At 40.5% G+C, this 144,179-nt stretch overlaps 6 protein-coding genes across 14 annotated transcripts in view; 5 read left to right on the plus strand and 1 right to left on the minus strand.

Moving 5' to 3' along the window:
* Positions 1-3,842: 3,842 nt before the first annotated feature.
* LOC139448166 (cell division cycle protein 20 homolog) lies at positions 3,843-20,440 on the plus strand. Its single transcript, XM_071229685.1, has 10 exons — positions 3,843-3,975; positions 6,399-6,591; positions 8,702-8,889; positions 11,021-11,149; positions 12,860-13,056; positions 13,857-13,951; positions 15,596-15,821; positions 18,198-18,323; positions 19,391-19,508; positions 20,253-20,440. Exons 1-10 carry the CDS (start codon positions 3,843-3,845, stop codon positions 20,438-20,440), a joined length of 1,593 nt encoding a protein of 530 aa, XP_071085786.1.
* Positions 20,441-27,123: 6,683 nt separating this feature from the next.
* Positions 27,124-57,864, minus strand: LOC139447180 (metalloreductase STEAP4-like). 8 transcript variants are annotated; one of them, XM_071228393.1, is made up of 2 exons: positions 57,802-57,864; positions 27,124-31,021 (listed from the first exon to the last, which is right to left on the minus strand). In XM_071228393.1, exon 2 carries the CDS (start codon positions 31,019-31,021, stop codon positions 29,483-29,485), a length of 1,539 nt encoding a protein of 512 aa, XP_071084494.1. In that variant the 5' UTR covers positions 57,802-57,864; the 3' UTR covers positions 27,124-29,482. The 8 variants fall into 8 exon arrangements, with proteins under 8 accessions (XP_071084494.1, XP_071084493.1, XP_071084487.1 ...); XM_071228392.1 differs by lacking the exon at positions 57,802-57,864 and adding an exon at positions 56,899-56,965; XM_071228386.1 differs by lacking the exon at positions 57,802-57,864 and adding an exon at positions 55,569-55,647.
* On the plus strand, positions 57,101-76,966 carry LOC139447181 (uncharacterized). Its single transcript, XM_071228394.1, has 5 exons — positions 57,101-57,118; positions 71,791-71,865; positions 73,181-73,381; positions 73,744-73,986; positions 76,419-76,966. Exons 2-5 carry the CDS (start codon positions 71,799-71,801, stop codon positions 76,652-76,654), a joined length of 747 nt encoding a protein of 248 aa, XP_071084495.1. The 5' UTR covers positions 57,101-57,118; positions 71,791-71,798; the 3' UTR covers positions 76,655-76,966.
* Positions 76,967-84,601: 7,635 nt separating this feature from the next.
* LOC139448477 (lysosomal proton-coupled steroid conjugate and bile acid symporter SLC46A3-like) lies at positions 84,602-86,607 on the plus strand. Its single transcript, XM_071230024.1, has one exon. It carries the CDS (start codon positions 84,615-84,617, stop codon positions 86,109-86,111), a length of 1,497 nt encoding a protein of 498 aa, XP_071086125.1. The 5' UTR covers positions 84,602-84,614; the 3' UTR covers positions 86,112-86,607.
* An 11,479-nt stretch (positions 86,608-98,086) lies between these two features.
* Positions 98,087-116,507, plus strand: LOC139448005 (P2R1A-PPP2R2A-interacting phosphatase regulator 1-like). Of its 2 annotated transcripts, none has more exons than XM_071229504.1 (9): positions 98,087-98,582; positions 101,413-101,491; positions 102,708-102,790; positions 103,787-103,853; positions 107,292-107,414; positions 108,063-108,154; positions 109,956-110,005; positions 110,887-110,992; positions 111,656-116,507. In XM_071229504.1, exons 1-9 carry the CDS (start codon positions 98,458-98,460, stop codon positions 111,921-111,923), a joined length of 993 nt encoding a protein of 330 aa, XP_071085605.1. In that variant the 5' UTR covers positions 98,087-98,457; the 3' UTR covers positions 111,924-116,507. The 2 variants fall into 2 exon arrangements, with proteins under 2 accessions (XP_071085605.1, XP_071085606.1); XM_071229505.1 differs by having other exon boundaries at positions 103,787-103,838.
* Positions 116,508-143,798: 27,291 nt separating this feature from the next.
* Positions 143,799-144,179, plus strand: part of LOC139448018 (metabotropic glutamate receptor-like) — a 9,558-nt gene continuing 9,177 nt past the window's right edge. Inside the window, exon 1 of the mRNA XM_071229522.1 lies at positions 143,799-144,179. This exon is cut by the window's right edge and continues 1,695 nt beyond it. Coding sequence (XP_071085623.1) covers positions 143,799-144,179 — 381 coding nt within the window.

Consider the following 144,179-nt stretch of genomic DNA (forward strand, 5'->3'; position numbering starts at 1 on the left):
TTTGATTGGTTTGTTGTTTACTTGGAGGTTTGGGGGGGCGGGTTTCATGTTTTTGTGCTTAAATACTATTCCTGTTGTTTTTTTCCGAGTTAAGGTTTTTGAAGTAAGTTTGGGGCCATTTTAATGCGTTTAGTGCGGATCCAGAGGGCTCCATCATCCGCGAACTTTGAAGTGTTTACTTTGGGGGATAGTCCTTCGAAAATGTCGTTAATCATGATATTGAAGAGTGTGGGGCTTAGGATGCTGCCCTGGGGAGTACCATTTTCTAGGGGACATTGGTCTGGTCTATGCCCACGGTTATTTTACGATTAGTTGGGAAGTCCAGGGTGTAATTGATTATTTGACCTTTGAGTCCTATTTTGTGTACTTTTTTTGTATTAGCCTGTTGTGCTAAACCATGTCAAATGCTTTGGAGAAGTCTAGAAAGATGCCTGTTGTATATCGTTTGTTAAGTTGGCCTGTTTTAATGTCCTGCTCTAGTCGAGCAAGGTTATCTAGGGTTGAGCAGCCAGGAGTGAAACCGCTTTGATTTGGTTATATTATGTTAATTAGGAGATACACATACTGTATTTTCAATGTAGAGCGTAGTGCATGCAGGTGTGTGTATGTGGCTGCTTGTACTAGTCCGGACTTATGCCGATTTATAGCGCTAGCCCACTGAGATGCCATGCCGCAGTTTAACATGAATACCCCACTCAGACACAGTATACTGAATCCGAGCCGACGAGTCCTTGTTTTAGCCCCTTAATGCCGAGCGCCAGACAGGGTAACAACAAGTACCATCTTTTAACGTCTTTTGGTATGACGCGGCCGGAGATCGAACCCCGGATTTTCCGCTCTCCGGGCGGACGCTCTACCACTAGACCACGGAGGCGGTCTGCTGCTATACTATACTATACACATATACTAAACTGTAGTAGGGAGATTTTTTCCATTCTCAGCTCGGAACTCGAAATACTGTTAAGTATCAAATTGGACATTTGTTATAAAATATATATTTTAAGTGATTTCTGAAAAGAATTGTAAAATTGTAAAAGATCCGTTTCATAATTGTTTTTTGTGCATGCATCGAAGTATAACAGTCAAATATTGTATAAATTGATAAGATATCGCCACGTCACACGACATACATGCTCTCCAAAGTAGCTTAAACTCTTGTTTCTTCAAATGAAAACTGTCCCAACACAAGACGTGGAGTATCCGTCGCCACATTTCCAAATTCAGACTGTAACACTTTAGCCCCCCATGTCCCAGCAGCCCGTCTCCAACAGTATGCTTCTCAATCACTTTCTGCTTCTCGTGGCATTTAGACTAATTCAAATTTTAAAAACTGTCTATTCTCAGTTTACATGACCCACGCTTGAATTATGACGTCATCCGCTGCTGCAATGCTCACTGCCAATGCCATAATGGCATGACGTCATTGAGTCCCTTCCGAAAACAAATAGTTTTGTAGTTTTTCTCACTCAGGTATAACATAAAACCTTTCAACAAACCTAATAATTAGAGTGAATAATTATTTAAGATAATAGTCGATTTCATAATCATAAGAATTGTTTTTCATTATTGTGCAAGCATCGAAGTATAACAGTCACTATATGTTTGCATAGAAATGCTCCGCTGCGCTACTCGGTTGTATACATTTAGTGACTGTTACAATTCGATGCATGCACAAAAACGTGTAAAACAATTCTTAAGTAAAATGTTGAGTAAAACAACAGCATTTACTGCCGATGTCAGTATGAATAACTTATTCAAAATACTCTAATTAAGAAAATATATTATCATTAACAACTTCAAAGCTCAAGAAAACATATTTGAAATTGGAATGTAATTTTATTTGCTGGACCTACCAACCTGCATTTGTTGGCTTAGCATCTGTAAAAAATCACCCACTTCTTGTCTCTTAGCACTTGGATCACGTTAGCTATTTTAGGAAGCCTGCAGCGGATATGTCCTCAATAAACCGGAACGAATTACGTTTTTACGGAAGTTTTAATTTGTTTTCGGATAACGAATTTCTGATACTGATACATTACGAAAACTTATGACCAGGTCACTCGACACATATACTTTCCAAGGTCACATGCCTGAAAGAATCTTGAAATTTAATGGCCTACTTGCAAATATGTACTGTGGTCAGTCCTACGCCTGCATCATCAGTGGTCCAGATAACACACGAACATTCTCCTTTCAATGTTGCTTTTGCATTTTATCCACTAAAACAAGACCATGTGTTTATCCGGGAACAGCCGTCGAATGGGGGTTCTGACGGCTCTGTTAAGCAAAGTGCAGACGGAATATTTATTTAGTGGTCCTCTTCAAAGAACAATTTTAGTAGTTACCTCCCTTGGCGGAAATGTAAACTGGCTGTCACGTGAAGCTCAATAATAGTGGCAAATTTGAAAAGAAGCTGCTGTTAGTTTGTGTTCAAGTGGAAAACGAAGTGTTTGTCACATGTAAGCATCACTGGTTAATATACATGTGGCATTTTCCTTTGCTTTCATTTGAAAAGTGCCCTTGTACACATGTACGACTGGACACACACCACCATGGACGCTGACTATTTGTGTTCATGCCGAAACTAAATATCCTCGTGTTATGGGTTTTGGGACGCTTAGAAACATTCATAGTTTTCTCTCTAATCACACGAACAACTGTAATCTCATTCACTTAAACAAGACAGCTTTCTCTTAAAAAACAAACCATCATCTGAATATTTACAATGTCTGTGTGATGCTACACTCCCCGTTATAGCGCGAGTAACCATGACCGTCCGAAAACCTATATCCGACAATACCAGTGAATAGGATATTTTATTGTGTTTCCTGCTCCGAATGAGGTCGAACTCAGTGTCCGTGATACATCTACCAATGACACAAATACAGTTTAGAATCCACACAGATGTACTGTTTAGGAAATAAATGTCAAACTGCGATCCTGGCTTTTCCAGTGTGTTGTATCTGAATCTTCATGTGATAGCTAGTCTACTCAACAGCCATTCAGCAGATATTCTCCACCATAGTTTTGTTTTGAGTCCAGGGAGCCACTGTAGAATATGTCCGCCACCATTTTCATTCCAGGATCCAAAGGCAAAATAGATTAAGGTTAACCAACCCTAACCCTTACACAACTAACCCTAAGGTTTTGGTTTGTTTGTTGTTTAACTCCGTACTCAGCAGTATTCCAGATATATGACAGCGGTCTGTAAATAATCGAGTCTGGACCAGACATTCCAGTGATTGACATCATGATCATCGACCCACGAAATTGGGATCTATGACATGCATCAACCAAGTCAACGAGCCTGACCACCCGATCCCCTTAGTCGCCTCTTACGACAAGCATAGTCGCATTATACAGTAAGCATGGGTTGCTAAAGACCTATTCTACCCCAGATCTTCATGGGTCACTAACCCTAAGGATCAAAGAGGCATGTATGTATTTACCGTAACTGTATAATTTTTATCAAGATATTTCTAGTTTTTTCAGTTTTTGTGATAGTATTTGGTGGTGAACAGATTCTATAATTTCACCGACTAATACCCTACCCACCAAACACCAACCATGCACTTCTGGTGTCCCCTGCTGTGATATTGCTGGAATATTGCCAACAGCAAGCATAAGAACCAAACTCATTCACACACACACACACACACACACACACACACACACACACACACACACACACACACACACACACACACACACACACACACACACACACACACACACACACCAACCATGCACAGCACTCTTCATCAAAGGGTTCCCTAACATTTTAGTTCAAGTTTCTAAAACAGAAGTGACTTGTGTAATGTGTTGTTTTTCTGTAGTTCCTGATGTCCCATTTCAACTTCGAGAGTCTGCTGTCAGAGGTGACCAAGATGGATGGCCCCATCCCTAATGCTCCGATGATGAGGTGGCAGCGGAAGGCCCTGGAAAGTGGACTCAGAGTGAATGTTCCCGACCAGGGTATGGAAGCTGTTAATACCCTGTGATCAGCAGGGATTTGCCTTGGTCAGAGCTCCAGATCAGATGCATATTTGTGTAAATGTGCAAAATGTATGACCATTACCCAATTTATTTTGAGTTGCTTAAGTACAAATACAGGCGAGACATACCTGTATTTCTTTACAGAAGTTCATTTACCGATGGAAGGAAGTCATCACACATACATCATTTTACATGAACTCTACTGCTGTGAATAATGCATGAAAAAGTGCTATGGTCTGCTTATGGCTCATTATTTAGACATGTATATTGCTGTTGCGAATTTATGCCATATGATACACACTTGGGGCAGCACACGAACAAATTAGAAGTCCCCTTTCACTAAGAAAACCCAGGAACACAAAAACTTACAATTTTAAGTAATAAACTAACTTGTCTCACCTGTAAATGACCACCTCAGTGGTCTAGTGGATAGAGCCTTTGCCCATGGAGCGGAAGGTCGTGGGTTCGATCGTTGGGCTGCGTCATACTGAAATGTTAAAAGATAGTACTTGTTGTTAACCTGCCTGGCGTTTGGCATTACGGTTATAATACAAGGGCTGGTCAGAGTCAGTATGGTGTTTCTGAGTGGGGTATTCATGTGAAACTGCGGCATAGTAGTATCTTCAATAATCTTCAACCGCCTTTCAAGTCAGCTCACCTCACCCATTAGTCTGTTGGTTGTTGTTTTTTTGTTTTACGCCGCACTCAGCAATATTCGAGCTATAAGACGGCGGTCTGTAGAGTCTGGACCAGACAATCCAGTGATTGACATCATGAGCATCGATCCACGCAACTGGGATCGATGACATGCATCAACCAAGTCAGCGAGCCTGACCACCTGATCCCGTTAGTCGCCTTTTACGGCAAGCATGGGTTGCTGGAGACTTATTCTAACCCGGATCTTCACAGGTCCTATTAGTCTGTACAAGTATGAGCAGCCACATACACTCAACACATACACACCCATGCATGTCACGTTATACCTGTGAAGATCCGGGTTAAGATAGATCTTCAGCAACTCATGCTGTAAAAGGCGACTATGCTTGTCTTAAGAGGTGACTATCTGGATCGGGTGGTTAGGCTCGCTGACTTGGTTGATGCATGTCATCATATCCAAATTGCGTGGATAGATGCTCATGATATCAATCATTGGATTGTCTGGTCTAGACTCGATTATTTACAGACCGCCATCATATAGCTGGAATATTGCTGAGTGTGGCATTGAACGACAAATGACAAATCACGTTAAACCAAATTTCACCTCACCTCACCTCACCTCACCACCTGTTGATATTGGGCGGTCGGGTAGCCTAGTGGTTAAAGCGTTCGCTCGTCACACCGAAGACCCGGGTTTGATTCCCAACATGGGTACAATGTGTGAAGCCCATTTCTGGTGTCCCCCGCCGTGATATTGCTGGAATATTGCTAAAAGCGTTGTAAAACCAAACTCACTCACTCACTGACCTGTTGGGGGGCACGGGTGGCCGAGTCGTCTAAGGCGCCGCGATTCGCTGTGCAGAGTTGCGTCCCTTGGGCACGCCAGAAACCTATGATTGTGGGTTCGAATCCCGGTTCGCCCTGATTATGTTTCTAGGTTTGTCAGCACCATACCCGTGCTCGTGGGTTTCGCCAAAGTGGTAAACGTCTGAGACCTGCATCACTTCAGGCTTTCCTCACACATTAGCTGACACGCCGTGATATAACTGGAATGCTGTTAAAAGCGGCGTTAAACCCAACTCACTCACTCACTCTCACTCACCTGTTGATATTACTGAACACAGGTGTTGGTCAATGGCTGTTCATGTTTCTGTACGTTTGTCTTAATTTCATCATAACACTGGAAATGATTTTGTCAAAATCCCCTCAATTTTGTCAAAATTTGCCATTCCCTAATGCTGTAATTGCTATAGTGCATTCTAGAACATTCTCTTGATTTGTCAGGGGCACAGCTAATCAGATTGTCTATGGCACTGCAATTAACTGTACAGTGTCTCTTTGGCATGCTAGAAACCTAGATCGGGGATTTGAATCTCATATTCACCTTAACTACTGTACTATGGAATTTCTGGTGTTACGTACTCACAGTAATGTCTTTCCATGGGGGAAAAAACATCAAAACTCATTAATTTGTGTATAATGCGCACCCCCTTCTACACAGCTGTGTTTTTTGGAAAAAAAGTGCGCACTATACTGAAGAAAATACGGTAAGTTTCTCTGTCAGCACCATGCTCATGGGTTTCACCAAAGTGGTAAATGTCTGAGACCTGCATCGCTTCGGGTTTTCCTCACAAATTAAGCTGACACGCCACGATATAACTGGAATACTGTTCAAAGTGGCATTAAACCCAACTCACTCACTCAACATCCAAGAATGTGAATCAGTCAGAATCTCTATATTGCAGCACTACTATCACCATGGAAACAAAGACTGTCTCGAACCCCAGGGAAGACCCCCAAGACCCCGAGCAGCGGTAAAATTACCCCCTTTACCACACTCACTCCTGGGAAGACACCGGGCAAGTCCAGCACCACACTCACATCGAAGACGCCTAATAAGAAGACGCCAAAAACTCCAAAGCACGGAGTGCAAGACAGGTATAATTTGAAGGACTCGAAAATTTTCTTCAACCCTTAAGTCCTGCTGGGCGATAGATATTATTTTATACTCGTCCTGCGATATTTTTACTGGACCTATTATTTTTTATTAAGTTTTATGTTCTCAGTTATTATTATCATTTTCTGTAATTGACCTTTGAGTTTGGGGTTGTTTCAAGAGACGTTCAAAATAATTCAGTCACTGCCATCACTCTGCCCATTAGTGCAGACTCATTCAACTGTTTGTTTTCGTTTCTTACTATCATTCTCGTCTTGAAAAGAAATCCTCCTCTTTGTCCTATTTGGTAAGGCTAAAAAAATATTATTGGTTCTCAGGCACCGCCGCATCATCACAAAGTCTGTCGCATGTTTCTTTTCTTTTTTCCATTTTAAAAAAAAAATCCTTAAATATTCCGCCTTTACTTCCCTTTTCATGCGCACTGCTTTACTGCGCATCTCGTGTGTTATGATCATGGCGGCAATAGCTGTTTGTGTGCTTCTTTTGCTGTTTGCAAATTTGGTCAAAGAAAACATGAAATTTACAATAAAACATCACTAGACATAATGATTTACAAATTCAATGGCATTTGTGTACTGAATGCGGGACAATGTTTCATGCGCAGAGGTTAAGATTTACAATTATATGTGTATTTGTCTCGTAAAATAAGCGGGAAATGCTAATTTATATACCCCGTCTGTAAAGCGAATCGGAATGAAGCACATCACCAGTGCATACAAAGTCCTTACATTTGCAATAAAAACGAGTTTGTCTTCCACAGAAAAAAATAACATCGTATCCCTTCAGTGAATTCAGAGAAGAGAAAAGATTATAACAATTAAACTTGGCCAATATAAATTTGATATTTGAGATTTAACATCACTAGACATGATGATTTACCGATCAAATTGTATTTCCTCTTGTGATTGGCATTGTTTTATATGCAGAGCTTAAGATTACCGTGTCTTGTCTCATAATTTAAGCCGGAAGTAGCAATCAGCTATACACACGTTTCTTGGAATCTATTGGTAATTTGGTCAAACATTACCTAATAATACAACTTTAAAGAATTTTGATACAATGAGTTGAAGAATTGTATCTGAAACTATTATTTTATCAGGAATAATTTATTCCAATATCATGTGTAGTTGCAGCTTTACTATATATATGTGAAATATATTAATAACCATAAGCGTAGCACTTCAGCTGATTGCTATTGCCAGATATTTTTTTGTATGGAAGAATTTGACAAATCACCGTTGATGCTCCCGCGCCACAATTGCGAAAACTTTATGTTGACATATAATAGTCAAACTACAACAAATATGAATTTCCGCGGTTGAATGTATGGCATTTATGATATATATATCCATTATCTATCCACTAAAGTTCGTTTCAAGGCATCAAAAGCAATAATATGACCAAGGTTGCTGTAAATAACGGTAATCAAATTAATTGAAATAATATTTAATATTGAATGAAATGTTGAATAAAATAGATTACAAACTTAAGTCCAGATATATTATGATCTCTTTTACAACCAGACATGATTAATTTGCGTACTTCAGTATGGATTTGTTGACATGGTATTACCAGTGTTATGTGCTCACAGTAATGTCTTTGTGTTGGGGAAAAAACATAAAAAAAAATCTTCAACCCTGTGTATAAAAACAACGCCCCCTTGAAAGTGTCCTAATTCTAGTTGTTAAAAATTTGCCTTATACACAGTGATATATGGATTTGGATTCTTACTAGTTTGTACTCAAACAAAAAAGCAGCCCGCCCGCACGATATTTTCAAAAGCTATTGCCTGAGAACCACTTTCCCCATCAAACACACCATCCCTATGTTAAAGTGAAAGAATCTAGCCCCGTTTCACTTTAACTCAACTCCTGAAGAAAGGATGGGGAAAATTCCTTTAATGCTTAATCAGGACTTCACGATCAGATAACACCATTAGCCTCACAGTTAGGTATATTTTGGAGCTTATCCTGCATTTACCGCTAACTTTTGACAGAAGACAAAGCGATAAAATAGCTATTAAATTGGTTTATCCCATATATCAAACAAGAGTCAGTTGGATGGACTTATGCTTTTGTGGCTCATCTTTAGGTTCATCCCAAACCGGTCGACGACCGACATGGACATGGGTCACTACGCCGTGATGAACAATGAGAACGATGTTGACCAGACTGAGAACACCTACAGACAACAACTCAACGAAACCCTGGCTGGAGGACGGAAACCAAAGGAGTGCAACATTCTCTCTTACACCAACAAGGCCCCACAGGCAAAGGAAGGTAGGCGAAGCACAAGGCGAGAAATATTCTCTCTTACATCAACAAGGCCCCACATGTGAACGAATCTAGGCAAAATACAAGGGGAGAAATATTCTCTCTTACACCAACAAGACCCCACAGGCAAAGGAAGGTAGGCAAAACACAAGGGGAGAAATGTTCTCTCTTTCAGCAACAAGGGCCGACAGACGAAGGAAGGTAGGCAAAACACAAGGCGAGAAATATTCTCTCACACCAACAAAGCCCCACAGGCGAAGGAAGGTAGGTAAAACACAAGGCGAGAAATGTTCTCTCTTATACCAACAAGGCCCCACAGGCGAAGGAAGGTAGGCAAAACACAAGGCGAGAAATATTCTCTCACACCAACAAGGCCCCACAGGCGAAGGAAGGTAGGAAAAAAACACAAGGCGAGAAATATTCTCTCTTACACCAACAAGGCCCCACAGGCGAAGGAAGGTAGGCAAAACACAAGGCGAGAAATATTCTCTCTTACACCAACAAGGCCCCACAGGCGAAGGAAGGTAGGCAAAACACAAGGCGAGAAATATTCTCTCTTACACCAACAAGACCCCACAGGCGAAGGAAGGTAGGAAAAAAACACAAGGCGAGAAATATTCTCTCTTACACCAACAAGACCCCACAGGCGAAGGAAGGTAGGCAAAACACAAGGCGAGAAATATTCTCTCTTACACCAACAAGACCCCACAGGCAAAGGAAGGTAGGCAAAACACAAGGCGAGAAATATTCTCTCTTACAGCAACAAGGGCCGACAGGCGAAGGAAGGTAGGCAACACACAAGGCGAGAAATATTCTCTCTTACAGCAACAAGGGCCCACAGGCGAAGGAAGGTAGGCAAAAAACAAGGCGAGAAATATTCTCTCTTACAGCAACAAGGGCCGACAGGCGAAGGAAGGTAGGCAAAACACAAGGGGAGAAATATTCTCTCTTACACCAACAAGGCCCCACAGGCGAAGGAAGGTAGGCAAAACACAAGGCGAGAAATATTCTCTCTTACAGCAACAAGGGCCGACAGGCGAAGGAAGGTAGGCAAAACACAAGGCGAGAAATATTCTCTCTTACACCAACAAGGCCCCACAGGCAATGACAAGGAGAGCAATATCCTCTCTTACACCAACTTGGCTCACAGATTAGACTAAGTGTTTGAGTTTTGTATTATTCACAAACCATCCTCATCAGTACTCTTGGTCAGAATTAATTCCAGCAGCTAATGCTTGTCAAAAGAGCCTAACAGTCTTAGGATTGATACATCAACCACTGGTTGATCTGTCCATGACATGGTTGTTTTCAAGGTCATGTGACATGGATGGAATACTGCTGAGTGTAGCATGAAACACCATTTACTCTTAGATGAACTGGCATCATTGGATACAGATATCACACGCTGTAGTACAAGCCTTAACATGAGACTGCCTCAGTGTTCTAGTGGATAGAACCTCTGCCCGGAAAGCAGAAGGTCACTGGTTCTATTCCCGGCCACGTCAACCAAAAGCCATTAAAAACTTGTACCTAGCGCTCAGCATTAAGGGGCTAAAACAAGCACTGGTTGGCTCAGAGTCAGTATACTGTGTCTGAGTGGGGTATCTATGTTAAACTGCGGCATGGTATCTCAGGGGGCTAGCATTAGTCTGGACTTGGATGGGCAGCCACACACACAGGCATGCACGTCTCAGTGTAAGCCATGAGAATCTAACCCGTGAAGATCCGGGGTAGAATAGGTCTTCAGCAACCCATGCTTGCCTTAAAAGGCGACTATGCTTGTAGTAAGAGACGACTAGCAGGATCGGGTGGTCAGGCTTGCTGACTTGGTTGATGCATGTCATCGTATCCCATGTTGATGCATGTCATCGTTAGGTGTGCACAATCCCAATTGTGTGGTTGGATGCTCATGATGTCAATCACTGGATTGTCTGATCCAAACTTGATTATTAACAGACCACAGTCATATAGCTGGAATATTGCTGAGTGCAGCGTTACACAACAAACAAACAAACATATAAGAATCTAATAAGTAATATATTTTATAATGATCAAAATGTAATATATTTAATCTTGAACGCCATCTCACCTCTCCTTAGTGTGAATTACATTGTTTCACAACTTCCTCTATTGCCAGGACACATGAACAGTCTTTCCGTCCTCTACAGCACCAACAAGCGTCTACAAGCTCGATCCATTGCTACCAGATACATTGCCAAAGAACCTGAGCGAATCCTTGACGCTCCTGACATGATGGATGATTACTGTGAGTACATGGTGTCGGTGATTACAATGATAAAAAATTAGGGAAATCTTTGAACCCACCATCGTCAGATCCTAGTATCACAAAGGGAGGCAACTGTGCTCAGCAATGTGTATAATATTGTATCCTCAGATACCCACCGTCAAACTATTGAAAACAATACAGTCTACTGATTCAATCAAGATAATAGTAGATTGGTTTGCTGTATACATTATGTATGCGTTATCGTTTTTATCCGTTGGCTTTATCCTGCCGAGACCCCATTTATGTGATACATATATGTACATTATGTACATCTGACGTAGAGCCCCGTGAAGATCAGGGGTAGAATAGGTCTTCAGCCACCCATGCTTGCCGTAAAAGGCGACTATGCTTGTCGTAAAAGGATCGGGTGGTCAGGTTTGCTGACTGGGTTGATGTATGTCATCGATCCCAATTGCGTGGATCGATGCTCATGATGTCAATCACTGGATTGTCTGGTACACACTGGATTACGTACAGACCGTCGTCATATAGCTGGAATATTGCAGAGTGTGGCATTAAACAAAAAACAAACATACAATCCCAAGATAATTGTAGGTTTATTTGTGCTTGCCGTGTATTTTTCATTCTTATCTTGTTTACTACAAATGTTGAAGTTTCTGAATTGTTCATGTCTGTGATTTTACAATGTTTGACTGATCATGACGATGTTTGACTGATCATGACGATGTTTGATCATGGCGATGTATGACTGATCATGACAATGTTTCTCTGATCATGACGATGTTTGATCATGAAGATGTTTGACGGATCATGAAGATGTTTGACTGATTGTGAAGATGTTTGACTGATCATAAAGATGTTTGACTGATCATGAAGATGTTTGACCGATCGTGAAGATGTCTGACTCATTATGAAGATGTTTGATCATGAAGATGTTTGACAGATCATGACAATGTTTGGCTGATAAAGACATGGAAACACATCACGTTATTGATCCTTATCTGGAAATCGTCAACACCGTTTCAACCATCTTCAATTATTTGGTGCATCATACATCTGTTCACTTACGATATCCAAACTACTGTGTCCATGTCATTTGTATTTAGAATAATGTCTCCAATGTAAATGTGAATTGCCAAGGGACATATATAAATACTTTATCAGTGGGGGAAAATCGATGACTCAAGAAAAACAAAAATGTGTTTACCCGAGATAATTAAGGGGCACTGACCATTTGATAGTCTGGTTCAGGGTTCACTCTAGGAATTTTCTGACGTGAGTACTTTGTGTGAAAATGTCATGTATTCCAGCGGCACGCTCATTCAGCACAATGTTAAAATGCTCCATTGTATTTGAAAATGTGTTGTTTTTTTTCAAATTTAGGGGCTAAAAGCACAAGGCTCAACCCTAGAATTATCCCTGATGCTTGCAGGCTAGGTATTCAAAAAACAATATGTATAATCTGTTCCCCAAAACCGCTTGAAAAATATTATTTGTCCTGAAGTCCTCATGAAAATAAGTTGTTTTGAAGCACGTCTCAACCAAGTCATGATGTCAATCACTGGATTGTCTTACTTGTTGATATACTGACCACTGTCATATAGCAGGAACATTGCTGAGTGCAACTTTAAACAGCAAACAGTTAACTGAAAAATACCCATTTAAAAAAAATCCGGGAATTTTTTTATTGATCAGCCCCTAACAATGATCATTGGTTAATGCTTTCAGACTTGAACCTACTTGACTGGTCGAACACCAACCTCTTGGCTGTATGTCTCGGCAGCGCCCTCTACCTCTGGAATGCCACCAACAGTTCCATCTCCCACCTGTTCCGGCTGTCCACACCCGACTTGTACATATCTAGCGTTGGCTGGATAAAGGAGGGCAATGTCCTGGCGGTGGGGATCAACAATGGTGCAGTGCAGGTAGGTGGAGGAGAGGAGGGTGGTTACAGGGAGGCCGTCCGTGGGTTATTTGCAGTAAAATACTGGTTGGTACTGGGTAGAGATATGCAATTTCCTATCGACAAGATTGCACTGGTGCACGACATTACTTTCATACTAGAAGTCATGCCAGAGTAAAGCTGTGAGTTGTCTTGTGTTTCAGCTGACACCAGAGTAAAGCTGAGAGTTGTGTCTTGTGTTTCAGCTGACACCAGAGTAAAGCTGTGAGTTGTCTTGTGACACAAGAGTAAAGCTGAGAGTTGTGTCTTTTGTTTCAGCTGACACAAGAGTAAAGCTGAGAGTTGTGTCTTGTGTTTAAGCTGACACAAGAGTAAAGCTGAGAGTTGTGTCTTGTGTTTAAGCTGACACAAGAGTAAAGCTGAGAGTTGTGTCTTGTGTTTCAGCTGTGGGACACCAGAGTAAAGCTGTGAGTTGTGTCTTGTGTTTCAGCTCACACCAGAGTAAAGCTGAGAGTTGTGTCTTGTGTTTAAGCTGACACAAGAGTAAAGCTGTGAGTTGTCTTGTGTTTCAGCTGACACCAGAGTAAAGCTGAGAGTTGTGTCTTGTGTTTCAGCTGACACCAGAGTAAAGCTGTGAGTTGTCTTGTGTTTCAGCTGACACCAGAGTAAAGCTGAGAGTTGTGTCTTGTGTTTAAGCTGACACAAGAGTAAAGCTGAGAGTTGTGTCTTGTGTTTCAGCTGACACCAGAGTAAAGCTGTGAGTTGTGTCTTGTGTTTAAGCTGACACCAAAGTAAAGCTGTGAGTTGTGTCTTGTGTTTCAGCTGTGGGACACCACCAAAGAGAAGTTGATCCGGACCATGGGCGGCCATGCAGCCCGAGTTGGTGCACTGAGCTGGAACTCCTACATCCTCTCCAGGTGAGGAGATTCATGGATACAATTACAATTAGCACATAGTATAATTTGCTGTGAACATTTTTGACTTTTGCTGCCAATGTATCTATGACATTATGCTGACTTCAAGCGACCAGTCCATGTTTTAGCCCATTAATGCCAAACGCCAGGCAGGGTAACAAGAGGTACCATATTTTAATGTCTGTTTGTTTGACAAGGTCCAAGGATAAAAGTACCGACCGTCACTCTCCCAGGACACACTATATGCGCTACGCTACGGAGGGCACACTTGTTACAGACTTTGACCTAACAGTGGGAATCATGCTATGGTACGAGGGGCGTTCAATACGTTTTGCAACTTGGGAATTTGTGTTTACACAAACAATGTCAACTTGTGGCAGGTGTGACACCAGATATAACATCAGGTTGACACGTGTCATACCAAGTTCCAGACAACAATAAGTTAGATGTGATGGCTTCATTCTCCTAAGGGTGGTCACAATCATGGATTCTCTCAAACATGAACAACGCGCTGTAATAAAGTTCCCTACCAAGGAGGGATGCAAAGCAAATAAAATCCATGATCGCATGTGTAAAGTGATGGGTAAGGATGCTCCTGACTATTACACAGTTTGCCGTTGGTCTCTACAGTTTAAAAGGGGTAGGGAGGCAGGCCTTCAGATACCACCCAACCGGAAACCATGGCTGCTATAGAAAGAAGAATTTTGTCTGACCGACAAGTGAATTCCAAATGTCAGTTGGAACTGTTGGAAGCATTATTCATGAGCCTCTTGGTATGTCCAAGGTATCTACAAGGTGGGTACCTGGACTCCTCAGAGCTCAAGATCGCCATCAGAGAACTGAAACTTGTCGAGACCTCCTGGATCTCTTTACTGATCATGAAGCCGGATTCCTTTCTCGTCTAGTGACAGGTGATGAAACATGGATCCACCACTGGGACCCAGAAATTATATTAGAATCCATGCAATGGAAGCACCCCAATTCTCCGCCTCCGAGGAAGTTTCGCACTCAACCATCGGCTGGCAAGGTAATGGCCACCATATTTTGGGATGCAAGAGGCATATTACTGATTAATTACATGCACCAAAAACTATAATCAATGGACAGTATTATGCTAATGTAATGAAAGAATTGTGAAAATCTATTTGCCAGAAACGCCGTGGGATGTTAACACGTGGTATTCTACTTTTGCATGACAACGCTCAGGTTCACATGTTGAGAATTGCACAAGCGGCCATTCAAAACAGTTAAATCACCCACCCTACAGCCCAGACTTAGCCCCCAGTGCCTATTTCTTGTTCCGGCAAATGAAATCTGCCCTACGTGGAAGACGCTTCCAGGATGACGAGGACATAAGGCAGCCCCAGAGACGTGGTTAGAGGGCCAATCTGCGGATTTCTATAAAAGTGATATTAAAGGCTTGAAGGACAAGTGTATTGAGGTGAATGGAGATTATATTGAAAATAAAAGTGCAAAAGATAATCTGTGACTTGGTCTTATTTTGAAGTTGCAAAACTTATTGATTGCCCCTCATATCAACATCTGGTTGTCTGTGCCAGGGTTAGTTATCATTAACACAGTACTGAGTAATGAATATCTTGAGATCCCAGTTGAACAGAATTCATTGACATAAGGAAACTGTTGCAGTGGGAGTCGAACAGGTGCCATCCATCACCACGACGTGCGTGCGGCAGAACACACAGTGGGATCCCTACACAACCACAGCCAGGAGGTGTGTGGTCTCAAGTGGTCAGGCGACGGTCGATACCTCGCCAGTGGCGGCAATGACAACCTCCTTAACATCTGGGACACAACCCTCGGCACCGACGTCAGTCCCCTACACGTCCTCACCGACCACCAAGCTGCTGTCAAGGTCAGTCTACCTACCACTGTCAAGGTCAGTTTTGTGGCAAGCATGAGTTGCTGAAGACCTGTTCTAAACCGGGTCCCAACATATCAGGATGACCTTGGTGGATTGATCTAAAAATCCTGGAGTTTGTTTCCTGCCTGGTAAGAGTAGGTTTCTGTAACCGGGACTCCAGCCATATGGCCATCACTACTGCATGTGACTGTAACCTTGTCCTATGTACGACTAGATATTTCATAGGGATAGTGTCTAGATGGGAGATAAATCTGGATGTTTGGAATGGAGCATCTTCCCGAGGCAAGGAACTCATAACTGACAACATAAGTCAATCGTAGCCCCACCAGTGGCTATTACGAGTTATGTCCCTTTTATTGACCAATCAGATTCCAGCCAGCATATCAATTGTATTTGCTTCAAACAAAATGGCGGGGCCCAGTCAAGTCGATCTGATCGATAATCAAAATAATTTTTGTAATATAAAGGGTCTTATTTCGCAAAGTGCATCCAATGAGCACCTTGATTCAAAATATGAAAAGATTCAGAAAATATCGACCGAAATCTGCACAGCAGTTTACGAACCAGATGTCGATTTCATTACATGATTTTGATTAGACTATGTATAGACTCCTTTGTCCAGCCAAATTATCCTCCATAACTGCAGCCTTATTCGGCAAGGGTGGAAACTGGACTTTCATAGTCAGTGGTGTTGGTGTACGAACAGGATGTGATTTGAGCATGGAACTAACACATGTTCAGCTTCATTTCAAGTAATAATAAACAAAAGTAAACACTGGATCATGCGTGCAGAGTTTTAGAATATTTCCGCAATATCACAATAGGTATTGTATAGTTTAAACAGAGGTTGTTTTATGTTGAAGCATTGGATTGCACACTGGAATCACTTCTCTCCCAAATTAAGGATATTTTGAATCCTAAGTTTACTCAGCTGCATGTGTCTGAATAATACCACTCAACTCCTCATAGGGATACTGTGCTAGCTCACACTCTTAGAACATTGGGAGACAACATATATTTACAGGATACAAACCATTTTCCCCTATCATATAACGTTTGTTGCATGAGGAGCATAAACCTGATATTAAAGGCAAATGACTTATGTATCAAATTTTTTACCGATCCTTTTTAAGTTTGAATTGAAAATTTTTTTGCGTTCTCTACATAGGAAGCTATTTGTGTAACTTTGCTTTGACTGAGAGTGTTGTTAAATGTGAGTTAGGCCCACAACTGATCGTAGTGGGAATCTGGTTGGAGGACAGAAGTGTGCATGTACTGGCAGAAGCGACCACAGACATGGAGCGTGACATGAGGATTTTGCTCATTTCTTGATGTTGTTTGTCAGACACAGTGGTGTAACATTTGACAGAAGTAACATTTTGGGCCCAGACACTAGCATAATGTGTGTAACACACCCACCACCGTTCCCGATTGGAGGGGCACGGGCAGGTAGCTAGTGGTTAAAAAGCGTTCGCTTATCATGTTAAAGACCGGGGTTTGATTCCCGACATGGGTACAATGTGTGAAGCCCATTTCTGTGTGCCCCGCCATGATATTGCTGGAATATTGCTAAAACCATACTCACTCACACTCACTCATCTGTAGAGGCTTATGGTCTTCAGCATTGAAGTCCTCGCAAACAGCGACCATGCATATAGTGTCCCTGAACTTCTATTCTGCTCATCTCTGACTTGTGCAGCTGTGTTGTCTGTTCGAGGATCTTCTTGTGGATGTTGTCGATCGTTCCTCTTCTCTCCTGGCTCGCTTCATTCAGTCGTGTCTGATAAGATGAAACCTGAAGAGGTGCCAAGCTTGTGCCGGCTATGGTCCTTGGGACATGGGGATGGGACATAGTGATGTAACAGTCTTGTAGAATCGCTCGGCTTGAGCCTCCTTCCAAACCGATTGCCAGTCGTATGGAGTATTGACACTAGGCTGTGTTTCAAATATCTTTTTTTTTATTTCACTATTTAGAACTGGCTTGTACCATGCTTTTAATCAAGGTGATCAAATAATTTGATGTACATTCACAAGGTAAGACCCGTTTTATTACAATATAGATCTTGATTATCAAGCAGATCATCTTCACTGGGCACCCCCATTTTGTTTGAAGCAAATGCAAGTGATATGAGAGGTGGAATCTGATTGGTCAGTAGGAGGGACATAGAAGGGACTCAACTCGTGGTGCTACAATTGTGCCCCAAAATTCTAGCGTTGTTGGGCAAGGGGGGAACTGGGCTTTTGCAGTCAGTTAACTCCCTTCCCTCGGGAAGATGGCTCCATCTGGACACTCACAATATCCCTGTCAAATGTTGAGTGGTATAGTACCAAATTCATCATTCATAGCTGATCTTTTTTTTCCTGTAGGCACTGGCATGGTGTCCATGGCAACCTCATCTACTGGCCAGTGGAGGCGGGACAGCTGACCGCCACATCCGATTCTGGAATGTAACAACAGGGGCCTGTCTGGCCTCGACGGACACAAACTCCCAGGTCAGTGTTGTGTAACAGGCATGCCAGAATTCCTCGGGGGGTCGTTACCTGGATATCTGTGAGAAGTGTCCAGGTCAGTGTTGTGTAACAGGCATGCCAGAATTCCTCGGGGGGTTGTTACCTGGATATCTGTGAGTAGTGTCCAGGTCAGTGTTGTGTAACAGGCATGTCAGAATTCCTCGGGGGGTTGTTACCTGGATATCTGTGAGTAGTGTCCAGGTCAGTGTTGTGTTTCAGGCATGCCAGAATTCCTCGGGGGGTTGTTACCTGGATATCTGTGAGAAGTGTCCAGATTATTGTTATTTTCTGTGTTTCCTATCTCCACCGCCCTGTATTTCCATTCTGTCGTGAGAGGATAAAGGAGTTTCTTATCTTATTGTTCTCCCCTCTGTATAAATGTATGCCCTGATGTGATAAAAAGAAATACTTCTACCATTGCACCCACATGAACACCCCAGGTCTGCTTGATCCTTCTCAAGCTACAGTATATCTATTTACAATTATTTGAGGTGTTTGTGTTACATGGAAAAATTTAAATCAATTTACAAACAATATTGTAAACAGTTTTTGTTTTGAGCAATGGCTAAGTGAAATCAATATCCTGATTTTGTTTTGAAGTATACTTCACTTTCGTATTATTGCTTACCAAGCGTGCATGTCTGTATGTTTGCACTGCTGATCTCCAGATTCACTTCAATAAGCTGTACTAGTCGTAGATAAGTTTATCATAAAAATGCCTGCCACAAGTCCAAGAGATGAAAAAGTAGGACATTCATTAACACTAACCTTTAAAATTTGCAGAATTGTGTGTACAATTATCAAAAATTGGTTACAGAATTTACAAAAATTAACCATAGCATTTATTTTCTTTCCCTTAATTTTTAAAATATATATCTAGAGTCTATATGATAATAATGCAGTAATGCAGGATAAGTATACAAATTTAAAAAATATCTAGGTTTTTTCTTGTTTTCAAAAAGAATTTATTTTTTTTGGGGTGGAATACAGCTGGGACTGTCACATCACTGGTTGCACTTACAACAAGCCTCACCTTGTTCTGTTGTCAGGTGTGCTCCATGCTGTGGTCGAAGGAGTACAAAGAGCTGATCTCAGGGCACGGATACTCACAGAACCAGCTCTCTATCTGGAAATATCCCAACATGGACAAGCTGGTGGACCTGACAGGCACGTTGACCTTGAACCAGCGGTCTAGTTAGAAGTTTCCTAACATTCTAGTAGACATTGGCACTGGTCCTATAGTCTTTGCCAAACTGCCCAATGGTTAAGACATCATAAGGACTAATAGAAATTTGCAATTTTTAAGGATTTTGCTATATCTCATTATCATAAGGACTGGTGGACTAAAACTTAGTTTCTATCGCTGGAAGGCAACTCTCAGAACCAGCTAATCATTTGTCTGGATTAAATAAGACATTGTGGACAAGCGTGGCTGGGAGACATTACAGGAAAGCAGCTCCCAGAACCAACTGTCTGTTTGTCTGTCTGTCTGTGGTGAAGGGAATGGCACAGTATGGCCAGATAACATTGTATAAGATAAGAAAAGGCAGTTCTTATTAATGTTTAAAACAAGTAATAACTTGTTATTCATGGTTAGAATTGATCCCCTGCAACCTATGCAAGAGGACTGTGTGGTCAGCCTCGTGATTTTGTTGACTGCATGTCAACGTACCGGATGATTTGGATTGTTTCTGATAAGATCAATCTCTGGATTGTCTAGTCCAGAATTATATATTAACAGGGAACATCGATGGAAGAGGGCAGAGTGCAGCATTAATGGCTTGAAGGCAAAACACTAACACACACAAAATACACATTAATAAACATAAATAACCATTCAGAATATAATAAATAAAAGACGTCAAAAATAGATACGAAGGTTGCCCTCCTTAGACCTTGTGTCTGTTTCAGGTCACTCCGCCCGTGTGTTGTGCTTGACGATGTCCCCAGACAACCAGATTGTGGCAAGTGCTGCAGCAGATGAAACCATCCGCATCTGGAAGTGCTTCGCTTCTGACAAACAACGAAAAAGCTCCGTGTCCAAAGGGCCAACCAAGGACGGCCCGGGTCTCAGCGTCTTGCGATCAGGGATTAGGTGAAGTGCTTGATGTACCATGTAGGATTCCATTTATGTGCTACCAAACAAATCCACAACATGAACTTGTGACATATTGTATGTTCTTATTCATCCATGCATGACTTACATTTCTTCAAAGATTTACAGCAGGATAGGCAATCCATGATCCAGATCTGGGACCAGTTCATGGTCTGTTGAGCAAGTAGCCATGTTGTTAATGCGTTTGCTAATGATTCAGAACACCCAGTCTATTCCAAAATATGGATACAATGTGTGAAACCCCTTTCCATGTGCCACACGACGACATGGCTGGATTTTTGCAATATTTGGCATCAAACCTCTCACTCACTCACTCACTCACTCACTCACGGTATGGGGATAGATAGTGAAACTTGCCTCAAATGTGTGGTAGCACAACAATTGTCTTAACTTCCATATTGAGGCTCGAAATGGCTTTTCGCTGTGATATTACTGGAATAAGGCTAAAAGCAGCATAAAAACAATACTCACTTACTGAAATGGCCTTTGATTTGCTATCCAGGATTTGAAAATCCTTAAATTAGAATTAACCTGGAAATGCCTTAAGATAAATAAGATGTCTTGTATAGGCCTTGAATTGGAATCTGCTTCCGTTCTTGGAGAATTTGCAAACAAGCTTGAGTATGTGTTTAACCATGTAGTTCATCCTTGATAAAGACTTTATTTTGTGTCTACCTTTAAAAGGCGAGACCTTGAACTTGGCAACAACCTTGGTGAACTCTGTGACATGAGTACATCCTACTCAAAAGAAGTTAAGGACCACCCGATTCTTTAATAGTACCATGACATGACAGATTCACTGAAGAAATATGAAAGAATTGGATGGACCTCTTTTGAGTAACATATTTCAATTAATTTTCCCCAATGCGTGATGATGCCTTGTAGCAAACAAATCATGAATCTCATTGAAATAATTATTGAATATTTTAGTTATGTAATTGGGCATTCTGACAATGAAATGAGGTGAATATGTCCTTTACAACATCTGTTGAAAGCACACTTAGGTCATAAGTTGTGACTCTTAAAAAAATGTAATCCTTTGAGTGCTGTTGACTGGTTTCATACTAAGGATCTGATGTCTGTAGTTTGTCTCATCTGTAGATTGTGAGTATGAATTCAATAATCAAATACAATATATCAAAACAGCTGTGATTCTGAGGAAAAATCAAATGAAATGTGTCTAGTCTTGGTACTGAATGTTTTTCTCAAGCAGCTTATTGACTTGGAGTTCTAGTAAGTCATTCCAGTGTCGTATACCGCTGCTCTTGAATTCATGCCATTCCCATTTACACCATCAGACCTCATTTACCTGTGATTCCATCCTCATCCCATCCTCATCCCGAATCCTTCCATGAGAACATTTATACATTCAAGCATCATTTCTACATGTTATATTTATATTTTCTTTTTCAGCATGTGCTTCGTATGTCTGCTCAATACTTGTGATTTTACTGGTTTGTTTGTCATTTTCTTTGACATATTAGTTGTGTATAAGTTTCAGGGGTTGTGAACATGCGTCATGCTATAATTGGGTTATTCCTGCCACTGCTGTTCTACTGCAGCCAGACATTTCTCCCCAGGTTTTCAGGTTGATCTACTACATGTACACAAGTTGGGAGGATGGGAATATGATTAATAACACCAATGTCGTTTCATGTCACCAGAATATATTGCTCGTTCCTCTTAATGTTTGACATACTGTGTGCAGTTTTAGGGGTTCGAACAAGTTTGTAAAAGGCAAAAAAAAAGAACAAAAGGTGCTGTCTGATTATTTTGTCCAGTTTTATTTTGTTTATTGTCTTAGTCAGTAGTCATTTACAAAATGATGTTTGATTAGTTAAACTAACGATGTGTACTTCAGATGTAGAAAAGAAACGATAACTTGTAATTTAATGTTGTTTTGATCACATGATGTTTTTAAAAAATAAGCATTCTGTGAACAAAATCATTCAATAAAAATCCTGTTTCAGTGTAAATGTTTCAGCTCTGGGTCAATGTTGAGCACAAATGAAAATGCATCAGAATGTTGGTAATATTAAAAAAAAACTGCATCAGAATATTTCTTCATTCATAGTGGGCACGAGTGGTCCGGTCTTCGAAGATGTCACAACTGTCTGCCAAGGTGTCTCATAGGCGTGCCTGAAACCGATGCTCATGGGCTCAAATCTCCTTGGTTATTTTCCTCGGTTGTCAGCACCATACTCGTGCTCGTGGGTTTCACCAAAGTGGTAATCACTTTGGCCTTTCCTCCCACATCAAGCTGACACACCACAATATGACAGACATATTCTTCAAAGCAGCGTTTAACCGAACTACTCACTCATTCCTTCTTTCAGATGTATCAGTCCCAGCACAACTGACATCAACCTAATTATATCAGGGTATTTACATTTTTAGATATCAGTTTACTGATCCTTGAACCGTAAAATACAATAAAAGTTGAAAATAATGTGAACAGCAAAATTCCACTGGAATGCTGCTTGGTACCAGTCCATCAACCTGCTGACCCACTGGCCTGTGTCAAGTGTGTTGTTGGTCGAGGGCCAGTAGAACATCAGGCTTGTGGGTATTGTTCTATGGCATCACTAGTCAGGCTGGTAAATGTTCTAGGTTGCGTTACATCCCTATACTACTGGTATGTGTTAACATGACCTCCTAAAATTTACATACATTACCTTAAACAGTGACATCGACATTACAGGTTTTACGACATTAAACATGTGCATTCAACCTTTCAAAAGCATAAATGTCCCATTGTTTGTCCCATCGAAGAACCAGATTTTTCCATACAGAAGAATCTGTTAACAAATATGGTAAAATTGTCTGTCTTTATCAATACATAGACAGTGATCATGGAAATGAGCACAATGACAGATGCAGAGCATCCTCATCCATGGGGATGAAATTGTAAATATGACAATGTTTCGACCCATGATAATGTTCATCTTTTATTCATGAGGGATACTTGTTTTTCCAGCTGTGAACAAAGAGACAAACGATGTGAGATTAAAGTAAATCCTATTCAGATATAGTAACATGTTTGTGGTTGCTAGAATAGGGTTTGGTTGTCTGGAACCCCTGAAACTTGATAACATGATGCTGTGAGATGAAACTATTTTATTGTTTTCAAGCATAACCAATGTATGTGTTCATTCTGATCTCAAGTCCAATAAACCAACATCGTCTTTCAGTCAGTGTTGTTTGTCTGTGGTGAACAAAACATTCTTCCTGGTAAAACCGATGAAGATTTTGGGGAAGAATAGGTCTTCAGCAACCCATGCTTGCTGTAAAAGGTGACTATGCTTGTCTTAAAAGACGACTAATGGGATCGGGTGGTCAGGCTCGCTAACTTGGTTGATGCATGTCATCGATCCCAATTGCGTGGATCGATGCTCATGATATCTATCACTGGATTGTCTGGTCCAGACTCGATTATTTAGACCGCCTTCATATAGCTGGAATATTGCTGAATGCGGCGTTAAACAACAAACCAACCAACCAACCTGGTCTTCACTTGTATTGGTAGTTCAAAAAATTGGTGATTTGTTTCCCCTTAATGTTGACTTATCTCCCTTTATGTACTTGAGTTGTCTCCCTTCACGAAAGAAGTGAATTGTGTGTCCTTTTCTTTATCATGAGGACATATCTCCCTTTACCTTATTACTTGAATTATGAGGCTGTTGTTACAAAGTGTGAAGCGATTTCTTGTCTGGAGTTGTGATATTGCTGGAATATAGCTGAAAGTCTCATAAAACCATACTCTGTGTCCCAGAAACCTGTGATCCTTGGTTATATTCTTGGGTACAATTGATTGTTTCTAGGTTTGTCAGCACAATACCCATGTCAGTGGGATTTGCCATAGTAGTTAACGTCAGAGAGTATCACTTAGGGCTTTCATCCTACATCACAAGTGTTCTTTCAAACAGGTTAAACCGCTCCACTCATTGTAGCTCAGCGTCAGGATCACTTTTGGTGATCCGGGGTAGAATAGGTCTTCAGCAACCCATGCTTGCAGTTAAAGGTGACTGCTTGTCTTAAGAGGCGAGTAACGGGATCGGGTGGTCAGACTCGCTGACTTGTTTGATGCATGTCATCGTGTCCCAATTACGTGGATCGATGTTCATGATGTCAATCACTGGATTGTCTGGTCCAGACTTGATTATTAACAGACCGCTGTCAGATAGCTGTAATATTGCTGAGTGCAGCGTTAAACAACAAACAAACATTTACAAACTCACTATATACAGTCAGCAATATCCAAGTCATTTCATCTGGAACATTCCAATAGTGGTGGACAAGACGAGTCAATTTCTTCAATATAGAAGCCAATGGCCCAAAATACAAACCTATAGAAGTTACATGACTATCTACAATATATTATATACTAGAAGAAAGTACTTAAGGGTGCCATTAGTAGTTTTCTTTGTATGAGGTAGACAAATACATGCACAGACATATTCCCCATTTTGCACAGACACATAAATGTAGTGTTCTTGGAGAGTATGTACATTAAGTGGTATTGAACATATTTCTTTCTTTTTTAACTTTAAGTAGGTATAAACTGATCATTTCTTGTTTGTGTATATTGAGTATTCATTTTAATATCTATGAATAGTTTTACTGTACTGTCATATCTGATGTATTTACTAATATACCTTATTTCTGATAGAGATATATGTATCATCACACAGTAAAAAATGAATTTCATCTGTACATTTTGTCAACAAACAGTGGTTGATATGGCCACCGTCCCACGACGGAGCTTGGCCGTCGTCCCACGATGGAGCTTGGCCACCGTCCCACGATGGAGCTTGACCACCGTCCCACGATGGAGCGTGGTCTTGGATGCCAAATATGTCACCTATCTCAAAGTGCAATGATCACGAGCTGGATGACAAACATCTCACCTCGCCTCACCGCTGTGGCTGTTCTCATCTCACCCTCTGGCTGAATACAGTGATGAGTCGGGTCGAGAGATTTTACGAGCGCTCTCTCCTGTGCGGGACTCCACTGGTGGAAGTTTGCACCTGATAAAGGCTCAGCATCACTCCTTTATATTGAAGCGGAAGAATCTGTAATTGTGCTTCAAATACAGTTCCTTAAAAATGAATTTATTCTGAAATGAAGTGATGCATCTTTTAATACATACTCATGTAAACATCTTGAATTTAAGGTCGTGATTCACAATTTGCTTATCCCTTTTCATGCGCGGCGCAGAGTTTTGATGTTAGCTTGTTTGTTGGAACATGGTATTCACACACGTGTTTTTTAACATGAACATGAATTTAACCGTAAATATTACTTACGCATTGCCACGTCTTGCTTAAACTCAACGTCAACGCGCCGTTGGTATGCTACACACTGGAATGGCGCAAAACGAAGTTGCCAGACATAATTTCATCGAAACACAATATAATCTCTTTGGCGAAGTTATCTGCCGAAACAACAGCAGTTCAACACTCGTGCACGTATGACGTCACGTCAATACAACCATTTTCTGTTGGTGCATCTACGGAATCGACATCAAACTGTAACAATAACAGACCAATTAGTGGTGGTACAGGGAGCACAACATCTGGCCCCGATACGCCCAATTTGGCTTCCACGTCCACCGTCAGGCCCGCTTAGCTTGGTGTAGACAGCATACTGTTACAGTATACTGTTCCCAGATGAGTCCAGTGTTCATCTGGACATCTATGATGGTCGCTCAAGGGTCTTCGTGCATCCAGAAAACCGTTTCAGCGACGTCAGTTTGGGTGTTGAAGCGTAATGATAGGGGAGGTAGCACACCTCACGGGAGAACAGAAGCAGGGGGGGGGGGGGGGGGGGGGGGGGGGGCAGTCGCCTAAGGCGCCGCGATTCACTGTGCAGAGTTGCGTCCCTTGGGCACGCCAGAAACCTATGATTGTGGGTTCGAATGCTGGTTCGCCCCGAGTATGTTTCTAGGTTTGTCAGCACCATACCCGTGCTCGTTGGTTTCACCGCAGTGGTAAACGTCTGTATCACTTCGGGCTTTCCTCCCACATTAAGCTGACACGCCGTCATATAACTGAAATACTGTTAAAAGAGGCGATAAACCCAACTCACTCACGGGAGAACACAACTCCTCATTGTTAATGGCAAGTTGAATAGCGTACGTCACCAGGACGAGATCATGCTCTGCTCTTTGTTCAAGTGCAGGGACGTAGTGTTAAGATGCTGAAGGATAATGCCACATGCTGCTCGTGTTGTAACAGACCTCTCCCCCTCAGAACATGTCTAGGGGAACGACGCCAGCTTCAGGAGACACCCGGTAGCGCCAGATGTGTTTGGTCAATCTTTGATTGACACTGAACAACACATCCCAGCCTGTTTTCAATCATCTGATGTCAATGCGTGAAGACCTGGGGTAGAATGTCTCAAGACGCGACTATTCCCGTCGTAAGAGGCGACTAACGGGATCGGCTGGTCAGGCTCGCTGACTTGGTTGATGCATGAATTGCAATTGCGTGGATCGATGCTCATGATGTCAATCATTGGATTGTCTAGTCCAGATTCGATTGTTGTTAGACTGACGTCTTACAGCTGAAATATTGCTGATTGCAGTGTCTAACTAACAAACACGCTGCATTTCCATAATGAAACAGTCAATATACGTGATAACCAACGCTGGGAGAAATTCTACAGTTTATTTATATCACAGGCATTGTCATAAAGCGCAATACACATTACATATATTTACATTCAGTGGACATGCATTGTTTTTGATAACCAAAATGCATTTTCATGTAAACTTTTTCGTACACTTAATAAATAATAGGAAATACCAATAATGTCATATTTTCTTTGAATTTAAACGAAAATGATATGAAACTACAATTCGCTCTGCAGATTTGGATCATGCCAAATATAAAATTTGTTCCAGTAACAATCCTTGGTCGTGGTTTTACCATAGTAATAAATATGTTCAATCTGCTTCGTTTGAGGCTTTCTTCGTTTAAACACGAAGCGGATCGTCATTGTTTAACTGATATAAGTTGTGTTCAGGTTTGGAAAACGTGCAATGATGAAATACAGATTCCAACAAGAACCTTTTAACTACAATAGTGTTCAATATGCTGGTGTTAAAAGCATCTCTCACTCACTCACTCACTCACTCACTCACTCAGAGCAGATTCATGTACACGGGGAAATAGCTGACATGGGGAACATATTGAATGCATTGAATACTAATTAACCTGTTTGTTATACATGCTGATGTCACTCGTGCATACCCGGTACACAAAATGTCTTCAGCAACCCATGCCAGCAGCAAGGGCTTTCATCCTACATCACATGTGTACTGTTCAAACATGTAAAACCGCCCCAATCATTGTAGCTGAGCGTCAGGCACACAGCTTGCATACTCCAGTCAACAAATGTTTACTTTTGGTGATCCGGGGTAGAATAGGTCTTCCGACACCCATGCTTGCTGTTCAAGGTGACTTACTTGTCGTAAGAGGCGACTATGAATCTGTTTCCAACCATCTGGTATCGTCAATGCGTGAACACCTGGGTTAGAATAGGCCTTCAGCAACTCATGCACATCTTCCCGAGGCAAGAGAGTTAACTGACTTTAAAAGTCCAGTGGAAACTGGACTTTTATAGTCAGTTAACTCACTTGCCTCGGGAAGATGCTCATGCATGTCTCAAGACGAGACTATTCTTGTATGAGGCGACTAACAGAGGATCAGGCTCACTGACTTGGTTGATGCATGTCATCGTATCTCAATTGCAGGATCGATGCTCATGATGTCAATCACTGGATTGTCTGGTCCAGACTCGATTATTTACAGATCGCCGTCATGTAGCTGGAATATTGCTGAGTACGGCTTAAACAGCAAACAAACAAAAACATGCTGAAGTTGAAAGCATGTCATCTTCCGGTCTGGTCCATTCTGTATCCTATATTGTAGGAATATTTCTAACATATGGAAATACGTTAACCTCGTTTCCTTGGATTAAAAAAAAACTGTCATGGGGTTTCGAAAGGTTTCAAATTCATTCGTTAATTTGGAGTTACAATCAGCATGGCTACAATGACAGTAAACAGAGCATATTTGAACACAACTTCAATCAATCTTTGTTATCTTCGAGAGCAACACAAAAGTTTGATGTCGAAAAGCCCCTCTAATCGTTATATTGTAACTCAGAGTGAAAGAGAATGGCTTTACGCCGGTCTTAGCAATATTCCAGCAATGTCACGGCTGGGGATACCAGAAACAGGCTTCACACAATCCTGGCACCCATGTGGGGAATCGAACCACTTGGTTACCCCACTGCCCCAGTCTTACGTTTGGAAAACGGACTAAGGAGGCAATGCTTTTGCGTATACAAAATCACGTCAGGGTAAATTACGAATAATTATTGAGAGCAATGTTGTTTGCGGTTATGGAAATATGAAGTCGATATTAAGGCACCACTTGTACCACTGTTCATTCGCATATTGTGGAACCTCGTGAAAAACACGTCCCGTGAACTCGCCCGGATTAACGAATGTCCAGATTGATGGATTACGGAGCGGTGTCTCTGTGTGTACACGGAAGCAGAGGTGACTGACGGGAATATTTGCTCAGGCTCGCTGACCTGGTTGATACACGTGTCATCTCATCCCAGTTGCGTCGCTCATGACTTTAATCACTCTATTGTCTGGCCCTGAACTGAAGGGGTCAAGTTCAACATCGGTATGTGTTCAAGTTACGTCACCTGTCGCATGGTCCGCAATATTTTGTTGGTTATTGCCCCAGGGTACTCAATTTAACTCCCCTGTAAGGAGCAGAACAAGTGTTTTTCAGCCAGCATGTCCAGAGGAAAATATTTAAATCCAAAGGCAAATCATCGTAGACCGATGCTCATGATGTCAGTCACTAGATTCTCTGGTCCAGATTCGATTATTTACAGATCATATACCAAAAGTACTGCTGAGGGCAACAAACATGACTCGTTCCGAGCAGTAATGGTCAGGTTTCCGGATTAGCGGGGTCAGGACTGTAGAGGTTTTACTTTATCACACAACACAGTCGCACGTTGGTGTGCGTAAAGTTGTAGGCAATGACGCCCCACTACAACCACATTCATTCTGCATCCCCCCAAGTCTTAACGCTACGTATTCGTCACCGAAACACTTGCTGTCTTTACAACGGGAATGGGGTAAGCACGGGTGTGTGTTTCTCTCCCATCCTTTTCTTATTTTGGACACGTATTTGTTCACGCAAGGCATGGTGAGGATCAGTTTCATGACAAACACAGTCACTGGCAGTATCAGACACAGAAACGTGATGGAACCAAACGCCTTGGGAAACCCTTTCTTCACCCAACCAGGGACTCCCATCACCATCACGTGACAAATAGAAAGAAACAGTACAGTATAGCCGAGCGTTGATTGGACAAAACGCCACTCGCGCCAGTTCAAGGAATCCCCGACAGAGGGCAGTGTGGTGGTTGCTAGGAGACAAAGTAGGATGAAGGCGATGATACCGACAAGACACGCGGCCTCGCCCTTCCATATCATCCATGTCTTCATAGGTAGGTGAAGGTCGTCTGTTAGATTCCCTGGCACTGTTATAGCGGTGGATTGAAACCATGAACTGTAGTAGGTCGGACTCATCAACAGGATGGATATTAGCACATGAGCGAACACTAGAACGAAACAAATTATACCTAATTGTTTTCTTGATTTCAACCAGTAATCCATCCATCTGGGAAAACGTTGGTGTTTTGTTCCGTAAACTATCTGCACAAACCCCGCAATACACCCAGGCATGTAGGTCAGGGCCATTAACGTAATGGCGGTCATGCAGAGCGGTTTGTTGAACACTTTTACAAAAATCTGATCCCATCTATACGCCGTCCTGTCTATGAAATAGATGTATGTGATGTATAAACACCACAAATTGAATATTGCAAACGTGAGGAATATTGGTACCTTCCATCCTGGAAACAATCGCAGAACAAACGCCTCAATTCTACGCGCCGACTTCAAACCGCCGAAGTCCACAGGCGCAAAACCCATATCACGCGCAATATTGCACACTTCATCGCGTGCAGTGACGTCATTTCCGGCGACGAAAACCTTTCTACTTCCGCCAGCGATGTCGTTTTCCATGATGTAGGCGGAAATAATGTTGAAGGCTTTGACGATTTTTGCTTTTGGTAGAAAGGTCATCAAATACTCCGAGTTGGACACATGACCACATATGTTTTCTCTGTTGGATACATCAATGACAATTTTATCAGTAAACAATTCCCCCAGGGGTGAAAATGTATCTTTGAAGTTCTCCACGTGAACCGAAATAAAGACGACTTTACACAAGCGCACACATTCTTTGATACTTGTAAGCCGAACGTCACACAAGCATTCGTCATATTCCGACAGTTGCCGGTACTCGGGTCTTCGGCTGCCGATGATGACGTCATAGCCGGAAAAGATCAACCGTTTTGCAAGAGCTCTGCCGAAGTTTCCAGTTCCGATGATGCCAACTGTCTTGGAACTTTCTTTGTCTTCCCCTTGCATCTTGTCTTCAGATGAGTTGGATCTTGCAATCATCTGAATCGGAAAAAGAGTACATGATACAAGGGAAGACTGAGAATATGGACAAATGTTACGCATCCCTTACTTAACTTATGTTAGTCATCAACCATTTGCGAAAATGTGAAGATAATTGTTTGGATATACTGTGAAAAAGTCTTGTCCAGCTGTCTTTAGAAAAACAAGTTTATGTTTGAAATATCTACAGCCTTATAACCCCCCCCCCCCCCCCCCCCCCCCACACACACACACACACACACACACACACACACCACACACACACACACACACACACACACACATGGGTTTCGGCAAAGTTTTAAACGTCTAACGCCTTCGGGCATTGTTCCTACGTCAAGTTGACGCGCTGTGACGAATTAAAGTACAGTTGAAGGCGGCGTCAAACCAAACTCATTTTGCATATTTTGCGTAAATAAACCCAAGATAGACAGCGAACATCAAATAACAAAACCCCGGATATGACAGATGTTATCGACACAGTCGTGTTATTGAAATTCCTAGAGTAACGGATATTGGCGCCGGATCGGATAAACATCTGTGTTTCAATAACACCGCAATCAAATCCTCACACGCACCATACACTTACATACAAAGGTATCTGTCATCATAGGAGTGCATTGGAACTGCAGCTGTATACTTATGGTCGAGTTGGATAACATACGGCTGATCAATATTTTGTATATATAACGCGCCACTTAGTATCCATTACTGTGTAATAGGGTAATATTTTATTACGTACTAGTATTTTATTATGTACTAGTATTTAGCTACACCTCAAATTTCCTATTCCTCTTAAAGTGATTTCAAATGATGAGTGGGTGAGTGAGTGAGTGAGTGAGTATGGTTTTACGCCGCTTTCAACAATATTCCAGCAATATCACGGCGGGGGACACCGGAAATGGGCTTCACACATTGTACCCATGTCGGGAATCGAACCCGGGTCGTCGGCGTGACGAGCGAATGCTTTAACCATCAGGCTACCCGACCGCCCCAAATGATGAGTGGAAACAGGCCGACATGATTAAAGCAAAAAACAAAATACATGGAAACGAACCATTCCAGTTATGAAAATGTATATGTTAATCTTAATGAAATAAAATATAGCTTCATGAATACTGTCGAATACAAAATGACTATGGATTACGTTTACATCACACTGCAATTATCCTGGAATGTTGGTGCTTGTTTGTGTATAATGTCACCGCACCACAAATAACCACTTCGTATATGTAGGGAGCCTGTATAACAATTAAATAACTCCGTGATATATGTTTGAATTAATGACACACAAGTATACCGAACAAAATAACATAATTATGGCGCACATTTTTTTGTACAATACAACCGAGCAAAAAGCATGACATTCAAATTAAAACTAAAATGACGAATAATGTCACCACAATGCCTACCTTGCTAAACGCACAGTCGTTACCTCAGTGAAATCACGTTCACAGTAAAATTACATCACTACTAGATGATGCTGACCTAGGTGTAACGGAACGAACCACTGTATCCGAATGGCCTCACCGATGAGTACCGCAGCTTTGTATCCACAGGATGGACGGACAGGCAAGTCGATGTATGAAGTGGCGAGTTCACACCGATGTACTACAACAACACCAGCCCAATCTCCGACAAGGAACAACTAAAGTGTTCATGACGAGAAATAGCTACTTCCTGGTTACCTCTTCTGCGAACCGACCTAAGGGGACGCCACGTTATAAGCAAGCCCGTCCCTGATTGGAGAATCCGGTATTGGTGTTCAGCGAAGTATTCAATTGAAAACATAGACACGTCATACATGTACGCCTCTGGCGGTTATTTCCAAAGGGGTGCGACAAGGATAATTGCTTCATCATTCACTTTTGGTATTAACTGCGGAAATGTTGTTCGTTTTCCTGTGTAACTTAACGTGTACGTATATGTGTATATTTTGTGATTAGAATTGCATGATACAATATGTGGTTAGTAAATTTAATATTTATCTCTGGGTTGTCACAGAGTGACACATTTTTTTTTTCAGATATTCCATACGTTTTGTTAGGTATAGTTTATTGTTATTTTAGTAAGAGTCACCTACATGACTAGACTAGTCCTCAGAGTGTATATCTGTTTAATATGCTTAATTTGTAGCAACAATTGGAGCAAACGATGGGACTAACGTACATTTCCTATAACAGGCTGTATAAATATGCTGAACTTGTTGTTCATCAGTCCATTGTTATGGTAACCTTCACATACAGTAAATCAATGGCACGCACTTTAAACATGTGGATATTTTGCAGTGACTGTACAAGTTCTACAAATCCATAAAATATTTATTACTCTCAAAACGATTTTACCTATAGATTTAAGTCTACAAACATACAGAATTATACACAAACATACAGAATCATACACAAACATACAGAATTATAGACAAGCATACAGAATCATACACAAACATACACAATCATACACAAACATACACAATCACACACAAACATACACAATCATACACAAACATACACAATCATACACAAACATACAGAATCATACACAATCATACACAAACATACACAATCATACACAATCATACACATACATACAAAATCATACACAATCATACACAATCATACACAATCATACACAAACATACAAAATCATACACAAACATACACAATCACACACAATCATACTCAAACATACAAAATCATACACAATCATACACAATCACACACAATCATACAAAATCATACACAATCATACACACAAACATACACAATCATACACAAACATACACAATCATACACAAACATACACAAACATACACAAACATACAACATCATACACAATCATACACAAACATACACAATCATACACACAAACATACACAATCATACACAAACATACACAATCATACACAAACATACACAATCATACACACAAACATACACAATCATACAAAATCATACACAAACATACACAAACATACACAATCATACACAAACATACAAAATCATGCACAATCTTACACAATCATACAAAATCATACACAAACATACACAAGCATACACAAACATACACAAACATACACAATCATACAAAATCATACAAAATCATACACAAACATATAGAATTATACACAAACATACAGAATCATACACATACACAATCAGAATCACACACAGACATACACAAACATACATAATTATACACAAACATACAAAATTATACACAAACATACATAATTATACACAAACATATAGAATCAAACACAAACATACAGAATCATACACAAACATACAGAATCATACGCAAACATACAGAATCAAACACAAACATACAGAATTATACACAAACATACAGAATCATACACAAACATACACAACATACAGAATCGCACATATACATAAAGAATTTTACACAGACATAAACACTCGTACACAAACACAGAATCACACAGAGACATACGCAGACATACACACTCGTACACAAACACAGAATCACACAGAGACATACGCAGACATACACACTCGTACACAAACACAGAACCCCACAGAGACATACGCAGACATACACACTCGTACACAAACACAGAATCACATAGAGACATACGCAGACATAAACACTCGTACACAAACACAGAATCACACAGAGACATACGCAGACATAAACACTCGTACACAAACACAGAACCCCACAGAGACATACGCAGACATAAACACTCGTACACAAACACAGAATCACACAGAGACATACGCAGACATACACACTCGTACACAAACACAGAACCCCACAGAGACATACGCAGACATACACACTCGTACACAAACACAGAACCCCACAGAGACATACGCAGACATAAACACTCGTACACAAACACAGAACCCCACAGAGACATACGCAGACATACACACTCGTACACAAACACAGAATCACACAGAGACATACGCAGACATAAACACTCGTACACAAACACAGAACCCCACAGAGACATACGCAGACATACACACTCGTACACAAACACAGAACCCCACAGAGACATACGCAGACATACACACTCGTACACAAACACAGAATCACACAGAGACATACGCAGACATACACACTCGTACACAAACACAGAACCCCACAGAGACATACGCAGACATACACACTCGTACACAAACACAGAATCACACAGAGACATACGCAGACATACACACTCGTACACAAACACAGAATCACACAGAGACATACGCAGACAAACACCTACATGAAAAATCATCGAAGCAATCGAAACAACAACATGAATCAAGATAACATTGTTTTTTATCTCGAACAATAGCAGATTATGCAGTTGTATGGACTATGTCAAGACGCTTTTCATGATAATATTCTCCTTGCCGCACAGACAAGGTCCGTGTTGTCTGTGTGTACATACAGAGACACTGGGAACAATAACACAACATAAGATAAGATTGTACTTAATCATATATGGACAGTGTTATCAATGCGATCAATCAGTCCGATAAACGTGGCATCACGAGTTGATAAATATGCACGGGAGCTGACCTTACAAAAATACTTTTAATAAGCTTCGTTCCTCGATGTTATGCCCATTGCTCGTAAAACGAGTGATGAGATGGCGTCTTCCCTCTGCGTGACTGCTTATGTAAACATGGCTTCAAGTCACGTGGCACTGAATAATATATAGGTATCACAATCCTACGTGATTTCTAAACGTTTGTGAATTAAAATATGAGTAGTCGTTAATTCATTCATTCATTCATTCATTCATTCATTCATTCATTCATTCATTCATTCTTTCGTTCGTTCGTTCGTTCGTTCATTCATTCATACATTCATTCATTCATTCATTCATTCATTCGTACATTCATTCATTCATTCATTTGTTCATTCATTCATTCGTACATTCATTCATTCATTCGTACATTCATTCATTCAGTCATTCGTGCATTCATTCATTCGTACATTAATTCATTCGTACATTCATTTATATTATACTTCTTTAGTTGCATTAGCCTTCATTTCCAGTGTGTGCATTACCTTACAAATACAGTTATAACGAACACGCTTATAAGCAACTGACGGATATAAGGAACTTACTTTTTTGGTCCCGACTATTTGCTGTAGTTATGCTGTACATATGCTTATAACGAACTACTGTTATAACGAACTATAATTAGTAGTATTGAGTTCGTTATAACCGTACTTTACTGTACACTGAAATGCAACTCCTCCATAGAAATGTGAATAAAATGTTTCTTTGAAAAATACAAAAAATACTGGTACACAATAAATTTACGTCAGTTACAAGACACAAGTATGGGATGTTTTGAACCGACTGAAGCAGTATTCAAGACAAAGACTAGCTAACACTTACACCTCTATTCCTATCAACTTTACACTGCCACGGTTGACGAAGAACGACCACGTTTAACGTTTTGTATTCACTTGAGTCAGCGTTCTGACAGACAACAACTGGTAATTACAATCACGTGGAGAGACAATCGCCTTCTTTATATTTTAAATATATTCCCTGTCAAATTAAAATTAGAATTACCCCTAAGGCAGACAATATTTCTTTTCAATTGCCTTTCCAAACTCTAAACCCTCTATCCAGGAAATGCATGCTTATTTCTTATTTTTTGTCGTAACATATCCCATCAAACTTAAGGAGCGGTTGTAATTTAAAGCCGCAAACCTGGCCTTCCTGTGTCTCGGGGCGTGGAGAGACAATCGCCTTCTTTATATTTTAAATATATTCCCTGTCAAATTAAAATTAGAATTACCCCTAAGGCAGACAATATTTCTTTTCAATTGCCTTTCCAAACTCTAAACCCTCTATCCAGGAAATGCATGCTTATTTCTTATTGTTTGTCGTAACATATCCCATCAAACTTAAGGAGCGGTTGTAATTTAAAGCCGCAAACCTGGCCTTCCTGTGTCTCGGGGCGCTGTGCACGTCATGGAGAATGATTGATCAATGTGGTGAATCACACACCGTGTTGTGTGGATGCTGTGACGTCAACGTCGGTGAATGTGCGGTTGGCGACAAATAAAGCCGTGAAGAGTGAGTGAGTGAATTTGGTTAACGCCGCTTTTAACACCATTATAGTTAGATCACGGGGTGTCACGGGAGAAAGTACTGAAGTCATATAGGTCTTAGATGTTTACGACTTTGATTAAACCGACCAACACGGGTATGGCGCGGATAAAACATGGTATCCCAATTGCGTAGATCGATGCTTATGACATCAATCACTGGGTTATCTGGTCTAGACGTTCAACATCGCCGTGTTTAAGTTACATCACCTTCCCTTCTAATCAATGTCCGGGATATTGTGTTGATCATTGCCTCGGGTTATTCAATGTAACTGCTCTGTAAGGAGCAGAACAAGTGTTTTTTCAGCCATCATGTCTAGCGAAAACTATATGTTTTTAAATCCAAAGGCAAAACATCAAAGACAGATGCTCGTGATGTCAATCACTGAATTCTCTGGCCAGACTCGATTATTTACAGATCACATACCAAAGGTACTGCTGAGGGCGTTGATAAAACAACAGACACGGACGCTTTCCGGATTAGCGGGGCCCGGACTATAGAGATTTTACTTTATCACACAACACAGTCGCACGTTGGTGTGGGTAAAGATGTTGACACTTGTCCCTCTACAGACCAATGCCATATAGCTGGAATATACCCAAATACGGCAAACAAAACAGGCAACTAAAAAAATCAAAGCATTGAAACACCATTTCAAAGCTACTATCATTTTCAGATACTGCCAGTAAGGGTTGTGTCGCTCCAGATACACCGACATTCCAAAGGTAAATTATGGTGGCCGAGAGGGGACATCGCTTTCTCGCTTTCTCGCTCTATCGCTTTCTCGCTTTATCGCTTTCTCGCTCTACCGCTTTTTCGCTTACTCGCTCTATCGCTTTCTCGCAGTTAAGCAATATCCCCTCTTGACCACTATAGGCGCTGCATGTGATATCTGCTGCAATTGGGAGGTAATGTTGAACTTTTCTCACTATTTACTTAAAACATAATTTAACTGTAGAGACGTAGGTGATTTTAAAACAATCCACCGATTTTTGCGTAAACTGTAATTGATTAATTTATGTCCCTTTTCAGTTGTATGTGGCCATCTCGCCGAAAGCGCGTGGCAGATCATGGCAATACGCTCTAAATAAATCAGGTTATAATCTAAATATATACTATATATAAAAGTTAAGAAGACTTTGGTTAATTAGTCATGGCTGATTGTTTTGCAATACAATCTTATAATTTTGGATGTTCTATAACTAGTTTTCGGTAGTATATGATGTAACAGTGTGTCATAAGGTTGTCCGTAAATGTTCTTTTTGACATTTAACTTGAATTGTGTTTCTTGTCTTGTGCAAATCTACAAATATATGTACTTGCATATAGTAATTTGATAAACACCGCTGTGAGTGAGTGAGTGGGAATGGTTTCACGTCGCTTTTAACAATAATCCAGTAATATCACGGGGAACACCAGAAATGGGTTTCACACATTGTACCCATGTGGGGAATCGAACTGGGTCTTCGGGTTGACGATCGAACGCTTTAACCACTAGGCTACCCCACTGCCCCCATCGCTGAGGCGTTACCACAGTTGATATGTGTACTTGTGTTAACTACACATATGGAGAGACGTAATTAGTGTGGCCACATAGTTAGGTTGATAACAATATGAAATGCATTACTATGATTATCTATAACATATATTAAATCAGCTATCATTATAATATGCTATGTATATCTTAAGTATAGTTTTGTATGTGTAAAATTATGTATGTGTGTATGTGTTTGTGTGTGTGTCCAGTAGTAGATAACTACATAACTCACATCAGAACGCACAATTTTTAACCATACAGTTTAAATGGATAGAGAATTGCTACATAAATATGTATATTCCTGTCTCAGCCTATACTATAATTGGATATCTAGTCTCTCCTGGCGGGAAAGTTAAACTATATTTTACAAGCACTTTAGCATTAAATTTAATTCCCGAAGACAGTTTGATCGAAAGTCATTATAAGAAACGAGTTGTTTTAAAAAAAATATCTACGACGCATTTCATTTCTGTTGTCCAAGGAATGGGGTTACGGGTTAATGACGCTCTCGAAAGTCGTCTATGTGACTTAAGGTAGAGACATATATCTAATTCATCTGTATTTTGTAAGGGAAACATAACTGTGTACATGTACATCTTTTGTTTGCATAATGTGCATGCAACTTAATGAACATAATTGTGATCCCGAAATCGGAGGAGCATATATTCGGCTTCAATTCCGAATCTAATGACCGAAAATAATAATTCTTTGGACGTTGTAAACAATACAAACTGGCTAATAAAACTGACAATTATTTGTCAATATATGATCTCCTTTTTATCAGTTTTAAGATTGATGGAGGAATGAGGGGAGGATACTATGAACAAAATGAAAATATGAACAGTGACTATCTGTATTCTGTGAATCTTGCTTATTTATTACACTACAAGAAAATATACAAGCTAAACGAGAAAACAATACGTGTGTATTTTGTAACATATTTATCTACTACAAGATGTTTAAAAAATCTAATCATAAGAGGCAAAATAGCGGTGAGAATTACAGGAATGGATCACTAAATGTCAACAAAAACCGTTTTAATGTACGGCATTATGGGAAATATCGCTTTATCGCTCTATCGCTTTCTCGCTTTATCGCTTTATCGCTCTATCACTTTCTCGCTCTATCGCTTTCTCGCTCTATCGCTTTATCGCTCTATCGCTCTATCGCTTTCTCGGTTTCTCGCTTTATCGCTCTACCGCTCTATCGCTTTATCTCTCTATCGCTTTATCGCTCTATCGCTTTCTTGCTTTATCGCTCTATCGCTTTCTTGCTTTCTCGCTCTATCGCTTCCCCTAATGACTAGTCATATGAAGGAATCGGGTGTTCTTTAACTTCTTTTGCATAGTATGTACTGTAAATCTTGAAATTAACGTTAGAGTTAATAATAAATGCAAACAAATTAGCGTAGACTTTATAACCGCATTCGACGTAATAAGCGGACAGGGCGCTCTAGAAATTAGAATATTATTTTGGTGTAAAAAAAGTTGAGTTGAAAGATGAATTTCGTGGTTTATGCTGACAGCCTGAAATGTTTATGTACGACAGATATATTTTTCCCGAATTTAATTGCCCATAATTAAGTGTGCATATAACGAGTGCTTATTTTTCGCGAATAAATAAGTCTTGTGTATATTAATCAATCGGAAGGGGTGCTGGGATTGTTCACTAGCCAATATATTAGCAAATAACGCCGTGGGCGTTTATTAGAGCGGGGCGCTTATTACGTCGAATACGGCAATTATACTTTGCATTTATGTCTCAGGAATGACTGTTGATAAGACGGCCCCACTGAACCCTTTGAATAGCGGAAATACCAACTTGAATATAAAACCAATCAGCTATATATTTCCACATTACGGTTACTGAGAACAATATGTCATCCCAAAACTAGAAATTACATAAAGGACATCCGGTAGTATTACCATTGCTTAGGTGAGGATTTCCACTTTGATGACATCTACTCCGCAAACAGAATAAATATTGATATAAGCGTTGTTTTTAGGAAAACACTATTGCCTTTTAGGAAGTACGTACTACTCAGCGCTGTTGAGCGGTGTTATATGCTATTTGTTTCGATGCCCTGGCCTGGGGGCGGGGAATCCAATAGCTAAATAGGGCCATAAATCAATCAAATTCTTTTTTTTGCAGAAATACGTGGATTGTTATAAAAGCACCTTCCTATGTCTGTACTGTTAATTATATTTAAGTAGATAGTGAGAAAATTTCAACATTCTCCGTCCATATGTATAATTGGAAATGCGACTTGGAAAAATCCCGATAAAGCGAGAAAGCGATGTCCCCTCTCGACCACCATAGTAAATATGTAAGCCCTACAATTACGTCTACAATCACACAGCTATCTTAAACACACTGCATGCCATTGTGGTTATTTAACCAACACACGGTATGACATTACTGACCTACATTCAACGGAGGGGTTTAAGCCGACCTAGAGTCAGCACTCGATAACCTATTTTTTTTGTTTACTGGAGAAGCGCAAAAAATGGCGCGGACCTGAAGGTACAAAGTGTCTATTTCACATGACATATATACATCATCTAGTCTCTGAAATGAACATATTTTATAGAAAAAGCAGTTGTTAATTATACTGTAAAATATAACCAAAAGAAAGCCAAGAAACTTTCGTCATTTTCTGATACTGTATTAATCTAGACTTGCCAAATATTATAGACTTGCATGGGCTTTATTGGATATATTTGTTTCAGGGTCTGTTTGGCAGACAACATGGCATATTGCATGTACTGTTGAGATTTAGTGTAGAAATATAAATACTGAAATCTGACTCCATGTGTAATTAAAAAAGATATATATTGAATGTTTTGAATTGCGTTTCCGCCGCTTTCAGCAATATTACCGCAATAGCACGGAAGAGACACCAGAAATCAGTTTTCATGTGTCGACCTGAAATAACCCGGTCTTTCGGAGTGACGAGCGAACGCTTCACAACAACTGGCTCCTAAAATACACATTGAACCTGACACAAACTTTCCAGTGATATCACATAAATGTTGCCTTATTTCCATCCAACCTGACATTGAAAGTACTCGTGCATGGCAAGCAAGTGGGCGACAGCATGAGCAACAACTTAAGGCAATCAATTTGTACTCAATCCCGTCACTGCATTGACATATCTATTTTGTCCTTGAATATCTACGTAGAAGACAAAAATGGTTCACTGTCAGCGGGAAACCCAACAAGAGATATTGAATACATTCCCCCGGGGGGCGGTCGGGTAGCCTAGTGGTTAAAGTGTTAGCTCGTCACGCCGAAGACCCGGGTTCGATTCCCGACATGGGTACAATGTGTGAAGCCCATTTCTGGTGTCCCCCGCCGTGATATTGCTGGAATATTGCTAAAAGCGGCGTAAAACCATACTCACTCACTCTCTCACTCACTCACATTCGCCCGGAATTTCAACGTGGGCAATTGATAAACAAACAAATATTCACAAATTGAAAAGTAACACTGTTTACACGTGTAGTGGATTCAAAAAACATATTAAATGCAATAAATGTGTTAAAGGGTATTAAAAAGGAAGGTTTGGGCAGTAATAAAACACATTGTTTAGCATGGTGTGACAGACTTTAAAGTTCGACAGGGATGTAGCAGTTAAATTCGTAAACGACATGACCCTTACATTAGCGACGCCTTCAGGAGTTTGGAAACAAGCCAGGAAATAGATATGCGTATCTTACCTATGAAGCGACCGAGTTGGAATGAAAGGCTGTGTAACCTACGCAGATACGTTCAAGTGAAGCTGACCTGCCGACCTTTGCTTGTTAATGGCTGGAGTTGCGTAATTCCTGTCAGAGACTGGTTCCAGTCTGTATTGAATGTCACAAGACATTTCACCGCATGTTAGGGATGATGAGGCGCTATATGTTAAATACGTGAATTACTGTCGGCCTAATGAGGGGTTTAGAGTTAATGGGTGGTTGATTGTCACAATAACTGTCAAAGTCTGGAAGCCTCAAATGGCGTTCGTTGGGTAGACGTGCACGGTGTTTAATGTGTGATTGTTGTTGTACCTACAAGCAATCATCATCACTGTCGTCGTCGTCGTCGTCATCATCATCATCATCATCATCATCACCACCATCATCATCGTCGTCGTCGTCGTCGTCATCATCATCATCATCACCCGGTGTCCTCTTAATTATAGTCATAACCGTCATCACAAGCATCCACCATTATCACTGTTTAATCATCATAAGCATCATCATTATCGTCATCACAATGATCAACACTATCATCACAATATTAGTATTGACATAAACATGAAGAAAAAACCTCTTTCATATATGTTCATGAGTTGAACTGCATTTTAGTGTCGTTGCACTTTCACGCACGACAAATTAACACCTGTTTCCATAACGAGTCTGAAACTCGCATAAATCAAAATCCTACACGCGGCAATCCACAGACGACTGACAGGCTGATTACCTTTATCTAGAGTCCAGACAAGAACTGCATCAAATAAAACCTTCATGAAATAGGGCATCGCACACATGGCTTCCAAATGCTGCATATATTAGTGAGCACCATCAGCATCCCCTACTCATCGCCCCCCCCCACCCCCCCCCCCTTGTCACCTGTATGAGCGATAACGCCCTGATCAATGGGGATTAATGGGATGCGAAGGTAACACAATGGCGCGCGACAATCGATCAACATTCTATAAATTGTAATCTTTTTTTAAAGAGACAGGCTGTTGAAAAGCTTATTGCTTATCAATCGCTGTTCTCACTCTAGCTGCGTACTTAATGAACGTGTGACAGCTGATTACGTACATACACTCTTTGTGGAGTAGTCTGTCTCATAAACATGTTATATCTATCATCTAAATCTATACTGTTAGAATATAATAACCTGTGATCAGAACAACCTACAGTCAGGTAATACTAGGTGCTTCACTTTACCAGTGTGTCTATATACGACGCGCCGGCAAACTTTTAACTGCATATAACGAATTCTCGTTACTCCGACGGTAACGTTCTCTCAGCAAGCGTCCGCGTTAACAAATTTCCAGATTAATGAATAATGGGAATATGAAGTTCATTAAACTCTGATATTCGCCCCTACAGTAACCATCAGTAATACGGTTTTTCCGTATTATCGAGGTCTGTGCTAACAGTGTTTTACTGTACAATTGAGGAATTATCCGACACACTGTGAACTGATGCTGATGGCTAATACAGTAGAAAACATCAGGGAACCTCGCTACTCCGGACAGCCAACGTTCGGGGCAATTGCAACCAATGTTTGTTTTGCTTGTTTGTTGTTTCACGCGGCACTCAAAAATACCATATTATAAGACAAATGTCTGTCAATAATCAAATGTGGACCAGACAGTCCAGTGATTGACATCATCAGCATCGATCTACGCAATTGGGAAACGACATGCATCTAAACTAAGCGAGCCTGACCACCCGATCCCGTCAGTCGCCTTACAAGCATAGTCGCATTTTAGGGCAAGCATGGGTTGCTGAAGACCAATCCCAGCCCACATCTTTACGGGTCAATCGTGCATGTATACATGAGGCTTAAAATACACACTGACGACAAGCATGTGGTCCATCCCGGATCACTTGGGTACAATTCAAACGGAATTCAAAGATTATATAGATAAAATCATATATATATATATATATATATATATATATATATATATATATATATATATATATATATATATATATATATATATATATATATACACAAACACAAACACACAAACGACCAACGGAAAACATACGTAGACTGGCCCCTGTTAATCCAGACACTGTTAATTAGAACGGTTTCAGAGGGACTAATTAAGGCATTCTGGATTAAAGAGGTGTCTCTCTACGATTACACAATTGCAATACCTACCCGCTCAGAGTCTTGCTAATAATAAAGTGTATACTATTTCCTCAAATGTTGTGTTATCTCCCTTTAGTTTCGACAACCCTCACACGACATTCCGTCACTTGAACAAATGTTTGCATATATTGCGAAAGACCCACATGTGCCCATGAGTTAGATCCTTGAATAGAAGGAACATCTAGTACATTCCGTCGTACCGTTCAGTTCACACATCTTTCACCGTGACAAAGCAAGTTAACAGCACGATCGAACAGTTGTTTTCCATCAATTTTGAAATTGTTTTAATTCATTTACAATGTCCTGTATCCGTTATAGAAGGATCCACGGGGGTACATGAGGTTCAGTGCGTCCCTCACCAGGTTTACGAACCCTATATTTGTTTGTTGTTTAACGCCGCACTCAGCAATGTACCCCTCGTGATCCTGCTACACATCACATCATAACCCACAGATTAGCAGGTACAAAACATGCACCCGCTACCAGTGTGGTCATGGTACGACGTAAGGAAAGGGGTGTGACGAGGTCAACACACCCAGTTCGTATTGGACGAATTCAACAACAAAAGAATACTCATGTTATGCTATACACACGCCTCACAGAAAGCTCCCTGATTGGCTAAACGCATAGAGCGATTTTGTTGTTTGAGCAAAGACCAAAGTTATGGGGAACGGAGAGCAATCTCAGTAAAATAAGATCTAAGTTCTCGCTGCCGCTAAACAAAGATCTCAGGACATCCCATTACGGGTCACGTCAGAAAGACCTTTCATCCGACCGCGTCGCTTACCAGATCATGAAAGTGACAGACGCCGCAGTATTCCAGCTATATGACGGCGGTCTGTGAATAATCGAGTCTGGAGTCAGACAATCCGGTGACTGACATCATGAGCATCTACCCACACAACTGGGATACGATAATATGCATTAACCACGTCAGCGAGACTGACCACCTGATCCCTTTAGTCCACTCTTAGGACAAGCATGGGTTGCTGAAGACCTATTCTCCACCCGGGTCGTCACGGGTCTAGTGTGCATGTATACATCAGGCTTAAAACACACACTGATATGAACAAATAGATGATACTCACGGCCGTGTTTTCAGAATGGCAGGCTACTGTACTGGCAAGGACGACAGCTGTGATGTGTCCTAGAAACTAGGCTGTATCTTACTGACAGCGGTTTTGTCACCCTTTGTAGATCGAAGAAGGGCAGTGCGTTCAGGCGAATGCTTCATGTAGTTCTCGTTTGTGCTATACATATGGTTTATAGGATGCATGGTTACCTCGAGTGAAGTCAGCCATACACAGACGCTCGCGTGCGGACGTGACTACATGGGAGGTTTCTAGGACATTTACATAACAAGAACACACTCCGTTCACCCTCAGCCGTGGGAAAACCTGCTGGCATTATGTCAATTGCTGAGTCAAGATGTAACAGGCTGTGTCATGATGTAATATTCTGTTTAAAGATGTAATATGCTGTGTCATGATGTAACAGGCTGTGTCATGATGTAACATGCTGTGTCATGATGTAACATGTATCATGACGTAACAGGCTGTGTCATGATGTAACATCTTGTGTCAAGACGTAACATGCTGTGTCATGATGTTACTTCCAGTGTCAAGATGTAACAGGCTGTGTCAAGATGTAATAGGCTGTGTCATGATGTAACATGCTGTGTCAAGATGTAACAGGCTGTGTCATGATGTAACACGCTGTGTTAAGATGTAACATGATGTGTCAATATGTAACATACTGTGTCATGATGTAACAGGCTGTGTCATGGTGTAACAGGCTGTTTCATGATGTAACAGGCTGTGTCAAGATATAACATGCTGTGTCATGATGTAACAGGCTCTGTCATGACGTAACATGCTGTGTCAAGATGTAACAGGCTGTTTCATGATGTAACAGGCTGTATTAAGATGTAACAGGCTCTGTCATGATGTAACAGGCTGTGTCAAGATGTAACAGGCTGTATTAAGATGTAACAGGCTCTGTCATGATGTAACAGGCTCTGTCATGATATAACATGCTGTGTCATGATGTAACAGGCTCTGTCATGATATAACATGCTGTGTCATGATGTAACATGATGAAATAGATGTAATATCTTGTGTCAAGATGTAACATGCTGTGTCATGATGTAACATGCTGTGTCATGATGTAACAGGCTGTGTCATGACGTAACAGGCTGTGTCATTATGTAACAGGCTGTGTCAAGATGTAACATGCTGTGTCATGATGTAACATGCTGTGTCAAGATGTACATGATGTGTCAAGATGTAACAGGCTGTGTCATGATGTAACATGCTGTGTCATGATGTAACCTGCTGATTCATGATGTAACATGCTGTGTCAAGATGTAACAGGCTGTTTGATGATGTAACTTGCTGTGTCAAGACGTACATGCTGTGTCAAGATGTAACATGCTGTTTCATGATGTAACATGCTGTGTCATGATGTAACATGCTGTGTCAAGATGTAACATGCTGTGTCAAGATGTAACATGCTGTGTCATGATGTAACATGCTGTGTCAAGATGTAACATGCTGTGTCAAGATGTAACATGCTGTGTCATGATGTAACATGCTGTGTCAAGATGTAACATGCTGTGTCAAGATGTAACATGCTGTTTCATGATGTAACATGCTGTGTCAAGACGTACATGCTGTGTCATGATGTAACATGCTGTGTCAAGATGTAACATGCTGTGTCAAGATGTAACATGCTGTTTCATGATGTAACATGCTGTGTCAAGATGTAACATGCTGTGTCATGATGTAACATGCTGTGTCAAGATGTAACATGCTGTGTCATGATGTAACATGCTGTGTCAAGATGTAACATGCTGTGTCAAGATGTAACATGCTGTTTCATGATGTAACATGCTGTGTCAAGACGTACATGCTGTGTCATGATGTAACATGCTGTGTCAAGATGTAACATGCTGTGTCAAGATGTAACATGCTGTTTCATGATGTAACATGCTGTGTCAAGATGTAACATGCTGTGTCATGATGTAACATGCTGTGTCAAGATGTAACATGCTGTGTCAAGATGTAACATGCTGTTTCATGATGTAACATGCTGTGTCAAGACGTACATGCTGTGTCAAGATGTAACATGCTGTTTCATGATGTAACAGGATGTGTTAAGATGTAACAGGATGTGTCAAGATGTAACCTTCTATATCAAGATGTAATAGGCTGTGTCATGATGTAACATGCTGTGACAAGATGTAACATGCTGTTTCATGATGTAACAGGTTGTGTCATTATGTAACATGCTTTGTCAAGATGTAACATGCTGTTTCATGATGTAACAGGCTGTTTCATGATGTAACAGGATGTGTTAAGATGTAACAGTATGTGTCAAGATGTAACCTTCTATATCAAGATATAACATGATGTGTCAAGATTGACACTGCCGTGGTCACACTGAAACAATGCTAAATGGTCATTCATATTATTTTCTTTCTTTTGTTTTCATTTTGTTTTTCAAAAACATCTCAGCCACTCCCTGCCTCGCCATATTAAATTTATCAAATGGTCGATCTACAAGGAGAATGGTTCCCCAAACACATACACATTTCATAGTTCCGCGTCACCGGTTTCTTTTATCAGTACATAATGCATGTCTCAGCTGAATGCTTATCATTCGTGTATATCTTGTTGGTGTCTGCTGGAGTTCTTGGAATTGGCCACTAAAATATAATGTTCACAGTGAGTATGGGTTTACATCGCTTTCAGTAATATTCCAGCACAGTGACAGACACCACTAAAAACGAAAATCGTGCAAAACTCTTTTTATGGTGTTTTCATTGTCGGCAGCTGCATGACAAGGGCCTAACTTCATCTACAGAATACGTTACATCCGCATTATCTATATGAATAATTACATAGGTATGTCAACACACAAACAACATCAAAGCCAGCGGGAAACAGGATATCAGATGGAACAATTGCTCGGCTCCTTGTTCTCGGGTAGTACTGACGTCAGATGCTTGTTGCGGTAGCACCTGTAACGGATAGGACACTGTTCCTTTCTCAGAAGGTACTGTTTCTTAAAAAATACCACTAAGGCGTAAATAGTAAAAAAATTACAACACAGCTGCCGAAATGACTTGACATATTTTTTAAATCTTTGTAACATGCCAAGCACAATTTTTATGGCCCACTGCAAAAAAATTCATCCCAACCACTCTCTAATGTTAACTGGACGGTACATTAGAGTGATATCCCGTTAATTGGACGGTGCATTACAGTGAAATCACGTTAACTAGACGGTACATTACAGTGAAATCCCGTTAACTGGACGGTACACTACAGTGAAATCCCGTTAACTAGAGGTACACGACAGTGAAATCCCGTTAACTGGACAGTACATTACAGTGAAACTCTCCGGTTTAACATGTCCCGATTAAGGAAACTTTACACGGGAAGGTTGACTTTTAGACTTTCCATAAAGTAGACATCAGGCATACGGTGTGTTGTTTCACAGGGTGGAGTTGAAAGCTCGCCATTGAAACGAAGTGGTAATAAATCCTTTCAGCTTGAACATCACGCGTAAACTGTTGGGCAAAAGAAAGTATACACCTATGTTTGATGGTGGCTCAAAGACACAAACAAGAAATGGTTATTCGATGGTGATGTATTTGATACGGGTATCGTAGTTGTGTTATGTATCTTAAGTTTGCAGGGTTTCGGCGTCATCACTGTTTCCATGATGTCGCCATTTATTTTCTTGTGCCCGGCAATGTATATACCAAGAAAATATCGACCAACATCTATCTGCCTGGAACTGCCAATGTTACTTAACGCTAAGCCCGTCTTCGTACAACTATCTATCAAATAGTTTAGTAGAATGGCATCCGACGTTAACTGGTTTAAAGACTGAACCCGATTGAGGCTATATTAGAAACCATTTTCTGTTAACGATTTAATATTAATGACAGTATGTAAATAACCTGAGCTGAAAAAAATAACCTGTTTAACGAATGACAATCTGTTTTGATTTCAGGAACTTACAACAGCATTGTGTACAACACTAGTTCAACACCGTAGACGTTTCTCACAGTTGCTGAAGCCAATGGTTGCGTTCTCAACGCGTGTCGAGGCGGTAGGGTAGCCTAGTGGTTAAAGCGTTCGCTCGTCACGCCGAAGGCCCGGGTTCGAATCCCCACATGGGTACAGTGAGTGAAGCCCATTTGTGGTGTCCCCCACTGTGATATTGCTTGAATATTGCTAAAAGCGGCGTAAAGCCAAACTCACTCCAACGCGTGTCACTCGTACCAGGCTTGCCTCATTTCGGATTACCGGCCAACAGCTGCTGCTGACCTTCTTCTGACGACAAACACAGAAGATGAGGCAGCAGCCGTCTGCTGGACCACATTCAACATCGAAATGTGTTAAAGTTACATCACCTGTCACTGATGGCTGATCAGATATCAAGATCCTGAATATTGTCGGACATTGTCTCCGGTCATACAATTTCACAACACAGTACTTCTTACGTCAGCCAGCATTCCCAGAACCCAACCCAAACCCCCACCCCAAGACACACACACACACACACACACACACACACACACACACAAACACACAAACAAGCACACTCCCTCCCTAAAGGATACATCCTCCATATCTACATGGATATCTGGTTAATGAATAAAGTACTTGTTATTTGCATGATTTTTTTCCCGTTTGCTTCCTAATCCCTTGTCAATCTTCATAATTCCCCGCAGGTGACGACATCATGGGCATCGATCTACGTAAGTGGGATACGATGACATACATCAACCATGAGCGAGCATGACCACCCGATCCCGTTAGTCGCCTCTTACGATAAGCATAGTATGGGTTGCTGAAGACCTATTCTACCCCAGATCTTCACGGGTCTGTTGCAAGAGCAGACAATTGATGATCGAATGTCCCCGGTGACGGAGCAACACTTGATTGCCTGACTTGATTATTATCCACTGACTTGATGCATTAATAAATCTACAACCTACAGCCAGGATAACAGCATGGAAAACTTTACACAAAATTACCCATCACAAATCACTTTTCAGAAGATGTTGCAGGACTGGGGGGTGGTTAAGTAGGCACAATCGTTTAACAACAGTTCCCACATTATATATAGTAACCAAAAGAGAGTAGAATACAATTCACTAGTTTCACTAATTCGCGTGACTATCCCACGCCATTCATGTTGTAGAGTTGTGTGGGGAAGGATAGGTCGGTTTGCTCCTCAGTGAGATCGTGCAGTGTCACTTCGTCACTGATGTATGTAACGGAAATAACCGAGAGGACCCGGATGAGATATCCCCAGTACCTCACACTATGATATGAGGAGGAATACAAGTCAGCTCGCATGATGGATAGCCGCGTGCAAATGTTATAAATTCTAAACGGATGCCATTTATATACATATAAACTCAGCTCATGAGGTATATCGTAATTTAATCTTTGAATGTAATACATAATATATATAACAAATATGTACGTACCTATCAATACTATATTACTATTCATAATATGAAATTGGCATTAATGTAATTACAGAGAATGCGTCCTTTGAAATGTCAAATGCACTGGATGTTTTCTGTAACCTTTGATTTCGGGATTATAAGCAAGCTTAAGTAGCATCTAGTTTACTTAGTATATATGTTGAGCTGTGAAATCGACGCTATTTATTTAACATTCACTAATAATAAGGATTTATTGATTGGTTACAATGTACTGCGAAATGCAGTGACTTTATTACAGTACGTTTTTATATGTATAGGAAACATATGTTCGTAAAAGCGACGACATTATACGCAATGAAAAAAAGATTTGATCACTTTTTAGATCTAAAGTAATGGATCTGCCTGTATTTTTACTAATGTAACTTAGAATTCCCTGTCATATATTATGTTGAGGAATTGGTAAGTGGTTAATTAAACGCCGCGTTTTAGCAGTATTCCAGCAATATCACGCCAGGCACACGTAAAGGGGCTTCACACTTTCAATGTCGGGAATCGAACCCATGCCTCGAGTTTGACGAGACCCTAAATTTGGTTGTTATTTTTTAATAATTGTATTTTAAACACGGAGCGTAAGCCATGTTTGGGTGCCAAATATATGTTTTATTGAGGTAAACCTGTATTTTGGTGAGTCGTTACGCGTATTTAATCCATCATTGTCAGTTGTGTTCACGAAACACCAACTCGCCCCCACCGCCGCTTTAAGCAATATTCCAGCAATATCACGGCTGGGTACACCAGAAATGGGCTTCACACATTGTTTCCCTGTTGGGAATAGAACCCGGGTCTTCGGCGTGACGAGTGAACGCTTTAACCACTAGGCTACCCGGCATGTCAGTTGAAACTACACATAGGTACATTCAAGAGGTACAACGCAGGCAAACCAACAAGCTATATTAGAGATCGGATTACTGAAATAACTCTGCGTGGGGACAATAAACAATATTCACGCTGCCTGCACATTGACAAACACGAGTACACAGTCATGCAATTGTACCAGGGTTGTCTAATATGTTCATTCACGCATTGAACAGAAAAAGAACACCTCGTCATGTCACATGATTGTGTTGACGTAGGCCAATCTCAGTCAATAATGGCACGGGTTGTCCTGTCATTTAACACGCTGCATTTCGCTGTGCAGAGTTGCGCCCCTTGGGCACGCCAGAAACCTGTGATCATCAGTTTGAATCCCGATTCGCCTTGATTATAGTTTTAGCTTTGTCAGCACCATACCCATGCTTGTGGGTTTCACCAAGGTTAACACTGTCACCCTAAGACCTGCATCGCTTCGGGCTTTCCTCCGCAAACGTGGTCTGACGGTAAGAAATGAGTAAGGAGAGTTGGTCGGAGGTTCACATCAAAAACCGTTGGAAGATGGTACTTGTTGTTACCATGCCTGGCGCGCGACATGAAGGGAATGAGACACGGAATGGTCGGCTCGAAGTGAGTGAGACAGCAATGTTAAACTGCGGCATGGTATCTCAGTAAGCTTGAGCATGATATATCGCGTCACTACAAATATACTTTTGTAATGAACAAGTGTTCCATGCATGAACATTGATTGAACGACACGAGAGAAGGGCCTTGTTTTTGATTCACAACCAATTAATGCTAAAACAAAGTAAACTAATGTCCAAAAGAAACGATACCACACATTTTTCTAAATATTTTATAATGAAGAGTTAATTTTCGTCTGAAAAGGTACTTTTGCGTGTCCTACGTTCCAAACCAAACGTATTCGGTTGATAAAACCGGGAACATTCGATCAATTGAGAAAAAAGCGTGCAATTTGCCCAAATGACGTTCCGTCCCATAACACGAAATGCACGTGCATATCTTCTGTATAAAACTGCTGACACGACACGTTGGGATCACAGCAACAAAAAGCACACACAAGAAATGCCACGTTTGATAGCGATTGAGAGAGTGAGAGCCGTAGGAATGTTCCAACAGGGAGCTACGCACCGCGACGTCGCCAGAAGGTTAGGATGCGCGCGCATAACCGTCACCAGGTTAATGCAGCGGTTGCGTCAAACAGGTCGGACAGCAGAGAGGCCGAGAACCGGGTGACCACGCCTAGTGAAGACCGCCACATCCGGGTACTTCACCTTCGGAACCGCTTCGTAACGGCGACGTTAACGGCACGGACGGCACTGGGACACGTGATAAGTCGACAAACCGTGTACAGGAGACTGCGGTCACATGATATCCGAGTACGTCGCCCCTACCGCGGAGCGTTCCTGACACCTCAACACCGACTCAACAGACGGATATGGGCCAGGCGACTTCGACGGTGGCAACGGTGGAACTGGGCACGTGTCATGTTTTCTGACGAAAGCAGATTTTGCATCTTCAGGAACGACGACCAGCAGCGTGTGTACCAAAGAGTAGGTGAACGTTTGGCACCGAACTGCATCCATCAAGTCAGGCCATATTGAGGCGGAGGTTTAATGGTTTGGGGTGGAATCTGCGGTGACGTCAAAACGAGACTCGTCGTTATTCGAGGAAACCTGAATGCGCAGCGTTATCGTGGTGACATCTTACAACCAGTTGTGGTGCCATTCATCCAACAACAGCCTAATGGTATCATTTTCCAGCACGATAATGCGAGGCCTCACACGGCAAGGCTGAGCCAGAACTTCCTAGCAAACGCCAACATTCACGTTTTACCATGGCCGGCATGTTCATCGGACATGAACCCAATCGAACACATGTGGGAAATTCTCAGCCGCAAAGGCAGGAATCGCCCTGTGCCTCCAGTTAACCTCCAGGAATTGGAACAATACCTCCTCCATGAATGGCAACGCATCTCCCCCAACGTCATCAGACGTCTGACATCATCAGCCCGTAGACGTGTACTAGCGTGTATTGACGCTCACGGTGGACATACCCTGTACTAACGTGACTTTGAGACGTGTGTTGTGACATTTTCCACACTTGACTCATCGACTATGTTCAAATGAAATTTTCATTTTGGAACCCCCGCGTCTTTACATGTCTGTCCTCGTGATTGTAAAGGATTGATTACATTGAATTTTTGTACACATACTGTCATATACCAATATGAAATGTCTGTATCATTTAGTTTTTTTGTAATGTCCTTTCAAACACGTGGTATCGTTTCTTTTGGACATTAGTTTATATAGTCCCGTAGCAAATATCAGGATCATTCTTTCGCGAGATATCTGTCACTGCAATGTCGATCACGTGATTTGGGAGCAAACCTTTTATGTAATGGAGCTCAGCTTTATTTTCCAAAGTAAAACTTTTTTTAAAAAATAAACGAAAATGGATTACGAATTGCATTCTTTGGACACTTGTTTACAAGTAAAGAACAAATTATTTATTACGATACAAGGCATGTGAACAAAATTTTATATTCCCGCAACCCCCTCCTCCGAAACTCAAAGGGTTACTGTCTTATGGCGCATTTGTTATTGTATTGTTATTATTGATATTCGATTTAACCAGGAAGTTTAAAATATGATGTGTTTTATGAGTACCTGATCAAATTAAATACAGTATTATTTAATCATAAAGGATTCGACTATCATTTTTTTTTAAATGTCATGTCAAGTCTACAAGCAAACAAAAGGTTAGGTCGAAGGTCGCGAATAACTAGACACGTGAATTCTACAAGCAAACAAAAGGTTAGTTCGAAGGTTGCGAATAATTACGACACGTGAAATCTACAAGCAAACGAAAGGTTAGGTCGAAGGTCGCGAATAATTACGACATGTGAAGTCTTCAAGCAAACAAAAGGTTAGTTGGAAGGTCGCGAATAATTACGACACGTGAAGTCTACAAGCAACCAAAAGGTTAGGTCGAAGGTCGCGAATAATTAGGACATGTGAAGTCTTCAAGCAAACAAAAGGTTAGTTGGAAGGTCGCGAATAATTACGACGTGTGAAGTCTACAAGCAAACGAAAGGTTAGGTCGAAGGTCGCGAATAATTACGACGTGTGAAGTCTTCAAGCAAACAAAAGGTTAGGGCGAAGGTCTCGAATAATTACGACATGTGAAGTCTACAAGCAAATAAATGGTTAGGTCGAAGGTCGCGAATAATTATGACCTGTGAAGTCTACAAGCAAACAAATGGTTAGGTCGAAGGTCGCGAATAATTACGACGTGTGAAGTCTACAAGCAAACAAAAGGTTAGGTCGAAGGTCGCGAATAATTACGACATGTGAAGTCTACAAGCAAACAAAAGGTTAGGGCGAAGGTCGCGAATAATTACGACGTGTGAAGTCTACAAGCAAACAAAAGGTTAGGGCGAAGGTCGCGAATAATTACGACATGTGAAGTCTACAAGCAAACAAAACGTTAGGTCGAAGGTCGCGAATAATTACGACATAATAATAATGTTCACCGCCCAGTAGATTTACAAAACTCCTTCGAATATAGCGACTTGTTTAAATATTTATTTGTAAAAACCTTGGGTCAATTTCATATCATTTACTTATTTAATTTCGAATTTAAATTACCAAAGTAAATCACTCACCGGCTGACAGCACGCCATGACAGCACAATCTTCACGAGTCGCTCGTGCGCTCAATACGACAGCTGTTCCAGGTCGAATCAACACCTGATGACGACAGGTTGTCTATTGCAGCCCATCGCGCCTGAAGGACATTGAGTGGGCGATCTTTTGGCCAATAACAGTCGTGGCAATCTAAATGTTTTCTTGTGTTGATATCCTGGGCTTTACACTTTGAATCATGTGTGTGTGATTCTTAAGTACAAACGTGGTAGGTATATGCGACATTAAAACATGACCATTTACGGTCATCATATATGAAATAGACAAGAATGAATGTTTCTCTATACAAGTTATATACATACACGGTAAAGTTCGTCTTTATATTACATGTATGCAAAGCTGTATATACTTGTATGTACTAGAGTCGCGAGTGAGTATTGTTTTACGCCACAATCTGCTTTGAACAAGTTGGGCACGGGTGGTCTAAATCACAGAAATTAGAAATCAAATAAAACTGTTTTCTATGAAAAATCTAGGTAGGCAATTGCCAACCCACACCTCGGATTCTATAAATAATAGTAGTGGTAGTAGTAGTAGAAATAGTAGCAACAGAAATAGTAATAGTAGAAGTAGTAGAAGAAGAAGTAGTAATAGTAGTAGTAGTAGTAGTAGTAATAGTAGTAACAGAAATAGTAATAGTAGTAGTTGTAGAAGAAGAAGTAGTAGTAGTAGTAGTAGTAGTAGAAGTTGTGGTAGTAGTAGTAGTAGTAGTAGTAGTTGTAGTAGTAGAAGTAGTAGTAGTAGTATTAACAGAAATAGTAGAAGTAGTAGAAGAAGAAGAAGTAGTAGTAGTAGTAGTAGTAGTAGTAGTAGTAGTAGCAGTAGTAGCAGTGGTGGTATTAGTAATAGTAATAGTTGTAGTAACAGAAATAGTAATAGTAGTAGTAGTAGAAGAAGAAGTCGTAATAGTAGTAGTAGTAGTAGTAGTAGTAGTAGTAGTAGTAGTAGCAGTGATGCTGGAATATTGCTGAATGTGGCGTTAAGCAACAAACCAACAAACACAGTAGTAGTAGTAGTAGTAGTAGTAGTAGTAGTAGTAGTAGTAGTAGACACAGCAGCGTCGTTGTTATTGTTATTTTTACAATTGTTATTCCTATAAACCCGACCATTGTAGTCGGCAATATCGGGAAGTTTTGGTGTTCGTGATGTGGATTCAAACCCATGTTTCACATGTACTGACAACTCCTGAAGCCGGGTTCATGGTGTTTTACGTGGAAAACGGGAAGTGTTCCAATGATTGGTCGGGGAAAGAACGTATCCCATGGCCGATCTAACAAAAGCTGCTACTTACAAGGTGCGTGTTAGAAGATTCCACGAAGAGTCCCACTGTTCAACAAAACACAGCTTGTTATTCAAGACACAGACTCATTGAGGGCATTATCGGCATATCAGCGAGCCTCCATAACAATACGGTTATTGTCAACAGTGTCTTCCTTCCCCATAGCGTTTTTGTTGTCACGTGTCCTCTAACTAAATCGCCGACATGAGTCCACGAATCTACACACCTGCACGTAAGTATGTCAATCAAGAGTGCAATCAGCACTGTCCTTTGGACGTAAACAACAAGGTCACAGTGACTCGTGGAGCAAAACTCAGTAATCATACTGCAGCATTTAAGTGCATTCGTGACCCGTGAAGATCCGGGGTAAAATAGGTCTTCAGCAACCCAAGCCTGTCGTAAAAGGCGACTAACGGGATCGGGTGGTTAGGCTCGTTGACTTGGTTGATGCACGTCATCGTATCCAAATTGCGTGGATCGATGCTCATAATGTCAATCACTGGAGTGTATGGTCCAGATTCGATTCTTTACAGAACGCTGTCATATAGCTGGAATAGTGCTGAGTCGGGCTTTAAACATGAATTATTTTTTTTAAATGTGCACTCATGATCATATTCAAATATCACAGCTTTGACGAACTTACCAATAGAGGGCTTTTAACTATTTTTCTGATAACACAGGTCACTTTCCAAAACAATCAGCAACTATAAACTCACTCCATCCCAACTCGTATATCGAAGGCTAGACATCACAATCCCTGACACCTAAACAATATATACTTTAAATGTATACCGTATTTATAAAGCTGCTTCGCGACACTGAAAGTGAAAATCTTCGTGCACATGCATCCATTTATAGACAATGTATCATATTTTGTGAACAGTGTTGAAAAAATATTAATTTGATAAAACTTACCTGACTGTTTGCGTTTTGATTGGAGAAAGTGTTGAGTCGTTTACTTACATCAGAATCCGTATACAGCCAACAGGCCATGCATTAGAAAACGATTTCTCTAAACTCAGCAGTTCTCCATCAGAGTCTGAAACACGACACCAATATGGGTCATGAGAAATGAGAGTCACCGGTCGATGACCGTAAATCCTCTAAAAACATGCCACCGAGGCAGGTATTTGTTCGTCATCTTCCTCGCGTTACGTTCATTGGTTGTGGCCATAGTCAGAGATGATCTGTAAAAGCGCTCTGCGTGCCATAACGTACACCGTGTCATGGTAGTTGCATCATGTACATGTTGAAATTTCAAACAGCTTGTTTGCTACTGTCATAGCGACCGATTTGGGACAAACTTTGTCGGAATGGACATTCAATTTAAACGGCTAATTGCCCTGTAACCATGACATATTTTTGTTTGTTTGTTTGTTTGTTGATTGACGCCGCACTCTGCAATAATCCAGCTATATGACGGCGGTCTTTAAAAAAATCGAGTCTGGACCAGACGATCCAGTGACTGAAATCATTCGTACCGATCTACTCAAATGGGATACGATGACATTCCTCAACCAAGTCAGCGAGCCTGACCACCCGATCCCGTTAGCCGCCTCTTACGACTAACGCCACGTGATGATCTGACACAGCGCTTCTTGTCTATCTACACGTTTTTTTTTTTTGGGGGGGGGGGGGTGTAGAGTCAAGTTTTTTTATTTTCATTTTCAGTTCTGGGAGGCTTTGATTTCACTTAGATTTTCTTTTTCTTGTTTCTTGTGTGAGCTAGAGAGTGTGTGTAGTGTGTGTATGTGTGTGTGTGTGTGTGTGTGGGGGGGGGGGGGGGGGGGGGGGGGGGGAGGGGAGAGAGAAAAAGAGAGTTAGTGAGAGAGAGAGAGTATGTGCGTGTTATTGTGTGCATGGATGTGTGATTGTGTACGTGTTTGTGTGTGCATGAATGCGTGAATACGTGTGTGATGATTTGTGTGCGTATCTGTGATAATGTGAATGCGTTTGTGTAATTGTGTTTGCATGTTCCTTTGTTTATGTGTGTTTGGTTGTATTGAGATGTGGTGTGAATGTGTGATTGTGTGTGTGTGTGTTTGTTTGTTTGTTTGTTTGTTTGTTTGTAGGTGTGTTGTTTGTGAAGCCCAACACCGCACCCCCATCCCCGTACCCGCTAGTCATGACGCAATGTTGCACTCAGTGTTCCGTGTTGTGACGATATTCCCGGGTATATAAATATTTCCACACATGACTGCGTTCACCCTGTCATGGATCTAGTCCGGTCACCACAACCTATCACTGACCGAATTTCACTTTGTTGGATTCCCGTGGGTAATGAGAATGAAGTACAGATTATCAATGGCTGTATTGAATACAACCCACACCTGTGTTTACATAGCACTAAGAGACAGGGGCACTGCAGCCTGACCCCACCGTGTCTTTCGTGTAGCTAAAAGTGCCCACAAGTCGCGGTATGTAGGCTATAGTTCTCGACGTACTTCGAGGAAACCTGTTATTCCTTTCGGGAAAAGTTGAGGTCAGGCGGACCTTTGCGGTTGACATTGAGCGAAATCTCGGCCTATCTGTCATCAGTACCCATATACAAATGGTCCTTCCTCCTTGTCACCAGCAGATCCGCATCATTATACAACTATTTTAGATCCGCGTCGTGTTGACGTACCCTGCAATTCCCTGTAAAGTTACGCTTCAGACAGCATCGTCTTCACCCTACCACGTCAACCTTTCACTAACCAACGTTACGTTTCTTGCATTAATAGATTTATAGTCCCGTGGGTATTCAGAATTAAAAAAATAACAATGGTTGTATATGGTACGATTATGTTAAAATATGAACATTGACCGTTTTGTGCCGAAACCGGTGTTTACATTACAGTGAAACCTCTCCACCAACAAGTACAATGTAGGCATGGGCTCCACTTGGGGTATAGACTGAGCGATGTGAAACAACTTGACAAGCTTTAGTCTTTGCCAACTTGTTTCCATTTGAGTCCCAGCAGACATTACCCACGGTCTATAGCTGTTATCATGCGAATGTGTTTTGGGATAGTTTAATATATTGTATAAGGAATAAACATTACAATGGCGAACCTTGGCTAATACAGGATATTTACCACCCCAAAACACCCAAAGTTAACCTCTGTCATATTAAGTCATTCTTACATTCTGTCGTCACAAGGGGGTTTCTAACCATTGCATGCTTTCTTGGTATATTTATATGTAACGTCAAAAAATTCTAACTGAAAATTAGTTTAACGACCATGTAGGCAAAAGTTAATTGCCTACACATACATTTGCAAAGTCATGTTTTCAAGCACAAAAAAAACTTTGTCGTTATCGCCTTACGCGACAATCCATCGGTCCACCAGCTTGAGTTTTGGCCCTTTAGTAGAGTGTGTTTATTACAGTAAAGGGGCCACCGGCCCATTATACATGAAACTTGACATAATAAGCGCTGAAGCGCCATATAATATGATTACAGTTTCTGTTTATTCAAATATTAAATGATGGACATCCATATTATGCAAAATATTTACTACGTTTCTTTAAAGCTAAAAAGATAAATTTAGCCAAATTATTTATGACCGTGATTTTCCGTGATGTGAATAATAAAATAAGCTTATTGTTCGATGGGAATTTATAATAAAATTCTAGAATAAGACTTTCTGTTAAGTCCTGATAAAATGGACATTCAAGACAAAAATGTAGTTCTGATTCAATATTAGGTATTACACAAAAGGGACAAAGGCGATTCTTACGGTCAAGTTTGAGACGTCGACCGTACTCAATCATTAGGTCGTGGTTGGAACAGAGGAACTTGCATAACGCTATGCAATAAGCTTTTACATTAATTACATTAAAATAATCTTCTTCGCTTAACTGCACCTTAATTTGTCTGTACATTTCAAGTTTAGAATATTTACCAAGGTCTGATAGCCAATTTTGAACGTCAATGTCAATACATCTTTGTTTAAACTCGACTAGAAATTGTTGGACATTGACAACACGCTGCTCCATCCATACCTGTCCAAAACCATAAGTGAACAATAGGTTTTTTACTTTTAGTGCCCAACAATCTATATTTTTCTCTGCTAAACTATACTGATATCTATATACATTGTACAATCAGAGCTCCAGATAAGCTACGTATCTGCGTGAAATACGCATCAGAAATGCAGAAATACGCAGTAAAATATAATCCAAGCGTATCAAATACGCAACGAACATTACAGATACGCTACAAAAGAAACTTGTGCGTATCATCAAAATATTGTGAAGTAACCCTGCGTATTCGATTAGCAAATCAGCAACTTATTTTGAAATTATAAACGGGCATTCAGTCAACCTTGCCAAACTCCACGATGACAGTTACATCATGATCATTTGCCATCATTCTTTCTTGTGGAAGTATCGTATATTTTTTAGTCCTATAAAGCTCTCGAACCCACACGACACCAGTTTGCAGGGACTAGATGAATAGTGTTAAAAACCCACATGTGTAAAAACTAGTTGGTAACAGAAATTTGAATACGCAGATAGAATTACTGAATTACTTAGTATTTGTTTACAAAACTTATCCTGAACTTGAAGAATATTAGGCGAAGAGTGAAAACCCCAAACATCGGCTCCACATAGCAAAATAGGTACAATTTTTACATCAAAAATATGCAATAAGACCTTAAGTGGTAAACTATAAAAATCCTTAATTGATGATCTAGCTATTGATAACACTTTCCATGCCTGTTCAGCTAATATTTTCTGTGTAATATACCAACTGCCAGAACTAAAAAAATGAACGCCCAAGTTTTATACGATTTAACGATTTCTAGGTTTTCTCTACCCAAATAAAATTTCTCATATTTCCTCAATCTGCCAGCTTTCCTAAATACAATAACTTTACATTTATCAGTATTTATTTTAAGCTTCCATTTCTGACAATAGGAATCTAGTTTGTTAATTCTCCTTTGCGATCCCAATGGTGTACTGTCAAACAAAACAATTTCGTCTGCGAAAAGCAAAATAAACAACTCAATAAAGTCTAAACTTATACATCTTTGACAGTCTAGGGCTAGAAAATCCACCAAATCATTGATAAAGAAAGAAAACAAAGAGGGAGATAACTGGCACCCTTGACGTACGCCAAATGCACAATCAAAGAATGGAGTGTAACCCTTTTCAAGCGAGACACATGACTTTACTTTTGCATACATATTTCTTAATAAATTATACATTCTGCCTTTAACATTACCAGACCAGAGTTTGAATAAAAGACTTGTCCTGTCTACAGAATCAAAAGCTGCTTTCAGGTCAATGAAGGCACAGTAAAGGCCAACCTTATACAACGAGAGATATTTATTGATAACTGTGTGTAAAATAAAGATATTATCAGTAGTTTGGAATCCACGTCTAAAACCTGCTTGTTCCGGAGTGAAAAACTGTTCCTGCTCTGCCCATCTATACAACCTATTACTAATAACTTTAGCAAGAATCTTCCCAGAAACTTCCAATAATATAATAGGACGATAATTAGCTAGTAGACTAGAACTGCTCTTCTTATGCAAGGTTAATATAACACCTAACGTCCAGTCAGACGGATACGTGCCCGAATATAAAATTGCATTAAACAGAAACTGTAGCATATATATACACTGTTCTTTAGTCTCTAGTCTGTGAGATGGCACGTCTGTTGAGCCTCTGCCTGGTCACTACATTGCCATAACGTTACACAATGCGGCTAGATGTCCCACAAAGCAATACAATTAAACAATGTACGCGTAAGGTTTAAATGCAGTTTACTGGCAGCGTTCCGCCACTTTGTTAAGGATTGTGCACGACCTCCTTCTTCAGTGACGGTTTAAAAGTTTTTCAGACGCCATGTTTAGCCGCCTCGATGAACAAAGTAACTCTTGTTTATTCGTGAAAGGACCTACACCTGCACATATTGAATCTGATGCCCCCCACATATTTCTATGAAATTCTATGTCACTCTTTTATAGCCAAAGAATGTGCATTAATATTAAGAAAATGAAAGCTCACGAGGCCTTGGTCTGTGCAAATGCCTTTTGACGGTATGGATACCTGCGTTATGCCAGCTATTTCAATATCAGATAAGTTTCTGAATTGGTGGCTCAGCCAAGGTGGTTCATGGATAATTTCCCCGAGTGTTGTAAAATCACTTTTATGTTTCTCATAATTATGTTTCCCACATAAAAAGTCAAAGATATGGATGTTTCTTGTTTTGTAACATAGTATTGATCCATGTGTGCTCCTAGTGAAAGTATTGTGGCCGGTTTTAATTGCCAGTTGATGAATTCTGCACGAAATTCTATGAAATAAATCAAGAAACTTGAAATTTAAATTAAGGATTGACTGTGTATTTTTTTCGGTTCATTGAGGTATGAATCAAAAACCGATGTGCAAACTGTATGAATCCGCGAATCCAAACAGTTAAAAAAACGCAACAGGTTACGATGATTTCAAACATATGTCATCGGAGGGCTTTTTGAAGAAAAACTTTGTATTTTGAACCGTTATCTTGAACTTGTCAAGTCTATGAGTATTTTAAGCTTGAAAATAACTATAACTAAGTAATGTAACTACCAGTGACCTCTTGTCAGAATGACCTTCCTTTGTCCAAACCTTTTCGCCGTCATGGAAGAATGGAAAAAACCTTCTGCGTTTTGAAATTTGATGTAGCACACTGTCGATTAGCTAAAGCGCTACAGTGGGACTACATTAACAATGAAAACACAGTAGGTTTATCTCCTAAATATGCCATGGTAGAAATAGATAAAAACAATTATGAATTAACATCAATATCTTTTTACGTTTGTGGCGATATAAAGTAAGAAAATGTTGGGACTGGGTAATATATCGCAAAGTGTGCACACATTTTCTAGGTATACAACTCCGTAAGTATAGAAAACCTGTGGAAGTAAGTTCTTATAATACATAACAATAATAACTTAACAGACTGCTTACTGGTAATGGTTCTCAATATCTGTCCATTCACATATGACAGGTTCTCAATATCTGTCTATTCACATATGACATGTTCTCGATATCTGTCTATTCAAATATGACAGGTTCTCGATACCTGTCTATTCATATATGATGGGTTCTCAATATCTTTCTATTCACATATGATGGGTTCTCAATGCCTGTGGATTCACTTGTGGCAGGTTCTCAATATCTGTCTAATTACATATGATGGGTTCTCGATATCTTTCTGTTCACATATGACGGGTTCTCGATGTCTGTCTATTCACTTGTGGCAGGTTCTCAATATCTGTCTATACACTTATGATGGGTTCTCAATGCCTGTGTATTCACTTGTGGCGGGTTCTCAATATCTGTCTATTTATTTATTATGGGTTCTAGATATCTGGGTTCTCGATATCTGTCTATTCACATTTGATGGGTTCTCGATATCTGGGTTCTCAATATCTGTCTATTCACATTTGATGGGTTCTCGATATCTGGGTTCTCGATATCTGTCTATTCACATATGATGGGTTCTAGATATCTGGGTTCTCGATATCTGTCTATTCACATTTGATGGGTTCTCGATATCTGGGTTCTCAATATCTGGGTTTTCGATACCTGTGTATTCACTTGTCGCAGGTTCTCAATATCTGTCTATTCACTTATGATGGGTTATCAATATCTGTCTATTCACTTATGACAGTTTCTCGATATCTAGCTATTCACTTATGAGGGGTTCTCGATATCTGAGTTCTCGATATTTGTCTATTCACATATGATGGGTTCTCAATACCTGTGTATTCACTTGTGGCAGGTTCTCAAAAACTGTCTATTCACTTATGAGGGGTTCTCGATATCTGTCTATTCACTTGTCGCAGGTTCTCAATACCTGTGTATTCACTTGTGGCAGATTCTCAATACCTGTCTATACACTTATGAGGGGTTCTCGGTATCTGTCTATTCACTTATGATGGGTTTTCAATATGTGTCTATACACTTATGATAGGTTCTCGATATCTGGGTTCTCGATATCTGTCTATTCACTTATGATGGGTTCTCAATATCTGTCTATTCACTTATGATGGGTTCTTGATATCTGGCTATTCACTTATGAGGGTTTCTCAATATCTGGCTATTCACATATGATGGGTTCTCGATACCTGGGTTCTCGATATCTGTCTATTCACTTATGATGTTTTCTCTATATTTTTCTATTCACTTATGACTGGTTCTCGATATCTGTCTATTCACTTGTGAATGAGTGAGTGAGTGAGTTTTTTAACACAACATTTAACAGTATTCCAGATATATCACAGTGTGTCCGCTTAATAAGGTAGGAAAGCCTGAAGTGATGCAGGTCTCGGATATTTACCACTTCGGTGAAACCCACGAGCACGGGTATGGTGCTGACAAACCTAGAAACATAATGGGGACGAACCGGGATTCGAACCCACAATCATAGGTTTCTGGCGTGCCCAAGGGACGAAACTCTGCACAGCGAATCGCGGCAACTTAGACGACTGGGCCACCTGTGCCCCCCCATTTACTTATGACGGAATCTCGATATCAGTCTATTCACTCATCATGGTTTCTCGAAATAGATGTATTCACTTATGGCATGTTCTTGGTATGCGTTTATTTATTTGTGAAAGGTTCATGTGATGTATGTATTCGCTTCTGACAGGTTCTCGTCATGTCTGTATTCACTTATGACGGGTTGACGTGATAAATGTATGCGCTTTTCGCGGGTCGATAAAACATAGTTGATACACCATGTTCGGATCAAACTAGATGTACACATAAACACTAAAAACATCAAATGAGAAAATGTGGGAACATTTCTGTAACAAATGTCGCATTGACATGGATTGACAGAAAACAAATTGTTTGTTACCAAAGGATTACCAAAGGATTAGCAAAGGATTACCAAAGCCCCAAAGATTCATACATAAACATTTGTACAAACATGCATGCTGTATTCTTATTGGGGACCCACTACAACTTATGTCACACTGACCAGGCCATTTCCATTTACCGACATTCAGCATTGTAGTGTTAGTTCGTGACAAATAAACTATTACCCCCTAGAAAACCCTGACTTGAACAAGACCGTTATTATTTCCCTGCTTAAAACAAATGACGAACCCCGCACCATCCGGAATTGAGTTGAGCATGAAAAAGACATAAAACCATCATGAATGTCCGTGCCGAATGGCGTTCTAGGAAAAATGATTCATAGGTAAATGAAGCAAACTGGAAGAAAGAATTATTTGTTCACAAGAATTGTCAAAAATAGATATGTCACGGACGAGTTCAACCTTAATGTGAAGCGTTTCTAGTGGCCAACACCCAATTGTCCCCATCACGAAGTATCTATTCACGGCTGAATCCGGTTTATGGAAAGAGAGCAGTTTGACAAAAGTTTTAGGGATCCCAGGACGTGCGCATACACACGTAAGAGCAGTTGATTAAGGAGAAGGATATTCAGCTTGTGGTATCATCGCCTTGACGCCTCTTACAAAATCAGGCAAAGGTGACACAACCAGACAAAGCCGGACATTGCGATATATTTCGCCTTTAAAAGATTGCTCAATGACGCATTGAAGCGTTTGGTAAAAAACAAATATTGTCGCTCGTTGATTGATACTCTCACCGTTTACTTGGTTTTGTAAGGGCGACAACGCGCCAGTGTCCCTTCCATGTTTCCATTGTTGGGATGCCACGATAAATATATTAAGAATTTATGATCATCTAAATTGGCATTCTTTAGACACCAATACTGTCTCAAAGGCCATGCCACGCTGTTTTATGTTAGCGCAGCTTATATTGAGAACATGGTGTATCTACTAACTTTCCTCCTTTGGTGACATCTGCGTTCATCAATTGTAAGACGGGGGTCATTACTAAGACAAGAAAGTAGGGGGGAGTGGTGCTTACCATGGGTGAGTGAGTGAGTAGGGTTTTACGCCGCTTTTAGCAATATTCCAGCAATATCACGGCGGGGGACACCAGAGATGGGCTTCACACATTGTACCCATGTGGGGAATCGAACCCGGGTCTTCGGCGTGACGAGCGAACGCTTTAACCACAAGGCTACCCGACCGCCCCTGCTTACCATGGCGGTACCCGTGGCGTATATTTGATATCTGACAACGTTAACACTGGAAAATAATCCACTGAATATCATGTCAATGTCCACTGAATATCATGTCAATGTTCGATGTTGGTGCAAAAAATAAACTGAAAATGAACTACTAATGATGACAACATATTGGAAACCAGAAACCTATGATTGTGGGTTCGAATCCCGGTTCATCCCCATTATGGATTTCAAGGCTGGTTGTCAAACCATCAATACATTTTGAAGTTAGTGAGCGAGGTCGCACTCCATTTCGACATTGTTCGAAGATTCATAGTACAAGGGTTACAGGGAATGAACTTCAATCATTATACAGGTGGAGGGGATGGAACCAGCGTTTTCGACGTGACGAGCGAACGCTCGTTTTGTTGTTTGACGCCACACTCCATATTCCAGCTGTATGACGGTGGCCTGTGATTAATCGAATCTGGACCAGACAGTCCTGTGATATATATCATGAGCAATTTTGACCCCTATCACGTTCAACAGGCTGTTACCAATATACAAACGGCCTCAACAGACCAAATACACTTACAATGAACTACTCAAATAGCCCATAGTTGAAAGTTAGTCAGGCTTAGAACTTTTTGACCAGACCTCGTATTTACACCAATAATCTCAGGCCACCCCAGAATTTTAAATGGTCCTTTATAGCATAGTGCATATTCTAAAATAATTACACTCATGTACTTGTCCTTTCTACCCGATGAATATGTGAATGAAGTTTACGAAGCTAGACATGTTGAGGTTAGACGCCTACTGTTTTATCACACACGTTCTTCCTGTTTGACACAATCACGTTATTGTGTACATTCACAAAAGTTGACAACAACAAAATTCCGATGTTGTGGAAAAGAATGATCACCTGCAGAAAGACTGATCTGATTGGCCGAAAGAACGACCAAGACAACCAATCAATGATAAACATTCTAAAATGGGAATCTTCTCGTTGATATACTACGCCGTAACACGAATATATTTACTGTTAATCAAGGATAAATTGAACCAACTCACCAAACGGGTTTAAGTTGGCAGAGCACGGAATTTGGGCAAACTTATTTTGTTTGTAACGGGTAAAGAGTGTGTGCTCATGTTGTGCACGTGCAGGACACGACGATGAAGTTGTCTGCGCTCCCATGGACACGCGTGTTGCTCGTGAGTGTGAGTGAGTGAGTGAGTTGGGTTTAACGCCGCTTTTAACAGTATTCCAGTTATATCGCGGCGTGTCAGCTTAATGTGGGAGGAAAGCCCAAAGTGATGCAGGTCTTAGACGTTTACCACTTCCGTGAAACCCACGAGCACGGGTATGGTGCTGACAAACCTAGAAACAAAATCGAGGCGAACCGGGATTCGAACCCACAATCATAGGTTTCTGGCATGCCCAAGGGACGCAACTCTGCACAGCGAATCGCGTCGCCTTAGACGACTGGGCCACCCGTGCCCCCCGTGTTGCTCATGAGACTGATAAGAGGTCGCTTTGACCAGAATTCTGTAAAAGTCGTTTGATAAAATTTTATTACAAACACATAAACATGTGAACGCTAAGTCACCATGGCCAAATCATGCATTATCAGGCTCAAGAATGCCTGTCATGTCTTAAATTACATGGAGAAAGAATCTACAAATATTTCTTTTCTCTGTTCGGTAAGAAGATATTAAATTTTTACAGCAAAGGAATTCCCTTCAGTTTTACGAGACTTCTCATAGTTTTATCCATGCAAATTCGCTGTCATCATTTTCACAGTCATCGGGTGCCTAACATCAGCACGTACTGTTATGTGTTATTGAACTTGCCACTGGGACTTGTCAGCCGTGACAGAACACGCACATATCCATCGTACTACTTGTCGCGGTCCACCCGCTACCCCTTTCTTCACAATGGTATGGCCAGTGGGTGAACTTCATACAAAATCATATACGGGATTAATCATAAGGTCACAACTCAACTTATCTTGTCTTATCAGTGGAGTTCTTTCGTTTGCTGTGTGCAGAGTTATCATTATACCTGCCCCTCCCTGTGGTGATGCGTCACTTAGGTGCGTTATGTCCGAGTATTCTTCGTAACGACCCCGGCAAACGCAAAGCCCCGAGATCGGACGATTCGATTCAGATGAGAGGGGAGATGGGCTTTGATTCCAGGTCAAGCTGAGCATTCGAAGTCCACATGACACTTGATGAGGGCGCTAACCGCTAATTCCTTGGCTGCATGTTATATTTTTAAGAATACATTTTCACCTATGCAGTATGATTCTTCACAGACGAATTATAAGAACGTCAAAGCTGGTGACGTCAAACTGGCACACTTATGCCGGTTAATATAGCGCTAAAGCACAGTTCTTTCGTTTGCTGTGTGCAGAGTTATCATTATACCTGCCCCTCCCTGTGGTGATACGTCACTTAGGTGCGTTATGTCCGAGTATTCTTCGTAACGACCCCGGCAAACGCAAAGCCCCGAGGTCGAATGATTCGAGTCAGATGAGAGGGTAGCTACGCCTAGGTTCGAGGTCACGCTAAGCATTCGAAATCCACATGACCCTTCATTAGGGCGCTGTATGTTAGATTTTAAAGAATACATTTTCACCCATGCAGTATGATTCTTCACAGACGAACTATATGAACGTCAAAGCTGGTGACGTCAAACGGGCTCACTAATGCCGGATAATATAGCGCTAAAGCACTGAAATACCATACCACAGTATGCCATGGATACCCCACTCAGAAACGTATACTGACTCCCAGCCGACCAGGCCTTGTTTTATCCCCTAAATGCCTATCGCCAGGAAGACAGGGTGACATCAATTACCATCTTTTAACGTCTTTTGGTAATACGCGGCCTGGGATCGAACCTCCAACTCCCCTCCTTCCATGGAGGCGGTCTGTGTGCCGATATTTTAAAAGTCATTATAAAAATGTTTCGAATAGGTTCTGAAGTAATTTCACAGATAACTACAGAATTATTTTCTTGACAATTTAGGTATGTAGCGTCGATAGCCTGAGTGGGCGACATTCGTTACAGGATTGGTCGTACGAGAATATTCTATATCATACATCTGGCATGCAGTCAAAGACTCTCATTTCTTCTAAGGTGTGCACAACCCCGATAACAAAATTAATATTTGATCCAAAACAATAGATCTGTATTATTAGGAAATTCCCATTGCTTCCTCTGTGAATGTGGAAGTAGTCCGTCGGTCTTTACCTCATATCTAAAATACATTCTCGCGCATATCGTGAAGCGGTATAGAATGTGTCGTTCAACTTCATTTTTTTTATAAAAACATATCTGCATATGGTGTAACCTTCTTATTTGGATAATATTATAAGGATACACGGACTGTGTTGTTTGTTTCTTTGCTTGTTTGTTGGTCAACGCCACACTCCAGCAATATTCCAGCTGTATCACGCGGCCACCAAATGATAGTAGCTGGACCGGACAATCGAGTGATTCTTAATCTGGGTAACGATCTACGCCCTGGGGGTACGCAATCAATGAAGTCATCGATTCCACCCCCCGATCCTTTTAGCCGCCTCGTGCGACCAGCACATTTTGCTTGGGACCTGTTCGAGCAAGATATGGATATTTTATGAGTGTTTCGATAAATTTCTTGCAAATGTGCAAAGGGGCGTTACTCTGGTTTGTGAACCAGTGCTAACCATTTTGTTTTGGGTGAGGCAGATATGCTTGGCGAGTGTATGAGAAGAAACATTGTGAAATTGGCCTAAGAAAATTTAACGCTGTCGAGCATTAATCCAGAAGCGCCAGCCTTTGGTCTTTACATTTCACAACTTTTGAGATACAATCGAGCATCCTCATTCTACCAAGATTGTAAAGAGCATCACTCGCCTCTAGCTCAGACATTGTGTGATCAAGGTTACAACATTCAAGGCCTCAGTAATGCTTTCAAAAAGGTTTATGGTAGACATGCGGAGGACATTTCCAAAATTGACGAATCAGTGACAAAAATGATGTCCGATGTCGTTCCCTATTTTGACTTCTACCATGTGTTCCTGTGTATTTTCAGGTGAGCAGATGACTTCCCTTTGCATGTGTTTGTGACGAGTGCCACCGGTGGGGCAGGATATGCTCAGCTTTTCGCGAACACCTGGTACAATCACTATAAGATGGTGATTCATACACACATGGTCATGACATAGTCGGTATCGTACAATCGACTCTGCTTAATGCAAAGATTTCTATTGGATATGGAATGGGTTTTGTCGCTTTATTGTAATACAACAGTATTACTTTATTTTGGATGGTATTATCACACACCTACACTTGGTGATTTTGTACTTCCATATATACATAATTATCAGATAAGATTGCTCTTGCTGGTAATTATTAGAAAAAAGGGAATTCATGAATTCGGTAAGGGCGGAAGGCAAAACTTGTCAACAAATGATGAATTCGAACGAATATGAAATATTTTTTTCTTTTCTATGTGTTTGTGTTGAGAAAACATTCGCAATATTTGTTTTACTTGTAATGGGTTTTTTTAAAGTCTATGAGAACTAAGGGCGAATAGAAAGTACATGCATAAACATTTTGCATTTTTAAACAATTTGGTCCAGTAGTTTTCAAAGTTCTTCATTTTTTGTTAGTTGTTCGGTTTGAGTTTTATTAACACCCTGTTAATACACAAAGTATAATCAATGTTGGCCTAACACATCCTGTTGACGCATGATGCGTTCTTGTATCATCACAAGGCGGTAGTCTTTAATTATGTATGTTGAGAATAAAGAGACGTTCTCAGCTGACATCGAGTTTCCATATCCACGTTGCAATGCACACTTTCCTCTTCTCATTCTGGGTGCAGGCGTCAAGATGTCGGTTCAGGCACTCGCCGGTGTGATATTCTATGTTAGTATCACGAGACTGCAGAACACAGTTGGTGAGTCTTTATGTTTTAGGTTCGTAAGACAAAATGTTTAGCTTTGATAATTACTCAGTCAAGAGTATAAACTCACTGAGATTATAAAACATAATTATTCAATATGTAACATAATGCTAACATTTGGAAGAGATACCGATACAACTGTTTAAACGTTGAGCAACATTGATTAATTCTGAGAGTGTCTTTGATCACAAAATCCAGTGCCGCCCTAAGAATATGAAACACATTTGAATTGACAATAGTTTGCTCAAACGCAATTAGTACTCCAAAATACTTTTTGTCAGCTTCATGCGGTGATTGTACCAGTGACATTTTACCACACACTACAAACCTGTGGTTAACACAATAGGATATAACAACATGTGCTTAGCTTGTTTTGTTTATTTGTTTGTGGTTTAACGCCGCACTCAGCAATACTCCAGCTATATGACGGCGGTCTGTAAATAATCGAGTCTGGACCAGACAATCCAGTGATTGACAGCATGAACATCGATCCACGCAATTGGGATCGATGACATGCATCAACCAAGTCAGCGAGTCTGACCACCCGATCCCTTTAGTCGCCTTTTACAGCAAGCATGGGTTGCTGAAGACCTATTCTACCCCGGATCTTCACGGGTCACATGTGATTAGTAGGTTTGATATATCAGTGATTGGGACAGTTTCACATTGGTAACTCGTTTCGGGGTTGGGATTGATGCAGCTGAAACAGATTTATGGGAATATCCTGGCCAACCAAACGTAGGTCAGAGGCCAAGACATGATGCAGGTTTATATTATTTATTGAGGGCAAAACCACCACTCTACAGCAATTTGATTGGTTTAAGTATTGGCTAAAAAGCTACAACCACATACTTTCCATTCATTTAATAATCTACATGGTGTAATTACAGCCGAACGGGTTACTTTTTGATCGAAATAAAGCATGCATTTATGCTTGATACGATTCTATAACATTGCCTATGTGGTGATATGTTATCCTGTTATGCTTTGAGTAACTTGGAACATACAGATCTAGACATCGGCAGAATTTACACAAGCAATCCAAGGTGGCTTAACCCATCTCCGACAAAAGTTAACTGATTCGTGATTGTCACTAAGATAACCAGTGACTGCTGTAAGGTATGCCACAACTTAGAGAATGCTATTGTAGTTCATTAAAGTATTTGTTACAACATCCTTTAAAATACCTCTCAGTCAACGTTGTATCAGATCAAATAACTATGAGATCATCATTTTGTCAACATGAATGCGGTCATCTTAATTCGTATTCATATTCATAAGTGGTATTCATCTCTGCCGCTTCTTTCAGGTGAAAGCATTGCTTTCGGCAAAAACGCCAAACAAAGTACCACTTATGGAGAACATGATGCAAGCCACGCCCTCGATCGGACCTTCTCGAGGATAGGATCAGCTACACAGTCTGGCAACTTGCCCTGGTGGGAGGTCGACCTGAGGGGCTACTTTACCATCAGCAGCATCACCCTCACAGCAGCCATCCCCTATGCATTGTGTACGTTCAAACAAACAAAAATATGTAAAAGAACGAGTAATCCTTAGTGCAGTGTGAACATTTTTCAAGACCTCACCATTGGTGACCTAGTTGCTTGGATCGCGATGTCTTTATCCTTTCAGTATCCGTATTGCCGGCCAGTAAATGAACTAAACATAGAATGCTTAAATTTTGCGTACAGGACCTTACTTACATGGCATAAATATCTCTTATATCACGGAAGTAATATAATGTCTCTGTTTGAACATTGTGTCAACTTCATGTCACAGCCTTTTGCATGCAAGTTAGAAGTTAACCACATGCTCCTTAGCCTAACGTTATAGTCAAATAAAAGTGAATGCTGTTCTATTTACATATTGCAGATAATAAAATGGGAAATGCCTTCGTGGAGGTGATGAACAAAGATGTCAGCCTCTGCTCTGATGTCCAGGTGGTGTGGTGTGGGAATGTGTCTAGCACTGTCACTGCTGGGGAAGAGTTCACCTTCACCTGCAATGCCACATTCCCTGTCCGCTATGTCCGTGTCACAAGGCTATCTACCACCAATGTACAGCTCATTATCGGACATGTGGATGTTCAAGGAATCGGGGCTACAAAACAATACCGTGAGTATGCTTCCAGTAGAGTGTTATTAACAACTCTGTTTCCAGAGTAGATCATTGTGTCAGGCACTTTTGACGCAATGCAGTCGGGATGCAGACAACTCTATGGAGAGAATTGTTACTGGTGATGAAACCTGGGTACACCACTATGAACCAAAAACAAAGAACAGAGTAAGCAGTGGACTGGCTTTGCTTCACCCCGTCCCAAAAAGTTTAAGACTCAACCATCGGCTGGCAAAGTCATGGCAACCATCTTTTGGGATACCAAAGGGGTCTTGCTCATTGACTACTTGCCACGTGGCCAGACTATTACTGGAGAGTACTACTCCGATCTCCTGGACCGTTTGCGGACTGCTTTTCTTGCCAAACGTCGTGGAAAGATCACAAAAGGTGTGCTGCTCCAACATGATAATGCCAGAGTGCACACTTGTCGACTTGCGGTTGCCGCAGTGAAGCGGAACGGGTTCAAAGTATTGCCCCATCCACCTTTCTCACCAGACCTGGCACCAAGCGACTAATTTCTCTTCCCAAACTTGAAGAAAGAACTGCGTGGACGTCATTTCCGGTCCGATGATGAACTCACGACAGCAGTGGAGGGGTGGTTACACGAACAACCCCATGGTTTCTATCACAACGGGCTTTTAGCTCTCACACATCGCTGGACAAAGTGCATAGACCTCAATGGTGGTTATGTGGAAAAAGAAGAAGTGAGGAGCAGTAGCAAATAGGTTAGGCTGGTTATATATTGAATGGCCCTCACAATAGTGTATGCAGAAAATGTTATTCGTCTGTTACATGTTTGCGAGAGTACACGCGAAAAAGTGAAAAACACGTGCACCACGGACAACTGCAAATGCACGTGCGAGTAAGGGTATAAAACGATTGCAACGGCAAGTCAGACATCCACAGTGATAAAAAAAAGAAATGCCACGACTCACAGTCGAACAACGTGAACGAGCCTTGGGTATGGTACAGATGGGAGCCACCCACGCCCATAGTGCACGAACCTTCGGTTGCTCCCGTGTTGCCGTTACCAACTTGATGCAACGTTACAGACAGACAGGGTGGACCGCTGACAGGCAAAGAACAGTCAGACCAAGGGTGACCACGCCCCATGATGACCGGTACTTGCGTACCTTGCACCTCCGAAATTGCTTCCTGACAGTGACGTCATCGGCGACAAATGCCTTAGGTCACAGGGTTAGTCGACAGACAGTGGCCAGGAGACTCAGGGCTCATGGAATCAGGGCTTTTAGACCATACAGAGGACAGATATTGACAGCGCCACATCGTCGTCTGCGATTGGGATGGGCCCGGACTGTACGACGTTGGCAACGACGTGACTGGCAGAGGGTTGTCTTCACTGACGAAAGTCGATTCTGAATGTTTAGGGCTGATGGAAGACAACGTGTTTACCGCCGAAGGGGTGAAGGAACGGCGGCATGTTGCGTGCAGGAGGTCGTACCATATGGTGGAGGGAGTGTCATGATGTGGGGAGGGATCTGTAGGCAGGAGAGGACACCGCTGGTCATCGTTGACGGAAACTTGACAGCTCAGCGTTACATGGATACAATTCTTCGTCCAGTTGTCCTACCATTTCTCCAACAGCAGCCACGTGGTGTCATTTATCAGCATGACAACGCTAGAACCCATACAGCCAGAATTTCACTAACTTCCTCGCAGCCAACAACGTCAACCCCCTGCCGTGGCCTGCACGCTCACCCGACATGTCCCCCATAGAACACCTCTGGGACTTGATGGATCGTCGGGTTCGACAACGACCACACTCTCCAGCCAACCGACAAGAACTGATCTTGGCCCTCCAAGAAGAATGGCGTCAAAACCCACGTGACCTCATCAGACGACTGACTTTTTCTGTGCGTCGAAGAGTTTTTGCGTGTATTGAGGCATTTGGTGGTCACTCACGCTACTAATGACTTGTTATTGAACATGAGCGATATATACTCAGCCTATTGTCCATGATTGTGAAAGCTCGAGTTTTGGGGGGGCTCTGACGTCATTCTCGGTCGCGGTATGATTGTCGTTTTCAGTGTTGATTATGTTGATATATTGATCTTCTCAATACACTTTACTTCATGCATGTATATTTTGTTGTTTTTGAGCAAGAGTGATTTCAAACTTGAGTAAATTTTCTTTTGGACGTCAGTTCATATTCTTATCATTTGAAATACTCATTAGTCATTGACAGCACAAATTTATTGATTGGCAGGTGTTTGTTCAATGTTAAAAACTGCACTCAGCAATGTTCCAGATATACGACGGCAGCCTCTAAATACTCGAGCCAAGAACAGGCAATCCACTGATCGATATTGCGAGCAACGACCCAAGGTTCTCTTCATCTAACAAACATTATTTTTAGAAAACAGAAAGGGGCTAACAAACGCACTCTCCAGCTCTCACCTTCTACTTTCTAGGTTCCCACTACACGCCCACAGCCAACTGGAGGGTGTACATCCCATCCTTGACTACATCAGCCGTAACAGCCGGAGCTTGTGGCATCCTTTGTCACAAAAGTCATTCTTGCATCGACTTCAGCTACAGGACCACTGCCTCAACTGAAGCTAACTGTCTGCTAACGGACAAAGTAGTACCCGAGAATTCTTACGGACTTAACCACTGGACCATGTACACCCTGGACAGCTGCCTGTAAACACTACTCATTTCAAACTGGAAACGTTGAAACTACACTCTGAATCGTAACTGAAGTAGACTAGACATTTGATTTAAACAATATTTATTTCCCAGAAAAAGGAATGGGATTGATGAACAGGTTCAACCTATTTAAACACCTCTCCCTACAAAGGACATTTAACAATTAATGGGAGTAAACTGGTAGACGAGACATTTGTTGTGGAAACATTATTTATATATTATACAGAAAATTGTCAGTGGGATAATTCGGACTTTGTGAGAGTTTTTCGTCAAAAGGAAATGATTGTAAACACATCTTTGGAATCAGAACATTTGTAGTGGCATTGCTGGAACAGTAATGCATGGGATACTTCCTTTTATTCCTCTTAAGAGATTGTGACGATTCTATCACACTTTTTTGTTAGATCACAGAAACTGCACGGTCACTTTGCTCTCACCACAATAATAACACGAATGTTTTATGTCTGTTTATTACGTGTTCATCACACTTACTTTTAAAACTGGCAATAGCTTCATACTCTGCCAGTATCAGAAACAAAAGTACTTGACTGTTGAACCATGTCCCTTGGAATTTCCACATACCCTGTAAGCCATCTGGGCATGTTGCGTTCACTCCCATTATAAACCTATTCATTGGGATCTCTATTAAGTATGAGAGTTCTTTCTACAGGCATTAAAACCTATTGTGAGGTTTTACTTTCGTTCGGGGGGTTTTACTTTGAATGTAAAACCTCAAATTCCAGGTTTAACCAAGAAAGTGAAAAAATGACAACAAGTAGCAATTCAAAATTTTAATTCAATTAAAATTGAATGTCAGGTGTACAGTTCCGCGTGGACATTTAAAAGCGACATCACTAGTCTCAGGTGAAAGGACAGCGAGGTTTCAAACACGTGCTTTTAAACAAGTGCTTGTCAATGCTGCACAATTTGCACGTGCAGTACCTGCTAGCCGTTACGTCACAACTACCTCTATGTAACAGTTGGATTGTTTAAAGTCGAAAATCTTGTAAAGCAAAAAAAAAACACTTTTAAAATTTGCGAATTTTCGTTTTGAAAAGTTTAAAAGAAGTGGAATATTGCAACACAAACATTTAGAAACCGAAGATTTCACTTTCATTTAAAAGTAAGTATTTTATTTGTGTTTTATTTTTGTCACATCCAAGTGCTCTTGAACGCCTGGCGAATTCACGTGCAAGTTAAGATATCACGTCTTCAAGGACGCGCTATAATGAAGCGCCTCATTTATAGATGCTCGTTGTAACATTTAATCAATTTTAAGACGGTTTATAAGTATGAAAAAACACTTTCCCTCGGTTTTGGTAGACAGAGCATGCCCTGGGGGTCAGGAAAAACCGCGGGGGGTTCGCCCCGTTGGTTTTTCCCTCTCCCCAGGGCATATAATTTTCACCACTATTTTGGTTTTTTCAGCCAATGGAATCTGTTTCGGCAGAAAATCGCGACTGACTCTTCTCTGGCTTTGACGTTTTTTTATGTCTAGTGTGTGAAGTCTATGTTTAATGCTGGAATTGCCTAACTTTCTGTGTTGTTTGTGAGTAGAAATAGAATTTTAGCCAAGTGAGAAATGTGTTGGGTGTTGGTAGTAATATAGAAGGTGGTATAGAGTACTGTAGAAATAACCAATGCTTACTGTTGACTGATGTTTGCGTTCTATGGAAACTTTGGTTTTCGTATTTGATGGTTTCCGGCTAGTTTCTATTTATTGGTTTACTGGTGGTTTTCATGACGTGGGAATCTTACTCATGTCCGAGTTGTCTTAGTTTGCTTGCCATTTAGTTTCCCGAAACACGAATGTTACCCTCTTTCAGAATAGTTTACGTCAGGTTGATATTAGGTGTTGGTTTCAGTATACCCGGAAACTTACACACGTCAAGTTTTCTACTGATTTCCTGGTCGTTTCCATAAATCTTGTAGATATGTTCAGCCTACGTTGTGTGTGCTTCATTAGCTCTCCTGTTGGGGAACAAATGTTAAGTTTCCGCCTGGTTAAGCTTTGTTTCCGATGAGAACCTGATATTCACAATTTGTGGCCTGGTCACGTTGTAACACACTCGAGCATACTGCGGTCACCATTGATTTGTTCGCAACACCTTCATCATCAACACGGTTTTTTTATGATATACCTACATCACTGCTGACTGAAATCTCCAAACAAAATCACTCATTCACTCTGTTGAGTTTTAGCTTAAGAACATTTATATTTTCACAATTTCGTAGATTCTTTGACACATACTAGATGCTCAAATGTGATTTTGTCCTTCCAATTAAACAAATAGTTTTTGTGTTGACGGTTACATAATCAGTCCCTTGATTTTCCACAAGTAGAATTAGTTTATTTCCATACTTACATGCACATATATGTTACCAGACTCTTATATCAACTCTTAATGTCTTTTTATTGTGTACATGTAAACGTCTAAAATCTGCATCACTGCTGGCGTTCCTCCCACATGAAGTTGACACACAGTGCTATACCTGAAATACTCTTCAAAGAAACGAAACTGAAATTTGAACAACAAAAGAAACTGAGGTTTACACAAAATCACTCATCTTAGTCAAACATGCAGGCAAAGACAACTCTCAATCCATGTAGGAATGTCTCAGACAATAGAAACTTAAAGCAAAACACATAAAACATTAATTTTCATTGAAATATCTCTTTACTCTTTGGAAACTTAAATACATCAATATTCATGCAATTGTTTCATTTCATAAACAAACTCTATTTAGTGTGATACGTGCCCCCTCAGCGATACTGCAGATGCAGGTGTGTCATAAAAGTCTGAAAAACATTATTTTAGGAAAGGGAACTTTGTTTGGAGACTTTTTGAGAAATACATTTAAATAAAGTGTTTGCAGCCAAAATGTTTTCTGTTTATATTTTGTGTGTTGTTTGACTCACCACTCAGCAATACACCAGCTATATGACGGCTGCCATTAAACAATCGCGTCTGGACCAGATACCCCAGTGGTTGACATCATGAGCATCGATCTACGCAATTGGGATACGGTGATAGTCCATATGACATTTCTTATTCCCTTTATGCCGAGTAAAGTCCAGTCTTTGGTGTCTTTACTTCACGTTTGAGAATTTATTCGCCCATGTTCTTTCACCAAAGATTACAAATAGCACCATAGGAATATTGCATATCGCATTTCAAAAGGTGTTTAGTTAAACATACGGAGGACATTTGCAAATGTGAAGTATCACTGACAGAAGAGATGTCTGATGCGATTCCCTATTTTGACTTGTACCACATGTTTTTATGTTAAGTAGGGAAAGGATTTATGTATGAACAACTTCTATATAACAATTAGGAGCATGTTTCTTTGTTGGAAAGTGTTTCTTCGCTTTTTATTTATGTTTATAGTTTCGGGAAAGGAGTCTTTCGGTGCAACAAGTCAATTAGCTCTTACGTATCACTAACTAGACTTTTTCTGGTATTCCATCATAATTGTAGAGAAATGGTTGTGTGAAAATGTTAAGAATCGTAAAGGGGTATAATTTATTTATGTCTTCACTTTACGAGACATATCCATACCAGGAGCTTTTTGTTTCTATCATGAATAATAACTTATGGCACCGATCAACCCTTCAAGTTATATATTTTATTATACTCTATAACAACGCTTTGGCCATTGTGCTTGATTTTAATGCAGGGATCGCTGGTTAACCGTACGAGTCAAATGATCCAGGTCCGTGGGAATATTTGGAATGAAGCGAATTCGATTACTGAGCCATGGACGTCTGTGAGAATGACTGCAGGCAGATTTATGACAGTATAAATTAGCAGGAATGCATCTTTAAACTAAACTACCGTGGCGCATAGATGTCATTAGTTATGGTCTGCCAACGCCTCTTTTAACAGTATTCCAGTTATATCACGGCGTGTCAGCTTAATGTGGGAGGAAAGCCCGAAGTGATGCTGGTCTCAGACGTTTACCACTTCGGTGAAACCCATGAGCACGGGTATGGTGCTAACAAACCTAGAAACATAATCGGGGCGAACCGGGATTCGAACCCACAATCATAGGTTTCCTGCGTGCCCAAGGGACGCAACACTGCACAGCGAATCGCGGCGTCTTGGACGACTGAGCCACCCGTGCCCCCGCGGGTATTGTAATGGCCGTTGAATGAAACCATGTGCTGCCAGTTCGACTCACAATATTAATCTGACATAACATCAAGATGAAACAAAGAATTCCAAGCTGTTGTCGTGACTCCGACCAAGCATCCATCCATTTCAGAGACGTTTGTGTTTTTTCCTGTACGTCATCTGCACAAAGGCCGTCGCACTAATGGGTTTGTTGACAACTTTCCAGAAAAATTAATCATAACTTACGGCAAGCACAGGGTGCTGAAGACCTACTTTACCGAGTGATGGCGATAATGAATGCGGCAGGTCTTCTATCCACGTCAGGTCTCCTGTCCAATTGCAAGCCAGTATTACATTTGACAGACACATAGTTCACATGCCCCATAGATGCTAAGGCCGCCTCCGTGATCTGGTGGTAGAGCGCCCGCCCGGAGAGCGGAAGGTCCGGGGTGCGTACTCCGCTGCGTCATACCAAAAGACACACACACCACATGCATGCACACTCAGACACACATACACACACACACACACACACACACACACACACACACACACACACACACACACACACACACACACACACTCAGACACACATACACAGACACACACACACACACACACTCAGACACACACATACACACACCACATACACAGACACACACACACATCACATGCATGCACACTCAGACACACATACACATACACGCACACACACCACATGCATGCACACTCAGACACACATACACAGACACACATACACATACATACACACACATGCATGCACACTCAGACACACAGACACACACCACATGCATGCACACTCAGACACACATATACACACATGCATGCACACACAGACACACACACACACCACATGCATGCACACTCAGAGACACACACACACATACATACACACACATACACACAAATGCATGCATTCATGTCGCTATATAAGTATAAGTGCAATAATCCTGGACGCGACGTTAAACCTCACTTCACCTGCCCACAGATGCTAGCCTGCACACCACCAACAAGACCATTGGCATGTTGGACAACACCATGTTGCTTTGGGAAGATTTCGACATCTTCAACTACAGCAAAGCAAAATAACCACAATTCATGCATTATTTGTTTCGGGATAACCCAGTCTCATATCGTATTATTGTCAGCTGTTTATAATGTTTGTTTTAAGGGAGTTTTGCGTGACCTTTGTTACTTCTATCAAAAATAGATATTTGCAATATTTTCTGATTTCGAGATCAGCCTATTTCTCATAGGTCACGTGACCTTTCAATCAAAGTAGCGTTCATTTACGTTGTTTTTAGGGTGACGTAAATCCTTGCAAACAATATTTCAGTGACATGAGAGCAAGCTAGTTTATGAGAACTCAGAATAGAGTGGAGACATAATACAATAGCTAATCGGGGATAGCTAGCTTAATATGTGTGGCCTGACCGCAGTAACGTATATAGTACCGCTTTTGTGAAAACAATGAGCTCATGGCAATTTTATGATTCAAATCCAAGCTGGGCGTATCATTGTTCGGCTAAGGGACGCAACTCTGTTCGTAGAATTGGGCGCCTTACACCACATATCCATCCTTGCGTCCTCCATTTACTTGATGTTACGATATGACCATGTGGCCATGGCAGCGACCACATCCCGGAACACGGATGTTGATTTTGTGAAACGTTCTCTGATTGGACTATCGATATGTGCGATAGTCCTCATATTGTAACACGGAAGTGTAGGCTTGAAAAAGGCAATGGTGAAAACTGGACTTTGATATTGGCTGGTGGACACTCTTGCCTTGGGAAGATGTGGCATCACCTGCTGTGATGTGGCTGGAACGTTGGCAAAAGAAGCGTATGCCTCAACTAACTAACTCACTCACTCACTCACTCACTGATGACTCTCTGTATCATAGACTATTCCAATCCCATCACAAGGTCATTGTGTCATATCAATGTCTGACACACCATCTTGTGTACAGTGGCCTTGACAGATAGGACCCGTGAAGATCCGGGGTAGAGTAGGTCTTCAGCAACCCATGCTTGCTGTAAAAGGCGACTTTGCTTGTCGTAAGAGGCGACTAACAAGATCGGGTGGTCAGGCTCGCTGACTTGGTTAAAACATATCATCGATCCCAATTGCGTGGATCGATGCTCATAATATCAATCACTGGATTGTCTGGTCCTGACTCGATTATTTACAGACCGCCGTCATATAGCTGGAATATTGCTGAGTGCGACGTTAAACAACCAACCAACCAACCAACTTGACAGATAGCCGGGCTGATATTCCTGTATATGATAGTGAGTCATGGTGGTAGTCTTTTCAGCTTGTGTACCTGTGTTTATTTACATGCCTTTGATTACTGAATCGATGTAGGAGTCACCAAGTCTGCTGCAGTGAATAATGCACGTTGACCCATCTTGTGTTGTTGGCCAATCCCATGATGAAGGCTATGGTATATATATTTAATTAGAGAGGTAATGAGGTAAAAGCCAACTAAAAAGTATATCAGTGCTATGATAGCAAGCTAGTTTATGAGAGTACGATGGGGATATAATACCTAGGCTAATCGAGGACAGCTAGATTTAGATGAGAGGTCAAAGTGGCGCAAGTTGTACCATGTTTGTGGGGGCACGGGTGGCCCAGTCGTCTAAGGCGCCGCGATTCGCTGTGCAGAGTTGCGTCCCTTGGGCACGCCAGAAACCTATGATTGTGGGTTCGAATCTCGGTTCGCCCCGATTATGTTTCTAGGTTTGTCAGCACCATACCCGTGCTCGTGGGTTTCACCGAAGTGGTAAACGTCTTAGACCTGCATCACTTCGGGCTTTCCTCCCACATTAAGCTGACACGCCGTGATATAACTGGAATACTGTTAAAAGCGGCGTTAAACCCAACTCACTCACTCACTCACTGTACCATGTTTGTGAAGACAAGGAGCTAGGGGTAAATTTGGGATTGTCAACCGCGATCAGCGGATCATGGTACGGCTAAGGGACACAACTCTGCTCGGAGGATTTATTGCAGTGAATAATGCACAGATATCCTCCGAAACTGCATTTAAGCTTAATTGTGTTTTTTTTCTTTTTATTTGTTTAAAACTTACTTGACTCGTGGGAGAAAAACATGTTGAGTACCCAAAGAAGACGGTCAATACCTAACGTGAAGAATTGGCTACAATAATTATCTTAAGTCTGTCAGGACACAAACCTTTCACTAAGCATGCATCAGTACATTCAACTGTATGTATGTGTACATTCGAAGTGAACAGTGTGCATATGTGACAAGCTTCATCACATTGCATGCCCCCGTCGAGATCCAGGTTAGAATTAGTCTATTCAGTGAGTGAGTGAGTATGGTTTTACGCCGCTTTTGGCAATATTCCAGCAATATCATGGCGGGGGATACTGGGAATTGGTTTTGCACGTTGTACCCATATGGGGAATCAAACCCGGATCTTCGGCGTGACGAGCCGACGCTTTACCAATAGACCACCGTACGGCTCCTCGAGCTGAATGGGCATGTACACCATGATATCGAAACTCTTAACTGTTTTTTTGTTGTTATTTTTATAACTATTTACATGAACACATGTACAGATTCCAATGAGGATCACTCACTGACACACGTATCCATCTACACACTCACCTACTCACTCACTCACTCCAAACACTTACTGACATACAAGCCAGTTATTTCTCGTCATTATCTGACTAATGTAAATAACATTTGATAACATTAATGGACTGTTACCTTGCAAGTGACACACTTAGATAACAACATATCTGTCCGAATAAACCTGTCACAACGTTATAAACTGTGAACAAAGACATGGAAAAACAGCCCCTCTTAAACAAGGAACCGCCAGCCACGTCACCTACAAAGGCTGACTCCGACCCCAAGACTCCAGACAAAACCAGGTACGGGACACTCCTACTTGTGAATATCGTGACCTGTCTGTGGACTGTGGCTCAGCATCTGCATTCCCCGGTGGTCACCCAGTACCTATATGTGAGGGTCAAGGAAGAGGTGTACCCAAACGGTACGGAACCAGAGAAGCACAACGTCACCTGCTTCCAGAACAGTTCCACAGAAGGCTTCAAACTGCAGGAGAAGGCACAGCAGGTAACAAACGCCATGCAGATGCAGTTCTCGTTATCGAAATCTGGATGCGAGTTCGTTGTCAATCTATTGCTTGGCTCCTTCTCGGATTATGTAGGGAGAAGGATTCTGTTTATGGTGCCAACGATCGGCTATTTCTGCAAAAATATGATCCTTACATCGATAATATTCTGGAACTTGGATCTCAAGTTTTACTATGTTGGTGAGATATTAGAAGGAATGACCGGCGGGTCATCTCTATTTAAAATAGCCTGCTACGCGTGTGTGTCGGACAATACACCAGCTAAAGGGGTCCGTACGTTGGGGATGATAGCAGTGGATGTCACAATTGCAGTTACCGATGCGGCCATTTCATCAGTGACAGGAGTCTTCATCCAGAATACAGGATTCTTTTACCCGTCCTTGGCATCAGCGTTGATGACTGTGGTTGTTATGGTGACGATTATGTGCATTTTGTCTGACAATGTTAAACGAAAAGGAGCATCATGTGTGAATTTTCTGGCAGGGTTAAAGCATGTCGTGTCGCCCTTCGTCTCAGAAGGTTCAAAGAGAAGGAAGGCGTTGTTCTGGTTGGGCATTACCTCTTATTCCATTTTTACCCTCAGTGGCAGTACTGGGGACATTGGAAGTCTGTGGCAGCTAAACTACCCCTTATGTTGGAGCTCAGAGATGATTGGATACTACAGCATGGCTAGCACAATGTTCAATCAAGTGCTCTCCATCCCCTTAGCCAGGCTGCTCCAGAGCTGCGCCAGTGATCCAGTCATCGCTGTGTGGAGCTGTGTCGTCACTATAGCGTCCAACGTCCTGCAGGCGTTCTCCTACACCAACTGGATGATGTACGGCGTTGCCATCGTTGGATCTCTTTCGGTTTCAGTAGGGGGGGTTATCCGGTCAGTGTTGTCACAGATGACGCCTCCAGATCGACAGGGGTCTCTCATGGCGAGTTTGTCTGTTATTGGAATCGTCAGCGTTGTCTTGGGAGAGCCTCTTTTCAGTTTTATATACAGATCTACAGTGCTGGTGATGCGTGGTGCATCCTTCCTTGTTTCAGCTGGTGGCCATCTTTTATCGGCAGTTATAATCATCGTCTTTGCTGTGTTGTCATCTGGTAAGAATAAACAGGAAGTGACGTCATCATCGACTCCACAAATACCGGAAGAAGAAGGCGTACCAGCACGGAGACATATTCAGGGTAGCGAATGAACTTCCGGATGTGAGACACCAGTCGATTCTAATATTTTCCAGAACGTTGAACTTCAGGGATCAATTTACCGTCAACACTACATAGTGTCTACATACAGCCTTGTACTTGTGACGCGTGTCTTCTTTTAGTCATGTCATGAAATGACGATATAACTCACGGGCGTCTTAAAAGCCCTGACCCGTGAAGATCCGGGATAGAATAGGTCTTCAACAACCCATGCTTGCAGTAAAGGGCGACTATGCTTGTCGTAAGAGGCGACTAACGGGATCGGGTGGTCAGGCTCGCTGACTTGGTTGATGTATGTCATCGTATCCCAATTGCGTGGATCGAAGCTCATGTTATCAATGACTGGGTCGTTATGCTACTGGGTGGTCATACGAAACTCAAGTTTCGTTCGTAAGTAATTACGGGGCAGGGTTAATCTCGTAGTAACTTACTCTGCTTGTTCTGAGCTAAACTTATTAGCTAGGGCTTTTCATAATCCGTTTTTCTACTTATCCGTGGATAGCTTAGGTCAAGTACCTTATAATTTTTAAAAGTCCCTTGTCCAGTCAAAGTGACAGAGTTTGTAGTCTATTGGACTGGTTTCATATTCAGGCGATAACCAACTATTTTATTGTCCAAGGGACTTATTGTAGTGATAGGCCCCTCTGTGTTTATATCCCACTATTTCACCCAGCCTGGGTTATGCACTCATTAGAGTGTCAGTTAAATAACTCAGGTGTTAATTGATCGCAGTCGACTTAACTGGCTGTGTGTATATCTTGTCAACATCTTGTCCAAATGTTTGTTTTACCTACCCTCATTTCATTACTGTTTTACAGTTGTTTAGCTTATCCGCTTGTGTATTTTCTCTGATTTAATTAATCAGTCATCACTGTCAGTGTAAATTGGATTTTTGATCCTTCATATTGTCGTCTATCGATACAATTAGCTGACAGTAGTAGACCTGTGAACCTATCACCACGTTCTCATTATTACTTTATTCTTGTTTAATGTTTGTTTGTTTGTTTGTTGTTTAACGCCGCACTCAGCTGTATGACGGCGGTCTGTACATAATCGAGTCGGGACCAGACAATCCAGTTCCTGCAGGTATTCCTCTCGACCACCAAGACCGCCTCCGATGTCTAATGAAAGGAGGGTTGGTTGGTGGTTGTTTAACGCCGCACTCCAGCTATATGACGGCGGTCTGTAAATAATCGAGTCTGGACCAGACAATCCAGTGATTAATATCATGAGCATCGGTTCAGGCAATTGGGATACGATGACATGCATCAACCAAATCAGCGAGCATGGCCACCCGATCCCGTTCGTCACCTCTTACGACAAGCATGGGTTGCTGAAGACCTATTCTACTCCGGATCTTGTTTAATGACACCCTGGTCCCTGGAGCACAGTTCCGTGACATGGGGCAGTATTTACAATTGCCTCCAAGTCGATGTCCAGTTTTTCTGGCGCTTCTGTCCTGTGCCATACTGAAAGACATGTTGCATGTGGTGTCTCCTTAGGCAAGTGACTTTGTTCGAAATATGCCTCAGTTTACCCAGCAGAGAATGGGCACCCAGTAGGATGAAATCATAATGTGACTGTTAACCTTTTAGCACCTCACAGGCAGCTTGGATTGTATACTCCCAAGTGAGCTGAGAATGAAAATCGGGTCCACACTGATCCACCGGGTAAATAATGTCGCTATTTGAGCATGTGTTATGGTGTAGATCTGGCTCAATATATAAATATTCACAATATTATTTCATTAAATTGTCACAAAGACAAAAATCACGACCACTATGTGCTCTTGTATGAATATACAAAATTGCTTTATACAGGCAGATATATACATACAAGAAGCACTACGTTTAGCATCCTAGCAAGGACATTACTGATTGCGGCGTAAAGATATTTTTTACTAACTGAAACAAATATTTGTAGAATATGTTTTGCAAATATAAAGAAAAAAAAGAATCCTTCAGTTTTAACCCAAATATCACAAGTCCAAGAAACGAAAAACGTTTCTAAATATTCGATACGGAGATTAGCTTAATCTCTCACCTCATTAGGATAGTTTAGAAAGAGATACAACAGAAATAAAAAATATAAACAAAAACAATTGTATTAGGATATTCTTTGCTGTCAGTATCATTTTATGGGCGCTTCGACTATTGACTGCTGCAATGTTTTTTGTTTAACGCTGCACTCAGCTATATGACGGCGGTCTGTAAATAATTGAGACTGGACCAGGCAATCCAGTGATTGACATCATGAGCATCGACCCACGCAATTGGGATACAATGACATTCATCAACCAAGTCAGCGAGCCTGACCACCCGATCCCGTTAGTCGCCTCCTACGACAAGCATGGTCGCCTTTTACGGTGCAATGTTCAGCCCAGCACAGCATTTAAAATGTCACTGAGTGCGTGAGTTAGCTTTTTAACAGTGTTTCTGTTACACCACGGCGTGTCGGGGAGATGTGGGAGGAAAAACCCCTAAAAGTCACATTTCGTAGACGTTCACTACTTTGGTGAAACCCACAAGCATGGTTTTACGCCGCTTTTAGCAATATTCCAGCAATATCACGGCGGGGCACATCAAAAATAGGCTTCCCACATTGTACCTTAATTGGAACTCGAACCTGGGCCTTCGGCGTGACGAGCTAACGCTTTAACCACTTGGCTACCCCGACGCCCCGATTCCACAGGATCCATAGTAAAAGAAAAGGAAATATTGTTTAATATTACAGGGACTTGCTGAAGGAGATTTTACACAGCGTTTAGCAATATCACAGGCTTCACATATAGACCCCAAACTGGGTCTTCAGCGTAACAAGCGAACGCTTTACCCATGAGGCTAACCCACTGTCCCGGGTTCAAGAAGGGAGAATCCAAATATTCAATCATCTTCCCGAGGCGAGGGCGTTAACTGACTCTAAAAGTCCAGTTTCCATCCTTGCCCAACTTGGCTGGAATTATGGAGACATATTTTTGCTGGACTAACGAGTCTTTTCACTGTCCAATGAAAATCGCACGACGAAATCGACAACCGGTTCGTCAACTGCCGTGCAGATTTCGGTCGATTATAGTCTACCGTCAACTTAGCGTCAACAGATATTTTCCAAATCTTGTCATGTTTGTAATCAAGGTGCTCGCGTGATTTTGTGCACTTCGCGAAAAAGGGTCGTTTTATTACAATATAGATTTTGATTATCGATCAGATCGTCTTCACTGGGCGACGCTATATCTTATTTGAAGCAAATACAAGTGATATGAGAGGTGGAATCTGAGGTGAGGTTAGGTGAAATTGGGTTTAACGTCGCGTCCAAGATTATTGCACTTATATAGCGACGTGCGTGCACGTGTGTGTGTGTGTGTGGCTGCTTGTACTAGTCCGGACTGATGCCGATTTATAGTGCTAACTCACTGAGATACCATGCTGCAGTTTAACATGAATACCCCACTCAGACACAGTATTCTGACTCCGAGCCGACCAGTCCTTGTTTTAGCCCCTTAATGCCGAGCGCCAAACAGGGTAACAACAAGTACGATCTTTTAACGTCTTTTGGTATGACGCGGCCGTGGATCGAACCCCGGACCTTTCCGCTTTCAAGGCGGACGCTCTACCACTAGACCACGGAGACGGTCTGGTGGAATCTGATTGGTCAATTGGAGGGACATAGAAGGGACTCGTAATAGCCACTGCATGGTGGCGCTACGATCGAGCCCAGAAATTCCAGCCTAGTTCGGCAAGGGTGGAAACTGGACTTTAAGAGTCAGTTTACTCCCTTGCCTCGGGAAGATGATATTCAATATATACTGACGCGAAAAAGTAATTGTGCGTCATATAAAAAAAAATATAAAACAATAATTCAGAAATAAAATAGTGCATCTTTTAATACATATTCACGAAGACTTAAAGGTCGTGTTTCACAGTTTCCCTATGCATATAATTATGCATATAACGTCAGTTACATTTGACCACTTTCTAAATGACATTATGTATTCATAGCTTTCGGCCATGGAAGCCGTGCCAATTTACACTTGTCAGATGGTACACAAAGTACTTGATTTTTTTTTTCATTTTTGCGGAAGCCTCGGTGGCTGAGTGGGTTAGATCGCTGCCTCACTTTGGCAGTGTGAGTTGGAATCCCGGACGGGACCCAACCTACTAAAGTAGAGAATCTGTACTTTACTGAGAAAGTGTTATCGGTTTTAAAGTCTCTCTACGTACACACTAAACCTTGAAACGGAACACAATAACGGTTTTAGAGTATGTTACACATAATGAAAGGATAAGACTTTACACTGTTATTCTGCGTGTGGTAAAGTAATTGTTATGAACACTAAGATGTTATTGCAAATAATCGTTTCTCTCCTTTTTGAAATATTAGTATTATATTACATTTTGGTTTATGCTACAATTATATTCATTGCAATATAAATGGGTTGGTTGGTTGGTTGGTTTGTTGTTTAACGCCGCACTCAGCAATATTCCAGCTTTATGACGGCGGTCTGTAAATAATCGAGTCTGGACCAGACAATTCAGTGATTAATATCATGAGCATCGATCCACGCAATTGGGATCAATGACATGCATCAACCAAGTCAGCGAGCCTGACCACCCGATCCCGTTAGTCGCCTTTTACGACAAGCATAGTCACCTTTTACGGCAAGCATGGGTTGCTGAAGACCTATTCTACCCCGGAATCTTCACGGGGATAAGATGAATGGGAGGAGGTCGGGTAGCCTAGTGGTTAAAGCGTTCGCTCGTCACGCCGAAGACCCGGGTTCGATTCCTGACACGGGTACAATATGTTAAGCCCATTTCTGGTGTCCCCCGCCGTGTTATTGGTGGAATATTGCTAAAAGCGGCGTAAATGCATACTCATTCACTCACTCAAGATAAACGGAGAACATGTGGGGGAAGGGAAATAACTCTGCCATCTTGTTACTTTTGTGTTCGGGTTCTATGGAGGTTTCAGTTCGAAGTTCAAACCAGGTATAATTTTACTTTCATTTTTTAACAGATGAAGCTGTTGGATTTGCCAGAACCTATAATGAGTATGTCCAAAGTTATATTACGCAACGCGTAATGTATTCCTTGAAATGTGTTTAGATGACGTCATTGTATTAACCCTTTGTTTTATTTTTGTTGAATGTACCAAGAAATTTAAATGACATTGTGTTCTTCACCGGGGAATACCGGTTATTTAGTTCACCTAATCTCGTTTCTAAACATCATGCTGTCTTATTTATCAATAAAACAAAAAAATCCATACTTGTCTTGCATGAAAATAGGTCAAATGTCTACAGGAAATAAATTATCTTAATTTACTGTCTGCATGGAAATAGGTCAAATGTCTACAGGAAATAAATTATCTTAATTTACTGTCTTGCATGAAAATAGGTCAAATGTCTACAGGAAATAAATTATCTTAATTTACTGTCTGCATGGAAATAGGTCAAATGTCTACAGGAAATAAATTATCTTAATTTACTGTCTTGCATGAAAATAGGTCAAATGTCTACAGGAAATAAATTATCTTAATTTACTGTCTTGCATGAAAATAGGTCAAATGTCTACAGGAAATAAATTATCTTAATTTACTGTCTTGCATGAAAATAGGTCAGATGTCTACAGGAAATAAATTATCTTAATTTACTGTCTTGCATGAAAATAGGTCAGATGTCTACAGGAAATAAATTATCTTAATTTACTGTCTTGCATGAAAATAGGTCAAATGTCTACAGGAAATAAATTATCTTAATTTACTGTCTTGCATGAAAATAGGTCAAATGTCTACAGGAAATAAATTATCTTAATTTACTGTCTTGCATGAAAATAGGTCAAATGTCTACAGGAAATAAATTATCTTAATTTACTGTCTTGCATGAAAATAGGTCAAATGTCTACAGGAAATAAATTATCTTAATTTACTGTCTTGCATGAAAATAGGTCAGATGTCTACAGGAAATAAATTATCTTAATTTACTGTCTTGCATGAAAATAGGTCAGATGTCTACAGGAAATAAATTATCTGAATTTACTGTCTTGCATGAAAATAGGTCAGATGTCTACAGGAAATAAATTATCTGAATTTACTGTCTTGCATGAAAATAGGTCAGATGTCTACAGGAAATAAATTATCTGAATTTACTGTCTTGCATGAAAATAGGTCAGATGTCTACAGGAAATAAATTATCTTAATTTACTGTCTACATGGAAATAGGTCAAATGTCTACAGGAAATAAATTATCTTAATTTACTGTCTGCATGGAAATAGGTAAGATGTCTACAGGAAATAAATTATCTTAATTTACTGTCTACATGGAAATAGGTAAGATGTCTACAGGAAATAAATTATCTTAATTTACTGTCTACATGGAAATAGGTCAAATGTCTACAGGAAATAAATTATCTTAATTTACTGTCTGCATGGAAATAGGTAAGATGTCTACAGGAAATAAATTATCTTAATTTACTGTCTACATGGAAATAGGTAAGATGTCTACAGGAAATAAATTATCTTAATTTACTGTCTACATGGAAATAGGTCAAATGTCTACAGGAAATAAATTATCTTAATTTACTGTCTGCATGGAAATAGGTAAGATGTCTACAGGAAATAAATTATCTTAATTTACTGTCTACATGGAAATAGGTAAGATGTCTACAGGAAATAAATTATCTTAATTTACTGTCTACATGGAAATAGGTCAAATGTCTACAGGAAATAAATTATCTTAATTTACTGTCTGCATGGAAATAGGTAAGATGTCTACAGGAAATAAATTATCTTAATTTACTGTCTGCATGGAAATAGGTAAGATGTCTACAGGAAATAAATTATCTTAATTTACTGTCTACATGGAAATAGGTAAGATGTCTACAGGAAATAAATTATCTTAATTTACTGTCTACATGGAAATAGGTCAAATGTCTACAGGAAATAAATTATCTTAATTTACTGTCTACATGGAAATAGGTCAAATGTCTACAGGAAATAAATTATCTTAATTTACTGTCTGCATGGAAATAGGTAAGATGTCTACAGGAAATAAATTATCTTAATTTACTGTCTACATGGAAATAGGTAAGATGTCTACAGGAAATAAATTATCTTAATTTACTGTCTACATGGAAATAGGTCAAATGTCTACAGGAAATAAATTATCTTAATTTACTGTCTTGCATGAAAATAGGTAAGATGTCTACAGGAAATAAATTATCTTAATTTACTGTCTGCATGGAAATAGGTAAGATGTCTACAGGAAATAAATTATCTTAATTTACTGTCTGCATGGAAATAGGTAAGATGTCTACAGGAAATAAATTATCTTAATTTACTGTCTACATGGAAATAGGTAAGATGTCTACAGGAAATAAATTATCTTAATTTACTGTCTACATGGAAATAGGTCAAATGTCTACAGGAAATAAATTATCTTAATTTACTGTCTGCATGGAAATAGGTAAGATGTCTACAGGAAATAAATTATCTTAATTTACTGTCTGCATGGAAATAGGTAAGATGTCTACAGGAAATAAATTATCTTAATTTACTGTCTACATGGAAATAGGTAAGATGTCTACAGGAAATAAATTATCTTAATTTACTGTCTACATGGAAATAGGTCAAATGTCTACAGGAAATAAATTATCTTAATTTACTGTCTACATGGAAATAGGTCAAATGTCTACAGGAAATAAATTATCTTAATTTACTGTCTGCATGGAAATAGGTAAGATGTCTACAGGAAATAAATTATCTTAATTTACTGTCTACATGGAAATAGGTAAGATGTCTACAGGAAATAAATTATCTTAATTTACTGTCTACATGAAAATAGGTCAAATGTCTACAGGAAATAAATTATCTTAATTTACTGTCTGCATGGAAATAGGTAAGATGTCTACAGGAAATAAATTATCTTAATTTACTGTCTGCATGGAAATAGGTAAGATGTCTACAGGAAATAAATTATCTTAATTTACTGTCTGCATGGAAATAGGTAAGATGTCTACAGGAAATAAATTATCTTAATTTACTGTCTACATGAAAATAGGTCAAATGTCTACAGGAAATAAATTATCTTAATTTACTGTCTGCATGGAAATAGGTAAGATGTCTACAGGAAATAAATTATCTTAATTTACTGTCTGCATGGAAATAGGTAAGATGTCTACAGGAAATAAATTATCTTAATTTACTGTCTGCATGGAAATAGGTAAGATGTCTACAGGAAATAAATTATCTTAATTTACTGTCTGCATGGAAATAGGTAAGATGTCTACAGGAAATAAATTATCTTAATTTACTGTCTGCATGGAAATAGGTAAGATGTCTACAGGAAATAAATTATCTTAATTTACTGTCTGCATGGAAATAGGTAAGATGTCTACAGGAAATAAATTATCTTAATTTACTGTCTGCATGGAAATAGGTAAGATGTCTACAGGAAATAAATTATCTTAATTTACTGTCTGCATGGAAATAGGTAAGATGTCTACAGGAAATAAATTATCTTAATTTACTGTCTGCATGGAAATAGGTAAGATGTCTACAGGAAATAAATTATCTTAATTTACTGTCTGCATGGAAATAGGTAAGATGTCTACAGGAAATAAATTATCTTAATTTACTGTCTGCATGGAAATAGGTAAGATGTCTACAGGAAATAAATTATCTTAATTTACTGTCTGCATGGAAATAGGTAAGATGTCTACAGGAAATAAATTATCTTAATTTACTGTCTGCATGGAAATAGGTAAGATGTCTACAGGAAATAAATTATCTTAATTTACTGTCTGCATGGAAATAGGTAAGATGTCTACAGGAAATAAATTATCTTAATTTACTGTCTGCATGGAAATAGGTAAGATGTCTACAGGAAATAAATTATCTTAATTTACTGTCTGCATGGAAATAGGTAAGATGTCTACAGGAAATAAATTATCTTAATTTACTGTCTGCATGGAAATAGGTAAGATGTCTACAGGAAATAAATTATCTTAATTTACTGTCTGCATGGAAATAGGTAAGATGTCTACAGGAAATAAATTATCTTAATTTACTGTCTGCATGGAAATAGGTAAGATGTCTACAGGAAATAAATTATCTTAATTTACTGTCTGCATGGAAATAGGTAAGATGTCTACAGGAAATAAATTATCTTAATTTACTGTCTGCATGGAAATAGGTAAGATGTCTACAGGAAATAAATTATCTTAATTTACTGTCTGCATGGAAATAGGTAAGATGTCTACAGGAAATAAATTATCTTAATTTACTGTCTGCATGGAAATAGGTAAGATGTCTACAGGAAATAAATTATCTTAATTTACTGTCTGCATGGAAATAGGTAAGATGTCTACAGGAAATAAATTATCTTAATTTACTGTCTGCATGGAAATAGGTAAGATGTCTACAGGAAATAAATTATCTTAATTTACTGTCTGCATGGAAATAGGTAAGATGTCTACAGGAAATAAATTATCTTAATTTACTGTCTGCATGGAAATAGGTAAGATGTCTACAGGAAATAAATTATCTTAATTTACTGTCTGCATGGAAATAGGTAAGATGTCTACAGGAAATAAATTATCTTAATTTACTGTCTGCATGGAAATAGGTAAGATGTCTACAGGAAATAAATTATCTTAATTTACTGTCTGCATGGAAATAGGTAAGATGTCTACAGGAAATAAATTATCTTAATTTACTGTCTACATGGAAATAGGTAAGATGTCTACAGGAAATAAATTATCTTAATTTACTGTCTGCATGGAAATAGGTAAGATGTCTACAGGAAATAAATTATCTTAATTTACTGTCTGCATGGAAATAGGTAAGATGTCTACAGGAAATAAATTATCTTAATTTACTGTCTGCATGGAAATAGGTAAGATGTCTACAGGAAATAAATTATCTTAATTTACTGTCTGCATGGAAATAGGTAAGATGTCTACAGGAAATAAATTATCTTAATTTACTGTCTGCATGGAAATAGGTAAGATGTCTACAGGAAATAAATTATCTTAATTTACTGTCTGCATGGAAATAGGTAAGATGTCTACAGGAAATAAATTATCTTAATTTACTGTCTGCATGGAAATAGGTAAGATGTCTACAGGAAATAAATTATCTTAATTTACTGTCTGCATGGAAATAGGTAAGATGTCTACAGGAAATAAATTATCTTAATTTACTGTCTACATGGAAATAGGTAAGATGTCTACAGGAAATAAATTATCTTAATTTACTGTCTACATGGAAATAGGTAAGATGTCTACAGGAAATAAATTATCTTAATTTACTGTCTGCATGGAAATAGGTAAGATGTCTACAGGAAATAAATTATCTTAATTTACTGTCTGCATGGAAATAGGTAAGATGTCTACAGGAAATAAATTATCTTAATTTACTGTCTGCATGGAAATAGGTAAGATGTCTACAGGAAATAAATTATCTTAATTTACTGTCTGCATGGAAATAGGTAAGATGTCTACAGGAAATAAATTATCTTAATTTACTGTCTGCATGGAAATAGGTAAGATGTCTACAGGAAATAAATTATCTTAATTTACTGTCTACATGGAAATAGGTAAGATGTCTACAGGAAATAAATTATCTTAATTTACTGTCTACATGGAAATAGGTAAGATGTCTACAGGAAATAAATTATCTTAATTTACTGTCTGCATGGAAATAGGTAAGATGTCTACAGGAAATAAATTATCTTAATTTACTGTCTGCATGGAAATTGAAATGCATGAACACAAACCTCGTGTGTTCAACTAGATGTGTAACTGCAAAAGTTTAACGATCACATAAGGCAAAAGAGTCATTGGTTGAACCACAGGCCTAAACGATGTTCCCGAGGCAAGAGCGTCCACTAGCCTTTTGATCATAGTCTTGTTTGATATAGGATAGTGGACACGCTTGCCTCGGGAAGATGGGCCTCAACATAAACTGAAAATTGTCAAAACGGGTTTTCTACTCGTTTCAAGTTACAATGACAATGAAATATTGATATATATATATATATATATATATATATATATATATATATATATATATATATATATAAAATCAATATATATATATATATATATAAAATCAATATATATATATATCTATATATATATATATATATATATATATATATATGTATATATTTCGACTTAATAGAAGAAATCCTCACTTCAAAGTCGTCGGTAATTTACATTATTTGATTTGTTTGCGTGTTTCCCACAGTATCTTTATATTATCATTACTACAACTATGAAACGAGTGATTCAGTTCGTTCCTAAACGTTATCAAACAAACAAATGTGTGAAATCGCTACCATTTCTGGGATACACGTGTTCTACTGTAATAGTAGTTATGATCGTTCTGACATTCTTTATTAAGTTTTGTTTTTATTTTACTGGGAATTATATGTTTACCGTGAAATTTAACACATCTAAAAAAAATTAGTGATCGCAATGCCGAAATCAAACGGAAAATGGCGAACTATCACGAATGTGTGACATTTTACGACATCTCCAAATATGCCTTATTTGGACTTTCGTTACTCATGAGCCAACATTAGGGGCTAAATGGCTAAATGTGAAACGTAAAATTGACTTGAATCGAAATACAACATTGACTAACGTATGTCCCAAAGATTCAGATCGAATGACGATATATGATATTTAAAAGGTCCTTTGTAAAAGAGAATTTCATTGGTTCAAATGCCTCATAAATATTAATGAATAACCTTGACACGGCCAGAAATCCAATAGTAAAGCTAAATATTTCATATATTCGTATGCAGATATATTGATCAGTATTTATTCACTACAGTGTCTAAATGTTTTGTGCAAGTATCCGTTACAGAAGTCATAGGGTGGTTTTCTTACTGCCGAAGCAGTGACGTAAACTAACCAATCAGCGAAGCCGTAACAAATGGACACTACGACTTCCTGTCAGTACCACAACAAAAAGAGATTGAATGAAGATTATAACCGAAGTCGCGTGAAGATGAGCAGATTTAAAGCGTTTCTGTGCAGGGGCCTCCGCTTTAATTTCTTGCATATCAGAGGTGGAGTTCTAGAGAGTGCAACATACTCCTAGACAGTTCTCTAAACGCCAAACAAGTGTCTTGTCAGACATCTCTTCAAGTGTCCCAATTTCGTCTTATGAATCAAGTTACTCTCTTGTTCCAGCTGATCGTGTATATCTTCATGATTTCTTGCCCAGAGAGACAAAATACGAAGTTTTATTCTGTTTGTAATTTCATGACGAACTTAATCGCACCATAGACAACATATATATTTGTCACAGAGTGTGAAACACAAGCCTAAATCCATGATGGAGGTAGATCACGACCCACAGGCAAACTCGTCAGCCATGCCTGGGGTTGGAACATTGAAAAGGTCAAACAGTGCGCCAATGATTAATGCGCTCCTTCCTACTTCGAATGCAGAAACAAGGTAGATGCATTTATCATGCACAAATGTGTAACAGTAATTCAAACAGGAAATGTGACTGTATGAGTGTCAGAGCTATGAATGAGTGACCAGCATGGTACATTTGTTAAGTATTTTATTGCAGTTTTTTAAGCCAACACGTTACTGCTGTACAAGATAATAAAATCAGTATTAAACTATGTATTAATAGACAGAATGTTTAGGAACATACATTGTTGAAAAAATTTGAAAATTAATTTCATATGAAAATCATGATTTGCTGCTGAAAATAAGGCTCTGTTTCCATGACACGTTTTAAATAATATGCTGCTTTGCAATGGTATTCTGCATTAAAAAAATAAACTTGTGTCACATTTAAATATGCCTATTACCCTAAACCCCCCACCCCCAGATTGGTTTGCAGAGTATCTATACATCGCCATTTGTAGGCCTATATGAAAAATAAGAATGATAGATTTATAAGCACACTAAGTATGTTATCCTGATATATATATAACGAAGTTCAGGAAAACTCACATGTAGCAAACTGCATGTAGCGAAGTATTATTATGTTCATTTCATTTTTTTTAATCATCCCATGAGTCTGAAATCAATATGCACATTTTATGTTTTTAAGAAGTTTAAACACGTTCTATTCCTTGCTGTATAAGGTAATTACTGCAATTCTCTCCCATGCCCAAAGGGAAGTAACTCAGTGTGCATGAACTGGAGTAGCCTCAGCAGACCATGTTCTGTAAATAGAGGAACCACCTCTGGGGCCTGGTTGATAGTCTCTGTTCGGAGAGCAGAAGGTTAGGTTAGATCATTGGCAGTGTCATACTAATAGACAGTAAAATATTAACTTGTTACACAGCCTGGCGCTCGGTATTAGGGGGCTAAAAGAACGACTGGTCGGCTCGGATGCCGTACGCTGTGTCGGAGTGGGGTATCCTTGTTAAACTGTGGCATGGTATCTCATCAGGGTAGCACGATAAAACCATAAGCCAGGTACTTAACTAGTACATGTGGCCACACATGCATGCACATTGCTAAGTAAGTGTAATGATCTTGACTAGGACGTTAAACCACATTTACTGGTGTATGGGAATGTTTGTATAAACAGGAATGTGATGTCAAAATTTCTTTTGTATTCATAATCATTAGTGGTCGGACAAGACACAAGTGCTTCAGTAGATCTCCATTTTTTACTTCCCAATACACGTATCGATCAACACAAGTAAACAATATTGATTCTTACTTTCAATAATTCTTATGCCAAACAAACATCCATTAGTTGTGAAAGCGTAAATATTTTCATCCATTGTGTAATAATTGATATTCCCAACTGTAAGTCATCAATGTGGCAGGTATTTAGCCATCCTGTCTGGTAGGGCTGTGTATTGACCTGGATTTTGTATTGCGATATATTGCCATACTTTAAACTGTATTGCGATACGTATTGCAATATATTGCCAATTAACATTTTGTATCCCAGCAACGATCAAGGGAGATAATAAGGTCACATGGAAGCGCGAGCTCCTTCCCAGCGAGTGACACCTTCGTATACTCTCAGTATAGAGAGATCCGTGGAGTGGCTATCGCTGTGAGGAGCTTGATAGTCGCGATGTGTACATGCTAATTGATATAAAGATCGTCAAGGGAAAGTTGTATCAGAAAGATACTATTTTCCATCTCCATATCGATTAGGAACACATAGATATACTTATATATATTTGCCCAAATATATCGCTACATTTACAAAAGTATCGCAATACGTATTGCTGAACATTTGCTCCACAATAACGGTGTACTGGTAATAACGCACACCCTATCTGTCTAGATGAAAAATATTGTGTAAGTTCGACAGAAAGGAGCACATGCAAGTAACGTGATACGTTTTGGATTGTGAGCAAGGTATCATGATACGTATCAGATTGTGAGCATGGTGTCGTGATACGTATCAGATTGTGAGCATGGTGTCGTGATACGTATCAGATTGTGAGCATGGTATAATGATACGTATCAGATTGTGAGCATGGTGTCGTGATACGTATCAGATTGTGAGCATGGTATTGTGATACGTATCAGATTGTGAGCATGGTGTCGTGATAGGTATCAGATTGTGAGCATGGTATTGTGATACGTATCAGATTGTGAGCATGGTATTGTGATACGTATTAGATTGTGAGCATGGTATTGTGATACGTATCAGATTGTGAGCATGGTGTCGTGATACGTATCAGATTGTGAGCATGGTGTCGTGATACGTATCAGATTGTGAGCATGGTATAATGATACGTAACAGATTGTGAGCATGGTGTCGTGATACGTATCAGATTGTGAACATGGTGTCATGATATGTATCAGATTGGGAACATGTTTCTAGGTTTTTCAGCACCATACCCGTGCCAAAGTGGTAACTGTCTGCGATGTGCATCACTTCGGGCTTTCCCCCTACATTAAGCTGGACCCGTGAAGATTCCAGGGTACTATAGGTCTTAAGTAACCCATACTTGCCGTAAAAGGCGACTATGCTTGTCGTAAGAGGCAACTAACGGGATCGGGTGGTCATGCTCGCTGACTTGTTGATACATGTCATCGATCCCAATTGCATGGATCGATGCTCATGATTTCAATTACTGGATTGTCTGGTCCAGACTCGATTATTTACAGACCGCCGTCATATAGCTGAAATATTGCTGAGTGCGGCGTTAAACAACAAACCAACCCACATTAAACTGACACGCCGTGATTTAACTGGAATGCAGTTCAAAGTGGCATTAAACCCAACTCACTCACTCTGCATGTAACTCATCACCATCATGATCTTCATCATTGTTACTTTCTGCTGCAGCACTTCCACATTCAAGTCAACAGAATCATCAAGGATTCGGCGGTTCAGTTCCAGCAACATGTCCCTGTCGTCCTTATCGGTGAGTAGATCAGGTCATTGAGGCTTAAAAACTAAATAAAAGAATGGTTCTCAGGCTATGGTTATTTTTAAAATAAAGTGTGGGCGGGCGGTTTGTTTGTTTTCTTTTTTTTGAGGGGTTGTTCAAACTAGTATGTAACCAAATAAACAGTTGTGACCAGTCAACATAGGAAAGGCTTCCCTACGTAAATGTATTCCTTGATGAATAAAATACTGAAATACAGCATTTGACTACCGTTGGAATATTAGTTATACTTTTGGGTGATGGTCCGCCCTAAGTCTTTCAATACACTTGTACGTACTGGACACACATTTCTGAGTTGTGTAAAACCCTGTCAATGTTTAGTCACTTCGGAATTTAGGAAAATAAGAACAGTAAAAGAAATCTTAATTTTACGCAAAACAACAATATTTCCCTTGCTAAGAGCACTTTGTTTGGAATCCTAGATAAATGTTTGCTTCATATATTTCATCATGTCAGATATCCAAAACATGTAAATACTAGAAAGAAGTATGGCTAGTCAGCAGCCATATAAATATGTTTGACAATTTTCATATGAATTTGAGACATGCTTCAATAACTCTAAAATTTGTCTTTTCAACTGGGCCAAAATAGACCCATCTTCCCGAGGCAAGAGAGTTAACTGACTTTTAAAGTCCAGTTTCCACCCTTGCCGAACTAGGCTGGAATTACTGGGCTCGATCGAGCGCCACCAGTGGCTATTACCAGTTATGTTCCATCTAAGCCTCTCCTATGGACCAATCAGATTCCACCTCTTGTGTCTCTTGCGTTTGCTTCACACAAAATGGTGGCGCTGAGTCAGGACAATCTGATCAATGATCAAGATCTATATTGTGATAAAACGGGTCTTACATCGCTAAATGCATCAAATCACGTGAGCACCTTGATTAAAAATGTGAAAAGGTTTGGAAAATATCTGCTGACTACGAGTTGGTGGTGCACATGCTTTGCAAATCCTGCAATCGACCGAAATGTGCACGACAGTTTACGAACCGGATTTCGATTTCGTTGCGCGTTTTTGATTGGACTATGCATAGACTCGTTAGTCCAGCCAAAATATAACTCCATAATACCAGCCTACTTCGGCAAGGGTGGAAACTGCACTTTTATAGTCAGTTAACTCTCTTGCCTTGGGGAGATGAAATAGACCCTGATGCTTCTTCGTCTCTTTGTTCATGTATTTATGTTGTTTCAGACACCTTTGAGAGTCCCCGATCGGATAAATCAGATCAAGATTGAGGAGAGTCATATACCTGACCGAGAAGCTGCTCATGAGAGGTGGGTAGGAGAAAAAGCAAAAATAATTTTACTTAACTAAGAGTCACCAGCCAACTTCTTGTTACCCTGCCTGGCGCTCGTTATTAAGGGGCTTTAACATGGACTGGTCTGCTTGGAGTAAGTGTGATGTGTCCTTGTTGAGTATCCATGTTAAACTGTGGCATGGTATCTCGGTGTGCTAGCACTATAACACCGCCATTAGTTTGGACTAGTACAATCAGCTACCCGTGAAGGTCCGGGGTAGAATAGGTCTTCAGCAACCCATGCTTGTCTCTCCCGTGAAGGTCCAGGGTAGAACAGGTCTTCAGCAACCCATGCTTGTCTCTCCCGTGAAGATCCGGGGTAGAATAGGTCTTCAGCAACCCATGCTTGTCTCTCCCGTGAAGGTCTGGGGTAGAATAGGTCTTCAGCAACCCATGCTTGTCTCTCCCGTGAAGATCCGGGGTAGAATAGGTCTTCAGCAACCCATGCTTGTCTCTCCCGTGAAGGTCCGGGGTAGAATAGGTCTTCAGCAACCCATGCTTGTCTCTCCCGTGAAGATCCAGGGTAGAATAGGTCTTCAGCAACCCATGCTTGCTGTAAGGGGCGACTCTGCTTGTCGTAAGAGGCGACTAACAGGATCGGGTGGTCAGACTTGATGACTTGGTTGATGCATGTCATCACATCCAAATTGAGTGGATCGATGCTCATGATGCCAGTCACTGGATTGTCTGGTCCATACTTCATTATTTACAGACAGCCGTCATATAGCTGGAATATTGTTGAGTGTGGCGTTAAACAACAAACAAAGAACAAGCAGCCACACACTCACACATGCATGGATGTTGCTATATGAGTGCAATACAATGTTAACCCAATTTCACCTCACCCTCTTCTATGATCATTATTTGGATTATTTAGTGGTAATAGTGAATGGTACAAAGTAATTCACTTTCAGTTATGTGTAGATAACCATAATCAATGTTTGTCCTACATCTGTATTCTGATTTATTCCAGGGAAATGAGGAACCAAATGCAGATCTCAACATCTTGGGATGGATTCAATTTGGTATGTCCATCAAATGTGAGCCTAAAACATATTCTCATCATTCTTCAGTTGTCTTTGAACCAATATTGAAATACCCTCTGGGGATTTGACTGCAGGATTGCTCGGAGAATGAAATAACTGGTAATTTTTCTGTCGGACTGCATGAAATTTTCCTCCACCTACACGACTGTCTGGCAGAAAATTTTAAGACTACTTACAAATTCAGTTTTATTCCTATTTATTATAGCCATCATCTGGACTGTCTGTCAATACGCCTGTCTGTATTTTATTTACGGAGCCTAACTTGAAAACCTTGAAAGAATTTTCATCCAAACTTGATACATGCATTCACCAGGGGCTGAAGTGGTGCCTTTTGCTATTGTAGTGGCCGACCAGGTCAATTTGTCATCTTCTGTTATATTCAAGTAGTGTTGAGCATTATTTCAACTTAGTCAAGACTCGATTTGTGTCATATTTTCTGCAATGTTTCAATATTTATAAAGCGGGCAGGTAACTTGAAAGATGGGCAGGCACCCCTTATCCGTCACCTGCCCTTCTGTCTTGTGGGTAGGGGTGTCACGATAAATCGAAATATCGATATATTGCCATTGGCAAGCACTTTTAAGTCAATAAATCGATTGTTAAATCAGTTTCTGATCAATAGTACCTATTTCAGTTAGGAATATTGATAGTTTCTATTGTATTTACCATATCAATAAAATACATGCGATGCTGTTCAAATTTGTTTTTCTTTTGATCATGAGTGGTAGTAATTTACACATAGTAATGTGGAAGTTTCTTTTTCTTAAATTATTAGGGTAAAGAAAAAACAAATCAGTCATATCTCAAACTTTACTTTTTATTTGTTGTTATGGTTATCACATTCAAAGGAAACTTCAGTTCCAAGGTTTAATTCAACTCTAAAATCCATCTAAAATGATACACTGAAAACTATCTATATTTATCGCAAAAGTTGCTAGCAATATCAATAGTTATCGCAATAGTTTCTTTCACTATCAATAGTTATCGCAATAGTGATTTCCAGTACCGATAGTCAACCCTACTTGTGGGCTTTTAAAATGATTTCAAACACTGGGATTGCTAAAGCCATCATTAAACGATCCTCACAGTGTGTCTCGGGTGCCACAGTTGGGTCACGGGTTGGAAACACCAGATTCAGCCCTGATTTGTTTCTAGGTTTGTCAGCACCATACCAGTGCTTGCGAGTTTCATCAAAGTGGTAAAAGTCTGAGACCTGCATCACTTCAAGCTTTCCTCCCACAAGAAACTGACACGCCGTGATAAAACTGAAATACAGTTCAATGTGATGATAAGCCGAACATGCTCACACTTGCCTGAATGGTCTTCAGCATCCCATGCTTGCTTAAAAGGCGACTAACAGGATCGGGTGGTCAGACTTGCTGACTTGGTTGATGCATGTCATCGTAACCCAATTGATTGGATCTATGTTCATGTCAATCACTGGATTGTCTGGTCCAGACTCAATTATTTACAGACCGCCATCATATAGCTGCAATATTGCTGAGTGTGGCATTAGAAAAACAAACAAATCTTGAATCTGGCAAGGGCATCGCATAACAAGACAAATCCACAGTTATGTTTTAAAGCATTATCTGATTTCTAAGTGTGCTGCTAAATCACTGTGAACTTCTCCGTGCCACTGACACATTACTATGAGGAGTTTCACGACATGAGCTGGGAAACTTGTAACATGGGCATTGTCACTGACACATTACTATGAGGAGTTTCACGACATGAGCTGGGAAACTTGTAACATGGGCATTGTCACTGACACATTACTATGAGGAGTTTCACGACCTGAGCTGGGAAACTTGTAACATGGGCATTGTCACTGACACATTACTATGAGGAGTTTCACGACATGAGCTGGGAAACTTGTAACATGGGCATTGTCACTGACACATTACTATGAGGAGTTTCACGACATGAGCTGGGAAACTTGTAACATGGGCATTGTCACTGACACATTACTATGAGGAGTTTCACGACATGAGCTGGGAAACTTGTAACTTGGGCATTGTCACTGACACATTACTATGAGGAGTTTCACGACCTGAGCTGGGAAACTTGTAACATGGGCATTGTCACTGACACATTACTATGAGGAGTTTCACGACATGAGCTGGGAAACTTGTAACATGGGCATTGTCACTGACACATTACTATGAGGAGTTTCACGACATGAGCTGGGAAACTTGTAACATGGGCATTGCCACTGACACATTACTATGAGGAGTTTCACGACCTGAGCTGGGAAACTTGTAACATGGGCATTGTCACTGACACATTACTATGAGGAGTTTCACGACATGAGCTGGGAAACTTGTAACTTGGGCATTGTCACTGACACATTACTATGAGGAGTTTCACGACATGAGCTGGGAAACTTGTAACATGGGCATTGTCACTGACACATTACTATGAGGAGTTTCACGACATGAGCTGGGAAACTTGTAACTTGGGCATTGTCACTGACACATTACTATGAGGAGTTTCACGACCTGAGCTGGGAAACTTGTAACATGGGCATTGTCACTGACACATTACTATGAGGAGTTTCACGACCTGAGCTGGGAAACTTGTAACATGGGCATTGTCACTGACACATTACTATGAGGAGTTTCACGACCTGAGCTGGGAAACTTGTAACATGGGCATTGTCACTGACACATTACTATGAGGAGTTTCACGACCTGAGCTGGGAAACTTGTAACTTGGGCATTGTCACTGACATGCAGAGCTCCAGATAAGCAGCATATCTGCGTGAAATATGCATCAGAAATGCAGAAATACGCAGTAAAATAAAATCCAAGCGTATCAAATACGCAACGAACATAAAAGATACGCTACAAAAATAAAACTTGTGCGTATCATCAAAATATTGTGAAGTAACCCTGCGTATTCGATCAGCAAATCGGCAACTTATTTTGAAATTATAAACTGGCATTCCGTCAACCTTGCCAAACTCCACGATGACAGTTACATCATGATCATTTGCCATCACACTTTCTTGTGGAAGTATCGCGGTATTTTTGAGTCCTATGAAGCTCTCGAACCCACACGACACCAGTTTGCAGGGACTAGATGAAGAGTGTTTTTAAATATTTAACTAAAATACCCACATGTGTAAAAACTAGTGGGTAACAGAAATTTGAATACCCAGATAGAATAGTCTGAATTACTGATACCCAATGATTTTTAAATCCATGGGTAAAATACTCACAACACCCAAAGCTTATCTGGAGCTCTGGGTGCCGTTGTACAAAACAACCTTGGCACTATGACTGTCTATGTTAAGGTATAGGGGTTACAGTTACCTTAGCGCTAAGATCACTTTGTACATCGGCTCCCTAGACATTAGCTAAAGACTTGGGGCAGCATATCGGCCTCTGAACAGGTCCAGGTATAACAGTCCTCCTGTATGTGTTTCAGGTGGAGGGTGAGATGTTAGCGGAGCAGACTCAGCGACGCCCACGCTCGTTCAGCGAGTCCCTCCACATCATGACATCACCTAGTCTACTCTGTGGGTCCCCCTCGCCCACCAGACTTGGGAAGGTAGTTCTTTGTTTCTTTGTATGTGTGTTTTTCGTTGTTTATCGGTGAACTCATCGGTATTCCAGTTATATGATGGCGTTCTGTACATAATTGAGTCTGAACCGAGAAATTCATTGATTGCAGGGCTCGGAAAACAAACTTAGACAGTCAGTCTGAATGAAACATAATAAACAAAGTATAATTAACTTTGATTGGATAAGGGCAGGTTGCACTTGTGATATCAGCCAATCAGAAGCATGGAAACATAAGTCCTCGCCTAGTTACACAAGTACTGACAAGTAGCATTATCAACTTCTCGGATAATGAATTTGAGATTCAAGTCATCAGCTTGGAAAAAATGAATATTTCTGTGTTTAACAAAGCCGTTGTGAGGACTGTGTGTGTACTGAATCAACTGACCGGAATATCAGACACTAAGTTCATTAGTCAAAGTTGTGTTGGCACTTGAGACCTGTCCAAGTTTTTAGATAAATATCATTTTTACTTTCTTGAAAGTGTGAAAACAGTTTTTCTTGTTGGTTAACAATTTGAGTTCTTATCGTGTTGAAGTACAGTTTGATATGAACTGGGCAGTGTGAGCTGTTCATTTTTGACAGCTAACTTGAGTTGAATGAAAATATCAAAATGTATAAGTTTTTTTTTTTTCAGCAATGCTTCTCTCCATCAATGCAGATTCCGATACGGAACCACTCGTTTACACCCTCACCTAGTCCAAGTCCTACAAGAAAGTCATTTATGAGGTATGTCTACGTTAACATGGTTAATGTGTGGAGTGGGGGCACGGGTGGCTCTGTCGTCTAAGGCGCCGTGATTTGCTGTGGTCCCTTGGGCACGCCAGAAACCTATGATTGTGGGTTCGAATCCCGGTTCGCCCCGAATATGTTTCTAGGTTTGTCAGCACCATACCCGTGCTCGTGGGTTTCACTGAAGTGGTAAACGTCTGAGACCTACATCACTTCGGGCTTTCCTCCCACATTAAGCTGACACGCCGCGATATAACTGGAATACTGTTAAAAGCGGTGTTAATCCCAACTCACTCACTCACTCACTCACTAATGTGTGGAGTGGCAGCTTTGGGTCACGCATACCGGTTACCCCTCCACATTATTATTCTTCCTCATCTACACATGTCGGTGTTCAATGTTAAACAGGAAGTCAAGGATGTAAAATGTTTAAGGTTTAGGGGCTCCTGGACAGGCCTTGATTTAGCTATATAAAACATGCACCAGTGCAACTTGTTCTTGAATAGTGCAGCCTCATACAGTCAAGTCTTGTTAATCCGACACTTGTTAATCCGACAGTCAGCTTTATCCGACACTAATGATGGGAACCAGTTTAATCAATGCTATTTACATCTGTTTATCCAACAGTCTCACACTCTGACTCTGACACAGCTCATTTGCAATGAATTACCGAAATCATTCACTAATCAGTCTCATTAATCCGACACAGTGATCAGCGTACTCCATGGTTATCTGCCCGTCAGTACACAGCTCATGTTTTGATGCGAGACAAGTCAGCTTGAAGCTGCATATTACAACGTCTGCAGAGATAAACTTTGCTTAACAATTAATGCTTTAAATAATGAAAAATGGATTATTCACATGCTTAGATTACCTCTTTCTCATTAAAATCAGATACAAGTTTTCGCTATCGCCGAGGACATCCTATTACAGGTCATGTCAGAAGAACCTCTCGCAAACTATGACCGACGAACGTTGGTACTACTTAATTTTGTTTATCCGACATTCTCATTAATCCAACATAATCATAAGCAACCAGCCATGTCGGATTAACAGTGTTCATATTTTCACAGCTCATGTTTTGATGCGAGACGAGTCGGCTGGAAGCTGCATATTACAACAGCTGCAGAGATGCACTTGCTTAACAATAAGCAATTAATGCTTGCATTCAACTAAACAGGATAAATCACATGCTTAGATTAACTCAATCTCATTAAAATCAGATACAAGTTTTCGATACCACTGAAGATATCCCATTACAGGTCACTTTAGAACAACCTTTTTGTGAACTTTGACCAAACAATGAAATGACAAACAGGAAATTGACATTAGCCACTAAGAAAGCTGCTTTCTTGAGCTTTGCGACACCAGTTTCAAACTGGCGACTTCCATTCCAGACTATGCTTTTTAAGGTATTTTAAATCAGTCGTACAGTCTGTCACAGTTGTTTTGTGTTAAGCTTCAGATGTTGCATGTTTAGAAAACATATTCCGCTAACAGTGTAACATAACATTATGAATATTTCATTTTTCATTTGTTTGTTACAAGGTGTTTGTATCGTAATCTATCTAGAAATCTAGGACGCCTAAGGGACAGAACTCGGTTCAAAGTTTGGTGCCCCAAACAATTTGACTGAACTTGTCCACTCGGCAATATCCTTGTTTGTTTGTTTGTTTGTTTGTTTGTTTGTTTGTTTGTTTGTTTGTTTGTTTGTTTGTTTGTTGTTTAACACCACATTCAGCGATATTCCCATCAGGTACTCTATTACAAGATGTAACCAAACAGTTCTGTTTTACAGGAGCCTGAGTCCCATTGCTGTACGACCGAGTCCACTAGGGAAACGCAAACGTGAGTATCTCGAGTTTTGTAAGGAACAGGAGCTCTCTAACCAAAACACAGACTCCACATTTCTAATGCCATGTATATCACTGAGAGGCTGTCTACTGGCATGTATATATCACCTATACAGATACATGTATATCACTGACAGGCTGTCTACTGGCATGTATATATCACCTATACAGATACATGTATATCACTGAGAGGCTGTCTACTGGCATGTATATATCACCTATACAGATACATGTATATCACTGACAGGCTGTCCACTGCCATGTATATATCACCTATACACATACATGTATATCACTGACAGGCTGTCTACTGGCATGTATATATCACCCATACAGATACAAGTATATCACTGACAGGCTGTCTACTGCCATGTATATATCACCTATACACATACATGTACATCACTGACAGGCTGTCTTCTGCCATGTATATATCACCTATACAGATACATGTATATCACTGACAGGCTGTCTACGGCCATGTATATATCACCTAAACAGATACATGTATATCACTGACAGGCTGTCTACTGCCATGTATATATCACCCATACAGATACATGTATATCACTGACAGACTGTCTACTGCCATGTATATATCACCTATACAGATACATGTATATCACTGACAGGCTGTCTACGGCCATGTATATATCACCTATACAGATACATGTATATCACTGACAGGCTGTCTACTGCCATGTATATATCACCCATACAGATACATGTATATCACTGACAGGCTGTCTACTGCCATGTATATATCACCTATACAGATACATGTTTATCACTGACAGGCTGTCTACTGTCATGTATATATCACCTATACATATACATGTATATCACTGACAGGCTGTCCACTGCCATGTATTTCAGTGGAGTCCGACAACAGCGACAGGTTTGAGTATTTGAGTCCTCCAAAGAAGTTCCACACAGGACCCAGTACACCTGACAGAATCATCCCCCACCCACTAGCACACAGGTGAGTTAGATGCCACACCCACTAGCACACAGGGGAGTCAGGTGCCTTTTATATATCTAAGTCTTGATACCCCTATGCATGCAGTTTCCATATGAATTAATGACAGTCGTTGATGATAACAGTAGTAGGTCACAGTGAATAACTTACAGACTGCAAATTATGGCAATTTATGTCAATAAACTGGACATGTCCTTATATAGAAATTGCATAGAATTCCTAGAGGAATGTCATAAAAACATGTTAGACCGGACGTGTATTATTTCTGGGGGGGTATGGAACTGTAAGGGAAGTGCTGCTTCTATTTTGCATTTTGTGGGTTTTACCTAAAAAAATCAACTAAACATTTGATCATGGTACTGTTCACACTTATCCGCCTACTTTTTATGATACCATTCAGAATTCGGAAATTAATTTGTATTTTCAATAGTCTGCAAAATTATTGACTTGCCATTTTGGTAGTCCACAAAGACGTGTCACTATAAAATGTCACTGAAGTTTACTGCTCAGACATAAGATGCTTTGATTCCGCTTTCTTCCTTTAGCCATTCTTACTCATTAAGTAATTTCAAGTCTTTTTGTCGATGAATGTTGAATCTTTGTTTCATATTTTCATCTAAAACAACTTGTGGTAGCAATCCTATTATATTTGCTTGTTGTTTTCAGCATATCATCTAGTAGCTTAGAAGACCACAGTCCAGAGCAGACAGTTCCGCGCGGGCCCGGGGCCGTGATCGATCAGTCACACCCGTCAAAGACACACATGTTCGGCTTCATGCCTCTCAGAGACTCACACGACATACACATGACAGACTCGGAGGCGTCAGACATCACAGAGTCTGTTGATATATCGGATTCTCCGGCGCCAGTCATGACAAACCATAGCAACCCCAGTGCCACTGGATTTACACCGATAAAACAGACCCACGTTTAACCATGCTACGTTGTCGGCAACACAGACTGTAGGTTTGTTCTCAGCAAGGTTATTTTGAGACATTGTTTTCAAAGACAGATGAAACCTTTTTAGATTAAATTCAACCAAATTTCCACTTTTGTTAAGTTTTTAAAGATATTTTTGTATGTGTGACTTCATTATGTTGAATTGATACTTAATCAATTTGGAAATTTGAAAATTTTATAATTCACTTGGATATTGTTTGAAGTGTCAATGGAGAATGTTGATCTATGTGACTTGAATGAAGCAGTGCTTTGTATTGTTTGTGAGCAAAACAATACAACAAGGTTGTTGGAATCATCAAGTCAGCGTGGTTGAAAAAAGGGAGAGAACTGAATAGTTTACTGATGGCAGCCAGAGTTACCTCCCTTTGAACTTGTTTTGATTTTGCAAGTGCTAAGCCAATTGTTTGTCTTTGTTCTTGATCAGTAATGTAGATGATGCTTATGATGTTTGTTGGTAGTGTTTAACATAAGCAGGGTTGTTTACAAAAGTAAATATGTTTGTAATGTTTATTTAGGTGTTTTCTTCAGATTGGATTTTGTCCCTTGTCAAGGGAAATGCCAAGCTCCTCACGAGGACAACCTGTTCAGGAGCTCTCAATACTATTACTGCTACCAGTCGCTGTGCTCAGAGGGCCACAACCATTGTTAGAAATTGGCACAAGTCATATAGTACTTGCCAAACTGCCCAATAGTTAAGGTATCGTAAGGACTAGTAGAAATTTGCCTTTTTAAAGGGTTTTGCTATATGTTACTATAATGAAATTCTCAGAGACAGACACAAAATCAACACGTCTTTACATTTTGGGTTGGAAGGCAAAATTGGAAACGTCTTGAAATGAAGTGGCACTGGTGACAGCGATAATATCGGGGGAGGAATGATGGTGTCATGTGCTGGAATGGAGCTTGGTAAAATGCATTTTTCACACCCGGACTTCTATTTGTTTTGCATAGGGCTCACTGAGAAGAGATTACTGTATATATCGTGCAATCCTGTCCCATGTCTGTCATGGTCATGGTCTGTGTAAATTTGCTGTAGTTATTATTTCTGTGAAATAGTTCATAACGGATGGATACACACTGAGATATGCACATTGTACAATGATATTTCAGATCAGTGGATAGTGACCCTTGGCCCTTGGATTCTTGTCAGAGATTGAATGTTTTTTGGTCACTGTCTCAAAGCTTACACTTTTTCTTCTGTGAAATAACGAGTGTTGTTATTGTCACAATGCATTTCATGACATCCTTGCTGGAAAAGGGAAAACAAATATTTTGGGGTGTAAAACTTAAGGCAAAATAATATTTTTTTCCAGGATTCAGGGACAAACTGTTTTGTTTGTGTGTAGAAAACCCCCAGAATGTCAAATGATGAATCCTGAATACAATATTAGTTCTAAAATAAATCTATGAAAATTTTACGGGGTACGGGTGGCCCAGTCACCTAAGGCGCTGCAGTTTGCTGTGCAGAGTTGCATCCCTTGGAAGTACCAGAAACCTGTGTTTGAGGAGTCAAATCGGGGTTATCCCTGATTAAGTTTGTCAGCAGTATCACAGTACTCATGGGTTTCACCATGGGTTAAACGTCAGAGACCTGCATCACTGAACCTTTATGGTCGGTTAGGGGTCACGGGTGGCCCAGTCGTCTAAGGTGCCGCGATTCGCTGTGCAGAGTTGCGTCCCTTGGGCACGCCAGAAACCTATGATTGTGGGTTCGAATCTCGGTTCGCCCCGATTATGTTTCTAGGTTTGTCAGCACCATACCCGTGCTCGTGGGTTTCACCGAAGTTGTAAATGTCTGAGACCTGCATCACTTCGGGCTTTCCTCCCACATTAAGCTGACACGCCGCGATATAACTGGAATACTGTTAAAAGCGGCGTTAAACCAAACTCACTCAGTCACTATGGTCGGTTAACTTGGAAGATGTTGTGACAGATTCAGGTACATACTGACCGAATACACTTATACTGTGACAAAACAGCGTTTTATATTTTAGTAGACAAAGAATGAACTTATTTTTGAAAATATAGTTACTTAGCTGGTGTTTCATGATGTCAATGCTGCAAAGGTGCAAGTTTTGAACGGTATTGAAAATATTAACTTTAGTTCTAAACACTATAATTCTGGACTGATACCCTTTAGTCCAGTGTCCAAGGACACGTAACCTCTGTATGTGTAAGCTGAAATGGTGATGAAAGTGTATGTTGAATGTAACCAAAGAAAGATGATGCATGGGTCAAGTTACCATGGTTACCTAACCAGAGTTTTTTATCCGATCTTTTATAAAACTTGAAATAGAAACCTATTACATACCCTTTTAGTCAAAGAAGGAGAATATAATTCAATATGCAAATATTTAATCATGTTATTATTAAATTGAATGCCAATATTTTTGGTAACCATGGTAACAGGACCCAAACACTGTGTTGGTCCCACGCATATATATATATATATATTGAGGTTTGTCAGAAATAAGATAAATATTATTCCATATTTTGCATGTAAATGTATTTACTGTACATAGTGTCGGTACATGCTTGGAGTTGTCTTTGTGATAATGTGTATCAACTCTTTCTCCACTCCAGAATAGGAATGTTTATGAAGTGTCTGTGAGATACCCAGTGCAGCGTGTTGTCTCTTCGGTGGTATCTGTAGACAGAGGGAGGCTTGTCAGTCCCAGCTGCAGTCCGCTGGCATAAACGTCTAAGGAATTTTTTTTGTATATTCTGCAACTTTTGTAATTCTGTTCACAATCCGGCACATTTTTAGGCTTAGTTTTCATGAATTTCATGGGTTTTTTTTATCTCTCTGACTTGTGATAGGCATTTTTCTACTAAACTTGTCCACGGCTAGAACAGCTTATCGAATTGAATCTGGAAATCACTTGTGTAAACATACACACATGCACGTTCGGTAACCAATTGTACAAATGTCAACTTCCCTTCAAAATGAAATCAGGTTAATATTTTCTTTTAACCAGTTCTCAAAACGTAAAATATTTGTAAATTCCTTTTTGTATAAGACAAACAGCTGAAACATATATTCATAAGGATTTATTTAATGCGATGCATAATTCATATTATGTCTCCATTTCAGTAAGTCTGTGAAACTTTTACTCGTTAAAAAACAGCTGTCGACTTGCGTGTATGAAATTTGCAGCAGAAAAAAGGCAAAGTTCTGCACAAAAAGTGATCTATTTTCTGCAAGATAAGTCTGTTTCTGCACCAAATGGGTGTTTCCTCCAAATATTCCGTGAACTCTGAATACAGCAGGGACTAGCTTATGTTTGATACAAAACACACAGTACTTACACCTCATTTCTATTTGTGAGACAGATGGTTTTTCGATAAAAAATATCCAAAACAAGCAAGTGACGTGTTCAACGAAGAGCACTTTATGAACTTTGGTTTAGGAATTTGTAACCAGTAGACCTATTGATTATTATCAACCTGCATTTACTTTTAAAGCTCTGAATTTTATATTTCATATTTTCTCTTCTTTCCTGCAATTGGAACAAGATATTAACTTGACCTGACTTTGGCGTGAATTAGAAATTATCATTCAAAGTTGTTTTTTTTTTCTGAAATTGCAGGAATTATGATGTCTTGAACAGGCTGTTTTTCATGTATATCAACCAAAGAATACTAAATGACTTTTATTGTAGTGATACTTTGATGTTTGTTGTTAGGGTTGGTAAAGATCTCATCAAGAACCTCAGTCATGGGGACCCTGAGTAAATTCAGACACCTCAAATGTGAGGTATTGGGCCAGGCTTACCCATCTGGACACTGAGTACAAGTTAGCTGGTGTGGAATTTTAGAATCTTCTCATTTAGTGATCGCATCCATGATGTTTTGCTTTCTTCATCATCGTACTGACAGTATGATTTGTCACTGCAGGGACAGATATGAACTTGTCTAGGGGGGCCCAGGGCCCATCAAGATGTTAAGATGAAAGGAACAGCTGACCTGCTTCAGCTGCAGAGAAATAAGTGATGTCATTTCATTGGGACTTCATGGTTAGCCAGTTTGGGAGGATAAATGTTGATACATGCTGACATATGTATATACTACTCAAAAGAAGTTGAAGATCATCCAATTCTTTCAGATGACTAGAGTTAATCTGTTTTTCTATGTATGAGTTTCAATTGTGCAAAAGATCCGGGTTAGAATAGTCCCTCCGCAACCCCACAAGCATACTACTGTGCAATATGGTTCTGGATTGTCCTGAAGGAATTCACCTGCTGCTGATGGTGGTTTAGAGATGGCATTTGTCTGTCACTACTGCTGTGTACTTAAATGATAGAGAGGATACACTTCTTGGGCAATGAGATGAAAGATTTGGGTTTTTGTTTTGTTTTTAAAACAACACAACCTTTTTTTTATTAAAGTAATTGATTCAGCAATTATCTTAAAAATGTCAGTAGAGGTCTTTGTTGATTTTTATGTTGAAACTCATATATTTAATTTCAAATCGAACATTTTTGTTGAAAGAATATCTCAATAAGGCTTAAAAAAATAAAAGAATTGGTTCTCAGGCAACGGCTTTTGAAAATATAGTGTGGGCAGGCGGTGTCTTTTTTTTTTGGGGGGGGGAGAGATTTTCAAATTAGTGTGTAACCAAATAAACAATTGTGTACAATCAACCAGGGAAAGGTCCTCCTACATAAATGTATTCCTTGATGAGTAAAATACTGGAATACAGTATTTGACTGCCGTTAGACTTGGAATATTTAAGGATTTTTTAGAAATAAATTTAAATGGATATAAAAACGAACAATGCAGCAGACTTTATGATGATGCAGGCAGTGCCTGACAAGCGAGACTACTATTTTGGTGGGCTACTTCATCAGTTTGTCTTTTAGTCAGTCTAGTCTTCCATCTCATGTCACAATTTAGATTTAGTGGAAGTGTCAAAGATTTGGTTAAATACAGGCTTCACAGGCCATGAAGGAACATGAATCATTAGCTCGGGCTTGAGAAATCTTTCCTGACCAATCCCCTTCTCAAGTGAATTTCCAAACCATGAATATATATTTCATAATTGACATCTATTAAAAGTGTCCTCGAAAACAACTTGTATTAACAAGGATTGTTTGTGACAGTTTGATCTTGTGGGCAAAAATGAGACCTCATCAATCCCTTTCCTTAAGATTGGAATTTGTATTTGAGTTCTAATTCTCATTGAACAGGTGTCTTTTGATCGGAAATTTCTTCTGTATCTTACCTATTCGTGACTGTGTGTAAAGATGGCCCACTGGCAACCCATTCAGAAAACAACCCTAGAATCCAAGATCCAACAGAACCTGGAGTAACCTCCCCTTACGACTTCCCCATCAATTTGCATCACTTTGGGCTTTCCTCCCACATCAAGCTGACACTCCGTGATATAACTGGAATACTGTTAAGCAGTGTTAAACCAACTCACTCACATTCACCCCTCTCTCCCTTCACCCAATATTCATTGGCTAGTTCCTAATTCAACATGACTATTTTGCTGTCAGTCAATATATTGTTGTCAGTTTCATGTTACCATGGTTACTGTTTTGTTAGTCATTGGTAGAAGCTTTAAGTGGATGGACATTTCATCAGATGATTATGAACTTTTGTACTTCCTGTTCTTCGAGCATACAGAAATATATGCTTCCTCCGTACCAAGCAGTGGTACATGTAGGGAGGGTCAGATGGCTCAAGGTTCGATCGAATTGTGTATGCTTCTAATAACTTTGTCACAATCACCATCTTCCTGAGGCAAGGGAGTTAACTGACTATGATAGTCCAGTTTCCACACTTGCCCAACTAGGCTGGACTACTGAGTCTATGCCTTATCCAATACAAATCGCGTATTGAAGTTAACATCCGGTTCGTAAACTGCAGTGCAGATTTCGGTCAAATGCAGGATTTGCAAAGCATGTTTAATGAAGGTGCTCACATGATTTGATGCACTTCGTGAAATAAGACCCGTTTATTACGAAATAGATCTGGATAACGATCAGAACGTCTTCACTGGGCACCACCATTTTGTTTGAAGCAAATGCAAGTGATATGAGAAGTGGAGATCTGATTAGTCAATAGGAGGGACATAGAGGGGACATAACTTGTAATAGCCACTTGTGGCACTACGCTCAAACCCAGAAATTCCAGCATAGTTCGGCAAGGGTGGAAACTGGACCTCTACAGTCCCTTGCCTCGGGAAGATGCACAATCACAGGCACATGATTGCTTTAGTAACTGCAACCAGCCATTTAATATTGTGGGTGAGGTGTGTTGAGGGTGACTGGGGAGTTTTTTGTAGGAAGCAGCATATATCGTTACCCTAATTGCCTCAGGTAGCATGGGGCCCGGTCGTCCAAGGCACTGCAGTGTGCAGAGTTTCGTCCTTTGGCCATGGCAGAAACCAATGACTGTCGGTTCGAATCCCAAATCTCCCCAATTTTGTTTCCAGGTATGTCAGCACCAATAGCCTGCTTGTGGATTTCGCCAAAGTGGTAAACGTCTGAAACCTGCACCACTTCAGGCTTCCCTCCCACATTAAGCCGACACGCCATGATGTAACTGAAATACTATTTAAAAGTGGCTTTAAACCGAACTCATTTACTCATTGCTTCAAAACATTCTCCTCTGAAAAGAGGAGCAAGCAATTCTTTTTGGCCTCACAACAAAAAGAATTCAAGACAAATTTTTGGAAATTGTGATGCAATATTAACTATTTTTTAACCCCAAATCGCAGGAAGAGTATCATAAAGCATAGGTAAAGGGTAAGCATGTGGAAAAGACGGGGGTACTGTTCTCTTCCACATAGCCAGTGTAGCCAGTTCTTGCTGAAACATTGCTGAAATAATTTTTGAGATCACACTCACTCTTCACCTGAAGGGCAGGGGGAGTTTAAAGGGTAAAATGGTCTCTCTTTATGCTGAATATGTCTGTAAGTTGTGGACTCAAGCTATATCAGTGAAGACTGCATTGAGGTTTGTACTGGTAGTTGACATGTTCTTCAAACTTGGCTGCTTGATAACAGTTGAAATCCATCCTGTCTTCATTGAGTCACTTTTCATGTTTTATCTGCATCAATAATTTGCCATGCTTCATGTGTCCTTCAGACTTCTAGAATACCGATTACCTCTGTTACCAGCCTAGTCATGTGATGAAGTGTCCCACAGTCCAGTGTTACAGGAGTCCGATCACTGTCAGTTACATGTATCACATATTTATCATTGATTACTTCTTAACAATAGTTCGTTTTCCAATCATATGAATGTCATCATCTCATGCGGTACTTCCCCATTGCCCCATAGCACCTAAAAGCAACCCTCAGTGCCCCATAGAACCTAACAGCACCCTCAATGCTCCATAGAGCCCAACAGCACCCTCAGTGCTCCATAGAGCCCAACAGCACCCTTCAGTGCCCCATAGCACCCAACAGCACCCTTCAGTGCCCCATAGAGCCCAACAGCATCCTTCAGTGCCCCATAGCACCCAACAGCACCCCTCAGTGCCCCATAGCACCCAACAGCACCCCTCAGTGCTCCTTAGAGCCCAACAGCACCCCTCAGTGCCCCATAGCACCCAACAGCACCCCTCAGTGCTCCTTAGAGCCCAACAGCACCCCTCAGTGACCCATAGCACCCAACAGCACTTTCACTGCTCCACAGCGCCCAACAGCACCCCTCAGTGCCCCATAGCACTCCCAGTGCACCACAGCGCCCACCAGCACCCCTCAGTGCCCCATAGCACCCAACAGCACTCTCAGTGCTCCACAGCGTCCAACAGCACCCCTCAGTGCCCCATAGCACCCAACAGCACTCTCAGTACTCAACAGCATCCAACAGCACCCCACAGTGCCCCTAGCACCCTCATTGCTCAATAGCATCCAACAGCACCCCATATTGCCCCATGTCACACCACAGTGCACCTCAGTGCCCCTCATTACGTCACAGAATCCAATTGTTTCATGTAATGTTTCCGTGCTGTCTGGAATATCTTGACTGCATGGCTTTGCAGTAAATTACGATTTCATTCCTGGTCATTGAGATGTCATTAATTTTACCTGAATAGTCATTTTCCCAACTCTGTACAGTTAGGCAAGAATGATCTGGGACAAGTTGTTTCTCCCATGGTCTAGTTCTGTTACACAAAACAATTGGTCCACAATGAATCGTGGGCTTGTTGGATTTAAATCATGGTGTCTACCCTTTGGAGCATCAAATCTGGTACCGGTAATTAGAAATGGTTGATGCCAAAAATAGGTCTCATTGTTGGACAAACGACCTTGCATGTGCAAGACTAAATACTGACAAAGGATGAGGTATTGTGAGGGGGCTCTTGTTTGGCCCGCAGGCTCTGTTTAATTTAAGATATGTAGGAAACTTTTCCAAATTATCATTCAATTCAATACTTATAGAAGATAGGCTTAAATCTGTTGAAAAGGCTGATTTTTCAAATTTCCCATAACTTATCCATTGCCACTTGTAGTGGGCCGGCCACAGAGGGCCCTTCTCTACCTCGTCCTTGTTTGTATGTTATTCACAGTGTCTGTTCTTGTTTGTCCGGCCACGTAAGGGGTTCGAAAGTCAGGTCGGATCAACAACACTTAGATCAGTGCTGACTGTATTACTAAAGGAGTTTGTATATTTAGCTGATACCAGAAGCATTGCAGACTTAGACTGTATATATTATGTGATATATTTTCCTTGACTTTAATCACACAGATAAATATATTGCAGCAGCTGTTGACGTTATTTATGTGATATGCTCATCTTTTCTATATTCCATCTTTGATGTTGTCATCCAATTAATAGCCCACGACCCCAGTCTGCCACATCCTTATCAACCGTCATCACAGATCCCATCCTGACCCCCCCACCCCCCCACCCCCAAATCCCACATCCCATTTTTCATCCCACACACCCTCCGAGAATCCCACATCCCATCCCGATCCACCCTTGAATCCCACATCCCATCCCGATCCACCACTGAATCCCCTTCACCCCATATACAATCACTTGACCCCTTGAACATCCAATTTTAAGAAACCCCATCAACCCACAAACCCATATATCCCATCTTCCACCCTAACCAAAATACCACGCCCACGCCCACAACCGACATCCCCCATCCCCCAACGCATGGCTCACCTATTGTTCCCCCACACTACAACCCCCATTTTAAAACAAACCTCAGCCTACTCACCCAATCCTACATCAGCATCCATACAATCGCAAGCTAAATCAAGTCCTACAGCCAATCCTGCATCTCCCCTTATCTCATGTGCAACCTAACTCACTTCCGACCCTACATCCACACCCTTCCCCCATCCTAACCCCACCCTGGCCCCACCTAGATCACAAACTGGTTCCTAGCTCACACCCATCCGTAATCCGTTCTTTCATCTCACACTATATTACATCCAAACCCCATATGACCCCATCCGAACCCCACCTTCATCGCCATCCTAAATCCTGTTCTTCATCTCACATTAAGCAGCATCCTTCTTCCCAGCTGACACCCCTACTGCTGCTACATGATTGCACTGCCAATTGTTCAGGTCGCTTCCCTGCATCAGCTTCAATCCTGCCATCACCGTGACAACTGCCTCATTGTATATTGTCATCCTGTCGGAATATGTCAGTACTGAGTTAGCCTTGCATCATGCTTCATCACGCCCACCCCATCCTCGCTGCTGCTTACCTATACATTGTACAATTAACCCAACTGCTTCCACCCTTTCACACAGTGCATGTGTGTCTCAGGTCCACAGCCTCACCCCAGTATTGATTACATACAGTGGCCCTGAAAATCACACCGATTATTTTCCCATCCAACAGAAGCGTATGTCAGTATTTCCCATACAGGTAGTGTTTTAGGATTATCACTCCCTTAATGCATCACGTCATATCACACTATTTACTCCCTTAATGCTGATTCATCACCCTCCCATCATACTAAACACTCCCCAATGCCCATGCACTCCCTTAATGCTGATGCATCACCCTCCCACCACACTAAACACTCCCCAATGCCCATGCACTCCCTTACTGCTGATGCATCACCCTCCCACCACACTAAACACTCCCCAATGCCCATGCACTCCCTTAATGCTGATGCATCACCCTCCCACCACACTAAACACTCCCCAATGCCCATGCACTCCCTTAATGCTGATGCATCACCCTCCCACCACACTAAACACTCCCCAATGCCCATGCACTCCCTTAATGCTGATGCATCACCCTCCCACCACACTAAACACTCCCCAATGCCCATGCACTCCCTTAATGCTGATGCATCACCCTCCCACCACACTAAACACTCCCCAATGCCCATGCACTCCCTTAATGCTGATGCATCACCCTCTCAACACACCCTTCTTCACCTTATGATAGGGTGGTGGGTAGGCTATTGGCAACTGTCTTGCTTGCCATGCTATAGGCGGGCCTGGCTTTTAACATATATTCAACATGCAAACAAGCTTCACATAAAGACATCTTTGCTCACTATAGGGGCGGTCGGGTAGTCTAGTGGTTAAAGTATTAGCTCGTCACGCTGAGGACCCGGGTTCGATTCCCGACATGGGTACAATGTGCGAAGCCCATTTCTGGTGTCCCCCGCAGTGATATTGCTGGAATATTGCTAAAAGTGGCGTAAAACCATACTCACTCACTCACTTGCTCACTACCATACATGTAACTTTGGACATGTTGCAGTGATCATGCCTTGACTTGGAATTCCTTGCATCTGAGTTGATTTGCCCCCTTGCTGCAAACGCACACACACCATAATAAGCTTCACCCCTCAACCTCCTGTACCCATCGCGCCCATTCCCTACCCACACCCTGAACAGCCAGTACGACTGGCCTCAGCTCTCTACGCCCACTCCTTGAAACACCTCTGCCTCCTGTTCCCAACCATTCCCCCTCTCTAGGTTTACATCCTCCTCTGTCGCACCACTGATCCACCCCTGAAACTGCTTAAACACCCTCCATCGCATCACCACCTACCCCTTCAATGGTCAGCTCAACCACTCCACTCCCACCCCCACACACCCCCCTCTTGAAGAGAACACTCTCATCCGTGTATATTTGTACAGTATGTGTCATCACTCATCGAAAGCACTACCAAGGTGAACATTTAAGCACACTTGAGTCATTATGTGTACAGTGCAATTCAGTTGCTTAAATTAAGAATAAAGATATAGTTTTCAAATGTATTCTGTCTTGTGTAGTTTGTTAAAAGTCCATAGTCAAATGCCCCATCAAGCGTTGCCTTTCACGAACAGTTTTCACTCGCTTTGCCAAGTCAAAGGTGTCGCAATTCGCTGTGCAGAGTTGCATCCCTTAGACGTACCAGAATCCCAGGATCATGGTTTGTCAGCCCCATACTTGTGATAATAGGTTTGTAAACAGAGGTTAATGTCTAGAACCTGCATCACTGAGGGTTTTTAACTCTCATATTGGTGACAGATTCAAACGTATTTCTTCCACAGCACATTCTATTTTTTTTAGTATGTGGACATGGTTTATAATGGCCATTCTGCTGGCGGGGGCACGGGTGGCTCAGTCCTCTAAGGCGCCTCGATTAACTGTGCCGATGTGCGTCCCTTGGGGATGTCAGAACCTATGATTGTGGGTTCAAATCCCGGTTCGCCTCAATTATGTTTTAAGGATTGTCAGCACCATACCCGTGCTCGTGGACTTCACCGAAGTGGTAAACGTCTGAGATCTGCATCACTTCGGGCTTTCCTCCCACATTAAGCTGACACACCGTGATATAACTGGAATACTGTTATAAACGGCGTTAAACCCAACTCACTCACTCACCATTCTCGTCGTGTTATATCCTACTTTGTGTGTAAGCCGTCCAACGATGACCGTCTTCAATTCATACTTCATTCTAATTTATTCCACATCACACGTGGATATAACACCACGAGAATGGTGAGTGAGTGAGTGAAACCTAGTAGAAATAGCATCACTGTGCACATGGCAGATCTCTGTCCGTCAACCATACGCATGTTATTTCCCGAGGCGCGGCTAAAATGGACCTTTTAGAGTCAGTTAACTCCCTTCCGTCGGGAAGATGGCTCGCCGCGAATAGCTGCAAAATTGCTGATGCGGCGTTAAGCAATATTCACTCACTCAGGAAGATGGCACGTTTGTTTGCTGCTACGAGGATTGTTTGATCAGTTTTGCGTCTCACAAACTCACATGAAAAAGACTTGAACGAGCAGTAATTAAGTACTTGTAGACTGTTGTTTGGATTCAGGCTGGAAGATTTGAACCCAGCTTTCAACCACAGGCACAAATCGTTGCGAGAACCTGGATCAGCTTCAAACAGCTAGATTATCATGGGAAATGTTTTACCTGGTGCGTTTTTAATCAGATGTTAGAAGCTCTGGAACCAAACCATTTCGGAGAAGTGCTTCTCTTGGCTGTCCAAAAGGTTCTCCACAGCGGCTATATATCACACTATTGGTTGAGTTGAAATGACCTCTGACCATGACCATGACCTTTCTTCATGGATGGGAGTCTGATGTAGGAGAGTACGGTGGGTGCTGAAGGAGTTCAAAGCCACACTCGTGGATTGTAGTCATGGCAATGACCGATTTATGCACCAGCGCATTGTCCTTGTGAGCGACCACACCTTTTTCAGCTTCCCACGTCTCTTAGTCTTAATTTCAACCAGTAATTGCCGCAAACGTGCAACATAATATGCTCCGTTTAATGTCTGGCCTGTTTGAAGATGGTCATCCATGATGACATCCCCAGTATCCCAGAACATGGAGACATTGTCCATCCAGCTGATGGGAAAGTCAATGCCTTTAGAAAGATGGTCCTCCATGATGACATCCCCAGTATCCCAGAACATGGAGACCATGTCCATCCAGCTGATGGGAAAGTCAATGCCTTTAGAAAGATGATCCTCCATGATGTCATCCTCAGTATCCCAGAACTTGGAGACCATGTCCATCCAGCTGATGGGAAAGTCAATGCCTTTAGAAAGATGGTCCTCCATGATGTCATCCTCAGTATCCCAGAACATGGAGACCATGTCCATCCAGCTGATGGGAAAGTCAATGCCTTTAGAAAGATGGTCCTCCATGATGACATCCTCAGTATCCAAGAACATGGAGGCCATGTCCATCCAGCTGATAGGACGGTCAACGCCCTGACGTCAATGCTTCTCATGTTTTAACTTCTGTTTGACTGATATAAGTTCAACAACGGCCAAGTATATACATGACCGAGAGTATACCTGAAATAGGAGTAAAAGATAACAGCGAAACCACCGCATATGTTTCATGTTAAGATCTGACCCGTGAAGATCCGGGGTAGAATAGGTATTCAGCAAGGCGACTAACGGGATCGGGTGGTGAGGCTCGCTCACTTGGTTGATGCATGTCATCGTATTCCAATCGCGTGGATCGATGCTCATGATATTAATCACTGGATTGTCTGGTCCAGATTTGATTATTTATCCGCCGTCAAATAGCTGTAATATTGCTGAGTGCGGCGTTAAACAAGAAACCAACCTGAGGCGACAATGAATTATAACTTGACACATACGAGTACCACAATTCAGATCGAAGTGAATGTCGGAAACTATTGGGTCTGATATAAGATCAGTCTGCTCTGGTAGCGAATTCCAAATCTTGTCCGTGGCGGGTAAATAGGACTTAGCATAGTTATATGTTCTGCAATTGATGTTTTGACATTTTATAAACATTTACCCATTTGAAATACTTTCCTCTTTGTGCCAAAGGTCCTAAGCCAGTTTTCTGATAATTGTTTTCATGATTCGTACCGCGAACAGGCCGCATATGGTTCTCAGCGCATCTAGTTTTTCAAATTTTCAAGTTATGTGCCTGTTCGTTCGTACAACTGTCCAAGACGTGACAACAATTATCGACATTTGGAATTATAAAGGACTACATATTTTCTACTGTTTTTCTCGACAGCCGATATTTAAAACTTCTCAGGCAGTTTACCATTGGGCAGATCTTTTGGACGATATCATTAATATGGACGTTCCAAGTACAATCGTTTTGAAGTGTTACACCAAGATGTTTGTGATCTTTAACTAATGTCTGTTGTGGCTTGTTTTGATTATTTTTGCAAAATCATCATTCGTTTCTACTTCTATATATACCATCCATATATAAAGACGGTTTATTGCTGTCGTTTGTTTACGTGAAAAGAAAACTGTTTGATATTAAACACAAGTCATCGTTCAAACATGAAACAGTTTCATTAGGACCATTAACAATGACATATATAGAGTTATCGTCAGCAAACAGGCGTACATTACAAACAATACCTTCACCAATATCACTGATGTAAACAAGGAACAGCAACGGCCCAAGGAGTGAGCCTTGGCGAACTCCTGCTTAAACGGTTTAAAAAATTGAATTACAACCATTTGTTACTACTTTCTGGGTTCTGTCCACTAAACAACTTGAAAACATCTAACATGTTTCCGTTAATACCTCAGTAATGTACACGTTAATCATCTGCGCCAGATTTATCAAAGTGAGTGAGTGAGTTGGGTTTAACGCCGCTTTTAATAGTATTCCAGTTATATCGCGGGTGTCAGCTTAATGTGATAGGAAAGCCCGAAGTAATGCAGGTCTCAGACGTTTACCACTTTGGTGAAACCCACGAGCACGGGTATGCTGACAAACCTAGAAACATAATCGGGGCGAACCAGGATTCGAACCCACAATCATAGGTTTCTGGCGAGTCCAAGGGACGCAACTCTGCACAGCGAATCGCAGATTTATCAAAGGCTTTACTAATATCACAAAAGAAGTTATACAAATGTGTTAACTGATTAGAAGTAGACTCGCTCGGGGTACGACCAGACTGTTAATTTCTCAGGAGATTGTAATTATTTAAGTAGTTGAAAATATATTTGAAGATACATTTTCTTATTTATTTTGAGAACTACAGCAAGTAAATGCAACAATCCTGTGGACTACCTTTTTTGTTCAGAGGAATTACTAATGCTTCTATCAAATGGAAGGCAATACGGAGTATGTTACCGACAGATTAAATAGTTTGAACAATATGGATGACAGTGTACACGCGGATGCTTGTATTACTCTTTTACCTTCGCCGCCAGGCCCCGTTGCTTTTGAGACATCAATTGAAAGAAGACTCACGAGAATATATTCATGAGTAAGCCTTATTGATGATAAATGAGTATGATTTACACGCGAATTAATCGTTGGTGGTTCTGCATCTGGATTTTCAAAAGGATTATTAGAATATTAGCTATATCTTCCGATTCGAGAGCGTATATCTTAGTACAATAGATCGGAAACTACTTTTTGAGCGCGTTTTCAAATACTTTTTCATCGAACGCCACAAGGTTTCAGTGCCTTTCGAATTATTAATTATTGCATGAATTTGTAACACGTATGCATTTTGGGAATCCCTAACAGCGGATATAGTTTTATTTCTAAATGATCTGAAGTTGGCTCAGTCTGAAGGACGATTTCTTTTCTTAGCAATCTAATGAAAACGATTACGTATTTGACTGTCCATCGAGGGAGGATCCTTAGTTCTAATTTTGACAATTTTATTTGGTATGTTGCCGTCCATTATTGTTTCAATTGTTTTTCAATTGTCAAATGAAAACAACTCTTCAGGATTTATGTTACTTATACGTTGATTTATACGGTTTAAATCCGCCGTAATTGTAATGTTTTCTCTTGTAAGTACGGTATTTAGCTATTGTTTCTTTCAAGGTGACTTATATTGGGCAATGATCGCTACACATAGGATCCAATACACACGAACAACGAACATCACTCACTGAATAGCAGACATTCAATCAATGTACTTGAAGTTTGAGTGATTCGTGTTGGTTCAATGACAGTTTGACTTTGTCCGTACATAAGTTGAAGTTGTTCAGTTTTGTATGTTTCTTCATCTATATTGAACAACAACAACAACAACAACAACAACAACAGTATCCATGTTTCAAGTCAACTGCATCTCCTAGTTATTGATCTATCGACTTCCTTCCAATAACCTTCACTTTTGTCAGCTCAATAAAAATTTTAATGAGATAATTTTGAACTTTGAACTAATTTTACTTGAACCCATATCGCCTCAAGCTCGGCTAGATGTAAACAGCCCGCTGGCTTGACAAGCAAGTTATCTTTAACACAGATCGCTTCACCACCAACACGTCTTTCTTCATCTTTCCGAAAGGATGGATGGAAACCTGGAATGATTACCTCACTCCTAATTTCATCCCTTTAGCATGTTTAAGTTAAACAAACTATACTCACACGCAAAAGAAACGCATGTCGAGTATGCAGTATACATGTTATTTATATTCAACAGTAAAGACAAGAAATACTAATAGGGCAAGATTGATAAATATTTGACTGAAGACAGTTTAATGGATTAAAAGGCAGATGACATAATTTCTTTTTCAAATGTTAAGGGCTTACACAGTTTCGGGTCAATACCCAAAATGTCAGTCAATACCTGGTGTGACCACCATTAGCATTGATCATTGCCACACATCTCCTGTACATTGAGTGGATCAGACGATTTGTGAAGGCCCTAGTGATCCTCCTGCACACATCCAGAGCAGCTGTGCGTAGCTCATCGGCAGTTGTAGGGACTTGGCTCATATTGTGCAGACGCCTTTGAACCTCATCCCAAGTGATCGATGGGGTTGAGATCAGGGCTGAGGGCTGGCCACGGTAGACCACGGATGTTGTGTTGTTGCAGAAAGGCCATGGTAGCTCTGGCAACATGGGGACGAGCGTTGTCCTGCTGGAAAATGTGTTGTTAATGTTGTGCAAAATATGGAACAACGTGGGGCCTGACCACTTGGTCGATATACCGCTGAGCAGTGACGCCGTGTCCCTGACCTTGACCAACATTCTGAAAGCACGTGGGTCAAAGTCTCGCATTAAGTCCAATCCCTGCCCATCTCATGACGCTAGGCCCACCCCATGGATCCCTTTCCACAACGTTTCTGTCAGCGAAACGATCACCTCGACGCCGAAAATTCTGACTCTTCCGTCTGCATGGGAGACACAAAAGCGACTTTCATCAGAAAAGATGGCACGCCTCCACTCACGATGACGGCAATTGCGATGACCCTGTGCCCACTGAAGTCGTGCTTGTCGATGCCGTGGTTGGAGAACAGACGACGTGCTGGTCGGCGACATCTGAGGTTGTTGGAACGGAGACATCGGATCGCAGTATCCCGGCTAATGTGTCGATTATGTTTTCCTATGGTATGTCGAGCACTTTCACTTGCAGTTAGGAACGGATGTCGCTGGCGTGACGTGTAATCTGCCGATCTTGTCGAGGTTTGGTGACCCTAGAACGACCGCTCCGAGGAAGGTCATCTGTGGTCTGTGTAGCATTGTATCGATGCAGGAGACGGTAAATTGTGGCTATGTTAACGTTGAAATGACGGGTTGAAAGGAGTGGTAGGTCCAAGAATCGGCCACAGTTTTATACCCACTACAGTTCGTGACAGTTCGTGCATTTTCGATTTCGCGAGAAATGGGTGCATGATACCCACATATTAATTGAAATAGTGCGTTTTGGCGCTTCGTTTTTTATGTTGCGTTTTTACTCGGGGCTTCCAAAATGCAACCAAAAATAATGATAACACCATCAGGCTTCACTACACGCTAAAACTCGTATCAATTTATGGTTCCGTGTTTGTTACCTATTTGCTTAAAACCACTTGCGTTTCTTTTGCGTGTGAGTATACATCGTAAAATCGATATTCAGTGTATAGAATATCCAATTATCGTTAATGCTACGGGCTTTAAGGTGTACAACTTCAAATCACTGCCACAAGTCGGTCCCGGATGTGAATGTCCCCACAACAAAGGGGAATAAGTGACATGTAGATAGATACCAGTCGTAGAGACGTAGTTATGTGAACAACATTTTAAAATTTAGACATACATTTAGTGTGTGTGCAAACGCGAAACATCCAACTGCCTGCCTACATTGCATAATATCAACCGACATCAAACATGAATATACACATAGCAAGCAGACCGCTTCCAGCAATGAATAAGGAAACAAATTATTGGTACACGTAAAAATGAAAACATATTTTTTGACACACAAATATCACACAGTAATGAAGTAGGTAAATAAAAAAATAAAAGTTTGAGTCCGAAATGTCAAACAAGTCCCCGAAACAATAAAGACATATGGCCTTTGATGAAGAATGCCAATGTCACCCCTCACATGTCGTGACAGATGGTTCCACAACAGATCGAGAAAACCAAAACATATTTAAACAAATTTAAAGGATATAAAAGCAGACATGAATCATGATCTGCTATGGAAAAGGAAAACCTTTATGGGACAAATTTAGATAACAAACTAAGTAGTATCACCAAACAAATGATATGATTAATTACAAAGAAGTGGTGATGATGGCCATATTTTGATGCAGTCAGGTGACAACAGAAGATCGAAGGCGTAAAGTACCTTAAAAGCGTGCATCAGTGTAGCACGATACAGATAATGCACGGGCAAACGATATAACGTACCGTTAGGATTACATTTATTTGTTTGTTTGTTAGTTTAACACCACACTCAGCAGTATTCTAGCTATATGACGGCGGTTTGTAAATAATCGAGTCTGGACCAGACAATTTAGCGATTGACATCATGGGCATGATCCACGCAATTGAGATACGATTACATGCATCAACCAAGTCAGCGAGCCTGACCACCCGATCCCGTTAGTAGCCCGTTAGTAGCCTTTTTTATTCATAAAAGGTAAGATTAATACTCTTTGTTAATGAGGTTCACGAAATGTGCCGATTTCATGTCCAAATCTACTTGTCCTGACTGAGACTAATTACCTTTTTCAATCTAGTTGACTCACACAACTCACGGACCTGACACAAGTGAATCACAAGACGTCAGGGTCGACCACATAGGTACCGTGCGTCAAGCCCACTTCTGGTGCCCTCTGCCTTGATACTATTGAACATTTATAGAAAGTTGTTTTAACCCACCTTACGCATTCTGATGTGGTAATATTGTAATTCAGACATGTATTTGGTAATTACTTGATTCTGATTGGTCAATCTAAGGTTTCAAATCTTAATAACCACCTCTGATTAAACAGCTGATATGACGTGAGATATCTGTCAGTCGGAAGACATTTTTGAATATTAGCATGTAAAATTATAAAATTCAGATATTCAGTCACTCCATGAAGAAAGATTCCTTACGGCCTCTCATTGTATCGGAAAGGAAACTTTTGATAAAGTATTGCGTAGATACAAACGAAATTATCAGTCGCCTGAATAGCAACGATTGCTGGACAAATGCGCAGAAAAAGAAGCTTCCGGAAGACCACATGTAACGGTACATTACCGTGGTCGACCTAGTGATGCTGTATACAGTTTGAACACAGTTGTCACAGTTGTCACAGTTCATGGCGATTTAAGCAGGTGGGGGGCAACATCTGTACAATAGAAGACATAAGGCATATGGTTCTCTAGCATCTCTCCTGACTTTGGGCCTGGCTGAAAAGGTTGATCGACGACGTTGGTACCGTTGGTTCTCTATGGTGTAAAGTAGGCATCTTCTTCACCAAGGCCGGTTCTCGCCAGTACACCATCTCTCAAACTACACAGCTCTTCATTGCAAAAAGACGGTATAGGTGCCAGTGGCGTCTTTGTCTTAACCTTCAGCCTCTTTAGGGTCGATCGAACCTGATAAGAAAGAATTATATATAAAGCTAAAATTCAATTGATCTCTTATGATAAGTTTAGACGACATGCATCAGACATACCAGACTGCACTTGTGGTTATCCCTTTGAAGATGCAATTCACTTTTTCTATACCTGTCAAAAATACGATAATATCAGAAACACTATGTATTTCTACACACATGGGAATGATCTAAAAACGATATTACATGGCAGTATTTCAGTCAGCGATTCTTCAAACATGACTCTTCTTCGGAAAAAATAGAAAGAACTTAAATATACACGCTAAACGTGGTTCAGGGGGCGTCGGGGCATTTATAAACAACCGTATGTACGATAAGTTCAACGTAGACACCCTTGTTGACTCAAACGAAGATATCATCTGGCTGAAACTTACAGCTCGACACAACATAAACTTTAGTATAGTGCCTAGACTAACATTTAGTCTCTGAAATCTTATATTACACAATATACTTCTTGACTCTAAAAATAAAAAAATTCCCTATGTGGAATAGAGCTAGCTTGAGCTGGCTAGACTTGCTTTTGTTTGCATTTCTAGATTATTATTTTTTCATAAAATAAATATATTCCACGGTCATGGTGCAGGACTATATAGTGCCATGTGTGTGCTATTTACCTCCAGCCCATTTCTGGTGTCCCCCGCCGTGATATTGCTGGAATATTGCTAAAAGCGGCGTAAAACCATACTCACTCACTCACTCACTATTTACCTCCATCGTGCTCGTCGCGACTTAACGATGTTGAACACTTTTTCGATCAACTTCTGGAAGGTTTATATATGTACCAAAATGAAGGACTGCTCTGTATCTGTGGTGATGTCAATTCAAGGACAGGAAATGAGCTAGATTTCATTCAGGGGCAGGATACTGTACCCGAGAGACAGGTAATCGATTTCGCTGTTAATTCACATGGTAACCAGCTTGTGGACTTCCTCGTCAGTAGCAATATGTGTATGCTCAACCGCAGCTTAGTTCATCAGGATTTTACAGATGTGAAAAATGGTTCCTCGGTGGTAGACGTTGTTGGTACCCCGTATGAAAATCTACCCTTTATTAAAGACTTTCAAGTGCTAAGAATATTGATCGACGGTCATAACATTCCGGACAGTATTCCTGACCCTTCTGTTTTAACGTGGACGATACAGACCCCAATTGACAACGATACACCTGTAACCATGACTTCGATCAACAGTCAAGTACAACCGCACCTAGAAGAAAATATCGACGACACAAGATCACACAGTCATTTCAAGAAACTTTCGGTAAGTTAATGAACACAATAACTTCAATTGAAGATTCATTGATAGTTAAGAAAGACATGAATGCTGCCTATACAACCTTCTTGGATCGTATGACGTCGGATCTTTATAAATTAGTGGCACCAAACGTACGTAACCGACATAAACATTCCTGTAAATCTTTCTATAAACCCTACTGTCAGAATGTCTACAACAACAATGGGATACAGTGCGCGAGGCTGAAAAACAGTGGTTAGCATGCAAGACTAATAAACGAAGAACTTTACGTCAACAATATATAGCAAAAAGAAAGACCTCTGACCATTTACTCAGTAAAAGTAAACGTAAATATAGAATGGACGAACAACAACGATTACTGGATAAACATAATAATAGTGACTCACGTTCATTTTGGATGTTCTGTTTGGGATGTCCCCTGCTTCTCCTTCCTCTTGATTAGGCGCAGTAACTATTTACAGTGAATTCTCGCTAAGTAGGAACTGTATAAGTGGAAAAAACTCTTACGGAGATACTCTCCTTTGGTCCGGCATTCTTACTATGTTATTATCAATATTTTATATCTGATAAGTCGAACCCTTTAAGTAGATAGAACTGTTATCCAGAAACATGTCCGTGGCCCCCAGAGACATGTTACATAGAGATAAGTACTTGACTTGATAAGTCGAATAGCTGTGGTGTAGTTGTAAACGCACTTCTGAGTAAGCCGTGACTACTCACTTGAGTAATTGACAAACACATGCAAGTGCTATTCCAACCCGACACCAACAGCCAGGTTGATCCCTAATCCACAGTGAGTTGAAAGAGTTCATCAGCGTAACGAGGTATTAACATCAGAAGTGTGGCATGCTTTATGACTTATATCAATTTGTAACAATGCATAAAGAACGCGCGGTAGATGATTCCATAAGGACGCGCCAGTCGGAGATGGTTAACTAGAATACCTTGTACGGATGAAATAGAAGATGAAAGGGATGTTATATTATCTTGTCCACGCTATGAAGATTTTCGGTTTTACCTTATTTCCAAATGTCGATACATATGTTCTGACTTTGATAGTTTTAGTGATTTACAGAAAGTAGGGTTTACACAGTCTAGCCCAGATTTGATTTTTACAACTGCCAAGACCTGCAAGAAGAGTTAAACAACCAGATCGGATGCTCTACACCGTTTAGTACTTTAGATTATTCTCTTTTGTGAATAGCCTGGTACAGGCATTTTTATCACGTGTATACATTTTTTTACCGATGTTAAATAGTCTCTCATAACTCCGTAAGGAGTGGCTCGTTACTTTATAATTTTTTTTACAAAGATATTTTTAAAGAGTTTATTTTATCCAGGTCCCTTCATCTGTAAATAACAGGGTTTTACTTTTGTTGATTGTTTTACGTGTCGCCTGTTTGTCCCGCCAAGACATATTTATGTACAGGCCACCGATGGCGGGGTGGTCAAGTAGTAAAAAGCGCCATGCTAGCAAGCGCCAGGTGAGATCGTATCCCGCTGAGGACCGGGTTGTTATTCAGCCTTGGGACCAACAAATTTTACAGGTCTTTACAGTGTTGTCACTACCCCTAGTGTACAGTACATACACCCCGTGCACTCAAAAGAACCCACTCGTCTGATGGCAGATGACCAGATGGTGGAAACACGAATACGTACATACACCCGAATCAAAAGTGTCAAAACTTGTGGTGTCACCCTGAGCAAGTGACTTAGTTCAAATGTGCTTCTGTTCACCCAGCAGGGAATGGGTACCCAATATGTGAGGTGGATGTAAAAACTTTCTAGCGCCCCTTGGCAGCTAGAGTTTCATATTCCCCAGAACTGGAATGCAAACGGATCCACTGGTCGGGGATAAAATAAAACCGGCATTTGAGCAGCTACTGGTACCTGGATACCTGCGGTATATAAATGTATAGTCGACATTGCTATGGGAGAAGGCGGCCTCTTAAACACTTAAAGGAACAACAACATCAACAACAACGTATACGGGAAATATTGCTGAATAAGCACTCAGTCATCCTTACCATGTTAAGAAAACATCAAATCATAAACTGTGTCACAGTTCACGGACATTATATAAACACTTTTTACGCATCTAAAATCTTCACAGTGATATATGTCTTTGCCCTGTAAAAAGCGTGAGTTTCCTTTATCAACAACACAGATAATTATATTGTTGACAACGGCGTTAGACGTAAAAATGGGTTTTGCATGTCCAAAGCCATTAGAGGGCACTACGTGCACGCGTTACTCGATAAGGGCCCAGTGTATTAGAGGCTTGAGGGGAAGGTGGATTTTAAGTCATTCCCGATGCTAACTGTCGTTCCTGTTTTCTAATGCCTTAGGTAATAACCTTTCCACTTTTCACGTTAATTATTTTGTGAAACTTAGTCAGGGTCATTACCCAGATGATTTTGGAGCGTGCTTCCATTTTTTTCCATTTCCTACCAATTTATCCGAAGATTACAGATTAACACATCCCTCTCATAAGACAAAATAGCTCCATAGGGAATGACCAGTTGAAGGGTGGGGGTTCTGGAAAACATATTGCCTCGGTTTGCTGGATTTCATAATGTCTGACAAAACACGGAAAAACAACAGAGATATGTATTATGATAAACATTGATATCGAAGGGGGCATATTGGCCCTGGGGTTCAACTGTAAGATTGCTGCACGTGTATATGCACGTGTGTGCGGCTGCTCGTACAAGTCCGGACTAATGACGTTTTATGGGACTAGGCCACCGAGACACCGTGTGGCGGTTAACCAGACACCTTATCCCGACTCCCAGCCGACCAGTCCTTGTTTTATCCCTAATGTTGAGCGCCAGGCAGGGTAACATCACCTGCTGTCATCTTTTAACGTCTATTTGGTATGGACCGCCTCCGTGGTCTAGTGGTAGAGCGTCCGCCCGGAGAGCGGAAGGTCCGGGGTTCGATTCCCGACCGCGTCATACCAAAAGACTTTAAAAGATGGTACTTGTTGTTACCCTGTCTTGCGCACGGAATTAAGGGGCTAAAACAAGCACTGGTCGGCTCGGAGTCAGTATACTGTGTCTGAGTGGGGCATTCATGTTAAACTGCGGCATGGTATTTCAGTGAGCTAGCACTAGAAATCGGCATCAGTCCGGACTAGTACAAGCAGCCACACACACACACACACACACGTACATGCACGCCGCTACATAAGTGCAATAATCTTGGACGCGACGTTAAACCCCATTTAACCTCACCTCACCTTTTTGACCACAGGATTGACCTTCTGCACTTCGGAAAGACGCTCCATCCACTACAACCGTCTCTGGATGATTGGCATTAGTAATAGTTGTCTGCAAGTAACACAGTTATACGTTTATGAACCATGCCTTTGTGCGTTAACATAGCGAATTACCTGGAAACGCTCCTAACTGAGGAGACGTTGGGGGGGTGGGGGGGGGGGGGGGGGGGGGGGGGGGATACCGATTTGCAGGGGGGTGAGATCATTGACTATCTTGCATACACTGCTAAGATTGGAGAATTAGTCTGCCGTTACACCTGGGCTTCAGCGATGTGGTACGACTTTGACTTCATGTATAAGCAGTGTTTCGTTGAGGGTCAGACAGACAGTATTGAAGTACAATTTATCTGAAACTGAGGGAAATGGCTGCAACTAGCTTATCAAAGGAAGACAATCAGTGAAACGTGATGGTCGATCACCAACAAGTGACTAGGAACATATATTACAGAGCTGTGTAAATATAGTCATCGTTTTCATGTATTTTCTACCATTGCAATAATCGTACATGATGTGCTGAAATGGTATTTCAGTACCCTTGACTTCTTCTTGTATGACAAGGTTTAGATGTAACCTTTTTGTCATACTCTCCTAACTGTTCGGTAATAGGTAAACGGAGGGTTATCGTATTTACAAAAAAAATCATTTATTTCAATGGTTCGGAAATATGATATTATGAAAAAAAACAGTTGACATGTGTACGGAGTTCACCTACGGGTACCGTATTCGACGTAGTAAGCGCCCCGCTCTAATAAGCATCCACGGCGATATTTACTAATATATTGGCTAGTGAACAATCCCAATTAGCACCCCTTCCGATTGATTAATGTATACAAGACTTATTTATTCGCGTATAATACACACTCGTGTGTTATATGCACCCCTATTATGGGCAATTAAATTCCGGAAAATATATCTGTCGTGTATGATAACACATACGTTTCTTTTCTATCACCACGAAATTTACGATCTTGCCGCTGTTTTTTTCTCTACAAAATTATATTATAATAAGAGCCCCCTATTTCTAATTTTGAGAGCGCTCTGGGCGTTTATTACGTCGAATACGGAATTTACAAGGTTTTGCTGGATCATCCCACTCCCCTTGAGTAAGGATCACCAATTAAAAGTGTAACAGACTATGGCTTTTAAATGACCGTAACGTTAGTTTTAATCCTCCCATCTGCCGGCGAAGTTAGAATAATGAAAACACATTTTGGACAGTGTTTCCGCCATGACTCAACCTAGGCCTATTTTGGAAGCTTGACCACTCCAAGGTGAATATTATTATCACTGACTATATTGCTGTTAACACTGCTATTGTCTACCTCAATTGTAATTGTACTGACATTGAATCTTGTACGGCCACTCTATTGTGTATTGCCACGGTAATTATTTTTTCAGTAATTTGTATTGAGAAACCAAATTTTATAATACAATTCTAAATTGTATAACATGTCTTTGTTGTTTGTTTCAGACTGAATTTGTTTACGTGTATATTTCTAGGTTAACTAATTGTTTCAATTTGGAAATCGACACTTAACAGAAACTGGGGGCTTGTCCGGGATCAAAATTTAATATATTGGATAAACATTTTATAGTGTATTGTGGGAAACCAATAATCACTATGGTGTTTAAAGTAGAGACGTTTGTTAAGCAACCTTCGACGACACAAGTCTCTAGGCTTCACGTTTCAAACATTTGAAAATGTCAAATCAGATATGCTTAAGGCCGAGATCACGAATATTTTGATGCTTACTTAGTTGAAAAGGACCTTTTGGCTGATGATGAATTTTTTTTAAAATTTTTTTAAAAAGGCATGTAAAATGAGAAGAAAAATTAAAATTACGCTAAGTACACGAAACAGAGATACAAAATCTACATCCAAGGTTTTAGAGATTTTCGAGTATTTACATCTACTATTGAAATTTACATTACCTTGACGCATATTAGACTGTATACACAGGGATGGTCTCAAAACTTCTATTCTGAAATATTTTCGTTGATACTGTCACTGTTACAGTCAACATAAATAATAATTTGACTGACAGGTGCATGATCTAAACCATCTTTTTTATAATATGTCCGGAACCATGAATATCCGGGTATCTTCAGCAACCCATGCTTGCCGTAAAAGGTGACTATGCTTGTCGTAGGAGGCGACTAACTGGATCGGGTGGTCTGGCTCGCTGACTTGGTTGATACATGTCATCGATCCCAATTGCGTGGATTGATGCTCATGTTGTCAATCACTGGCTTGTCTGGTCCAGACTCGATTATTTACAGACCACCGTCATATACCGGTAGTTGGAATATTGCCGAGTGGGGCGTTAAACAACAAACAAACAAACAAACAGAACCGTAAGCAGCTATAACGATGGTGTAACATGGATTACTACACCCCAGGGGATCAGCTGGTACGGGGAACCTTTGTGCAATCAGTGTATTTCCGTCAACCAGTTAGCATGAGCTTACACTGGGTAATACCGTTATCCTCCCAAAAAAAATACAAGCCAAAATCCCTACAGTCTAACACAACAAAGTTAATGGTCCGCGTGGGCAGCTAATCCACTGCCTGTTCCCCTTATCCCGAAGTAAACTATTCCAACAACATACAAATACAAAAATAACACTGAAATGATTAAAATGATTTTTTCATAAGTCAACAATATCGGCAAACAATAGCGCGATGATAAATCTAAAACTCAAAATCATTTGCAAAGTCGATAGATATGAGATTAATTTGTGAACTAGTCTTACAACATACAAATACAAAAAACACTGAAGTATTGAATAGAATGACTTTTTCATAAGTCAGTAGACATCTAAAATTGAACAGAGTTTTAATTCGCATTTTGTTATCACCAAACAACAGCGCGATGGTAAATCTAACATTTAAAATCTTTTATTAAAGTCGATAAATCTATGTGAATAATTCTAGGCAATCAAGTTAGATATAACAAAAAGATTTTAATAGTATTATGGGATCACAATGCAAGTGGAGTTTACCGCTGTTGCCATGATCGTGTCCGTTTCAGCGATGATTTTTAATGACAAAATTGGACTGCATACGATACATATTTTAACTGATACGCAAAGCCTACTTGGTACATATTCATGTATATCTATTGGGATTTTTAGTATCGATGACATTTCTGTTTTTTGTATTGATAAGATTTGTCTTTTCGTATTGATATGAACTGGCTTTTTACTTTTAGCAATTGATAGAAATTCTAGATAGGTTTGAGTAGCCGACCATCTCTCAGAAATAGAGTTAGTTTTCCCTCGCTATTGCATTTCTTGGCTTCAGGAGATCTGCGCCAGATAGCCGATGTTACTGCAATTTCTGTTTTAAGAGTGGCAAAGGGAATCTAGCATATTTATACCATAGATACTTTAACATGTTTTTAATTTTATGTACGTACTTCTAATTTGTTAATTTGCCTCACCTGACATCCAATACGAAATAAATGGTCACGTTTTTTATTCTTTGTCAAAGATACTCTAAAACAATATCATATTAAGTTGTTGTTACTATATGAACATACTTATTTCAACAAAGATCATCCATGAGATCCATGAGATCATCCATCTAATTGCTAATCCCTAATCCCTAATCCTGGACTTGTCCACTATATCAGTGGGTAATTTGCCTTTGTTGTTTTAGCAAAGTGTAGTGTTCAGTGGCATGTAGTTGTTTAGGAAGACAACCGTCACAACCTGTCAACGTTCTCATGGGCGTCCAGTGTGTGGAAATCAAACGCACATTTTATGCTGATTAAGTTTGTAGGCAATGTGTGGAAGAGGTAAGTGGACGAGTGATGTAATGGTTAGGCTTCGGTACTGAAAATAATTGACTGCATCTGTGCAACCGAACATAGTTTCATAATTCAGGACTTATAACGGGGTTCCATCAATGGGTTCTACCCGTCGGTGCATGGTGTACTCTGAAAAGGGTGTTGATCTATCTTTGGTCACACGTCCTCTTTAATTCTGTAACAATTCACTGTAATTAACTCTGTAGGGTTATCAGGTATATCGACCATAACATTTATAAGAATACGTGTAGTCACATACCCAGTTCGACAATTTTGTGGTAGTGAGGTGAGTGAGTATGGTTTTACGCCACTTTTAGCAATACTCCAGCAATATCACGGCGGGGGACACCAGAAAAGGGCTTCACACATTGTACCCATGTGGGGAATCGAACCCGGGTCTTCGGCGTGACGAGCGAACGCTTTGACCACTAGGCTACCGCCACTACCAGATTTCTTTAATTATGTCTCTATTTGTCATCATCGTACCCGTGATCCCGGGTTTCAGTGGTAAGCGCCTATTACCTGCATGCCGTTCGGCTTTCTAAACGACAAATTTCGGATCCTGCCACGATAAAGGGACGCAAGTTTGCATAGTGATTGATAGCGACTTGGAAATCAGGGTCAATGTCGCACCACAACACTGCCAGATCATACAGACATGTAAAACAGTTTTATTTTCCTACGTACGTACTTAAAAGCATAGTTACGGAGACATAAATACTCTTTGCTTCGCATTTGAACGACCCTGAGATATTGTGTTGCTTTTGCAGATGGTTAGTGTTTAGTGCCATAATCCTTTCCGAATTGGAAATTTAATTTACACGTTTTCTCGACAGTTAACGATACCATTCCTGGTTTTGCAAATCAAGAACTGCTAAAGCAATATATCGTTGTTTCCAGTGAGTAAAATAGTGAATTTAGGCTGAAGGTCTTGTGAAATCGATATAAAAAACAATCAAATTTGTCCTACTTTCCCATTTAGATTTAAAATAAAGGAAAAACATTAAAAAAAACAAGCACATTAAATGCGGCCCTATTACCGTCAGAACGGTCATAAATAATAATAATTAGCGTCTACAGGTTAAGCAAACGTTGAAAATGGAGCAATGATGGACGAGTTCATTATCAACTATTGAAAGGCTGTCTGTCCACTGTTACACAACCCCAGCTATTCAGCCTGTGACATCAGGAGATGCGAACCCTATTGATTTGTTGATATCATTAGTTGAAATCTGTATCACAAGCGCTATGATTGGCGATGACTCGCTCGCTGTCTTCAGTAGCAGGTGGTGAAACCAACAGCTCTCTCGTCGCCAGTCGCAGTCGAAAGTTGTAAGTACTTGACAACTGATTTGAAAACGAGTATTCTATAGGTATCATTCATTTTAAGCTTAAACAATGAATCCGAAATCTAAAATTATTTTAATTTACGAAGTTGAGTACATTCAATGATATGGTTCTTGCAGAAAAAAACAATATGTCGCTAAAGAAATCAGAATTGTGTATCGATTCAATATGTTTATCAGTTTTAAGCTGACTTTTGCTTTTGTTGTAGAGAATTGATGGTAAACAAATACTAGCAATCGTATTTTGATCGATGAGCCCATACTTTATAGACAGACAGATATATAATAGTTTTCCTCTCACCGCTGTGCATCATAAAAAAAAACATGCAGAAAAAAGACGTTTATACATAAAGAATAATAATATAGCGCCACTAATATATAGTTATGAGAGACGATACACAGAACTTGATGATATATACAGTTAAAACGTTTTACCAACAAAGCAATAGCTTTCTGCGTTCTAATATTTAAAAAACAGGTTTTGGCGGTGATATATATACATAAATATACCTCATGTTTAAAAAGCACACCCAATTTCTCATTATTTGACAGGTTTAAAAAGTTGGACATTTTATGCCTTTATACTTTATATATATAAATGTAGATACTTTAAAATGTTTAACCTCTTCGTCTTTTCTGAAAAGACAGTGAGTATGTTCGAGATACGTTCATGCTCTCTCTCTCTCTCTCTCTCTCTCTCTCTCTCTCTCTCTCTCTCTCTCACACACACACACACACACACACACACACACAAACACACACACACAAACATACACACACCACCTGCCCAGACACATGCACAACAACAAACATTGTTCAATCAAATCAAATCAATCAAATATTGTTATGATTCGATCTGTGACTTATTTTGCTTGCATGTGTTCTTATCAACTGACAAATATTTCTTGACAGGATGTACTATTGTTCTCTTACTTTGTGCGAGAATATTTACAACAGTTGCCATAGAACAATATAGCACACAGTGCCACTGTTTCTTTTTCAAACAAATGTTGATTGGATGTCCTGAAAAAAACGTGTTGCGGATGCAGATTGTTTGCTTGGTTACTCCTTTCAGAGATAGATATTCGGCCACGACATTTGTTAATTTCAGTGCGCCAAAGAAGTTGCTTATCACATCTTGCCTTTCAATATGGTATACTCGCATTCTTTGTGGACCGCCTCCGTGGTCTAGTAGTAGAGCATCTGCCCTGAGAACGGAAGGTCGTTTTTTTATCGACAGCCACGTTAAAAGATGGTACTTAATGTTGCCCTGCCTGGCGCTCGACATTAATGGGCTAAAACCGGTCCTTGGTCGGCTCGGAGTCAGTTTCCAGTGTCTGAGTGGGGTATTCCTGTTAAACTGCGGCATGGTATCTCAGTGAGCTAGCACTATAAAATCGGCATCGGTCCGGATTAGTACAAGCACACGCACACGCACACGCACACGCACACGCACACACGCACACACGCACACACACACACACACACATGTAAGTGAAATAATCTTGGACGCGACGTTAAACCCTATTTCGCCTCACTTGACCTCACCTCAACTTTTATTGAGTTTATTTTAAGATAAATAAAACTGTAATAAAAACAGAATATAATACTAAACTGAACCTTCAGCCTTCTGTTTAATACAATTGTATGTAATCACATAAAAGACAGAATTGCGTCCCTTAGATGTGCCAGTATCCAATAATAGGGAATTCGCCTTACTAGTTTTGGTAACTCCAACCGTTCCACTACAACACCGGGGCGGTCGGGTAGCCTAGTGGTTAAAGCGTTCGCTCGTCACGTCGAAGACCCGGATTCGATTCCTGACATCGGTACAATGTGTGGTGCCCATTTGAGGTGTCCCCCGCCGTAATATTGCTTGAAAACTACTAAAAGAGGTGTAAAACCCTACTCACTCACGACAACACCAATGTCGCATACGTAGACTACTAACGAGTTATAGGCTCATAAACATTGATAATTGGACGAATAATTCATGTTTAAAATCGGCGTATATATTGTTGAGTTTGTTATGCTGTTATATCCTAAATGGTCTGGTATATATGACACTAGCTAACATGGGTCAGACATGCTCATGTTTCAAACCAAACAATCTGTAAAACATAAAGTTGCCATTGTATGTTACCGATCTTTGCATTATTCCCGCACTATCACAGCGGGAGGCACGGGAAACTAAAATCACACATTGTACCCATGTGGGGAATCGAATCCCAGTCTTAGCGTGACGGGAGAACGCTTTAACCACTACCCTACCGCCCCTTTACCAGTGGATAAAACAGAGAGGTTATCATATATCGCGTCCATCTATTGGAAAGCGAAGGCAATACATTGTTCATCTGTTTTCTTCTTCTTTCAGATTAACAGGAAAGTGACACTGAAAGTACAAGACATCTGAAGATGACTCTGTTCCTATACTTTTTCGCCTGGACAACATTTGTCGGTGTTTCTTGCCACTTCTACATTCCCGATCTCCCAGTGAAGCGCTACGTCAAACCAGGAGACATCAACATTGGGGCGATCTTCCCCGCCTACAGCTACGACAAGGTCAAACCATGCGGCAGTCAGTTACGCTCGACTGTCATTCTGCCGTTCATTGAAGCTCTCGTATACACCGTGGAACAAATAAATAGCGATGATTCCATTTTACCTCAAGCAAAACTTGGCTTCGCCATTGTTGATGACTGTCTTAAAGAAACCACGACCATTGCCCAAGCATTGTCCTTTCTCCCTCAACCAAACGTCTGCATGTGCAACGACACCTGTTCACCGTCTAATGAA

Source organism: Haliotis cracherodii, unplaced genomic scaffold, assembly GCF_022045235.1.
Source record: "Haliotis cracherodii isolate W230 unplaced genomic scaffold, xgHalCrac1.p SCAF_7, whole genome shotgun sequence".
NCBI classification, from domain to species: Eukaryota; Metazoa; Mollusca; class Gastropoda; order Lepetellida; family Haliotidae; genus Haliotis; species Haliotis cracherodii.

Coding starts and splice junctions, on each gene's coding strand:
- LOC139448005 (XM_071229504.1), top strand. CDS start 98,458: ATGATGGAGGTAGATCACGACCCACAGGCAAACTCGTCAGCCATGCCT. Junction 102,791..103,786: donor CGAGAAGCTGCTCATGAGAG/GTGGGTAGGAGA, acceptor GATTTATTCCAG/GGAAATGAGGAACCAAATGC. Junction 108,155..109,955: donor ACAAGAAAGTCATTTATGAG/GTATGTCTACGT, acceptor TCTGTTTTACAG/GAGCCTGAGTCCCATTGCTG.
- LOC139448477 (XM_071230024.1), top strand. CDS start 84,615: ATGGAAAAACAGCCCCTCTTAAACAAGGAACCGCCAGCCACGTCACCT.
- LOC139447181 (XM_071228394.1), top strand. CDS start 71,799: ATGTCGGTTCAGGCACTCGCCGGTGTGATATTCTATGTTAGTATCACG. Junction 71,866..73,180: donor GAGACTGCAGAACACAGTTG/GTGAGTCTTTAT, acceptor CGCTTCTTTCAG/GTGAAAGCATTGCTTTCGGC. Junction 73,382..73,743: donor AGCCATCCCCTATGCATTGT/GTACGTTCAAAC, acceptor TACATATTGCAG/ATAATAAAATGGGAAATGCC.
- LOC139448166 (XM_071229685.1), top strand. CDS start 3,843: ATGTCCCATTTCAACTTCGAGAGTCTGCTGTCAGAGGTGACCAAGATG. Junction 8,890..11,020: donor GGCCCCACAGGCAAAGGAAG/GTAGGCGAAGCA, acceptor CTCTATTGCCAG/GACACATGAACAGTCTTTCC. Junction 15,822..18,197: donor ACCACCAAGCTGCTGTCAAG/GTCAGTCTACCT, acceptor TTTTTCCTGTAG/GCACTGGCATGGTGTCCATG.